The 128,661-nt window shown below is 37.0% G+C and overlaps 7 protein-coding genes and 3 long non-coding RNA genes across 12 annotated transcripts; 5 read left to right on the top strand and 5 right to left on the bottom strand.

Moving 5' to 3' along the window:
* The first annotated feature begins 8,828 nt into the window (after positions 1-8,828).
* On the top strand, positions 8,829-15,739 carry LOC135079382 (uncharacterized). The gene is made up of 2 exons (XR_010258791.1): positions 8,829-8,984; positions 15,027-15,739. It is a non-coding gene; the product is annotated as an uncharacterized LOC135079382 (long non-coding RNA).
* A 5,336-nt stretch (positions 15,740-21,075) lies between these two features.
* On the bottom strand, positions 21,076-31,978 carry LOC135079383 (dual specificity mitogen-activated protein kinase kinase dSOR1). The gene is made up of 8 exons (XM_063974039.1): positions 31,676-31,978; positions 31,136-31,305; positions 30,660-30,935; positions 30,331-30,524; positions 25,328-25,492; positions 24,540-24,707; positions 22,790-22,945; positions 21,076-22,552 (listed from the first exon to the last, which is right to left on the bottom strand). The coding sequence occupies exons 1-7, from the start codon at positions 31,792-31,794 to the stop codon at positions 22,826-22,828; spliced, it is 1,212 nt and encodes a 403-aa protein (XP_063830109.1). The 5' UTR covers positions 31,795-31,978; the 3' UTR covers positions 21,076-22,552; positions 22,790-22,825.
* Positions 31,979-32,359: 381 nt separating this feature from the next.
* Positions 32,360-36,848, bottom strand: LOC135079545 (chromatin assembly factor 1 subunit A-like). Its single transcript, XM_063974197.1, has 7 exons — positions 35,578-36,848; positions 34,996-35,236; positions 34,355-34,816; positions 34,091-34,269; positions 33,799-33,964; positions 33,438-33,757; positions 32,360-33,203 (listed from the first exon to the last, which is right to left on the bottom strand). Exons 1-7 carry the CDS (start codon positions 36,676-36,678, stop codon positions 32,739-32,741), a joined length of 2,934 nt encoding a protein of 977 aa, XP_063830267.1. The 5' UTR covers positions 36,679-36,848; the 3' UTR covers positions 32,360-32,738.
* A 6,007-nt stretch (positions 36,849-42,855) lies between these two features.
* On the top strand, positions 42,856-68,882 carry LOC135079480 (uncharacterized). Its single transcript, XM_063974138.1, has 3 exons — positions 42,856-43,227; positions 46,450-46,471; positions 66,655-68,882. Exons 1-3 carry the CDS (start codon positions 42,856-42,858, stop codon positions 66,786-66,788), a joined length of 528 nt encoding a protein of 175 aa, XP_063830208.1. The 3' UTR covers positions 66,789-68,882.
* Positions 68,883-70,583: 1,701 nt separating this feature from the next.
* On the top strand, positions 70,584-74,659 carry LOC135079384 (uncharacterized). Its single transcript, XR_010258792.1, has 2 exons — positions 70,584-73,565; positions 74,221-74,659. It is a non-coding gene; the product is annotated as an uncharacterized LOC135079384 (long non-coding RNA).
* Positions 74,660-76,546: 1,887 nt separating this feature from the next.
* LOC135079151 (G-patch domain and KOW motifs-containing protein) lies at positions 76,547-79,026 on the bottom strand. 2 transcript variants are annotated; one of them, XM_063973738.1, is made up of 7 exons: positions 78,746-79,026; positions 78,347-78,641; positions 78,140-78,228; positions 77,546-77,723; positions 77,334-77,466; positions 77,150-77,225; positions 76,990-77,080 (listed from the first exon to the last, which is right to left on the bottom strand). In XM_063973738.1, exons 1-7 carry the CDS (start codon positions 78,862-78,864, stop codon positions 77,074-77,076), a joined length of 897 nt encoding a protein of 298 aa, XP_063829808.1. In that variant the 5' UTR covers positions 78,865-79,026; the 3' UTR covers positions 76,990-77,073. The 2 variants fall into 2 exon arrangements, with proteins under 2 accessions (XP_063829807.1, XP_063829808.1); XM_063973737.1 differs by lacking the exon at positions 77,150-77,225 and having other exon boundaries at positions 76,547-77,080.
* Positions 79,027-79,450: 424 nt separating this feature from the next.
* Positions 79,451-96,476, top strand: LOC135079385 (uncharacterized). Its single transcript, XM_063974040.1, has 3 exons — positions 79,451-79,639; positions 79,748-79,882; positions 94,215-96,476. The coding sequence occupies exons 2-3, from the start codon at positions 79,752-79,754 to the stop codon at positions 95,851-95,853; spliced, it is 1,770 nt and encodes a 589-aa protein (XP_063830110.1). The 5' UTR covers positions 79,451-79,639; positions 79,748-79,751; the 3' UTR covers positions 95,854-96,476.
* LOC135079386 (ubiquitin-like protein 7) lies at positions 96,473-101,272 on the bottom strand. 2 transcript variants are annotated; one of them, XM_063974042.1, is made up of 8 exons: positions 101,026-101,272; positions 100,673-100,887; positions 100,328-100,556; positions 100,021-100,151; positions 98,682-98,805; positions 97,197-97,325; positions 96,855-96,971; positions 96,473-96,679 (listed from the first exon to the last, which is right to left on the bottom strand). In XM_063974042.1, exons 1-8 carry the CDS (start codon positions 101,174-101,176, stop codon positions 96,624-96,626), a joined length of 1,152 nt encoding a protein of 383 aa, XP_063830112.1. In that variant the 5' UTR covers positions 101,177-101,272; the 3' UTR covers positions 96,473-96,623. The 2 variants fall into 2 exon arrangements, with proteins under 2 accessions (XP_063830112.1, XP_063830111.1); XM_063974041.1 differs by having other exon boundaries at positions 100,322-100,556.
* A 2,958-nt stretch (positions 101,273-104,230) lies between these two features.
* LOC135079387 (nonsense-mediated mRNA decay factor SMG5) lies at positions 104,231-110,003 on the top strand. Its single transcript, XM_063974043.1, has 4 exons — positions 104,231-104,504; positions 104,644-106,852; positions 107,720-107,912; positions 109,059-110,003. The coding sequence occupies exons 1-4, from the start codon at positions 104,431-104,433 to the stop codon at positions 109,499-109,501; spliced, it is 2,919 nt and encodes a 972-aa protein (XP_063830113.1). The 5' UTR covers positions 104,231-104,430; the 3' UTR covers positions 109,502-110,003.
* Positions 110,004-118,572: 8,569 nt separating this feature from the next.
* On the bottom strand, positions 118,573-119,819 carry LOC135079388 (uncharacterized). The gene is made up of 2 exons (XR_010258793.1): positions 119,285-119,819; positions 118,573-119,046 (listed from the first exon to the last, which is right to left on the bottom strand). It is a non-coding gene; the product is annotated as an uncharacterized LOC135079388 (long non-coding RNA).
* Positions 119,820-128,661: the final 8,842 nt, after the last annotated feature.

Raw genomic sequence — 128,661 nt, forward strand, 5'->3', positions numbered from 1 at the left:
AGTTAGTGCAGAATCGTTAAAACTATAGCTATCTCTTTCATTTGCGTGCTATTTCGTATCTTTTGTTTCACTTATCAGTTACATGTCAATGTGTGCAATTTGGAATAGCTCGGCACGGATTAAAATCGTAATTTCTATGAATGTAACATATCTATAGTTCTTTAATATCATTGCTCTATTCCGAAGGAATATTAACTTTATGGTTCTAACCTAACCTAACCTACTATTTTCTGCAATACCTTCTTTTTGCAACCATACTATTTTCTGCAATCTCTTTGTTTTACATAAAATTCTTGTGAAAACCTTTAGGTATCATGTGCCTTATGCTTTGATTTGTGGGTAACGGTGGGTAAGTATGTAAAGTGTCAATTTGACCAAACAAATTATTTGGGATATAATATTTGGCAAAATAAAACATTTGCTATATAAACATTTGCCAAGTAAAATTTTACTAAATGATAATTTGACCAAATGAATTAGTTGCGAAAAGTACAGTTGCTAAAAGTTCATTTGGGAAATGAAACTTTGGCGATAAGTTGTTTGCGAAGTGAAATTTGGCGAAGAGTAATTTGGCCAAATGGAAGGATACCAGGTACAGTACCAGTCTTGGTAAAGTTTAAAAAATATATTATATGAACATGATTATCACAGTTGTAAAATAAAAAGAATATGAGAAGGTAAGTTTATTTTAGGTAATTCTTAGGGATATTTTAAGACTAAAAAAACTTTTCTTTATTAACAATCCGGGATTACTGCTCCGAAGTATAGTGTACACACAACAATTTTTTCGACGCCCCAAAGGCGAAATTTGGATGAAAATTTAATTTGATTAGGAATCTGTCGAGATGGAATTATTAGGTACGGAATTAAAAAAAATACGAACAAATTTGCTTCGTTGTACCTGAGGCAGGTTACGGTGATTTCCAGGAATAAACAACTTAATTTATTGAAATTTATCAAGACCCCTTCCTGATTGGGTTGGGTCCGAGCTTTGCGGTCCTGCTTCGATAACAGTGCGACATCTGGATCTACCTATAGCACCTTTATATTTATACAAGGTAAGTTACTATTTAGCTGAGACAAGAGATGACGGTGTAGACAGTTTCTCATCCCCTAAGGTGGTCGGGCGAGGCGTGCCACAAGGTTCTATACTGAGTCCTATCTTATTTTCAATTTTTACTGCTGATCTCCCACAGTGTATACAGTCCTGTAAATACCACTTGTATGCAGACGACACACAAGTGTACTATTCTTTTAAAAGCAATGACACCACTGAGGCTGTTGAAAAAGTAAATGAGGATCTAAAAAACATTTATCTTTGGTCAGACAGGAACTCACTGGTACTAAACCCTTCTAAGTCACAAGTACTAATCCTAGGAACTAAACACCAAATAAAGAAAGTCCTGGATTGTAGCATTGAAGTTTCCATTAATAAGATAGTCTTGGACAAAGTAAAATGTGCTCGCAACTTGGGTCTGCTTCTAGATGGAGAACAGAAATTCATTGAACACGTAAACGAAAAAATCAGGAATGCCTTCTTTAAACTCAAGACACTTTATAAAATAAGACCATTTCTAAAGGAAGAGCTGCGCTTAATGCTCACTGACTTACTCGTGCTCTCCCCTTTTAACTACTGCGGCTCAGTAATCGGTCCCAAACTAAATGTCGGCACTGAAAAAGATATTCAAAGGGTACAAAACGCTTGCATACGGTTTTGTTTTGATGTGCCTCGAAGGGAGCATATAACCCCATACCTAAACAGTAAAGGGATACTAAATATGAAGGCTCGTAGGGAACTGCAGTTTGCCTGCATGGTCCACAGGACAATATGGAACAAAAAGCCTGAATATCTGTACGAAAAACTTCACTGGGTAAAAGACAGTGCACTAAGAAGTCTTCGAACAGCTATTCAAAATAGATTAAAAAAAATACCTCAACATTGTTCTTCTCGTTTTCGTGGCTCTTTTAAGTTTGCTTCTGCTAATATATGGAATGACCTACCGCCGCCTATGAAAATAAAAATGAGTACAGCTACCTTTAAAATGAAATACAAAGTGGCTTTAAAAGAAAGACAATTGGCAGCAGAGAGCTTAATTAGTGGATATTCCAAATTGTTGCCCCTTAAGGATTTTTTCAAATAGTCTACACACTACACTCACTCACACACACACACACACACACACACACACACACACACACACACACACACACACACACACACACACACACACACACACACACACACACACACACACACCACCCACACACACACACACACACACACACACACACACACACACACACACACACACACACACACACACACACACACACACACACACACACACACACACACACACACCTATCTTTATTCTCGCTCAACATCCTAGAGAATTGGGCATGGCTGAAAACCAGTGTTGCAAGGATCTCTCCTTACAACGTAGACTGAGCCAGGTCCAATTGCCTTCGGTGTACTTCATAATAATATTATTGTAAGTCTAACTACCTGTACCTGTCTAATGGTTCGAAGGCAATAAATACATTTTTTATTTTTATTTATTTAAAAAAACTAAAACTCCAAAACTACGCAAAATCGCAAATTATTTCGAAAGCTCACCAACCACTTCACATTGACTTCACCTTAAAAGGACTTAAAACTTAATAGAACCAGCTTGAACGTTTGACCCTAGGGACGTGATCGTAGAGATGTCCTTCCTATACAGTTCCAAAAGTCTTAATTAATAATTTTATTACAGACGACGCGACGCCAGTGTTTAGCTCAATATGCGGTCGTCCTACAATAATTAAAAAATGAAGCCAAGAAAATAGCCAAGAAATTAAATTAGTTCAAAGGGACTGCAAGATTCCTGGGGGACCGTGGCCGTATCCTTTCACCTCTGCCCATATTTCACGGCGCCCCCTGACTGTCGTAACGGGAATTAATGAAACCTGCTGGCCAACAGTGCCAGGGGCGCCAGGGTAATAGCAGCTCCAACATTCACTCGCGCCAAGATATAATCGACTTTAATTCTTTCGTAATTGAACCTTATTGCACGGAAAACGATGCAGAATTCAAATTGATTCTTATTTTTATGGGTTAATAGCTTTTGCTCCCTGCTGTCAGTTTCATCTAAAAATACCATCGCGCATGCGAATTTTTTTCAATTGATCGCAAATGTGGTAAGTAATTTAGCAATATTATCGTTGACCCCTGCTAAGTTTAAGTTCTTATTAAGCTTACTGTCTAATTTTAGGTACTTCAATCAAAACATTGCTGACTAACTAGAAGCTGCAAGTTCATAATGATGTGCATTAATTAATTAATGACGCCTATTGAATGGCACGTCATTAACGAAATTAAATCCAGGAAACGTTTGAGTGCACAATTATTATGAGAGAGGCCGCAAATAACTTCCCGAAACCACAGAATATAATAATAAGTACTACGTACCGAAACTGACTATTAAACAGCGAATGAGAATCCACAGATGTCGGAACTAACTTCGGAATCAACGCACGACGGTACATATGTCGAAACTTTCATAAGCTGAAAGTCAAACCTCGGTATGCAAATATCTTCAAGTGAAATAACCCGGCGGGAAGAACTAGCTCTATCTCTTAACATAACAGCTGTAAGGGCGAGAATTGAATTCCAGGGATAAAGAAGTAGATAGATAAGGGATATTTATACAAAATCTTATGAAACACGCCATGAGAACGATCTCGGGTCTACCCAGGGAAATAACAATAAAGTGGGGGCTCCGCTCTGACAGTGTGAATGATTCGCGCACATTTTTACAGCATTCTTTGGGCACGACACTTCACCCTCATTCGTTAGGAGAATAAATGTAACTGGCGATCATCTGCTCTGTTTGTTGTCTTTAAACGAGGAAAACGTACACACTTTTAGGCTAAAGATAAAGGACGCCACACACGAAAGGTACGAGTATACTTTATCTGCATTTATTTACTTATTTATCTAAAACGAAAATGTCGTTGTAGCTTAATGAACCATCATATTATTATACACACGCGCCAGAGATAGTAATATCGTACAATCACAACATAATACACATGGGTTCTAAATTCTAATACATAGCACATCAAAACTAGCATAGTCGTCAAATCAATTGAACTAAATTTTTAAGAAAAACTTTTACCTATTAGAAAATGGACATACTCATAGGCCTACATAGAAAAAAAATACATACATACAGTGGAACATAGAAGCTCCTTCTTTTTCGAAGTCGGTTCATAAGGGAGAAGTGGGAAAAGTTATTAAAACCAATTACCTGTTTATCAACTAAGCCCGTGTTACGCTTACAATAAATGGAAAAGAAAAACTTTGCTCCGAATAAATCATACGTATCCTGAATCTTCACCAAACTTGTAATGGAAGCCGTGATATTGGGGGGAAGGTATATTACGCTTAACTTCGACTCAAACTTCGGCATAAATAGCGTATCGTTGTCGTCCCACTCCGAGTTTATAAATGCTCGGATACTTTTTATCGTCGCTTATTATTCCCGCCACATTAGCGTCACGAAGTTTCAATGGTTTTCCGTGCGGCTGCAAAAAAATAAAAGGCGGTATTACTTACTCTGAGATCTCTTTGAACAGCCAAAGGAACTCAGCTTTTCTGCAAGCCTCCGGATCTCGAAGATCGCATCGCTAATCCGGCCTAATTCACTTCCATCCAAGGTGTTCTGTTGAAAGGGAATCCTATAGAGGCATATTTTATTCAACATCAAAAGCCTACCTACAAGCGAGGCCTTTATGAAATTCCTCGGACATTAATGGAAGCTAAGTCAAAGCCTAAATGGATTAAGATAATTCGTTCAAGATAGGAAACGTATGATAGTAATCGCGTGCTGTCTACTAATATAATTAGGATAGTAATTCGAAATAATTAACAAGATAATTATTATAATGTTATGTATTATAAATACAGTTTGTTATTATTATAAGTACTGTATTATCTAAAGCTAGATGTGTTTTATAAACTCTACATAGAACTTTTATCGTACAACTTTTATCTGAATTTTAATCAAAACTTGCGTAATTTACTCGAATGTGCATTTTCTCGGCTCCATTAACAAAAAAATAACAACAACCACACGGACATTGTTGTAAAGTCCAGATGAAACTATTCGGGTCCTACATTCCAACGCCGCGCGGGTCGAGTCCGGGCGAGATTCGCACTTGGAGTGTTTTTCCTCTATCAATTAACGGCTGCCCTTTCTAATCTCTTTCGACCCGACCCTTTCTTCCATAAACTTTACATAAAAAGGGCCAAATAAAATCCTTAATAAAAAAGTAACCACGAACTTATACGCTCAACCTATAAAATAGGGTCGCGCGTGCCTACTACAGTAAGAAGATTAGGTAGGGTTAATTCCAGGGCCAAATGAAAGAGTGTAAGCCTTTCGTGGTGAAGGTATTAGGCTCGGGAATAGGGTACCTGTGGCCTTGCGTATGAACCTAAGTAGAAATTTGTCGAAGAAATTGCTTATTCCGAGAATTGGTAGGTACGAGTATATAAAAAAAATGGGTTGGATTTTTCAAATGTAAATTGGTAAGCCAAATCCAAACCCTACCTAGCTATAAAGGAGAGAGATCAGTAGGTAGGATATAGGTAAGCCAATTCTTGGAGATTTCAAAAATTTTGTAACTCATCCAGAAAATGGATTGACTTGACTTGACAAAGAGAACTGAAAAAACATATGGTTTATAAAGAATTAATTCTATGTAGTAATTTCATATTCCATGCGTATTGTGCTGATAAAAATCTGCTATTAGGTACCTAACATATAAATGAAATTAGCACGATAAGATTGTAACTGAACAATTTGATTTACGACTTTAACCGCCTTTGATTTACGTATGTTATAATCAGAGAGATCTAGAGGCATTCTAGATTGTTTAAACAAACTCAGCGTGATGCGTAAAAACGTCCACCTTTTCCTACGTTGGTAATACAGACGTCCTCGTACGTGACGGGTAACGAAGGTGGCGGGCGCGTGAAATTTTGGAAAGTTGTGATTTGGCGATATTGTTATTATAATCACCATCGCAAGGGTATGGCATATCGATTGACCTACTTATGGCAGTGCCGAGCGTCTCATGCTTCCTGAATGACGTCCCAATCGGTTTCCTCTAGCGTCGAGCGTTCGATCTTACTTTTTTCATTTTCCACGCTTTTTTGCCGGTTGCTGGTAATGTAAATGATGATTTATTATGGAGTTACCTACATAAAATATGTAGCGTATATTGGGTAAATCATACATGTATCTGCAAGGTAGTTTATTATTATGCTTATTAGAAATTGCCCAAAAAGCTATTTGATACATAGATAGTAAGAATGGTCCATTTTTGGGCAACGCATAAATTTTTCATTCAGCTTGGAAATGTAGCTGTATTTAAGTTCGGTTCACTGTTTAATCGGACAAAGCCAATCACAACAAGCTTCATGTGAATTTTATTTCGATTCCCAACTTTGTCGCACGAATTAGCCGTTTTAACTAATGGGCAATTTCACGTCGTTTTACGCGCGCGATGTAAAACTAAACAAGCCGCGTGTTTCGGTTTGCGCGCGTTGTAAATGACCGCAGGCACGATTAGCGTGCCCGCAGGCCTGCTGGCGCATAAATCTGGGCTCTGTGTTACGATGTGTTTCAGGAAATGGTGACAAGTTTATAAATGGAGGCAGGCATCCATGCATTACTTTGTATTGGGTAAGCAGTCGCAACTCAAACCTAAGTATTTTCATTAATATAGCACTGTATACCAAGTAATAAAGTAGGCTCTGTTGCACGCAGCGTCCCTAAATGGAGGTAGCATGTTACCTTATGTAGTTTTTCTTTGAGGTAGGTTATGACATAAACTATTAGCTTTATGTTAATTAAAATAAGATAATTGCATTATACCTAGCTAGTCTCAACTTTATACCAACTACTGAAAATTTACCCAACTTTAGAAAAAGGCCTCAAAACGGCTTCTGACGATCGCAGGTAAAGCCGTAAATTCTCAAGAAAGCTCATTATATTTTCAATTAAAGTTAATCCTGATAACTCCCAGTTAAACTGACTACGAACAAAATTAGATAATAAAGCAACAAAGTTATGAATAATGGCTAATGTAGCCAAAGTTCGCCGTAAGGTGTCTAATGTCAAAGTTCGATGCTTCAGTGTCGGGTTCGCAATAAACTTCGCTCTTAGGTACTGCCATCCATAAAGGCTTCGTGAACTAATAACTTGGAAAAATATGATGTTAGAACTTCTATATAATAATTATCCCGTATCTCTTCAGCTACTAAGTACATACTTATACCAAAAATACACGGTGTTACTTTGCATTCTTGCCATATTTACAGAAGGTAAGGTAACTTTATGAATGACACTGAACACAAATCAGTAAAAAAAACTTCTAGTATTTTATTTATTTAATCTTCTCTATTTTTATATATCTATTGGAGTTTTTAAAATTATTTTTGACACTTTTGTGCGCCTGTTGAGTCGGTTAAAATTGGTACGGGAGTCTCTTCTGTATCTAAAATAATGAAGAATGTTCACTAATTTTGTTTTTTAGCTTTCTGTATTCTCTGTTAAAAATAAAAAATACGCGTGAAAGAATTATTTCGATACGTCAATTAGTTTCCAAGATATTGAATTTTAAAAGTGCGGGCGGCGGCCGGCCCGCCATTGTATGCGCGTGACGTCATATTACAACGACTGGCTCATATTTGTATGGGTGGAATCTTGCAAACTAAATTAAGACCCACTTCCAGGCAACCGATTAAGCTGAAATTTCGCAAACACATGTGATTTGGATGACCATGCAATATTATGATGACATGGAGCTGATCTGATGATGGAGCTGGAAGGTGGCCATAGGAACTCTATAATAAAACGACTTAAATGCATCGAGTTTGGGCTCGTTCGTTTTGTATTGATGAGTATTTTAATTCTATATAGTAATCGGGGTCTAATGATGGAGCTGGAAGGTAATTCGCAATAAAACGACACAATCGCATCAAGTTTGGGTTTGGTTCAATTTTAATTTCTGTGATGGGTCTGGGTGTTAATATGTATAATAAGTTTGTATTTACAAAAAAAAAAAAAATTAAGTATGTTTATATCCGTTTTCTAGTGAGCGGACGCTGTGAATGTACGTCACACGGGGTCACGTGACCGTCGGCGGGACTCAATATTTAAGCGAACTTTGAATGCCTATAAAATTATAACTACTGGGTATTTTTGAATGAAATAAAAACTAATGTATTTGTAAATGTAAAAGCTTAACTGTAACATAGGTTTCAAGTGATTTTGCATACCTAGTAACATTCTCAATTGGTATTGTTCCCTACTTTTATCTCTGTGAATATGGCAAGGATGCAAAGTAACACCCTGTATAGGCGTTTGTTGGTGTTAGCGCCATATATGGGCGCAAGAAAACAACTCATGACGTCAAAGGCGCGGAACCAGAGTGAAGATCGCAGCTAACTTCGCGCCGCTCCGCCCTCCTGTCAACTTAAATCGAACGTTTCAAACACTCGACAATTTGATCTCGTTGCATACAGTCTGTAAACCTGTCACTTTAAATAAACGTTAAAACCGTAATTTCAATAATAATTAGTCATTGAAGAGACCCTTATTCCTTCATATATTCGAAAGTCTGAGCTCGAAACATGGTCCTTCGAGCCGGATGACATGTTCCATCGCACCAGCTGACGGGATTCAAGATACCACAGAAGTCGATACCTGTTGCGTGTCAAGAGAGAAACCCTGTGAAAGAAGCAGCTCTGGAATAACGGTCAGGTGAAACCACTCCTTTCCCTTCCTATTTTAATCGATTTGTGCTAATATTGTGTCGCGTTTGCGGATTTCAGTCGATATTTCAACCGTTACAACTACCTACCTACGTTGTCGCGTTGGTGGGTGCCGGGTCTGCCTATTGCAACGAGCGTCGGGGTGATCTATACGATTGTAAGTACCTTTTGTTTCCTAAATTCTTCTCAAAATGAGCGAGGATAGCGATAGATCAAAGCTGAATGTACCAAAGTCAAGAGAGGGTAGTCATTCGCCTTCTAGAGAACTTAAATTAACCGTTTCAGACCTCAAAAAACAAAGAGGAATTCTGAAAGGTCGTGTAACTTCTTTTGAAAGCTATATTTTAAAATTTCAGAATTTAGTTATTACAAAATGTCAAGCAGTTGAACTAAATTTAAGAATTTTGAAGTTGGAATCAGTTATTGATGAGTTCTACAAAATTCAAGATAAAATCGAACAGTTTTGTGATGATAATGATCTTTCAATAAATATTGAGTACCGCGAAAGCTTCGAAGAACAATATTTTCGAAGTGTTTCTGTCGCTAAAGTAATTATAGAAGACCAAAGTAATAACCAAAATTCGGTAAATACGCAGGTTTCAAGTGACAAAAATGCATCGTTACAAATTAAATTGCCTGACATCAAATTACCCTCTTTTAGTGGTTCGTATGATGACTGGCTCGAATTCAAAAATTCGTATTTAACGATGATACACGGACGGGCAGATTTAAATGCGATTCATAAATTTCACTACTTGCGGTCATCACTTAGCGGTGGTGCTTTACAGGTTATAAGTGCATTAGAGTTCACAGCAGAAAATTATACCCACGCATGGGAATTGTTACACAATAGATTTCAAAATGATCGACTTTTGGTGCACAACCATGTCAAAGCCTTATTTTCTATACCTAATATAAATAAGGAATCTCCTTTGCTCATTAGAAAACTCATAGATTCTATTTTGCGAAATTTACGTTCATTGAAATCGTTGGGCGAGCCCACAGAATCATGGGATACACTAATTATATACTTAATTGTCTGCAAACTTGATTCTTCGACCGAACGCGAATGGGAAACTTATAAGGGAACACTTATTTCTGGTTTTCAAGGCCAAGAAATTAAACGTAAATTAATATTAAACGACTTGTTAACATTCCTGAGAAATAGAGCTGATTTGTTGGAAATGGTGAACGTCAGTAGTAACGAAAATAGTGCTCATAGTTTTCACAAGCCCCCTCATTCTCATTACAATAAATATCAGAGTAAACAATTTCATGATTCGAAACCGCAGGTAGCACAAACACACACTCAGAGTTATGTAGCTACAAATAACGGGAAAACGACCAAACGTAACCGTTGTTGTGAGATGTGTCGCGGAAATCATGCTTTATATATGTGTAGTATGTTTTTGAATTTATCAATCGAGGATAGGTACAAATTAGTAAATGAAAAGAAACTTTGCCATAATTGTCTGCGCGGTGGCCATTCTATAACTAGCTGTTATTTCGGGCCGTGCCAACAGTGTAAATGTAAACACAATAGCTTGTTACATAAAGAATTAAAAGAAAATACAATGTGCAATGTTAACTCTGAGTCAAGCACATCTCAAATAAAGTCGACCGTAATGCATTCATCGTTAGGTTCGCATTGCCACGATAATTTAAACACCGCTCAGCTGACTACACAAACAAAACAAGTTTTGTTACCTACCGCGCTAGTTGAAGTGATCGACGAAAACAATATGCGACACACAGCCCGCGCGCTTTTAGATAGCGGTAGTCAGCATTGTTTTGTATCAGAAGCGTTTTGTAAACGAATAAATTACACGAATTATATACAGTCCATTGTTCAAATTTCTGGAGTGGGACAGTCGGTCACACAATCCAATAAATTAGGGGAGAGGGGGGCAGCTTTGAACAATTTTCATACTTTATTAAATATCTTCCAAATTTGAACGATTTCATTATTTTTTTCTTCCTAGATAGAGGTCATGGTTATCACACAACAAAATAATGATGTTCTTCTTAATTATTTATGAACGCTTATTAAGATATTTAGATTTTTGCACAGACCTGTAAACGTTCAAAACTGCCCCGTAGTCGGGGCAGCCTTGAACACGCCTGGGGCAGTTTTGAATTAGTATTTTTTTCAATTAAATAAAACTGAATATTTATGAATGTGTATTTTTAAAATAATTAATAAACAAAATTTTAAATGATCAGTGTCATTTGGGATCAATTTAACATGTTTATTTTATTTTACATCACTCTGTACAAAGTAACACAAAACTTAGGGATATTATTAAAAAAAAGTAAATATAAGATATATCAATTAACTAAATACTAATAAACTTTCTGTTTAATGACACATCAAAGACAAAACTGCATAATTTAAAAAATATCAATCAACTAATAAAACTAGCTTTTGCCCGGACTTCACCCAGCTTGAAATTTTATCTGTCACAGTAAAGTAATCTGCTTATTTTTTATGTAAAATCCTTCTACGAAGTATTAGAAAACTTAAGGTTTCATAATACCACTTAAAAAGAAAATTTATAAAGTTCAAAGGTGCCCCAACCATTTCGTTCAAAGCTGCCCCATGGGTATATTTCCAGAAAAAAACATAAATTTAATAACGGAACATACTTTTATATCGCAATTTCTTATCAAATCTTCATCGAAACTATTTAAACTTCCGTATAGTAAACAAACCACTCAGTATTTTATAAAACTACGTCCACAAAATCCTTAGAACCAAAATAAAAAAGTGCGAAATTGGCAGTCAAAAACAAAAAACCACTTTTGCCGGTTAAGCTACAGTTAGATATTAAAAATGAGATGTGACGGCTATGCGCATCAGTGCTGGCAATATAAATTATGATTTATACCATTGTAGCCTAAACCAGTGATTTTTAAATTCATTTGTTCTAAGCTGCCCCTGTCCAAAGCTGCCCCCCTCTCCCCTATGCGATTTAAATATACGATCAAAATTAAACGATTTTTATACGCTTATTCGGTGTTATGTTTTGCCATGTAATATAACATCATTCTTGCCAACAATGAATATTAACGTAGAATCAATACGAATACCTGAAAATATTCAACTTGCAGATCCTACTTACAATATACCCTCTGAAGTTGATTTATTGATTGGAGTGGATGTTTTTTGGGATCTTTTAAACGAAAATAAAATACGATTAGCATCGGGATTATATTTACAAGATTCAAAATTAGGTTGGGTCATTTCAGGACCTATTTATACGAATAAATTGCAATCGAAAAATAATACCGTCCGATGTAACTTTATTCAAAATGTCGGCATAGATTTACAATTAAAAAAGTTTTGGGAATTAGAAGAGCTATCAAAAAAACACACTCTTACTAATTCCGAACGTGAATGCGAAGAGATATTTATAAATACAACTAAACGTGAATTAGACGGCAGATTTTCAGTACGTATTCCACTGAAAGATTCAGCCGATTCTTTAGGTGACTCCTATACGACAGCTTATAAACGATTTATTGCATTAGAACGAAAATTAGATCGTACACCTGATTATAAACGCATGTATTCAGATTTCATGAAAGAATATCGCAAGTTAGGTCATATGACTAAAGTAGATACGTACACTTGGCCACATTATTTCCTCCCACATCATGGGGTATTTCGTGAGAGCAGCACGACCACCAAACTAAGGGTTGTTTTCGATGCTAGCTGTGCTACAACTTCGAAAAAGTCACTAAACGACATTCAGCATATTGGCCCTAAGCTTCAAAATGAGGTTTTTTCAATTTTGTTGCGCTTTAGACAACACCAATGGGTTGCATGTGCTGATATTGAAAAGGCTTATCGACAAACACTCATACAACCCGATCAACGAAATCTACTACTAGTACTGTGGCGAGAAAAATCGTCAGATCCAATTGGCATTTATCAATTAAATACCGTAACGTATGGTACTGCGTCGGCGCCGTACTTATGTATACGATGTTTACATCAGGTTGCGCACGAATGCGACGATGCAGTGATCTCGCGTGTCATACGGGAAGACTTCTTTGTAGATGACCTTCTCACATCACATGACGATTCTAAAACTTTGATTGAGATCTGCGAAAAAACGTCATACATTTTGGGCCAATACGGTTATTTATTACGCAAGTGGACGTTAAATTGTGATGACACAACCGCTGCGAAAATAAAGAATTTAGCTATAGGCGAACACACTCAAACCAAAACATTGGGTTTAGGCTGGCACAATAGGGATGATGAATTTCATTTCACAACACAACTTACTTCGATTGATACGTCATCACTGACTAAACGCAATATGTTATCAGTAGTCTCGCAAATTTATGACCCTTTAGGCTTTCTTGCGCCGATTGTGATCGTAGCAAAAATACTTTTACAAAAGTTGTGGCTGTGTAAACTCGATTGGGACGATCCCGTTCCAAACGATGTCTCAATTAAGTTCACAAATTTTGTTGAATCAATTAAAAAATACTTATACGAAATAAAAATTCCACGATTCATAAGGAGTATTCATACTAAGCGTTTAGAATTACATATTTTCTCAGACGCGTCACAGGAAGCTTATGGCGCTTGTGCTTATGTACGATTAATACTGAATGATAACACTACACGAATAAATTTACTATGTGCAAAAAGTAAAGTAGCGCCGCTAAAAACTATCAGCATTCCTAAATTGGAGTTGTGTGGTTCGTTGATAGGTGCACGCTTATATAAAAATATTATCGAGTCTCTAAGCTTAACATTCGATTCTGTTTATTTCTGGACAGATTCGACCATCGTCATTGGTTGGTTAAGTATGTCACAGCATTTACTTAAAACATTTGTCCAAAATCGAGTAACAGAAATTAATGAACTAACAAATGATACATTGTGGTTTCATGTTGAAAGCCAAAATAACCCAGCTGACTTAGTGTCAAGGGGTTTAAACGCTGTCGAACTCAAAAATAATAATTTATGGTGGCATGGTCCCAGTTACTTGCATTGTTCTGAGTGGTCACCTAGCAAACAACCAATGACATATTGTAAAGACTTACCTGAAACAAAAACTACAAGCGTAAGTACTTTATGCATCAATTCAGAAAACATATTCGATTTTGATAGATTCTCATCTTTCAACAGATTAAAACGTACGGGGGCCTACTTACTTAGATTTATTTATAACGCGCGTAATAAACAGCTGAGGCGAACCGGTTCCTTATCTGCCGCTGAGTTGAGCGAGTCGCAGCAAATGTTGTGTCGATTCGCACAGATGCAATCGTTTCCCTCGCTTTATAACAACTTACTCAAAGGATTGCCTTTAGAAAAATGCAAGGAATCTAATAAAGTTATCGGTTTAAATGTATTTTTAGACAGTTCTAAAGTAATTCGTGTTGGCGGGCGACTTTGTAATGCGACCAACTTTGAGTTTGATAAACAACATCCGATGTTGTTGTGTAGCAAAAGTCGATTTACAATACTTTTGTTTGAATATCAACATAAAACGTTACTTCATGCGGGACCTCAACTCATGTTGAGCACTATCCGTGAAAGTTGGTGGCCGCTAGCAGGTAGAAATCTTGCCAGAAAGGTAGTACATCAGTGTGTAACGTGCGTTCGTATGAAGGGCAATGTTTTCAAACCTATAATGGGAAATTTACCCGTGGAACGATTAGAGTCAGGTTTTCCTTTTTTTACGTACTGGCGTAGATTATGCCGGGCCAGTCTTTATACTCAATCGCAAAGGGCGAGGTGCAAAATTAATTAAAGGTTATATCTGCCTATTTATTTGTTTTGTAACACGATGCATTCACTTGGAACTCGTAAGTAGCTTATCAACAGCTGATTATATTTTAGCTTTAAAACGTTTTATGTCTAGACGAGGGAAACCTCAAGAAATATTTTCCGACAATGGAAAAAACTTTGTCGGTGCAGAAAAAGAATTTCCGCTTTATTCTAATATTAATTGTAATGAAATAATCGATATAGCTGCAAATGATGGTATTACATTTAAATTTATACCTCCCTATTCTGCTCATTTTGGGGGACTTTGGGAAGCAGGGGTCAAATCGTGTAAGTATCACCTGAGACGCATACTAGGCAATGCTAATTTAACATACGAGGAGTTTAGCACGGTATTAGCACAAATCGAAGCCGTCCTGAATTCCCGTCCTTTGTCACATTTATCCACAGATCCCTCCGACTACCTTCCCTTAACTCCATCCCACTTCCTCATTGGCCGCCCCCTGACCGCTCCAGCCGCTGTTGACATCACCGAGGCACAGACTAGACGCCTGACACGCTACGACAGGATCGAACAGCTTCGCCAACACTTCTGGAAGCGCTGGGCCACTGAATACGTCACTGAGCTTCAAATTCGAACCAAGTGGAAGACAAACACAAATGAAATAAAACTGGATAGTCTAGTTTTAATCAAGGACGATCAACAACCACCACTCAAGTGGAGATTGGGAAGAATTGCTGAAATTTTTCCCGGCAAAGATGGAGTTGCACGCGTCGCAAACATTCGAACATCGACTGGAATAGTGAAGCGGGCGTTTTCAAAACTTTGTCCTCTTCCGCTTCCTACAACAAATGGAAATGAAGATTGCATCGCTTCAATCAACAATCAATGAAACTGAACGAAGATCGAAGAACCTACTATCCGACTACATTTTGAAAGTCAATCATGAGCTTTCAAGGCTGGCGGTATGTTAGCGCCATATATGGGCGCAAGAAAACAACTCATGACGTCAAAGGCGCGGAACCAGAGTGAAGATCGCAGCTAACTTCGCGCCGCTCCGCCCTCCTGTCAACTTAAATCGAACGTTTTAAACACTCGACAATTTGATCTCGTTGCATACAGTCTGTAAACCTGTCACTTTAAATAAACGTTAAAACCGTAATTTCAATAATAATTAGTCATTGAAGAGACCCTTATTCCTTCATATATTCGAAAGTCTGAGCTCGAAACAGTTGGATAGTTTACATAGTAACTTAGCAAAACATGATCAGGAAAAAATAGACTGAGATATCCAGTGACCCAAAAACGTGGGTGCATTGATGCATTTTGCTTCGATATAATAAAATTTGTTTCTGTTATAAATAGCACGTCATTCGCATTAATCACTATCGGATTTAGGGGAAAGTAGTACGAGATGATCCCCTTAAGCGGGAATCGCTGTAAAATACATATTTTTCAAGGTAAACCAAAAATAAAGACGATTACTACTAGTATATTTATCTATCCAACTTTCCTTATACTCGAAACCAGAAATTAATTGAGGTTTCATTAAAATATTTCATTTTTTGCAAAACCCTACCAAGTGATCATCTTGTACACCCCTGTGGGTAAGATGATCCCCAGGTAGGGGTAAGATGATCCCTATGATTCTGTTCTATGATCTATTCTTTTCTGGTTATATTCCTTTCGGAGTACCTAATTATGCGAACAAATCGTTAAAAAGTTAGAAAAGAAAAACATTTACGAATTAAATAACAAAAATAACAGATTATTTCTTAGTACCTGCTAAAAAGCGTTTAAATAATTTAAACGCTTTTTGGCTGGAGCTGTGTTGAATATATCACAAATAAATTCACCTGCTTCATCACCCTCTACCCCAGCACATGCTTTATTGCCCCATTTTCCACATGCATAACATTTTATCCATCCTTTACCCTTGGTATCGCTTGAAAACTTTTCTGTTCAGTACAGCCACTCAGTATCATCTCTTTCAGACTCAGGTGAGTTATATGAAGTTCTCTTACTTTTATTTCACTTCCCTTTACCTACTCCATTGACTTTTTTGTTTTAATTCCCAGGGATCATCTCGTACATATAGGAAGGGATCATCTTGACCCAAGTCCCACTTTTTGTTAAATATTTGCTAAAATAATCTACAAGTACGCGGCTACGTTTTTATGGCCAAAATATTAAAATTAAACATAATAGAAAGCCTAACGACAACAGTAATTTCATTTAACATTGTTTGAATAAAAGTAACATAAGCTCAAAGTCATGCCTATTTTAGATCAGAAGTACACAATTATTCTTTTTTCTCGTCAAATTCGATGTATCGCTCACGCCACCATTACGATTTGACTGAGGCGGGGATGTGTCCAGAGCTATGTTTTACCAGTGAAAGAAACTAAATGACATTAGTGGTTTCAGCACAATCGCGAAAGATCATCTTACCCCAGGAAATCAACTCGTACTACTTTCCCCTACCCGGCATACGGGCTTCTATGAAATGAAAATATTTCCGATAATCAGTTCAGGCTACCCACACGAGAATGTCAATCACTTATGCCTTTTAAATAAGTAATGCGAAGTTAAAATTCTTTACAATCCAGTCACTAATGAAAATGTTAATTAGTTTTCACGTATTTTTCTTAAAATAGTAACACACACTTAGGGAGGTTTTGATTCCTCATTCTCGTATTCTAATTCTGAGCTACAGATAATTCTTTTGTAATTTTGATAGTGATTATAATACAGTAGCTAACGAATATAGTCTGACTGAAATATTTAACTTATGGATGCATGCTCTTACAACTCACGATTTATAAGTATTAATTTTTACACGCTCCTTTTCTTTCTAAGCTAAATAATTTTTATGGTGAAAGAGCAACCCCATATCTCAAGTACCATTTCAAATTGCAAAGTTGACCAAACGAGATGCGTAACGATATCGTCTCCGGTTCCTAAAAGCTGGCAAACAATTTTTCTCGGCTCCTTTAAAAGTCGCGGGGATTAAACTCTGCTGTAATGGCTTCTTAATGAGTCCCAACAAAAGGCTCTCTACAGGAACAATATTTACGCACATTTATAATGAGGAAGACTGGGGCGCCCTCGCCAACCTCTTTGCGATCCAACTTCGCATATTTAATTTTAATGTTCGTCCGCTGGGGCGCATCCTTGGACTGGCCCATAGTGATAAACGGGGCTCAAACTTACGGCACCCAATTATATCAATTTACAGAAAACCAAAATGGCAAATATTTATTTGACGATTTATATTTTGTTGACGATGACCATTGGACACGCAAATCATAAATTCAAACTTTCATCGCATAATTTGCGATCTCTATAATAGCCACTTTATATGTGGATAGCGTGTACCTATGGTATTAGTATGGTATGGTATTATTGGTATCATTAACTTATACTTTATAGGATGCATGTTGTTAGGTTACAATTTAGTCCATAAGCTTACGTGCTATACAATTTGTGAAACCTTAATTGTAATCTGTTTTGCGTCTTTAATAAATAAATAAATAAATAAATAAATAAATAAATATATTTTTTAACCCTATCAATATACAGAAATAAATTTACGTGATGAAAGTCAACTAAGTTGAAGAAAATGGTGATATCGTAGCGTGTCTTAGCCATACAACAATCTTTTCTACATATTGCCATTAGGGAGAAGAAGACTTGGAGATTGACATTGAGCTCTTACTTAAGCATTTCATTTAACAAGATCGGTTTATGCATAAGCGTCCAAGGGTTGAAGTTAACGACTGCCAGCGCCACGCTCACGTCGTTAGCGATCGGGTTTACGATCCTGAGCCAAGATCCCTGCAGTCTTTAAAATAATATTATATCTTAAGTTATTTGCAAACCCACAAAGACAATAGAACTTTACACAATGTGCATTTAACTAACCGACTTACATTTGGAGAGGTCTACAACAAAATCTTAGTTGTTGTATTTCACGCTTTACATGTGTGATGGCTCGCTACTGTTCGTATTCCAAAAGTTTTGATAGAAATTACACTATCGTTATTACATGTACACGTACACACGCAGTACTCGTAAAGCTCACTCGCCTTCGTGAGTTGCAAGTTGCATCCTCTGACATCTACCACGAGAATATTACGCAAATATTTTGTAGGAATGTATATCGTTCGTTTCTGTTAATATTATTTTTACTTTAAAATTAAGAATAAATCAAATAATAAAAATAAAAATAAGAAGGTTAATTAAATAATATTGGCACAGAATAAATGAAACTATTGAAATATTTAATTAACATTTATTTTGTACATACGTATCTACCTACAAAGAAGCTAACTATAAAATAATACCAATTTATAACTATTTGTATGTAGTTATACTTATGTAATGATAAAATTAGGCCAGGTATCCATTAGACTTAAATGGTACATTAACAAATTAATTGTAAGCCTATACTTATCCTAATCATTTTTTTTAGATTTTAATTTTTTTGAACGAAGAAGTTAGAATAAGAATGAAGTAGAGTATGATCGAAATTTACTCTTTAAAGAAGTGTAATGTATACCTGGCTTTATAGAGATCAGACGCGATAATAATCAAAGTTATGTAGTCAAAGAGACATGTTTGAAAAACGTATTATTATAAAAATAACAAATCGAATACCTATTTACTTCGGTAACTCTTATTTTTCAAATGTTAAGAAAATAAATTGCAAACATATTATACATATCAAAAGTAAAATCGCGATCTTAAAAATATTACCTAACAACAATAATAACTATTATATTGGTGTTTTAATTGCACTGAAAATTCAGTTCTGAATTCTGAATACCTCTACATAATTTACTATTATGTAGTCACTAAACACATAGATACACAGTAAGAATTATTAAGATACACGAATAGATCATAATGTTCATAAATTCGTTGGCCCAAAAAAATTACATGTCAAGCATTTAATATTTGTAAAAAAAATGTTTCGGTATCCAAAATACTAGAAGTTGCATCAAATTAAAATGAAAAAGGTTTATATTCTTTTATAATAGAGTATAGTTTTAACTAGCTCGGATCAGGGGATACAATAAAAAGGTGATCAAGTAATAACAGTCAGTCTAAATGCTCTACTGATTTTGAACATTACGTCTTTTGTATAAAGGTTCAAAATTAATTGAGGATTTGTTATTTAACATTATTGGTGGATTCGCGACTGTTCCAGTATGATTTAAGATATTATGAAACTGACCCCATGATTCGTGTAAGTTAAACTGCAAAACTATTATAATATCTAACACAACTAAACAAATGAAACTTACAGTTACCTAACGTAACACAATTTAAACAAACACTAACGTCTAGCATGTCTTTATTTTATGATTCATATTCGTCACAATATTACATTGAAACCACTACAAGATATCGGTACAGTCTACTTTTATAAGAAGTCTGATTAAGTCTTTTTGCAAAGGCATGATAATGACATTATAAATTCATATTCACAGCATTTAAATAATGCTCTAAACAAATAACGAAGAAACTTTAAATTTGAAGTCATAATAAGCTATAGCAAATAATGGTTGCATTTAACAACTTACTATATTTTAGATGACCATGCTAGTAAACGTTTAGGTGTTTTCCATTTTACAACGGCAATAATAAAGTCACATGCCGTTGCCAATGATGGTAAATGAAAATACGCACTATTGCAACGCATCGTGAAAAGAAACAAACATAATGTCTATCTACGTGCAACTAAAGTCAAGTTTTTAAGCAAGTCAAACCAATGACGTCGCTACAAATACATACAGTCCTCATATTCAGTACAAGAATATCGTTCTTATTATATTCTGTCAGTGTTTATTGAAAATACACCGAATTTTCTTCTGCCACTCTATTTAAAACACATTTAATGAACGTGCCCGAGTAGCAAACGACCGGATTAAAGGATCCCACTGCATTAAGTAAAGATAAACCCTCAATCGTTCCATGATTATACTTCTCAGAGTATCAATTTTAAATTTCCAATAAAAATCTTTCGAAATAACTCTACGACATCGTAATAATTTAAACTTAACTCTAGCACAGTGATTACACAAAACTAATACGAACAACTTTAGAATAAAATGCATACATCATTAATAATCACATAGTAGGTACCTCAATGCAAAAAAGTTTTGTTCCTTTAAAAACAATCAATTATGCATTAAAAATCACATTTATATCAGCAGTAACATAAGAAGCACCCTTTAAATATCATCACTTAACAATAAAAGCGTCTACGTCTTATATAAAAATAATAAATGCTCAATAAAATAAAAACATACGGCGAAACACTTCATTAATCAACACATACTCACGAATAAATATTGTGTACGGTTACTCTAACTACACAGGAAGGGCTGGCAAACAAACGACCGAGAAGCGAAGCGTGCAGCGGTCAGCGCGGGAATAAGGAACGAGCCTCCCTGTGCTCACTAGCTCGCTCGCTCGCAGCGCGAGGCGAGCTAGCCGTAACCCAGGGTGACGCGGCGTGCTCATACATATTACATACAGTCAGCAAACAAGCGATAAATACTACGCTAGGTGCTCGGGACAGGGTGAACGAATTGCGGGAAACACTAAAACGAAGCGATATAAAAACAACAAATCAAACGGATAAAGTGCATCACGTCAAAATAGGAAAACGTACCTACGATTTTTTATTCTTTTTAATATTTTTTTTCATGTCTAAAAATGCAATCTATGTTAGAGATTACAAAGGGGGAGTCCTGGAACGCTCCCACGGCCGCGCGGCCGTCCGAGTGCTCCAGTGCTCGAGTCGAGTGTCGATTTCCAGCTGACATGAATTACGCACTTTCAGCAAAGAAAAATATGTCAAAACACTACTAACATTTTCGACTTGCGACTAGTGAAATCAACTCTACTTGACCATTTATCGATTAGTTGTTTTTTTTATTCGTTATAAAACCTCGATTAGTTCGTCCACGAATGCACTATGTTTTAGTATTATACCCCTATCTATCTTCGACACCTTGTTATCGGTTACACACCAAAGTAAACTTTCGCGTTTTCATATAGCCTGTATATGAGAAGGAAAGTTCCGAACGCTTTATGAGTACGATTGCCAATAGTTGTATACCGTGTCCTGTGTCAATCTATGTTGCGATACTAAACACATTTTTTTGATTGCTATTAGTTACCGCATTTATTTTAAACTGAATACATATTTCGTCATTGAAATAATACAAGTCGGCAATTACGAAGTCTACTTGTTTTAAGGTATAAACGTAATGGCGATCGTACCAGTTTAAAATCGATATCAAAGTGTATTATTACACATTGTTTTTCAATAATTCCTACGAAATTTACCTTAAGTTTAGCCAATTCTATAAATTAAATTTTTAAATTTTGAATTTCATTATTCGATTACAGGTATCTCACGAAGAGTACTAATTGTTTTACGATGTGATATGTGTCGATCGATCAATAAATGAGACGTGACGGTTTTGAGTGTGTCGTTGCGGTTTACCGAGTGGTAGAAACCATTTTCGTTTGAGGAAATTAAGAAAACGTTTTGACGGGTTATTGTCGACTTGCCACAAAGAGGGTTAGTCACATAAAAAAGAACGTGTAAATACGTCACACTATCGGTAACCAATGGTTACAGCTTTATATTTATGACGAATTTACATTCAATGAATAGATTTTACGAGTGACATATCGATTTTGTGGCGAATCGACGATAACCCAATTCGATCACGTTACCAAACGTGTTGCATTACTTTCCTTCTCATTTCCACTGTAAACTCGTCACGCCCGAGAATGTTCATGAGATGTCGTGTTGTGTTCGCCTGCTGATTGGACAATGGTATCTAGAGTTGACATACTGTGAAGTGCCACCGCGCGGTGCCTGGCCTCTACTCTTCTAAGCCAGCGTCCTCACTGATTGTTTCACCCGCTCTTTCTTGGGAAATGTTTTGACCTGAAACACCATTTATACATTTAACATGGGAAAGAGATAATTTATCCTAAGTAGATGAAGTGAGAGACCTATGTGAGAACCTTGAGCGATACCTGTCACCTTAATATTACTATTGTAATAGAGTATAAGAGGCGCAAAAGAATAAAATTATTAAAGGCCAAAATTGGCTGTTATTATTTTCTCTAAACTTTGGTTGGAGGCTTTACATAGATTTGCGTCATTGTATTTGACACTTACCCTTTTTCGCTGATGAAAGTATGCACTTCTTGCAGCTTATGAAGAAAAAGGAGACACATTGGAATTTGGTGTGGAAGGCATGAGGTCCATCGTCTTGCACACCCAGCCCGCTATGTCTACTTTCTCTGCGTCCGCTTTGCGAATCCAATCGTGGCTCTGAAAATTTTAAAATGAAAAATTACGTAAGGTCAATCACAATGGATTTTCAAAACATGCAGTAAGCCTGTTAAGTGTGGTCAGAGGCATTATGGTTACAAAAATCTGCAAATTGAAAATGTAACCACTAGATACAGTAACAAGGTAGCATATCCACTGAAGAAATTGATCATGGTGGGTACTGTAGTAAGTAGTAATAAAGGTAGAAATAATTTGGTTTAACAAGCAGTAGAGAAGGTAGAAAGATGGCAAGATTTTAATTAGTATTGGATATAAGTAATTATTGAACAAAAAAGAACTACACTAGTACACATTCTAATTCTGTGTAATAATTATCTTCATAATGTTCCGAACTTGACACATAGTAATTTAACCCATTATAGACTGAGTTTTCTTAAAGTGTCAGATTTTTGTTTTTTTGAAATATGTTCATAATTATGGTCTACATAATGCTATACAAGCATTAAAAAAATGATCCGACCTGTAATCTAGAAAAAAAATGCTGGTACCATATGGTACCGCTAGCCTCTTACCGTGTCAGTCTGTTAAAACATAACTTTATCATGGGCTTTATAAAAATAGGGTTAATTATATATTTTATTATTATTATTATATGTATTAATATACAAGCAAATAACAGAAGTGATATTAAATGTAAAAAACTGTATATTGGGTAAGGAATATTCATTTTTATCTTTGAATATTCAAAAATTTGGAATGGAGCTTGGCATTGCACACTGCTCTTAGCTCCATGTAACATTTCCTATACTCTATATTGTTCGAGAGTTGCAATTATCTCAAGTTCGTTCTATAAATATCTGCTTCGTTTTGGGACCTTCATCGTCCTCCAAAACTGCCAATGTTTCGTATAAGTTACATCTAAAATAAATAAAAACCCATGGTTTTGTAAAGTATAGGAAACTATTTTACTTTATCTTCCTGCATACCTTATATACCATTGAATATATCACATACTTCCCAATAAATACAGTAAAAACTAAAAATCATAAAATAATTAAAAAGACACGGTAAGCGGCTAGCGGTACCGTACGGTACCAGTAATTTTGACATACAATATTTCCCATTATTATTATTTATCGACGTAATTTTACACCATTTCACAATAAGAGCACTTATGGAGAATACAAGATTGTAACAAAATCAGTATTTCACTATCACACAAAAAAAATATGATCACTTACTTGAATGGCGCGTCAATTTTTAAGAGAAAATTTTGATGCGCTCACTTCAATCATTAATTACACACAACTGAAAAGAATAACTGTAAATTTTTATTCCTAGAAGCATAGACCATATCTATTGGCTACGACTTGCATCAATCAGAGCACTGCATCTTTTCACGTGTTAATGTATAGAGCCAAATTAAAACACACATAAAAGTGGTACCATATGGGACCGCTAGTCTATAATGGGTTAATATTCCTACATACTGAAATTATGCAAACTCTGAGTCTTCCAAAAATAAATAAATAAAATCTAAGTCCAAATTTCTTTATTGGCATAGACTATTAAAAATAGTGCTTACAAATCCTCAAATATTAAAGAAAATCTACTCTTCACAGTTCACACTTACCATCAAAGTCTTCAAGTCGGCGCGCTCGTCAGGGTTCTTCTTGAGGCAGCGGTCGACGAAGTCCTTGAACTCGTCGGAGAATATCCCGGCTGGCAGCTTGGGCGGCGGCTCGTTCACGATGTAGTCTAGCAACTCGAAGATCGCCATAGGTCGCGGCGAGTTCGGCGCCTGCGAAACACGTCGATATTGAGCTAGCTAGCTATTACATAAACCAATAAGGTCGACTATTACATATCAATATAATACGTTTTGTGTACGCCTGTTGTTAAAGTTATGAAACTGTCTATATCGATGGACTATGAAGCCTGCTGCCGTATGTAAGCTACAACAGGCATATTCCAAGCGGAAAAATAACCCCCCTATGAATCTGCGCCTCTGTGGACAGTAGTACCAGAAGTAGTAGTAGTATCAGAATCAAAAATATTTTATTAAATTTGGTTAAAATGGCACTTATGAACAAAAATAATCTTTATTCTAGCCTTAAAACATAATTGCATAGTTTTCAATCTAAATTAAATATCGATATCTTCTTGCTTGTGTAAATAATAATTTATTCAATTGAAGCGGCGAAATAGACACACCACTAAAAGCCGTAGCACACTTATTAACCCGGAAAGGGATCGTAACCGTATCAACTCGAGGCGGTCATTATTCTTTGTATGAAACTCCATACTGCAACGCACACTTATCCGCACCGTAACGTATACGCCTCTCCTCGCGGTTGACAGCACGCCCTTGATCCTTTTCCGAGTTGATAAGTCTGCTATGACCTTAAACCTTCAACCTACCTGTCCAGGCGAGTGATCCTCGTTCTGCCCGCCGAATATGGCGGCGAGGGTCTTGGCGTCGGGCGGCGGGATGGGGTACATGCCGATGGCCATCTCCACCAGCGACAGGCCGAGCGACCAGATGTCCGACTGGACGGAGTAGTGCGTGCCCTGGAGGCGCTCCGGCTGGGTGACAAAATTATCTACTAAGGGCTGATTTTTCAATCGTCAGATAACTTTTAACCGAAGAATAAGTTTGACATATTGACAGTTTTAGTATGGGAAATATGTCAAAATGACAAGTTTATTCTTCAGAGAAAAGTTATCTGACGATTGAAAAATCAGCCCTAATAAAAATAAGTCGGGTTTTCCTTCCTGACGCTATAACTCCAGAACGCACGAACCGATTTCCACGGTTTTGCATTCGTTGGAGAGGTCTCGGGCTCCGTAAGGTTTATAGCAAAGAAAATTCAGGAAAAATTTAAAGGGGATAAAACGGGATATACGCGTACGAAGACGCGGGCGGCCGCTAGTTAACAATAAGTAAAAGAGGACGTTTAAACAATAGCTATCTCCACCAGCGACAGCCCGAGCGACCAGATGTCCGACTGGACGGAGTAGTGCGTGCCTTGAAGGCGCTCCGGCTGGGTGACAAAATTATCTACTAATAAAAATAAGTCGGGTTTTCCTCCCTGACGCTATAACTCCAGAACGCACGAACCGATTTCCACGGTTTTGCATTCGTTGGAAAGGTCTCGGGCTCCGTGAGGTTTATAGCAAAGAAAATTCGGGAAGTGGTAAAACAGGATCCACGCGTACGAAGTCGCGGGCGGCCGCTAGTCTACTAATAAAAATAAGTCGGGTTTTCCTTCCTGACGCTATAACTCCAGAACGCACGAACCGATTTCCACGGTTTTGCATTCGTTGGAGAGGTCTCGGGCTCCGTGAGGTTTATAGCAAAGAAAATTTAGGAAAAATTTAAAGGGGATAAAACGGGATCCACGCGTACGAAGTCGCGGGCGGCCGCTAGTTAACAATAAGTAAAAGAGGACGTTTAAACAATAGCTATCTCCACCAGCGACAGCCGAGCGACCAGATGTCCGACTGGACGGAGTAGTGCGTGCCTTGGAGGCGCTCCGGCTGGGTGACAAAATTATCCCAACTAATATTATAAATGCGAAAGTAACTCTGTCTGTCTGTCTGTCTGTCTGTCTGTCTGTCTGTTACGCTTTCCCGCTTAAACCTCGCAACCGATTTTGATGAAATTTGGCATAGAGATAGTTTGAGTCCCGGGAAAGAACATAGGATAGTTTTTATCCCGGTTTTTGAAACAGGGACGCGCGCGATAAAGTTTTTCTGTGACAGACAAAATTCCACGCGGGCGAAGCCGCGGGCGGAAAGCTAGTCTACTAATAAAAATAAGTCGGGTTTTCCTTCCTGACGCTATAACTCCAGAACGCACGAACCGATTTCCACGGTTTTGCATTCGTTGGAGAGGTCTCGGGCTCCGTGAGGTTTATAGCAAAGAAAATTCGGAAAAAGGGGGTAAAACAGGATCCACGCGTACGAAGTCGCGGGCGGCCGCTAGTTAACAATTTTTTTTTTTTTTTTTTTTTAATTTATTTAAGGCAACATACAGTCATGTACAATCAATAGTACTATAGTAAAGATGAATATGATTAAAGACCAAATTAGTGCCTATTTATAGCTATTACAATATTGGTTACAAATGAGCCACTCTTAGGACTAAAATTTTTAACAACAAGCCAAAACCTAGTGCACAGACAACGGCATATCGAGCCAACCACTATGGAATCTTATGTAGTTGTAATAGTTACTTTTTGCAACTGAAATATATGTAGATATAGGTCCGACATGCCGTCAGTCGGAAACAAAATAAAATAAAACAGAAAAATAAATGAGGAACACAAAGATAGTGACAGATTGGAAAGCTATTCACTAGCCAAACTATTAAAAAGGACGGATTTGAGCTTTGATAATGTTACATTAAACAAATCAATTTCTGTGAAGTTTTTATTGTAAACGTTAGTGGAACGATACACGAATGAGTTACGAGTATAATTTTTACGATATCGCGGGGTAACGAAAAGTGGTTTACTACGCGAGGAGCGCACTGGCAGACGAACTCGGGACACAAATGACAACTTACTCAGTAGCATCGGGGAGTCGACTAAATTATTTAAAATTTTGTAAAGTAATACAATATCGAACATTTTTCGCCTGTTGCAAAGAGATAGCAATTTGTTATTTTTTAATGAATCTGTGTACGACTGATTTAGAATGTTTCGGCGATAATTTAAAGATTTCATAAAAATTTTTTGGACTCTTTCTATTCTACTAATGTGTGCTTCATAACAGGGGCTCCACACAGTGCTACAAAAATCAAGGAAAGATCTGACAAAAGAGAAATATAGAATTTTGAGAGTTTCGGGGCGTTTGAAGGGTTTACTTATTCGTAGTATGAAACCTAGATTTCTGAAAGCTGAAGCTAGTATGTGATCAATATGTGGGATGAACGATAAGGTCGAATCCATAATTATGCCCAAGTCTCTGATCGTGGTAACTCTTTTTAGAGTCTTCTGATTTATATGGTAGCTGTAAGAGATATAATTTTTTTTACGAGTATATGATATTGTACAGCATTTATCACTGTTAAGGAACAGATGGTTGGACTCACAGTATGCTTGTAGCCGAAGTAAATCTTCTTGGAGTTTGTGGCAATCACTAATTGATCTAATGATTCGGTACAGCTTAGTGTCATCAGCATACAATAAATGGTGACTATTTTTCAGGATATTGCCAATGTCATTTATGTAAACTGAAAACAGCAAGGGCCCAATATGGGAACCCTGGGGCACACCAGAAGGCACTGGAAGAAATCGTGAGGAATAACCCTTTACGAAGACTGCTTGACTTCTATTACTTATGTAGGATTGAATCCATCTAAGGAGGTTGCCATGCACACCGGCTCTAGCAAGCTTCATTATAAGCAAATCGTGGTTTATTTTATCAAATGCTTTGGAAAAGTCGGTGTACACGGCATCCACCTGTATGTTTTCATCCATGGCACACGACAGAAAGTCATTAAAAGTTACCATGTTAGTGTCAACGCTACGGCATTTAAAGAAACCGTGTTGTTCCTGAGAAATGTAGTTACGAAACGAGCACGACATTTGAGCAGTTACTATCTTTTCTAAAAGTTTTCCGAAGATACAAAGTTTTGATATTGGTCTGTATTCTTCTATACATTCACGTCTTTTATTTTTTGGGATGGGAGAAACTAAAGACTCTTTCCATAAACTGGGAAATATCCCAGTTTGGATAGAGAAATGAAATAAGAATGTGATGGGGGTAGCGAGTTCTTTGGCACATACAGAAATGAGAAAAGGATGGATTCCATCAGGACCTGCACCTTTGTGAACATTTACGTGTTTTAATTCTTTAAAAACATTATCGTGATAAATATTGATTGAATTTATGTCCACGACTGAATTGCCTGAATCACAGATAGTATGATCAGAGTTCTGATCCGAGTTCTGATGGGTGGAAGGAATGAAAACCGAGTGGAAATAATCATTAAAAGCCTCACATATCTCAATACCGGTGGTAAGATTTTTACCCTTGTATATCATAGTTTCGGGAATGCAACTAGAATCTGTTTTGGATTTTACAAAAGACCAAAATAACTTTGGATGGACTTTAATATTATCCTCAGAGAGTTCAATAAATTTTTTATAACATTCTGCTTCCATCTTCTTAAACCTCTTGCGAAGAAGAGAGAAGGTCTGGTAGTCTCGCAAGTTCTTATTAAGTTTCCATTTCTTATGATATCTAAGCTTTTCCTTTTCTATTTTTAAGAGGCAAGTAGTAAACCACGGCGGTCGTTTATTTTGATTACAAATATTTTGAGTAAAAGAGGACGTTTAAACAATAGCTATCTCCACCAGCGACAGCCCGAGCGACCAGATGTCCGACTGGACGGAGTAGTGCGTGCCTTCGAGGCGCTCCGGCTGGGTGACAAAATTATTGACAATAACTAAAGCCTGGTCCGTGAAATTATGTTGCTGTCGCGACTGTGCGACAGGCGCCCGCAGTGAGTGTGCGAGCGCGACAGCAACATAATTACGCGCGAGCGATAAGGATGGGTAGCTTGGGGTCATTGGACAAAATTCTACGTTCTCACGGACCAGGCTTTATAAGAAAGAGGTCATTTATACAATGGCTATCTCCACCAGCGAGAAGCCGCGCTCCGGCTGTACGACAAATTGCAAATTAAAATAATAAATTAATATCCTTGGATGCGGGAAATGGAGGACCGGTCATTTTGAAAAAAACTTGAGGGAGGTCTTTGTCTAGCAGTGAATGTCATTGGCTAAACAAACGGATATCCTTAACACACAAATTATGTGAAATTTATACTTATCAGTTTGTTTTATTATGATTAACCACTATTTAAACAAATTATCCTTCTCCAATATGTGACTCATCTACGCCTGGGCGGTAGTAATCTAGTTGCTGATGACAATAAGTGGTGCACCATTATAAATGCCATTAACCAATTAGATTTAAGTGAATGATAAAGACAATGGACATTTATCCATCCTAAAACTGCACACAACTCAAAAGTTGAGTCACAATATGCATTGTGCAAGCAAAATAGTAGATTTTTTACTTTAATCCCTTTTCTGTCTTCAATCATTCTGTTCGTTCGTTTCAGCCGAAAGACTGCTGGACAAAGGCCTCCCCCAAGGATTTCCACGAAGACCGATCCTGCGCCGCTCGCATCCAGGCACCTCCCGCGACCTTCACCAAATCGTCGGTCCACCTAGTGGGAGGCCTGCCCACGCTACGTCTTCGGGCTCGTGGTCGCCACTCAAGAACTTTCCTGCCCCAGCGACCATCAGCTGTACGAGCTATGTGCCCCGCCCACTGCCAATTTATTTTAGCGATTCTGCAGGCTATGTCAGTCACTCTGGTGCTCCTACGAATCATTCTGTACTCACCGACATATAACTCCGGGTGCCCACAAATGAGTTGGCCATGGAGTCAATGAGCTGGCCAGAGACACCAAAGTCACAGATCTTGATCTCGCCATTGCTGTTCACAAGGATGTTGGACGGCTTCACGTCGCGGTGCATGATGGCGTGCTTGTCGCGCAGATAGCTTAGACCTTTCAGCACAGCTGAAGTTATAGTACCTGTAAAATATTTCAAACATTTTTAATTAAAATTCAATACAAAATGTGAGTGAGAATATTTTTATTCGCAGAGTTATTGCCTAAGGGCTATCAAGGTCAGACAGGATTACGTTAAATAAGGATTTTGATACAAACCTAGAATTGACTCAGGTATCCTGCCAGCTTTCTTCAGGATAAGATCAAGGGAACCACCATCCATGTACTCCATGCAAATGGATATTTCTCCATCACTATAAAATGCCCCATAGAAACCTACAATGTGGGCGAAATTGCACTCATGGAGGACTTTCAGCTCTCTGATGATTTGCTTCTTTATGGCTGGCTTGACTTCTAGATGGATAAGTTTTCGTGCCATGATGAGGCCTGTGGACTTGTGACGGACTTTCATAACCACTCCTCCATTGCCTTGACCTAAAAATAATAGCATATTGTACATGAAAATGCATGCTTAACTACTACAGTTTAATAATAAGATGCTGTAACAAAGAGCTCAAATAATGTCTGAAATAACAGTAAACTAGCAATAGCACAATAAATTAGATAAACTTTTGTGAAGCCTCAATGTAACCTTGTTGGTGAATAAATAAATAAATAAATCAATAAATACTTACCTAGTTCACCAAGTTTCTCAAAATCATCATCACTGAGCTCTCCGATCTTCTCTTTCTGACAAAGGAACACCTCAATTCTGCGCCTCTGAGTGTCATCCATCTCAATTTGCTCCAGGCGTTCAGTGAGAGCCTCTATGCTGGTTTTGGACTTCCCGGCTAGGCCTTGTCGCCTTGAAATCAAACAAATGGTAAATGCTATACCAATCTCATTAAAGTCGCAAAGCTTCTATGAATTAATCTTATATCACAGCAACAGTCTATTTGTAACCCACTTAAAATACACAATAAGGAATAAAAGCAGGAATTAAACATAATTACATGGTTAATTAGTGTTAATATGTATAAAAAAAAGTGCCACATGATGTAAACCAGAGGTCTATAAAGTGTATCTTAACTGTAACAAGCAACTTTCCAGGTACCAAAATCACTGAATAATAAACATGAGAAAATGAATACAGCTTAGGTCAAAGAGTGATTCATAGGATACTGTTGTCATCCCTATCAAAATATTATTTGGCTATTATGTCTAAATGTACTTACTCCGTTGCTGTAGCGGACTTCAGCTGGGGAGTCATGTTTGATGGGGTGACCGCCGGTGCGGTGTCTATAGACCCTGGTGGTAGGGTGAGGTTGAGTTTGTTTTTCGACATTTTACTCATCTTGGGATCACTTTCAACATTTATTATAAATCACTGCACCACTGCTACGTAACAAAAGTATGTTCTTTGCTCTTTTTCTTAGTAGTTATACAATCGATTAAAATACTCATTCGCAAAACAACCACAGAAATTAATTCTCCGAACAATGATTGTCGTCCATGGTATTTTTGTCAAACGAGCAGAAAAACAGCTGTCAAAAATGTTCGACTTGTCGAGCTTAGCCACTAGGGATGCGCAATTTAAAGTGTGTTGATTCAATTGAACATTCAATTGATTGAGCGTTGATAAGAAAGAAAGAAAGAAAGAAAAAATATTTATTTGGTACTAAATGATACACATTGACATTAAAATATTGGAAATTTACAAATTTACATACTGGATTTTGTAGATATTAATATCTTTGAGTTTTTCTTTTTGATTCGTTTTTTTACTATACTTTGCTGCAAATGTTCTGTTCTAAAATATAATCAAAATCTCCCGCTAAGGCCTTTAGACTTAAGAGGCCTAAAAATTACTAAGACTCATTAAAAAAAAAATTTTTTATGAAATAACCAGTTTAATGTTACATCACATAAAATACAACAGAAAATAGTCTTAAAACACTAACCGGTATTTACATGTTCACTATTATTAACATTAAAATATTATTTTCTCATGAATACAAAATCTATCACTACTATGTATTACAATATGAAATATTATTTAGCAGTACGCATTTATTTTTATCTTGTCGCAGTGAAAATTAGGAATATAAATTAGTTTTTAAAAATATGTGCATTATTACAAACTGCACGAAATTGATATTATTTAACCATAGTCTGAAAAAAAAATTAATAACTATAAAATCAACCTATAATATTTTGATTTTAAAACGGTAGTGCAATCATAGACATTGCAATCAAACCAATGATAATAATCTTGAAGTACCTATGAAATTAAATAAATTAGGTTGATTTTAATTTAGTCAAAAAGGAATTAATACCAGGTTGATTTTTCTTTACTTCCGGAGTATTCTTTTTCAGATCACTCTTAGGTTTGCTTTCCTTATTTTCTGGTTTAGGTTTCTTTTTTTTCTCACTTTTAGGGCTTTGTTTCTCTCCTTCATTTACTACTTTCTTCTTTTTTACTTTCTTTCTCTCAGATTCTTCTGGTTCATTTGATGGTTGGAAGAAAGGTGTTGGGTCACCCATAATCATAGATAATTTTCCGAAGTAGTTCCATATAGCGTCAACGCATTTCTCTGGTTTCCCGCCATCGCTTGTTTCCCACAGCAGGCCATACAAACGTGGTTTTATCTTTTCGGTTGGTTTCTTCATTTCGGATTCAAATTCATCTTCTAAGTGCTTCAGCCTCGCTTTTTGTGTTTCAGGTGACAGAGATAAAACATCGTCATCGTCCATTGTTGCTTCCTATAGACAAAACAAAAATGAAAAATTACAAAAACATCCAGATGTAAAATGCAAAATCAATATAGCTTTTTTATTGAAAAAAAAATGTTCTAGATAAAAATATTTATAGATAATTATTAAAATCTATTTTTTTCGCTGGTAAATGACACTCAAAGCGTTATTGGCAATCAGCTCCTGCCCTTGTCGCTGTCAGCCTCGTAACCTAGTAATAAGACTGTACGAGGCGCTACAGACCTCGTCGCTGAGGTACCCGTGCGGCACGAACACGTCGTTGTCGACCTCGTACTCGTCGGCGTCGTGCTCGTCGTCGCTGCCGGCCGCGCTGCCGTCCACGCTCTCGCCATCTGGCTCCTCCTCCCACTCCTCGTCGCTGTCAGCCTCGTAACCTAGTAGTAACACTGTACGAGGCGCTACAGACCTCGTCGCTGAGGTACCCGTGCGGCACGAACACGTCGTTGTCGACCTCGTACTCGTCGGCGTCGTGCTCGTCGTCGCTGCCGGCCGCGCTGCCGTCCACGCTCTCGCCATCTGGCTCCTCCTCCCACTCCTCGTCGCTGTCAGCCTCGTAACCTAGTAGTAACACTGTACGAGGCGCTACAGACCTCGTCGCTGAGGTACCCGTGCGGCACGAACACGTCGTTGTCGACCTCGTACTCGTCGGCGTCGTGCTCGTCGTCGCTGCCGGCCGCGCTGCCGTCCACGCTCTCGCCATCTGGCTCCTCCTCCCACTCTTCGTCGCTGTCCACCTCGTAATCTAGTTTCTGGAATATGGAAAAGAGGACCTCAACTATATTATCTTAAGCACCATCGAAATATAAACATCTGTTGAAGGGAGTGCCAATTCCACCATGAAAAAAGTGTGAAACTAATAAAAATGAAATAAATACCTGATCTTGACCAAATGGTCTCCTTGGCTTAACAGATGCACTCTTCTTTCTCCAGGTACCCCAGTAGGGAGGCCGTTTATTTTCTTCAAAGCTAAGGAGTTTCGGTTTCAACTTTTCACGCACTGTTGGCTCACAAGTTATTATTTCACCCTCTCCATCTAATGGAGGTAACTCATCCTCTGAAAAATAAGAATAAATATTTATTTTACCTATAAGATAATCAGACTTGTAATACATAAATAGAATGCAAATGAAGGAGCTTACCAACTATCATAACATCATCATCATCTTTATCAGATATGGGCCATGTCTTCCCACTAGACAAAGGTTTGTGTCCTTCCTTCAAACTGTTCAGATACAAAACATTATCTGACTTCTGTTCCTCCATCAAGTTGTCTAAAGTCTGCTTCTTTTCATCACTTAAATTTGCCCTTGTAGCAGGTGCAAGCTTCATATCGCTTTTTACGGCGAAACTAGATAAAACACTGCTTTTGCTAACAGGACCCAAAGACGGCTGATCTTTCTCTGACTTCTGCTTTGGAACAAAGAAGTTAACGAATGCTTCAGCAGCCTTTTTCTTTTTCAACTCTTGTTCCTGCTTTTCTAGCTCCAAAGCCTCTTGTTTTTTACGTTTCTCTTCATCTCTTGCTTCCTTCTCTTTCTTTCTTTGCTCTTCCTTCTCTTCTCGTTCTTTTTTCTTTTGCTCTTCTTTTTCCTCTCTAAGTTCTGAAAAATTTATATTTTACAATTTAAAAGTGGAACTAATTGCTTGGGAATGGGAGTTCACAAGAAAAATGGAAAATGTTTTCCTAAAACATCTTCAAAATCATAAAAACAGACAAAAGAACACTAGTTGGTTGCACTGTTCAGTCAGTGTAGAATAATGAATCTAAGCTTTAACTTACTTTTTTCTTGCTCTTTCTGTCGGTCCTTTTCTTCCTTTTCCTTTCGCCTCAGTTCTTCTTTTTCCTCCTTCTCCCGGCGCTTGGCTTCCTCTTTTTCTTCTCTTTCTTTCTTCTTTTGCTCCTCTTTCTCTTGTCTCTGTTTTGCTCGTTCTTCTTTCTCCTGTTGTCTTTTCTTTTCCCTCTCTAATTTTTCTTTTTCCTTTTCTTCTCTCTTCTTTGCTGACTCCAACTTCTTTGCAAGCTGAAAATTGTAAACAATAAACTTTGTTCCACTAAGGTATTTTTTAAATATGCATGGCAGATTAAAAAGATGATGATGGTTAATTTCTTAAAAATGATCAGTTGGATTTTGCTTTCTGAATGCAGCAAGCATTGAAGCAAGTTTAAATTCCATTAACTTACATTTATTTAGATAGTATTTACTGAAATAGTAGTTCACAACAGTCACAACAGTTCCCATGGATAGAATAAATAAATAGTTGAATTAATTGAATTTTTTAAATTGAATTGACAATAGTTGCATTATTTGTTTTTTTTTTACAAAAGTTGACAAAAAAAAAGTGTGTAAAAGCAGAAACTTACTTGTTTGGGTGTAAGATTAGCAGACGGAATTGAACTGTTCAGTGACTCATCTAAACTAGTTGTCACAGATGAGCTTCTGTTATGTTTGGGAGTTGAAGGGTTTGAGGAAGAAGACTCATCAAGTTTGGAACTGGACTGGTCCAATTTCTTTTCATTTTCTTCTGTTTTTGCTTTGTTCCTTGCACTTCTTTTAGGAGTGACTGCGCTTGGTTGGACTTCTTCTACCTCAGGTGAACTTTCTTTAGCCTCAACACTTTTAGAGGGTTCAATATCTCCATTACTTTGCTCTGAAGGTGAAATATTTTCTTCATCTTTTGATTTTTCATTATTTTCTTCAATCAATTCAGTTTTTTCTTCCTGATTAGCACATTCTTCTTTTCCATTATTTTCTGAATCAACAAGTGGTTCTTTGTTTTCAACTAATTTGTCGCATGAGTTAGAATCTTCCAAAACTACAATTTCAGATTTACTATTTTCAGGTTCACTATTACCTGAAGACTTTGTGACTCTTTTATTCAATGATCTGGTTTTTCTTGCCACTTTTTTATTAGGTGTGGATTTTCTAGGTTTCGGAGTTGCCTTTACCTCTGCAACGTTACTTGATTTGGTCGAACTATCTTCACTTTGTTTATTTTCATCTTCGGGTGCAGATAAATCAACATCCATCTTCTCAACTTCATCTTTATTGCTTTCAGGGTGCTCTTTTGTATTCACTGTCTCTGTAGTGCCATTTGGTATACTTTTAGCAGACTTTTTGGATGTTTTCTTCTTCTTGGCTCTCTGAAGCTTTTTCTTCCATGCCGTATCTACTAATTTCACAAAGGGATTCAGAGGCTTCTCCTCGTTAGATGTTTTATCGGTGTCAACACATTCATCATCACTAATAACAACTGCTTGTTCTGCCAAATCATTCTCTTTGCTTAACTTCCCGATTTTTGGGGCCGTTTCAGCATCAGCAGATGAAAGCTTTCTTTTTCTTGTTTGCGGAGTGGTAGGCGAAGTTGATACCTCACTAATGAGTTTAAATGGAAGACGAGCTTGCTTCAGTACTTTTTTTGAAGGTGTCACCTCGGTATTCTCTGTAGATTTGCTTGTTTTCATGATTGTTTGAATGAAACAAACAATCTACGCTGATAATATACTCTAACAGCATCAAACACCGATAAAATTCATATAAAGTTGCAAATTATTTAGGCTAAATTATTAACGAAAAACAAAATTTCTCACAAAACCACAACACGATGAACTTTTGACAGCTAACTGAAAACGCGGGAGTTTTTGACATACATAAACGTTCAGAAATCTATGAGAGCGGAAGGATATCAAGCGACTAAACTTTCGCGCGGCGCTTATCGCGCTATGGTGTACCAGAATCTCATGGCAAATAAAAATATTGGAAGTGTGTTTTTCATATGGCAATTGTCTATGGTTTAATTGTCATCTGTCAAAGAAAATTATGAAATCTGTCAGTCGCTGCAAAAATTTTGTAATCTCTTCTTGACTATTTCTTATTTTTGTGAAAAAGTCGAAAAATCTCAAGCAAGTCACATTGTTTTCAATGTGAATTGAAAAATAAGGCATAATTCAAACTCAATCTTTGATTCTAAAGCGCGTCGTCGAGTTGACAGTAAGTTGGACTGAAATGTTTTGATACATTTAGTTTATTACCCAACTGCGTCAGAAAGAGGGTTATGTATTTATATTATAATTACATAATAGCTGCTTTATCGGGGTTTTCAGGTATATCTCACAAATTGGTGCAGAAGAATGGTCAAAATGTTGTGACCATGTAAAGAAAATTGAAAAAGATTTCATCATGCAAGATTGAATAATGGAGAAGTTTCCAATTTTTTCCTTTTAAATAAACTTGAAATAAATATAAGTAAAACTAATAATAACTGTGAAAGAATCATGAAAATATCTCTACAAATAAATAAGTTACAGGGCCCTAAAGTTGCGAATAACTATTCCACGCCATTTTGATCGGTGTATTCACAACAGTCATTCGAAGTACAAACAGTAAATCAACCCTGATCCAGTGCTGTTGACAGATCTATTTTTTTTAATCTAGCAGTTTTTAATTTTTCAGCTAGGGTCACTCAAGATTCTTTTTCAGTAAAATTTTGTAACCTTTTTTTAAATTATCCCAAACCTGGCCATATACAAAAAGAACGGCACCGTGTATGTTTCAGTTCCACGCGAAAATATGTAGGTAATTTAAATAATTAATTTCCCAGACATTTCTTGATCGATTTAAAAAAAAACTTCACCGTCTTTTTAGTTTTGGTATATATTTAAATCTCATTCAGAAATAATTATAGTGTTTTTAACATCAGTAAACTTCTCCATTGAAATGCTGGAAGAGCAATTTATTTACAATACCTCTTTATCTTGATCATCTATTGAAGAACAAGAAATGCAAGTGGAGTTCTTAGAATCGTTTTCTAGTTCTCAATGAAGTGATAAGTTAAAAGTATGATGCATAATAAAATTAGTTACTTAAAGTAATATACGATTTATTTATTTTTCAAGACATTTTCCAATGTTAAAAACCCGATGTATAACAACATTCTTCATACACATACCTACCTAAAATGTATATTCGTACTTCATGTTCATTAATATTAAAGTCATAAAAGTAAAAAATTAAACAGTATCAAGATCGTTTATTCCAATTTCCCCAGTATTGCTCTCAACAAAGTTTATTTTCCCTATTTGCCATGACATTCTGGTACACCTATAGTAGATAATTTAAAATGATAATTTCACTTAATAAATAATTATTTATTTCTTACATTATTTATGCATACATTTGTAATAAAAAATCCGCTCACAGACGGATAGATATCCATTTTTTAATGCTAAAAAAATACAATAAAAACCAGAAACAGCTATACTAGCGTCATCTATTAACGTTCCATTCTACGTAATGAGGTTACTGTGATGTGTGCAGCATGAATTTTGTTAAAATTTTGGGGTAAGTAATAATTTTCTTTAAATTATAATCATGTTTTGTCCCTATTTTAATGCTTATTATCTATGTAAATACTTCTTACATATCAATGAAGTGGCTGTGGAATTGCTTATTTTAAAATGTCAACAAACAATCAAATTGACTACATACTTACTTACCTACTTCAATTCGACTTCAATTTCTGTAAGTCATCTCTTGGCTCAAACAAACGTAGGAATTTAAATTAATTTAACACAATCAGAGGAAAACCAAATGTCTAGATCGAAATGGGATTACAGGGATGTATCTGTATTATTACAAGCCATTCGCAACTTTTTGTTAGGGAGGAAACACACTCTCCACCCCCGCTTTCCTTGGAAGGTGGCTGCAAGAAGTATACCTCCTCCTGACATACCTCGAGGCCCTGAGTATAAGTACTCCAACCAATACTACCATCAAAGGAACCCCTTTGAATCTGTGAAACCTCCGGTAGTTGCTCCTGTGGGCCTGGGGAGTAAACAAGGGAAAATGAAGGCGGAAAGTGTTAGTAAGATTTCGGCTAATACTTAGATAGTTATGAACGAATGATAGTCGAAAAAGCAATCCAACATCTATAATGTCGTCCACAAACTTACAGGAAATTTTGAAATTACTTATCCGTTAAAAAAAATACGCCGTTTGACGCGGTCGGTTACTATTTAAGCAATACTTAGGGTACCACAGCCTAATTTTTAATATCATAGCTTCGTCCTACTCTTCTGCAGACAAATCCACCCACCAGCAACGACGGCCACCCACGGTGGTTCATAGGTTTTTAATTTTATGGTTATTTAAATATAACTATAGTATGTACTTTTGCATTCTTTAATGAAACCTCAGGTGCCCATATCCGGTCTTCCGACGCCCGGCGCTACTTGGTGGTGGGATGGCCACAGCTACTACGAGTGCACGCCGCCGCCGCCGCCGGACACGCGGCCGCCCTGCCCGCCGGCGACCACGGGGCCGGCGCCGCCTCCTTGCTGCATCCAGCCGGTGGCATGCGAGCCCCCACCTGAGCCCCCTTGCCCCTTGTCGCCTGATAAGCTACCGAAGCACTGAAGAGTGTGCACAGAGTAATAAAGATTTTTGGGTAACACAGGATTTCAATTCACCCACCTATCCCCGCAACGTAATCCGAAGTTACGAATACTTCTTCCCTTCTGGGAGTCTGGGAGCCAGTGTGCGGCAGTAACAGTCTGCTTTTTCGATCGACTGGGCTTAGTTAATTCAGAACCTCACTGATTTATTTGATCTTATTTATATCAGCTATTTTACTCTGTTGGATTTGAACTCCCTAATCTGCCCTGGCCCCTATCACATTGCGTGAGTTACTATCTCCGAACTGAAGATAGTGGTGGTATAGTAGTAGGTGGAGGATCACATTGGGTAAAATGATAAAATCCTCCTACTCGTCTACTAAATAGGTATTTTTTACCTTCAAAAGATAGTAACTTAGTAATCATTTAGATTAATATTGCCACTTATTTGCACTTAAGTGTAAAGCGAACTGTCACGCTCACGTTGGAAGTCATGACCCTCGCTGGCTCATTGTGTTTTGGGTGAGCATTCTGGGCGTTAATGTCATTAGCATTTCTGTGTTAATGAGATACATTCCTATTGATCATGTAAGATGGTAGGTAGCTATGTCACCATAACCAGTGCCGTATTATCCATAAGGCACTTTAGGCCAGTGCCTAGGGGCCCACTATGGCCAGGGGCCCACTATGACCAGGGGCCCAGCACTCCCCTGGTCATAGGGGTGGTAGGGGTAGGGGTGGGGTGGTGGTCATAGGTCACGCCGCAGCGTGCCCTATCCCCGCACGATAGGGCACGCTGCGGCGTGCGTTCTCGCTGGTACTCCTCCTTGGGAGCTAGAAACTGGGGTCTTGTCTGTCATCTGTCACTGGATGGCAGACCAGAAGGCGCGTGGAAGGCGCCCGGCCCCGGAGCGGTGCGGCGCCGTTATGAAGACATGACTCGCGCGCATTTTGGCCGCCGCACTCTGGACACCATTGGTCCTGTTCTGGACAAATGGTTGGAACGACCGCACGGGTTCCTCACGTTCCGTCTGGCGCAGGTGCTGACCGGGCATGGCTGCTTCGGTTCGTACCTGCATATAGAACCGGGTGAGAGGAATCCCCGTGTGCCACAAATGCGCGGCGCGGCGGATGACACGATGCAGCACACCCTCGCGGGCTGCACAGGCTGCCCGGCTGGGAGGAGCAGCGCCGTGTCCTCACTGCAGTCGTGGGCCGGGATCTTTCGCTTCCAAGCCTGGTCAACGCAATGCTGGGAAACGAAGGATGCTGGAAGGCGGTCGCCTCCTTTTGCGAAGAGGTCATCCTTCAGAAGGATCCTCTCGCCTCATCGCTCCGCAGGCGGAAAAGGGGGCGGGAGAAGGCGGTTGTACGACCGTTCTACTCTGCCCCCAGGTGGCAGCCAGCAGGCCGGGGGTGCGGGGGTACCCTTGTCACCTTCGTCTGACGGGAACGGCTTGGCGTTTCGGGCATTCCCGTCGGACCCCCACAAGGGGGGTGTGTAGGGTCCGCCGTGTAGGCGAGCTGTCGCTGCAGCGTGGTGTCGCGGAAGTCTAAGGCTACGGCCGGATACTCACGACACCCCCACTCGGGCTACGACGGAACGCCGGGGAGGTTTTAGTGGGTATACCCCGTCCTTTTCACTTTTTAGGGCGCCGGGAGTCCCACACACCACCCTGTCCCCCGGCAGTGGTGAAAGTGCGCAAAGCATTTCCTCCGCGACAAAAAAGGGGGGGCCCGAAACGAGCTGTGCCTAGGGGCCCCGAGATGGCTAATCCGGCCCTGACCATAACCATAACGCACGCCCTAGATAGGTACTTATATCAAACGTAAGGAAATAGTTAAATAGTGATCCCACTCGATTATTTCTAAACTATATAAGATATCGAAAAACTGGTTACTGATCCTGAAAGTGCTTCACGAGCTCTTTCAAACGGTACCAACAATAGGTTACAGAATAAATTGAAACTATCCGATCACTAATCGTTTCCACCCTGTACTTATATTTGTGGCAAGTTGTGGCTACCATTGCTGATTACTAGGTACTAACTATGTCCTTGCGTTATGAGGAACCATGCCACCGTTTTAGTGGGCGTACCCCAGTACACCTAGACGCAAACAATTTTTTTTTTTTTTTTTTTTTTTTTTTCAAATTAGGCTGGTCAGAAATCGATCTTAGGACCCATTTTATATGTATAGGTAGGTACTTAATTTAAGTAGGTATTAGAGCAACTTCAAAACCAACTATATGGGTGTAGGTACGAATATGTAGGCACCAAAAACCTAGAAGCAAAAGCTTCATCACTTTACCAATACAGAGTCGTCATTATTTACGTTTTACGATATATTGAACACTAGGCTGGGAGTGCCGGTTATAAGGTGGGTGTAAAGCATGTTTATAGGTTGATTGATTTCCCAGAGGCTTTTAATTTTAATTAAAGAGCTGGCGGCGGCCATGTTTGCAGGTCAACCGCCAGCACCGCAAATTATATGTGAAAATAATGTTGATCTGAATCTGTAGGGAATAATACAAACAAGTAGGACTTGAAATAAAATGACCTAGTTACACTTTTATTTCAAGTCCTACTTGAAATAAAAGTCGACAACGTCAACAGTTACAGTTCAACACTAATTAACTAGATAATGCGAGTGTGTGGAAGAGATAATTTAAATTTTGATTAAAAAAAATACGGCCACTTTCTAAGCTCATAAATAAATAAATTTAAATATCCCTGGACATTTTACACTACGCTTCTAGTCCCAAACTAATCAAAGCTTGTACGATGGGTAAGAATAAGAATAGTTAACTTTATTAACATTAACAAAATAATACAAGACAATTTATCGAATATAAACATATTATGTCCTACTTAAATACTTTTTTTTTTGTAAATACATACATAGGTAGATAGTAACACCCAGCCCCATAACAGAAATTAAAATTCATCTTTTAAATTTTTGCCCGTCCGGGAATCGAACCCGGGACCTCTCGGCACACCAAATGGCCTACTAGGTATGTAATGTTATGTCTCTCCTCAGTTCTTTGAATAAGTATGTGCATCTCCTATACAAAAAGTACCAACAATATAACTCTTTATCCTACCCAAACATCTCTATTCCAAGTAACTCTGTCAAATAATTGTAAGAGGCTTGTAAACAAATCAACAGATGCATCCCGAGGAGATGTCATGTCAAGATCGTTTCTGATAGCTATAATCTGCGAGGCGGGAGGCGTCAGTCACTCGGCGCATGACCGGCGGGCCCGGCCGCAGTGCCTCCGACGCCGAGCGCCGCGGCACACGCGCGCCCGATAATGACCGACAACACCCCCCGCTAAGCGCCCCACACAACCCGTCTGGGGCTCGGACCCTCTGCTTAACAGAATGGCAGCTGCCACAACGTGCTAACAGTGATAAATCAGTGAATTTGACTAAAGTGAAACAGAACTCACAATCCAAAATGAGACAAGACAGCGATGCCTCAGCCCTGGCTGAGAGAGTAGCCGCTTTCAAAAGCGACCCCGAAAAGCTCCGGCAGGCCACAGAATTTGTTGACCAACTCATAGAGCAAGCTAAGAAAGAGGCTGAACTAAAACAAAAAGAGAAAGACAGAAGTAAATTCGTAAGTATCAATGTATATTTAACAACGTAAGGAAAACGGAATTGATAGGGCGGTAAGTGTTAACGGAGGCGTAGTGCTGCTGTAGATTGCAACTCGGCTTCTTCGATAGCAACGCTGAAACAAATATTCACCTTAAAAAGTTTCCATAGAAACAACAGTTTTAATGCTAAACAATTTGCATGCTCATCTTTTACACAAAATAGATAAATCGACTTCATTCATCCACATATTTCATTAACACCGTAATCAATATTATTGCAAGACGCGTTTTTCATATTTCAGAGGTAAAAAAAAAAATGTATCCAAAGCCTCGAACGCAATAAATCCAAACCAGCACACGCTTTATCAAAGATTTTTGTTAATTGGCTAATTAATCTCTCCATGAGAACACTTCTGCGTTTACGGTGAAATTTTTTCGTCGAGAGTGGAATGTTAATCTCTAACGCCTTTATCTGTTTGATTTATAAGCCGATAATGTTTTGGTGAAACTATATTGATGTCCGAGAGATTACCCTCGACCGTCAGTTAACTTCACCTGTATCTGATAAGCATGAAAATGTGTATGATCGATTGTCACATGGGTCAATAGACGGACTGCAATTTGCGATGCAATGTTTTGGCTATGCACCAAGCGATTGAACTGCGAATAGCATTAGCAGCAGTACTCGGATACAATAAACAGTTTAAATTGGTTTGAACTTTGCAACATGCATGTGACATTTCAGATTTGCATGTTAACCTTCTGAAGTAACCAACTGCACACAACTCAACTTAGAAAAGCGGGGCATATGATAGCATTTCACTTTTTCCCTGAAAAATCAATTGCCTTGCTACAGGGGTTATACTAGGGCTTATAATTAACACTAGGACATCTAAAAGCAACACGATTTTATCTTCAATAAAAATTATTTCCCCTTAAAAAAGTAGGTCTAACTAACTCGATACCAATGTGGAGTAGGATATCCTGATTTCTAACTGAATTACTTACAATAATAGCTTAGTATGTAATTAAAAGTGTAATGCGTGCGCCTTAACCCTTTCACGCATATGGGACACATTTGTCCCCGCATAGTTTTTACGATTTACAGTAATACTAGTTAAGTTAAGCCCTTTGTAGTTTAATATTCTTAAATTTTATTATTATCTTTTATGATTATGCGCTATAAATAATAAAAAACGCGATTCCTTGTGTAAAAAAAACTGGCACAAATTGTGAAAAAAAAAAACGTTAGACGTCAAAATTAAAAAATATTTTAATATTACTTAGCGGCTGTTCGGCCATTATTTTTCTTCTGATTTACATTCACTAAAAAGTATAATTATCGTTTTATTACATATTTTCGATTTTCTTCGTATGCATAATGAATATTATGTAAAAATCTGTATTGGGACACGGGTGTCCCTATGTGCGTCAAAGGTGACTTGATTCTTACTAAGGATATTATTTGCCTTGTTATAATTTGTATGTTTATATTGATGTTTTATTTATAATTCATACATTTTTTTGTAAATCATTTGTCTTCAAATCGACTTGAAGAAATTTCGTTCAGGAAATACGAAATTTAGAAGTCATGATGACTGAAAATGGTCACAATGTGGATGGTTGCCTTCCTGATGAAAGTGTGTCTACTGCTGGACAGAGGCTTCCCTGAGGATTTCCACAACAATCGTTCCTGTGCTGCTCGTATACATGAATGTACATGAGCAGCACAGGAACATGAGGCCTGCCACACTGCGTCTTCCTATCCGTGGGCGCCACTCGAGAAATTTTCTGCCCAAACGGCCATCACTTCTGCGAGCTATGTGCCCTGCCCATTGCCGCGAAAGTTTGGTAATTATGCGGGCTATGTCTGTTACTTTGAGTCTCCTGCGGACTTCCTCATCACCCTTTGGGTGACTTTGAGCCTTCTCATAAGGCCCATAGTAAAGGAACACGTCTCCGTTCCGTGCGTCATCGCCGCCAAGCCAACACACATTGGTCAAAGACTTTCAGTCAAAGGTCTTGAGACACTGCGGTATTTTGGATAAGAAGATGTCGCGAAGCCTCTCGGATGTTGTCCCCCCAAGTAAGATTTACGATTGTAGTAACGGCACGGCTAAGACCTTGGAAGACCTAGAATCAATGCTCATGGCCTCAGTAGAGGCTCTCAATAAATGGGATTCAAAATAAACATGGACAAGACGAAAAAAATATGTCAAATATCCGTGTTACACGCACTCCTCTGACCGCTGGAGACTACACTCAAAGTTGTTCTTGAAACAAACAGTCTAGTTAGGTAGGTCTAACTTCAAGAAAAAGGTCTATGATGAGATGAGGATCAAATATAAAAATACGTAAGATATGATGCTATCTATTTTAAATTTCTTATTCTAAATATAAAAATAAGCTTATTGATTAAATTTAATGTGTATTTTTAGTGTGATTTGTATTTATTTTGCAATAAAAGCGTCGAAGTATTTTATTTTCAATATATGAGGCAATGTATACCTTAACGCATATAGGGACATATGTGTCCCCGACTGAAAAACACTGAAATACATAGCACTTATATTTTCTGTACTACTTTTATGTTAAATTAGACTAAAATAAATAGATATAACTAAAGAAAAAATAATTTTATGGTTTGGAATAGTTATAAGCGTGTAAGGGTTAAATAAATTGTCAAAATCGTATGTCATAGTCATAGTCATAGTCATAGTCATTTATTCCATAAACAACCCTATTAACCTACATTTTGTACAACTATTTCTTTCATACGTAGGTTTTCTTAGATTTTCACGTTTCCCTCTATTTTCCTGCGCGGTAGCGTGACTGAAAGTCATTATTTGCTAATAACCTGTGTTGTTATTACTCTTTTCGCAAACTATCATTAACAGGCATTGGTATTCTTTGAAACCAGATCTATCGTGTAAAGCAGTTCGTATTGATAAAAGGAAAATGGCATTTAATTTAAAACTTCCTTTTAATTTGCATTCCTATTTCAGTCACAAGTATTTTCTGTGGCGATTAAAATGTAACTTGCTAATCTTTTAACTAAAATAAGAATATTTACGGAAATAATATAGTAAGTGACGTAAGGGTAGACGCAAAGTCATAAATGAACATAGCAAACCATTTTTTGCGATTATTATCAATTGCTAGCTTCTGCAACTTACTAATTACGATAACTTAAAATATTTCCATGACAATATTAATTAAGAAATGTTTTCTTTCCTTTTCAGGAACCACAAGACCCAGCTGCGGGTAAGTTTATCTCTGTCACTTCGAATCTACTTATATAATTTCCATATCAATAAGACTGAACTGAAAATAGCTCAAAGTAAGTCTTATCAACATGGTTACGTTATCTGACGCTGCTCTGTCACACAAAAGACTCAAAAGCCTTTATCAAAGAACCGAGGATTATAGCCGTAAGATCTCCGGGTTAAAATATCATTTGTGTCTCTTTCAACTTCAAACAAGCTGGAAAATTTTGATCGATGGATTACCTAATCCAACGTTGGTACGAGTAGGTATTTTCCTATAGGGACATTCCTAGGCTCTATGTAAGTTTAGTTGCATCTTATCATAATTATTATCGTACAAGAGAATGCAGATCAAAAATAAGCTACTAAGTACATATTATAATACTTAGCCACCCACCTACGTTGTGTTGTGCCACATACATGCAGGGTTGCCAGATATCAGCTAACTCAATTCGCCTAATTTTTCCTACCGAGTAGCCTAAATCGCCTAATATTTTTTTTTCCTGAAGTAGCCTAATTCGCCTAACATTTTGAGGTAAGTATACAAAAATACATGTCAAATCGACACATTAATGACAAACAGCTGTTTATCTCTTTCTAACTTACCCATGGTGATGTATGAAAAAAGAGATAGATAATGTTTGGTCAGCCTACTCATTCTGGCAACATTTTTATGTGACGTCACTAACTACCTGACTCGTGCCGAGTACATACAAGATTTAAGAAATCAACATGGCTGCAATATAGGCAATCAGCTGACAACTACACATACACACACACACACACACGCGCGCACACACACACACACACTAACAAACACACACACGCACGCACGCACAAAACCTGTCATTTCCTATATTGCGGCCATGTTGTTTTCTTAAATCGTGTATTTATATTGCGTGTAAGTGTGTGCGTAATGTATGTGTTAGCGGCAATTTGTATAATTTAGGAATTCTATACAATCCCTAGTCAATGTGTAAAATCAATGCCTGGGGCGCGTAATCAATGTATAAAATATTATTGTTCAATAAATATTTTACCTAGGCAGTAGGCCTAAGATGCGCGCCGCGATAAGCGGTTATCACGCCATTTTATCGATTTTGCCCATACATTTTGACGTCGATAAAAGTTATCACGGCGCGCATCTTAGGCCTACAGGTGTATGTACTTCCTAGGCATTGTATAGAATACCAGCTGGCCCACCGGTAATGTGTAAAGTAAACAGATTTTGATCATTATTTATTTATGTACGGTTAGGGTGTAGCAAAGGGGGTGCAGGACTTAGCCGAATAACCGAATTTTCAAACGTAATTTGTATGGAGCTGATACTTAGAAAAAAATTGACGGATTTAGTATGGAGTTTGGACTTTTTAGAGTAGTAAAGGAGGTAGGGGTCATTTTAAAAAACTAACTGAATTACAGAATACTAGGTTAGGGTTTATTTTTCCAAGGTAATCCTGAAGTAGCCTAAATAGCCCGATCTTATTTTCTAGGTAGCCTAAATGGCTACCGGTAGCCATTTGCATTTTTTGGTCGCCATTTGACCCCCAGAGGTAGCCTAAATGGCGATAATTCGCCTAATCTGGCACCACTGCATACATGGCATACTGACTCGTATTACTCAGACGTACGCCAACTCATTGCTGGTAGATTTGATGGAGCCACATTTCTTACATAACTCATTTTAGTATACGTACTTATCCTTAATCACAAATCAAGCAGTAAGGTCGTATTAGAAAAATTGGTTATTCGCAAAAGAAGAATCAATGCGCACACAAATGTAGTCAATATTAAGATTCCGAATACATCTTTCAGTCTATTATTATTCATCATAGAGCGCTAAGACTCGGAAAAGAAAGTGATTCGAAAGTCATTTGATATTCTGTGTGCCTACTTAGTGAATGATTTTTGTTTTGTAACTTAATTCTCTCAGATCAGGTTTGATCGTGAAAATTGTCGTGAAATTCTCATTCTTCAAAAGCCAAAATTGCATAACTAACTAAATATAGGGTGTAATCCTTACAACTGAAGCGCATTGTGAGTATTCAGGAACTGAAAGTCTGAAAGTGCGAAAAAATCCTGACAAATCTTTGATCTTTCCAATCCGATTGCAGCTGCAGCGCTTTTCTATAAAAATCGTGCTAAAACACGCTGCACAAAGCCGTTGTTAATCAAGCCCGCATAACGAGCGCACGTCTGGCGGCGGAAATGCTTCATCTCCGAGCGGCGATTGTTTCCCCCGAGTCTACTAATAACTACAACTAGGTACAGCAGGGCAAGTACGTGGAAAAATCACGTTCTGAATTAACGACTCTATGTCCTATGTAAACATTTAGTACCTACGCACAAAACTCGTAGAGATCTTTTTTTGGGTCAGTAACAAACTTTTTGCGGCTGTTTACTCGTATTTACTACTATACACAAACGCGCACGTTTTGTTTGCAAAAGCAACGATTCTTTGAATTGTCGGTCTTTCTTTCCCATTATGATACATCCTATTTAGTTCGTGTCCCACTTGTTTAATAAATTAGGACGTAGACATTATACTAATTTGGCCCACCCACGGTTTTTGGCAATGTGGAAACATTTGACCGCAAACGTAGGTAGATAGTAATGTAACTGAAACGTAGTGCCACTGAAAATTTAAATTTTACATAATATTTTGGACTTGGAATTGGAATTGTATCTCTATGATTAGCCGTCGACAAATTTTCCACCCTATGCGAACTTATTTACGTGGTGTTTTTTGTTTGTCCTGTGTTCTGTAATAATTTTCAGTCCCATGCCCGAAATGTGTCTTCAACATGGACATCATATTTTATGTATTAGATATCCAAAATAAAAGATCGATGCAACCATCTCAAGTTCTCAACACAGTCGAAGAATTTTTATGAGCTCTTTAAAATACTTGGCACCTTAGATTAATAAAACCTACATACAAACGCTTCGTCAAGAGTGAGGCAAAAATCTTATGTCATTAGTGTCAATTTTGTTGGGGAGTGTAGACAGTGAAGGCGATTTTCCCGAAAGTAGGGAAATTTTTAATACGTTTTTAATTATTTTAAAGTCTCGATTTCATAAAAAAGGAAGTGTACTTGTACGGCGAACAATTGGGAAATACATTTTCTTGTTACTGGTATCATTCCCGTATTTAATTTTTGAAAGCCAAATTCAAGCAAAATACGCGTCGAATCGTAGTACTTACTTATGAAATATAACACTGGTCAGTTTCTTTCGTTTTTCTGATGTATTTAGACACCCTTTCACAGCACAAACCGTCTTAATTAATTAAAAGTCGTCGGACGTTTACCAATTTTTCACTTTGACAGTTCATGTGACGTTTACGGGTGAGCCATTCTGGCTTACTAAAATCTGCCTCACTTTTCGTGCACTGACTATCTATCTAGGTTTTATTAATCTAAGCTTGGCACATAAAAGGCTTCATCACTCAATCTTTATTATCACCGCTGTATGTGTATTATTATTTACTACTCAGAACAATTGCAAATAATCATGGATGGTCATAGCAATACATTTTTTCCTACCCTACAAGACGAGTATTCTGATCATAATCCCGAATTTAAATATCGTTTACTATGTTTTTGTGGTTTTACACATAGGCCACTTACAGATTAAATGAACTTAGCAATAGCAAATGTATTTTATCGCGAATTTATACTTGCATTACTTAAGTAGCAAAGGCTAATTAATTACGTGGTGAAAATGGAGAGATCGTAAACCGGTAAGAAATGCTCGGTCTTTATTAGGACCTAAGGTCTGTTTTTCTCATTACTTACTGGTTTTATTAAGAATCTTTTTACATACCCTGTATTTTTCCGTCATTCTTATTTATCTTAGAGACAATGATTTGTAATACTTACTTTGCGATTTGCGATCTTATGGCGGACATTACGTAGAATAGCAGCTCTACATTTTATTGGGTTCGAACTAGCGTGCCGTGTCGCTATCGCTATTGGAATTTTCAAGGCTCACCGATTCACCGAATAACTATTGCTAAACTCAGGGATGCACTATTGCACATGTATTGTGAATTTTGTTAGTTTAGCGCATTGATTCATCCACGTCTGCAATACAGAACAGAATTTAAACATCATACCTGTGATGTCTCCGCCTTGGAGACGTAAATAAAAGTTGTTTCTATTTGAAGATACTGTCTTTTATTTTCGATTAAACACAGAGCTTACAAGATTGCCTATCGCCATTTTGTCTGGCGTATCAAGAACAGGGTTGCCAGATATCAGCTAACTCAATTCGCCTAATTTTTCCTACCGAGTAGCCTAAATCGCCTAATATTTTTTTTTCCTGAAGTAGCCTAATTCGCCTAACATTTTGAGGTAAGTATACAAAAATACATGTCAAATCGACACATTAATGACAAACAGCTGTTTATCTCTTTCTAACTTACCCATGGTGATGTATGAAAAAAGAGATTGATAATGTTTGGTCAGCCTACTCATTCTGGCAACATTTTTATGTGACGTCACTAACTACCTGACTCGTGCCGAGTACATACAAGATTTAAGAAATCAACATGGCTGCAATATAGGCAATCAGCTGACAACTACACATACACACACACACACACACGCGCGCACACACACACACACACTAACAAACACACACACGCACGCACGCACAAAACCTGTCATTTCCTATATTGCGGCCATGTTGTTTTCTTAAATCGTGTATTTATATTGCGTGTAAGTGTGTGCGTAATGTATGTGTTAGCGGCAATTTGTATAATTTAGGAATTCTATACAATCCCTAGTCAATGTGTAAAATCAATGCCTGGGGCGCGTAATCAATGTATAAAATATTATTGTTCAATAAATATTTTACCTAGGCAGTAGGCCTAAGATGCGCGCCGCGATAAGCGGTTATCACGCCATTTTATCGATTTTGCCCATACATTTTGACGTCGATAAAAGTTATCACGGCGCGCATCTTAGGCCTACAGGTGTATGTACTTCCTAGGCATTGTATAGAATACCAGCTGGCCCACCGGTAATGTGTAAAGTAAACAGATTTTGATCATTATTTATTTATGTACGGTTAGGGTGTAGCAAAGGGGGTGCAGGACTTAGCCGAATAACCGAATTTTCAAACGTAATTTGTATGGAGCTGATACTTAGAAAAAAATTGACGGATTTAGTATGGAGTTTGGACTTTTTAGAGTAGTAAAGGGGGTAGGGGTCATTTTAAAAAACTAACTGAATTACAGAATACTAGGTTAGGGTTTATTTTTCCAAGGTAATCCTGAAGTAGCCTAAATAGCCCGATCTTATTTTCTAGGTAGCCTAAATGGCTACCGGTAGCCATTTGCATTTTTTGGTCGCCATTTGACCCCCAGAGGTAGCCTAAATGGCGATAATTCGCCTAATCTGGCACCACTGATCAAGAAGAAGGAATCTCCGATACACATCCTGAATAATGCTTTTAAACTAGCTACGTTTGGATACGCGCTTATAATAACAAATTAAATACCGATATAAAATAACGATACATAACATATACTCCCCTCTTACAATTCCAATCAGTACTTATAAATCTAACTTAACAGGAGGTCTCCGGACTCTCTGTGAACGGACTACAGGAACTGGAGAATTGCCTGATACATTTTTATCCTTAGTTACATTTATTGGGGAATGAATATTATCACTATTTAACTTTAAATCTTCTACAGTTCTACCCGAGGAAACAATTGGAGATGCCTGAATTGTTTTCTCGTTTACAGGAATTGAAACATTTTCTGAAATAATACTAGACTCTTTTTCACTATTAAAGTTATCATTACATTTAATTAAAGGTAAAGTTTGAGAATCTATGGAATCATTAATATCTTTACTTTCTGAAGGTACAGAACGAATAATCTGATTTAAGTGTCTTTTCCAAATTAAACCTTCATTTAAAACTTTACACAAGTATGTTCTCTTTCCTAATACCTCATCAATAACACATTTAGTAAAAACTTTCTTAATAGGGTTTCTGTAATCTCTACAATAAACATATTCCCCTTCCTCAAACGATTCCTCTCTTCTACTTAAGTTCCCTTCCTTGTACATACAATTACTTTCCTTGTTCAATAATAAATCAAAACGAGTTCTTAATTTCCTTTGAAACATTAACTGAGATGGAGTCTCATTCGTGGCAACATGTATTGAGTTTCTGTAATGAAATAAGTAACGATTCATTAATGTTTCAAATGATACATTACAATTTGCTTTATCTTTAAGTGCCTTACTTAAACTGAACTTAAAATTTCTTACAGCATTTTCAGCTAGCCCGTTAGTTGCAGGATGAAAAGGTGGAGATGTTTCATGCTTGATACCATTTTTGAAAAGAAATTCAGAAAAATCTTTACTAATAAATGTAGCTGCATTGTCTGTGACAACAACTTTAGGTAAACCAAATCTACTGAAACACTCCCTGAACTTTTCTACTGTACTTTTTGAATCTAAACTTTTCATGACAAAAGTTTCTGGCCATTTTGAATAAGCATCAATAATAATTAATACAGTTTTGCCATTGATAGGTCCTACAAAATCTGCATGCACACGCTCATATGGTGCACTACACTTTGACCATGGAATTACATTACATTTTTCAGGTTCTGGTCTGGCCGACATACACAGATTACAATTTCTAATATAATTTTCAATAGATTTATCTAAACCAGGCCACCAAAAGTATGAACGAGCATTGCTCTTCATTTTGACAATTCCTTCATGAGTACTATGCAATTCCTTCAAAAAATGCTGTTGTAATTTATGTGGAATAACAACACGATACCCCCACATAATTACACCTTTGTCAATGTACAATTCACTTTTTCTTTGTAAAAATGGTTTTAAAGATTCATTTTTCACTGCCATAGGAAAACCATATCGAATCATATTGTAAACTGTACTCAAAATTGAATCTTTCCTAGTCTCAGATCTAATGACATTTAAATCAATTGCACTTTGCTCTTCAACAAAATTAATATAGTCACATTCCTTTTTACAATTAATATTAAAACTTTCTTTACATTTTAATGGCATTCTTGACATACAATCTGCTTTTACATTATCACAACCTTTTACATGTTTAAATGTATAATCAAATGAAGCTAAATACAAAGACCATCTTTGCAAGCGCCCTGCTGCCATCTGTGGTAAGCTTTTATTCTCACCAAATAATGCCTGTAAAGGTTTATGATCTGATAATAATTCAAACTTGGTACCTACTAGATACTGATAAAACTTTTGTACTGACCAATAAATAGCTAAAGCTTCTTTGTGAATCATTGAATAATTTTTCTCTGCCTTAGTGAAAACTCTAGAAATAAAACTTATAGGTCTGTCTGTCCCATCTGGCATGACATGACTCAAGACTGCCCCTATTCCATTTTGAGCTGCATCACAAGCTAGTCTCAATGGCAGGTTCCTATTAAAATGAACTAGTACATTGTCAGATACAATATCCTTTTTTATAGTTGAAAAACTCTCTTGACATTCCTTTGTCCAATTAAATTTACAATTCTTTTGTAATAAATCATACATGGGCTTTAATTTTATAGAAACATTTGAAATAAACTTGGAATAGTAGTTTACCATACCTATCCATGATCTAACTTCAGTTGTGTTTGTAGGAGCTGGAGCATTAATAATAGCCTCTAACTTTGATGGATCTTTCTTTAACCCTTGCTTTGAAATGATGTGGCCTAAATATTTGACTTCCTCTTGAAAGAACAAACACTTTTCCTTGTTCAGTCTAATGCCTACATCTTTGAATCTTCTTAGGACCTCCCTAAGGTTCTGCAAATGAGAAATGTCATCATGACCAGTGATTATGACATCGTCAATAAAATTGACTACTCCCTGAGCGCCTAACAACACTTTTTCTAACTTAGCCTGAAAAATAGCTGAAGCAGGCTTAGTACCATAAGGTAACCTTGTTAATTTGAAAATACCCTGCGGTGTTGACCATGCTAATAGCTCACTTGTCTCATCATCCAAGATTAAATGATTAAATGCATTGCGCAAATCTAGCTTTGTGAACTTTTGTCCCCCTTGCAAAGCTGTAAAAATATCCTCAATTCTAGGCAATGGATGGTTGACCTCTTTCAAATATTTATTCACTGAAATTTTATAATTAGCACACAATCTAATGTTCCCATTCTCCTTGACAACTGGGACTAAAGGTGTACCCCACTTTGAATTTTCAGTTTTTACAATAACACCTTCTTTTTCTAATTTACTTAACTCTGCATCAACTTTGTCTTTAAATGAGTATGGAATGGAACGGGGTTTGTGAAAAATGGGCCTAACATTTTCATCTATTAATTCCAACTTAATCTTTTCCCCTCTAATAACACCTAGACCTGGTTTGAAAACTTCAGCATACTCATGTAAAACTTGTTCTAATGTGTAATCTTTCACAGAGTTAATAGGTACTGATTTTTGCAAATTAATCTGAAATTTCTCAATTAAGTCTCGCCCAAATAAACATTTTTGACCATTATTTACGACAAATAATCCACAGTTTAACTCTTTATTGCCTATTTTCAATAATACATTAACCTTGCCAGTAGGCTTGAAAATTTCACCATTATAAGTTTTTAATTCAATTTCAGTTGGTTCTAAAATAGTATTATGTGCGAATACTTTCTTAAAAATTGACTCGGGAATACATGACACTGCTGCCCCTGTATCCAATTCCATTTGCAACGACTTACCGTTTGCTTGTGAATTTATCACAAATGGATTTACATAGTTAACATTTTGAACATTTGTTGTAAACATTTGCACAGGTTCTACTGTTTCCTCAATAACATTTACTAATTTGGCATTTTTATTCTTACAAACAGCCGCTAAATGACCAATCTTTTTGCAAATTTTGCATTTGTAACTTTTAAATTTACACTTAGAAAAATTGTGATTACTTTTACCGCAATGAACGCATTGTAATACGCTTCCTTGTCCTTTGCCCTGGTGGTGCTCCTTGCCCTGATGGTGCTCCTTGCCCTGATGGTGCTCCTTGCCCTGATGGTGCTCCTTGCCCTGGTTGTGCTCCTTGCCGCTTGTGTTCTTGTATACCTTGTTGACTGCTCTGTGGTTGCTCGCGATTGCTGACTCCTTGTTTAGCGCCACTTCGAGTAACTCCTTCAGGGACTTTTGTGAATCCTCCTCACAAAGTCTATTCTGCACAGGCCCTGGCCTCAGACCTGTCACCAGTTTATATTTGACAATGGCTTCCATGCTGCTGGCTGGAAAATTGCAATCTGTCGATGCCTCACGAATTCGAGAATAGAATTTCGCCACACTCTCGCCGTCATCTTGTCGAAGCCTATCGAACTCAATCACCTTTCTGTAGTGAGAGATGCGAGGTTTAAAGCGAAGTTTGAGTGAATCTTCGATTTGCTTGTAGGTTTTGGTAGATGGTAAATCTGGGTGCAGAACGTTCTTCAATGTTTTGTAGACTTCTTCATGCAAACTTACAAGTAAAGATGCCACTTTTCTTTCTTCAGGGATAGCATTTGCTTCGAAATATTGCTCCATGCGTTCCAAGAAACATGCTATGTCCTCACCCTCCTCGTAGGGTTTCAAGTTGTGGCCTATGCCGCCTTGGCCGCCGATAAATGTTTTGCTCGTCGCCATATTTGTGATGTCTCCGCCTTGGAGACGTAAATAAAAGTTGTTTCTATTTGAAGATACTGTCTTTTATTTTCGATTAAACACAGAGCTTACAAGAATACCTACTCTACTTCTTATGGACACAAGTAAGTAATCAGATAGTTCCTTTCTTTTATGGGTTATCAAACCATACGCAAGGTGTAGACGTTGACCATACTAGAAATGAAATTTCCACCACCACCACAATCACATGGAACCTACTGGACTGGATCTCCGAGCTCCCAGATAGAATTTCACCACGTCTTCTACTACGAGTATGACATCGTTTGTTCGATGAATCGCATCATTTCTTTGAACCATGATTTTGGTGTACAGTAAAATACCGGTAACAATAAAAAATATGGTAACTACCTAAGTATTGAATTAACAATGAGGCACAAAGCGGGGACGGCCGTCACGTCGTAATGCCCTGCCGTTAGCAATAATGGAGTCTGTTATTTTTAACCTGCTATTACCGAACCACATATGAGGCAAGGAGATAATGCAATGGCCACGGCTAGTAGATATGCCTCTGATATACACAGTAACAATATTACTACCATGGAGACTGGATACTGATTAGGTAATGCGGAACTATTAATCAGTATTCTGTGATCTTAGCTGTAATTTTAGTTTAAGCTTAGTTTCCGAATTTAACGTTCAAAATTAATATTTCGCATTTTTTACTCAAGCTAGCCAAATTCTTGTAACGTTTTTTAACTCGCCAGCTTTGAAACGTTTTATAACTTCTGAAAACATTTGGAGATGAAAATACAAATTTTGAAAAGACAGATGATGTAAATTGTTAATCCTTTTAATCCTAACCACGTAAATACGTGTAGGTAGAGCCTATATTATCACTTCCCTTGTGTCTCATCAAGCTCATTAGGTACGAGACCGTCGGATCAGATTATGGAACAAACCGCGCCGATTTGTTTGATTGCGAGCAATTGGCACTTTGACAGGGTTTAGCTTAATTAAAGAAAAGGATGGAGGTATTGTAGTATTCATTTACTTGATGCCTACTTAACTACTAGAACATTTGTACTTTAATTGCATTTAGATTATCTAAGTTTAATTGAAAGACACTTCAGTCGCTATGAACTTAGATAGGATCGTTCTAAGAATAATGTCAACGAGAGTTCTGCTCCAAGGTTTCTGCTTTCAATGAATAATAAGCGATACTGTGATGAAAATATGTCAAGAATATTCTCCGATGACGCTTTCTGTAGCTGTTTATCATAAGCCCATTAGCATTTCGCTCAGTCGCGCGAGATAACGATCTGTTTACTGACTTCAGGGCAAAAGTGCTGACCTTCAGCACAAAGTAACTACTACCGCTGCAAAAACAATTTACTACGTTGCATCCTAATATGTATGTAGGTACTTCTGGTACAATACAGTTGTGGTGTCTATAGGTGTCTTGTGGAAAATGTTTTCCCGAATCTACTTTGTATGTACATGTAGGTAATGTTAAGTAACTAAGACAATGACGTATTTGAATTGAATATTTTTACTTTTAGTGAGACTAACAGATAGGTACGTATTCAGTAACTATTTTACAATCATTCACAAAGATTTACGTAAGTAGATAGTTACTTTCATGGACAAAATAAACTAGGTCTTCTTCACCAATACTTATTTTCAATCACCCTGTATTAAAAGCACCCTATTCCTATAGCCGTTAATGAAATAAAACAATTACCTACTTATGTAGTCTAACCAATTTTTTGCTGTTTTCTAAGCATTGAGAAATTAAACAACGAATGGCTGTGAATATTTAGGGGTGAAATGAGACATTGAATAGTCTGGGTGTGATAGCCAAAATCGATACGCACCCTTTCATCGTTCGGCCCAGCGTGGAGCACTAACAAAGCAACGCAACGTGCACCCCGGTCGCGACCTCCGAACTTTCCTTGTCAACGTGACCTTTTCGCGAACAACTGAAATTGCTAACTACTAAAATTGGTAGTTGAAACGTTGCGAAATTTTATTTCTGCACGCTTACCTTCTCAGAGATCAGTTGATGTCTGAATCTAAGTACCTGCCTACCTACCTATTCCTTCTTATAATTATAACATTGTATTGTTAACGGAGACTTCACAATCCAAATCGGTCTTCACATAGATAGCGCTATTAACTTACCTACATAAATAAAGTTTTTATCTCAAGTCAAATATTATGTCCGTACTAAATCATTGAAAGAGGCAAAACAAGACAGACGCGAGAGAGGCCCAACCCAAAGGCGACAAACATTTTATTTGACTTGCAAAGAGAGAGTTTCTAAAAAGCGAACATTGAATAAATTAATTAAGTTGCCGTTCGCTGCATGCATTTAGCTGTTCAAAAGACAAACTGAGACGAAAAACATTTACCGGACAAATACAGGGTGGCCCAGAAGAAAGTTCACTTTTGAAAATTCAAGGAAACGAAAACTGTAAATTTTTATAGAACTTTAACTATTGCAATTTAAAGGAAATTTAGTGCAAGTTATTTTAAAATTTACTTTCTTTTATCAATTTTATCGTACATGTGATTCCATTGACGTTTACAACATTCGGTCAACATACATAAAAATTTTGGAAAACTTTCGTTAGAGTTAAGCTCGAAATGGATTCAGGATGAATGAATAAAAAAAAAAAAAAAAGTAAAAAAAAAAAAAATACTTTTTGGATTATGAGAGTATACTCTGCTCATAAGGTAACCCCACAAAAAGAAGTATGCTGGAATGAGATTAGCGCTTCTTAGAGGCAGTGAGATTTCACCCCTGCTTAATTGGTTTGTTGCATTGAAAGGATGATAAATTTTTGAGAGCGCTATACTGGTAGGCTGAAAAGCTTTTTGATTTCAAAGCTGCAAGATTCGCAAGGCTATGACCGGAGCACTTGGTTTCATCAAGATGGGGCTACGTGTCACACTTCAAATGAGAGCATTTAGATGGTAAGAGACATGTTCCCACAAAAAAATATTTTCAGGTAGGGGTGATATCTCCTGACCACCAGGAAGCCCTGATCTCACTCCAGAAAATTCTTTTTTGTGGTGTTACATTAAGAATAGAGTATACTTTTATAATCCAACAACCATGCAGCAACTAAAGCTGAGCATTCGGCAAAAAATTGAAAATAGGTTTCGAGGTAATTCTAACGAACGCATTTCAAGATTTTAATGTATGTTGATGGAATGTTGTAAGCGTCAAGGAAATCTCCTGGGCGATGTAATTTAATAAAGGTAAATTTAAAAATAAATTGCATTAAATTTCCTTTGAATTGCAATAGTTAAAGTTCTATAAAAATTTACAGTTTTCGTTTCCTTGAATTTTCAAAAGTGAACTTTCTTCTGGGCCATCCTGTAGAATATGATTAATATAGACCATTGTTAGAATAGGTACTGAAATAAAGAAGTTTTGGAATAAGTAAGTAGTTCATTCTGCTATATTTGTTGTCTAATACTAATACTTAGTAGCTATTTATTTGTGTATGATGTTGATGATAAATAGTTACATTCCCGATGTAGAGAAAGATAAAGATAAATGTTGGGGGAACATGCTAAGTCGAAAACTTAACTTAAGGCTTCCGCTTGTTTACTTGTTTTAAGTTCTTGTTTGCCCAATCGTAAAGCTCTATTCATGGCACTATATTCGGATGGATTAAGTGAAGTTATAGTTTATCAAGATTAAACTAATATTACCTACATTTCCTACTCAATACGTTTATTGCTTCCATAATGCATACAGGTTCTTACAATATGTTACCACCATCGTACCTACATCATATTTTGTTTTAAGAGCGTTTACGCCGTTTGGCGCAAAAACAGTACTTTTTCAACTCGTTACAATCATTAACCAGTAATATTACAAATATGTTATAGGCATAAATAGTTAGGCAATTTCGTCGTCTAAATAGTTAATTAAGAAAATATTGCGATTAGTTTAGTATTTAAGAATTCTATCATGATAAGTCCACACAGGTTTTGTAAATATAAAAATACTGTGAAAACGATTTAACAAACATTTATATCCTATAGCATAGATCCTTGGGCAAATAGTTATCTGAGAAATTTTTTAGATTTAAGCGTTTTACAATAAGAAATCACAAATTAAAAGAACGTGAAATACCCAAAAATCAAAGTGATTTTTTCACCAATATTCTTCCTTTATTCAACACAAAAATAGCTTAATATAATAGAAGAATATCTTATCTAAAATATTTACTTTGAAATTTATAATAATTCATTGTAATTTATTTTTCTATGAGTATTTGAAAAGTACTATAAAACGCCGCGCACGAATCGTTCAAATTCAGTCCGCCTCGAGGCGTTCCAGAGTGAGGTCACGTCGCTCAGTGCTCTGCTGACATGTGTCACGCGTACGTTGATCTTTGACAGGTAGCTGGACTTTTATAGTGTATCCGCAAAATCTAGGTGGTAGATTTTGCGATCATGTGGTAATTAAAATATTTGATTGTTATTTTTCATTACAGTCTATTTTTACTACAAATTCTATTTCAGACGTAATAACACAACATATTACAGTTGGAAAATCTTCGCGGTAGGTACCTCGGATTGCAGTTAGTTGGACAGTGGTCATTTGACGGCCACTTGAATCGTCTCACCCCTAAGCTTTTGGCTACCGCCGGCGCACTAAGCCGGGTGATGCCTAATCTCGGAGGCCCGGCCGCACTGAGTCGCTGACCTATATGGGGCTCGCTCGAGTATGGCACAGTGCTGTGTAGTCGTGGAGCATCCTACTGTTGAAAAAAGCGCAACGCATGATATCACTGAGACACAGGCTGAGGTAATTCGTGGATACCGCATAGTATCCGCAGTCCCTCTATTCCCGGTTGTGGACACTGACTATGTCCCTACTGAAGATAAATGGGAAAAAAATATTGTCATTAGTATAATATTAGTAAGGACCACTTTACAGGAATATTATCAGAGCTAGACCATATTAAATCCAATAAAAATCTTAAAATAGCTCTCCTGTAAAATTGCAAAAAGTGCAATTGTGCCCTTGTTCTACCGAAGGTGCGATATATTCTTATGAGACAAATAATCTTATGGTATAGTGTGCTTACTTTCTGTGAAAGTGTTCTTTCACAGAAAGAAGCAGTGGAAAGCGGGAGCGAGAGGCCTCAGCCGACACTCCGGTTATCCGCCGCCGACACCCTGGGCGCAAGAGGACAGCTTATGGTCTCCAACTGTCCCTTCCTAACAGGCCTCGGTCGCTAGACATGGAGGTGTCTGGTGGCGGCTAAGGACGAATGCTACAGGCAACAGCCAATGGCGATGTCCCGCGTTCCCTCATATCACTCATATGGATCATGGCAGAAACAGTCAGGTTTTAGTGGGTGTAGGGGCTACCCACCTTCTGGTAGGAAGAACCCCACATAACCCACTAGCTGCCCCCGCAGCTGGTGGGTATGAAATGTTATGCATCCGGATAATAAAAGAATAGTTAACAGGAAAAGTTTGTTTTGAATAGAACCGATTTGAAAAAATCTCTCACCATTAAAATTCAAATTTTTTTCTGCTGAACATAGGCTGTATAAAATATTCTCAAAATAGTAAAAAACCTTTGATAATTTACTATTTGATAAAGAATTTACGTATTTATTAGGACTAATGTATACCATGATTTATAATTATGGAGTCGGTGTTGGAAGATTTGAAGATTTTATAGTTTCCTTGAGATGTCACTTGACAGCCTGGCACACTTTAACGATGGTGGATCAAAGTATTTTGGTTTGACTATAGAGCGTGAGAACACGCACACAGTCACAATTATTTTAGTGTGAATAAAAATAGCATCGAAATTACCTAAACTTGACATGCCACGCTAGACGTAAACGCTCTTACGTGAAAAGTAAAAAAATAATATTAACAAACAAGTAATGTAACTTTATAGGTAGTTACAAAATTCCCCTAATGATACGAAAACATGACTAAGTTTTTGATTCTTTTTCTGTTAAAAACTTTCCTCCTCCATCTAAACGCGATGGGAAATTCTAAAGAAATGATAAAACTTCTCTAAGAAACAGGTAGGTATAATTTGTTTGTAAAATAATTTTGTAGGTAAAGCCTATATTTTGAACCGATCACAAGCTTGTTTAGTTTAGTCTTGAATGCAAATCCATGATGGAATCTCGTTTTTTTTATCCACAACGAGGAAGCTCTTGGCCTGTATCTGTATCTCACCTGATGGTAAGTGATGATCAGGCCGAAGGTGGAGGCGAGCTTCACCCGGAATCCTCAACCACGGAGGATTATAAATCGGACCTAAATCCGAAAATCAATTGTCATATTTGCCTCTTCCATTAACTTTATCTAAAAACCCTTCAAGCAAAAACTTATCCACTCGAGTAAATAAGCGTGTGGGAACTTGAGTTCTGAGTCGAGGCTCCTTCAGACCCTTTGAAGCGGCTCTCGTCCCACCTCACAGCTTATACTTGAATTAAGGAATGTTTAAACTTTCCTAATATAACTTGTAAACTTGGAAATCATAAAATTTCATACAGAAACTTTGTTGTTTTAGGTTGGTACGAGAGAGAAAGGAAAGCAAATATAGTTCTTATTAATTTCTTTTAAAAGAGTCTAAAAATTGCGCGGTATAAGTTCGGTTTGAAATATATAGTCAGACTAAAATGATGACAAGCCATTAACCATAAATGTCTGCAAGTGGTGTTATCGCTCTCATTCGAACTACCCAAGTAGCAACAGATTATCTTCATAAGGCATTGAAGATATCTTGAAGACTAGTAGCCTAATTCTAGCCGTTGTCTTGGCCAAGACAATAGTCGCACTCAAGAAATCTTGAAGTTATGCCCCAAGACAATGGTAAGCAAAAAAGGGCACAATCCTTTGGAAATCACTGAGACAGAGTTAAGACAACGCTTAAGGCAGACTTAAACCCTAATTAAGAGTATAGTTTTAAGAATTTCTAAACAAGTACTATAATATAACTTGTAGTATGACTGTAGACAAGGAAATAGAGTTGAAGATATCTTGAATACTTATTTAAGAGTAATAATTATTTTTACAGCTAAGGTTTATTTAACTTCATGAAGAACTATGTAAGACACTTTTTATTAAAGAGGAACTTTAATTTAGTAAACATTGTGATCTTTAACACTAAATCAACTTTAGATAAAGGTTAATGAAAATGGCGATTAAATTATTTTAATAACTAATTTATATTATGTCTAGAATAGACCGTGAATGTCATTTTGGCATAGGAAATATAAAACGCATTGTGGTTTCTCGTGTAAAATCAATGGATAATGTTATAAAACAGGAGGGCCTTGAAAAAGACCTAATAAGATAAATAAAATATTACGAAATTGTATTGTATAAAGAAAACTTTGAGGTTATAAAATAATATTTTATTTTATGCAAACGTTCTTAGACATTTATGCAACTAGAAAAAGTGTAACAAAGACGTACTTCAATTTAAATGTCCTCTTGATATAATATTATAGGTTAATTTCTGATTTATTTTTTGTTACACATAGCTCATAATGGCGGTAATTCTAATTCGTCTTAATGTAGCAAGAGTATAGAAGATTTTGAGTTTGTAAGTTTAGTTAAGAAAGAGTTAGGTCAAGTTATACTTTACATAGTATTAGTTTAGAAACGTTAGATTTAACTTACACTTAAAATTCACTTGATAAAGTATTACTTAAGTGCATATGGTATCAAGTAGATCTTTAGTTTTATTTAGTTAAAACTAGATAGTTTTCATTCTTAGTCTTGCTAAATTATTGGTGCTACTATACATTAAAGAACAATTCATTTACTAACTAATTTATGAATTACATGATTTCTCCCTCCGATTGTCCGTGTGGAAGTCGAAAATGGTTTTAATAGGATTTTAATGGTTTTTACGTTTTTAGTTTTGTTTGCACCACCCGATTATTTCGTAAAGTATTATTCGAACTCTGTAATTGCAACACTCAGCGATAAGCAATTAAATTTATTGAATATCGGAAATATGATTTTTTCCGTATTTATTGTGAAAAGTTTTTATTTAATTGTTTTTATGGAACTTTTAACAATTTGTGATTTTGTTAAATTTAATCACACAGTGTTTCTAATTTATTAAATGAGAAGATTGAGAAGCGTAAATAAGTGTGGATTACAATTATTAGAAACATTTTTCGGTAGTTCTTATGTTAAGATTTTTTAAAGGTATGCCGCCTACTGTCACCTAGTTAGTTAAATTGTACATAAGATCATGTTGTACCCAACTTTACCATACAATTTCGAAAATATTTTAGACAATACTTAATTAGTAAATCACATTTTGAGTTTACTTATAATAGCATAATTTAGTTTGCGGGCGACCGCACGCATATTGTATCAATAATTAATACGCAAGCAGGTGCTCCTGCATTACCTTGAATTAATAGGCGTGATCCTGTTTTATCGAAATCGTCCCGTTAAGTGTATTTTTCTCAAAATGTACTAATTCTAGTAAAAAAGTAACTAACTTAATCTTCAGAAAACTATTTCTAAGACAATGGTCTTTAAAAAGTCCTAAGTAAATCTACGAATACTTTATTTACTTTGCAACACTTAAATAATACTTTATCTATACTATTTAGTATTAAGTGAGCATACAAAAAAACTTAATTTAGTAAAATAAGATTTTTTTAAGTTAAGCTTAGAATAACTTAAGACCAAATTATCTAAAGAATACTTAACTTGGTTTTGGGTATTCTTAATTTGCTTAAGTAGCGCTCGATGAAGAATATAAAGTCTTAAAGAAAAAAATCTCTATTCTAAGTTAATTTGGTTTTAGCTTAAGTGTAAATTTAGATAGAGTTAAGACAAGTAAGATTTTGCCATTAATACCAATTGCTACTTGGGTACCCAGTCTTAATAAAGACTGGATAATTCCATGCTTATTTTGTGATAGAGCACTTTCAGTTATCTCTCATCCTTGACTCATATAAAGTCGAAAATTACGTCTTTAACCCAAATTATAAAAGTAGGATATTTCTTTTTGCTACAAATGCCCAAAGGTCGGCGCTACACTTTTCCTTGATTCCGTTTATCCGGATTTTTGAAGACACATTTTCGTGTCAAGAAAATGTTATTGTTTTTGTTATGTAACAACATAATTTTACCCTCGAGCTCTACTTCGATGCCAAAACATATATGTATAAACTGAAGGAATTTTGCTGGCACTGTTTTAAGCGGCACTGAATAACCAAGTTGCCCCACATGAAAATGGTTTTACAAGTTCCGCAAAACCACTTTGCATGCATAATATCTATTACAGCACGATGGAAAATGTCGTAGCACTTTATGTTTGGACCCTATTCCACCAGAATAGGGACACGTAGTTATAAATACACTCCATAGGTAGGTATACACGTACGTAGGTAGGTATACTGTACTGAGTTAGCTAGCAGGGGCCTTAATTTGCTTACAATGTGGAGGTCATAAACTCATTACTACGAACTAACATAAAGTAAAGAAGTGAAGTGCAAGTAAAAAAAAAATATGTTTCACCTAATAGTACATTTAAAAGAAAAATTAGGTACGCCTAAATAAATAAATTCGTAGAGCCCTCCCGTAGCTCGTAGACACGTAGCATTCTTATAAAGGATTTCATCCCTTCGTAGGACCCATCCGTAGTCCGTAGACAGTAGACACGTAGCATCCTGTCGTAGACGCTGAATATTATGTTGTAGCAACGCCTGTAATAAAATGGGCCCGAAAATATTTACGCGCCACGAACAGTGCTACGTGAAAACGACACTTCATTTGTAATATTTACGACGCGCAACGAACAATGCCTCGTAAATGAACGTATGAACTGTCGTAAAGGGTCTCGATATAGCCATATACAGTCTATAATTAGGCCACTCGCCACTTTTACTAGCATTTTTAAATCATATTAAGTTTGCTCGCTCCCTGAAACTGAAATACACACGTAGGCGCATAATATCCTACGAACGTAAAGGGTCTATCTATCAATAGCAGAGCATAGAAATGGGTGGGGGCGTCTGGTTTTTTGATCCGCTCACTCTCGCATCCCTCGCAGACGACTTTCTGCCGACTTTGTTGTACAAAGACCTCACTCTGATAGGCTCTTTCAGACTAAGTAGGTAGGTAAGTAAAACTGCGCTACGAGGCTCCGAAATTGCCATCCTTTTGGCGTAATTACACTAGTAGAGAGAGAGTACAACAAATTACTTACCTACTTTTAGCAGAATTCGCACGAAAGCATGCAGTAGTTAATAAGTAGATGTGGTAGAACTGAAAATAAGGACTTTCGGATATACGAGAATCACTCAGATAGATTCATAAATAATACGCATTGAAATTCGGAAATGAGCCAGCTCATTAGCTATGATGAAAGTAGGCACGTTTCAAAATTGGCCTCTAATTTTTGCGATTTGCGATCTCAAATACCACATAAACGCAAATCAATGGTATATCTTGTACCTTTAGGAACGTTGCTCAATTGTACCGCGTCTATAACTCCAATATTTTGTTGCAGGCAACCTGAAGCGGCGACTGGGACGCGCGCGCGGCTTCGTGCTGCGAATGTTCGACGCGCTGTGCAACTGCACGCAGACGGCCGCCGCCGCCGCGCGTACCACTGCACGCAACAACCCCTTCACCAAGCGTTAACGTGCTTCCGAAGTAATCCGAAGACCGCGCCTCAGCGACCCACCTGACTTGACAACCCTATGAAGAGCTTTGACTTCGCGCGTCCATAGCATCGATGACCCAACTGGCTGAAAAAAAAACAACCGAATGGAGAACCTCCTCCTTTTGTTGAAGTCGGTTAAAAATAACCGTCACGACGTGATTAGCTGCTTCGCTAGAGCGAGAATCGCGCGTCTAGACTGACTTCAAAGACACAATGAATTAAATCGTTACTTTCTCGAAACACAAACACGTTTCTCGCTCTAGACTAAGGGCCATGGACTTCTTCGGATGTCGAACTGGCTCTGTAAGAAACCATTCAAAGAGACTCAAGGAGTGGTAACTAATTTCACTAGACAAGAATCGCATATCGGCTATAGATTCGAAAACCCAACTGGCTTTAAACATTCCATTAATGGAGCGCTAATCAGCTTTCTTGACCATCCACCAGCAGAAAATCAGAATAGTCAAAGATTAAACTAAGCCACGAATCCTTGATTTTCCACCCTATCCTTAATATCGACATTCGATTCAATCGACCTAAAAAGTTTATTCATTCCCTTACCTTACTTAATGATGACTGATTTGATTCCGGATCCCTTCCGATTTACCTCAGCCACAATCACAACTACTTACGCAGCGTATTTTGTTGTAGTAATGAAAAGAAAATCCTTTTTGTGAGAAAATGAAATTTCTTGCCATATAAAAAATCCATTTTCTGGTCTAGCGGAGCGTAGTCATAATGTTCAAGCTCATGCCTACCAGAAATCTTTTTCTTTTCCGTGTTCCACGTAGAAAATATTTAAAAGAATAATGAATCTCCTTTCTAAACCACTGGGTATAACAGCGTCGAAGTTATGGAAGGTTGTACCTACAGGAAAACGCTCTAAATGAAAGTCTCAAATTACGATCCAAAGGTAGAAGTAGATACACTCAAGAATATTATAATATGATTGTAATCAGTTTTAATGTAATATCAACAGCAGTCCCACATAGTAATCTGTCTACACCTTTCCCCGATTAGTGTCTTCCCTGAACTATAGTAACTTACCCCTTTAACATGGTGTTATGTGATCGGTGTGACGACGCTTATAGTGTAAGATAATGTATTTAGCAATATTTAGTAGATATCTGGCATACCTACACCATGTACGACTGTCCTATACTGTGTATTTTCGAATGTTTTATCTGTTTGGAATATTGTATACAGTGACGAAGCTTACACTTTATTTTCTTTCTGTCTTATATTTAACAGTGATATTCAACGAGGGCGACCAGGGTGGCGAAGACATGTAAAGGAAATCTCATAACTTAAAATTGTTACTAAGAGAATTGTAACCTAAAAGATCATAGCTGCGTAAGACGTTACAAACAGCAAAGAGGTCGTGAAATATTTTTCCAAAGACGGTCGCGCTCATGAAAAGTTGGAAAATCACTGTTTAGAAGCATCGACTCTACGAGTGCGCAACCTTTACTAACACTTTTCTAACTTTTACAATGTATGTATGTTCGTATTTATTGCGAAATTAAATATGTACTTTAACACATAAGTTTATTTAAGGCTATCTATTAAGTCGAATTTATAATTTGTTTACAATGGCTTAGCACAAAACATCACATGCTCAAACTCTCACGTTTCTTTGTGTTTATCAGTATTACGTGAAATTTCCTTTAGGTGCCGATTATAAATAAAACGTATCTGTATTATGTAGTACATGTTTTCTAATAAAACCTAAATGTAAGCATATATCTACTTATAATATATTTATGGATGGGATCTAGAGATAGTCTTTGTTCTCTGAAAGAAAACAATTACGTTAAAGCTAGGATTCTAGGATGAAATTGAGCTTGGAATCAGACATTAAAATTGTATGGATGTATTAAATGGATGTTTAAAATTATGCGATTAACAACTATAATTGAGAAAATATATTATTATATTTTTCAGGTTCATAAGTAGATACCTACGTAATAAGTAAGATGAATCTATGTTTGAAATAAATGTTCAATGTGATATCCTGCCTATAACCTTTACTTCCGGTGTGTTTTCTCTTAAATAAAGTGGTTTTGTAAATATTATTTAGTTTAATTAGATAGGTACCAATTGAGTTTTGTTTTTAGCCTGCTTAAAGTCATAGGGCTACATTAGTGGCAAAGATACCATTTTGTATGATTTCTTTCGTAGCACTGTTACTAAAATAGGCACATAGATGATTTATTAACCTTAAGTAAGAGTTATACGTCCTTCAGTCTGCTTGACAGTTACTTTACTCCAGGGGTGGCCAACCGGTCGATCGCGACTATTAGTCCAGACTCCAGTCGATCGTGGCAAGGCAAAAAATACCTACTACATGATTGTGTACTAAACTATGCTGTTTCATTTAAGATTTCAAGAAGTAGTTATGTAAGTGGTAGATCGCCCTGGGTTTCGTTAGTAAACAGTAGATCTTATGTCTAATCAAGTTGGCCACAGGAGCGGATCCAGCCCTCAAAAAAGGTTGTGGGCACAGCCACCAAAAATTAGCAAAGTGAGAGCCAAGTGGTCGGTGGCGGCGGCGTTTTAGTGGAACGGCTGTGTTCCAAATCACGCGCGATTTTTTAAAGGCTCATCAGTCAGTCGTTTTTATCATCAGCCTATGGATCTTATCAATACACCATAATTAAAACAAGCAAATTAGGGTTGTGGGCATGCCCACAGTGCCCACAACGGTGGATCCGCGCCTGGTTGGCCACCCCTGCTCTACTCCGTAAATAAAAATTAAAGGATATAAAGATCAAACCGGGACCATTATATCAGAAGGACTCAGTTTGGTTGAGTGAGATACCAGTAAATTAGGTTTATTAGGGTTGGCTTGGCCACCCACTGATCATCGCCTCCCCTAACAGTTAGTCAAACTCGCCTCCCTCCCTCCCAACTCCCAACCCTGCCTATCCCAGCTCTTGAGCCTTTTTTATTACGCACAACCTGTTTAATAAATTAGAAAAAGAATCCCGACTGAGCCATGTAGCTTAGTAAGATGAAAATTTTTCAATGAGGTAGGTACTTAGTAGGTAATACCTACTATAATTTTAAAAAGCTTTTGAGTGTTTACCTTAATTTGTCGTGGGTACTTCTTTGGGCGTAGGTATCCTGCGATAAACATAACTTACTTCATACAATAAAAGAAAATCTAAGTAGGTACGCTTTTTTTTTTTTTTTTTTTTTTATTTATGGCTATGCTATGCCTCTTGCCAGTGTCGAGTTAAAAACGGGGAAACGGGAATTAAAAGGAAAAATGCCTACTTTCGGAATTTGGAAAGGAATTAATGATCAGGAAAATGAGGAATATACAGGAGATATTTATATAATATACATACGTTTATACAAAAATCAAAGCTTTATATTATTTACAGTTATAAACTTGGCTATACAATTATATACAACAGGATCTTTATGGAAAAGGAGAGACATTATAGAAGACGGGAAAGGAATGTGTAAGGAAGAGAGTTCCCGAAGGAAAGCAGAGCGGTCAAAACTAGGACAGGAGAAGAAAATATGGTTGATAGTGCCTGAATCGGTGCCACACTCACAAGAATCATCATTAATGATATGGAGTCTTGCGAGGTGAGAGGGTGTACACGTGTGACCCAACCTCATGCGTATGATAGATGAAGAAACTCTCTTATCAAATTTCAACTTGAAAAACCAAGGCTTTGTAGGTATTTGTGGCTGAAGAAGTGAAAAAAGAAAGCCTTTTGATTTGCAACTAATTTCCCAATCCGATTTCCAGGAAGAGTTTAAAGAAAGTTTGGGCAATGCTAGGAGATCATGACAATAACTCTGATAGGGAAACAAATCTCCACAGGAGACCGCCTCATTGGCAAGACGATCTGCAATTTCGTTACCTCTTATCCCACAGTGACTAGGAATCCAGGCGAAACAAACATTCAGGCCAAGTGAAATACATTCATAAAATAACTTTCTAATGTCATATATTACAGGGTACTGGTTTCTGGATTTAAAAGGAAATTGATTTAAAGCTTGAAGTGCGCTCATGGAATCCGTAAAAATGACAACATTTTTAAGTCTATATAATTTTGCATATTCTATTGCTCTGAAAAGGCCAAAGCATTCCCCCGTAAAGACGGAGGATTCTGGAGGTAATTTGACTTTTTGGACAATTTTATACTGCGAGTGGAAAACCCCGACTCCAGTAATTTCTGTGCAAGAATGTTTAGATGCGTCTGTATATATGTGATGAAAACCATTATAATCTGTGTCTAAAATTTCATTAAATTTGGATACAATGTTTAGATCTTGCTTATCAATTGGGAGAAAACAAATATTTATAGGGACTAAGAGAGATTCAATACTGCAATGAAACAATGGTAAGTGTTTTGAACGGAATATGGGAGAGGACAGAGACATTAATTTATTGTAGCTGTGCAAAAGACAAGGAATAGTTTTATGTTTCCAATAGTCTGAAATGGGAACTTTTTCTGATAAGCAGTGAAGTTTTGGGAAAAGTTGATGATTTGAGAAATTGAATGTACGAAAGAGGAATTTATCACACAGAAACTGCCGTCTAAATTTGAGAGGAGGATCACAACATTCAACTTGAAGCGCATTTACTGGACTACTTTTCATGGCACCTGTTACAATTCTGAGAGCTTTTGACTGTATCAGATCTAATTTTTTAAAAGCAGATTTATTGCCTGGCTCGAGAAGAAACATGCCGTAGTCCAGAACACTTCTGATGAGAGCATTGTATATAAGCTTCATTGAAAAAGGGTGAGCTCCCCACCAAACTCCAGATAAACATCTGAGAATATTTATTCTTTTTTCACACTTTTCTGCAATATACTCGCAGTGTTGATTTCCAGTCAGTTTTGAGTCTAGAATTACTCCCAGAAATTTGTGATGAGGTTTTACAGGAATCAAATCATTATCATAAGAAATTTGGACAGGAGGTGGATTTCTCAATCTTGAAAAAATTACTGTGGCACTTTTATTAGCAGATAAGTTTAATCCATTATTATCAAGCCAGGATTTTAAATTAGATAGTGAAGAAGTAAGTGCTGACGCAGCAACTTCTATTTTCTTATCAATATTATAAAACAGCAAGTCATCAGCATATTGTAAAACTTTTGTATTATTATTGGAAATTGATGATGCCAAATCGTGAGTGTAAGCGTTATATAACAAAGGGCTAAGAACAGAGCCTTGTGGAAGTCCTTTCCAACAAGTGCGACTAAACGTGGAGCCATCCTGTGAAAGTTCTAGACACCTTTCATATAAGATGTTAATGATAAAGTTACTAAGCATTGTGGGAACTTTTAAGGCGTAGAGTTTTTTAAGCAATATTGGGATTATCACGTTATCATAAGCGGAATTTATATCTAAAAAAGTTGCAACAACTGACTGGTTATCAGAGAATGCAAGCCTAATATCGGTGATAAATAAACTAATATTGTCCATAGTACTTTTTCCCTTTCTGAATCCAAACTGGTTAACAGCCAGTAAATCATTACTCTCAAAAAACCATTCAAGCCGATTCTTTACCAGATGTTCAGCTAATTTCAATAATACTGAGGACAGAACTATTGGACGGTATGAAGATGGGTCAGATGGGGACTTATTTGGTTTAAGAACTGGCAACACTTTTTGGGACTTCCATGACAGAGGGACACTATTACCTGTCAACGCAATAGAATTGATAATTTGTAAATAATAGGAGAGAACATGATCATTTAAATTATGAAAGAAGGAGTACGGAATACCATCTACACCTGGAGACGAATCAGTTACATTTTGGATGATTCCCTTGAGTTCAAACAGTGTAAATGGCTGTTCAATAACAGACACAGCGACTGGCGATGGAGTTATAGTTAGTTTTTCAGGGACCCATGGAGGAGCCAGTTTATCAACAAATGGACAAGCAATTTCTAACGGGATAAATGGGTGGGAAGAATCTGTCATTGCAGATTTAAATCGACGAATGTTTTGCCATACTATCGAAGATGGCGTTTCAGGGGAAATTGATAAGCAAAACTTTCTCCAGCTCTCAAACTTTTTCTTTTTAAAAAGTTCTCGAGTTTCTTCAATAACTTTACCCAATTCTGAATAATTTTCATTTGTCATATTTGCTTTATAGTTGCGCTCAGCAGCCTTTCTTTTTTTGATGGCCTCTGTACAGTCACTGTCCCACCATGGTTGTGGGGGAAGCTTACGATTAGGTACTTTTAACGGAAAAGCTCTGTTCGCAGATTCAACTAATATATTGGTAAAGGACAAGGCACAAGTGGATTCATTTCCTGAAGAGACAATTGGGAGAGACGATAGATAGTTCTCAACACCTTCTTTAAAAGTATTCCAAGCATTACTAGTTTTGTCTGGTAATCTGTGTTTAAGTAATGGAACATACTTAGATGTTATAGGACTATTAAATGGAAAAGTAATTAATATGGGGAAGTGGTCACTGCCATATGATGAGGGTAGAGTTTGCCAAGATAACAGAGAGGCTAGGCTAGGGGAACATATTGACAAATCAACAGCACTTTGACTTTGGCCTGGACTGGTAAAACGGGTAGGAGATCCTGTATTTAATGTACATAAGTTATGAGTGTCAATTATATCTAATAACATTTCCCCATAGTTATTTGAAATAGAACTGCCCCATGCACGATGATGACAGTTAAAATCTCCTAAGATGATCAGAGGTTTAGGGAGAGTTGAGATTAATTGATCAATTTCACTTAAGATAGAAGAAGAGGGGTGAGGTATGTACATAGACACTAAACAAAAATTATAAATATTTATTGCTATAATAGAAAATTCGTTACTATGATTAGGGATTGGAATTGGACTAAAAGAGACAGATTTGTTGATAAATATGGCTACTCCACCATATCCATCAATTCTGTCTTCCCTGATAGAATTATAACCATTAACTTTAAATTTTTGATTGGGTTTAAGCCAAGTTTCTGCCAGAGCAAAAACAAAAGGCTCAATCTTATTAATCATATGAAAAAAGTCACTCTTTTTGCTGATGATACTCCGGCAGTTCCATTGCATTGCCTTCGCAGCCATTTTGCAGGAATCTAATTAGACTTTCAATTAAAGGGGCAACGTTGGACGGTGATTTGAGATTACACTGAGAAAAAACATTAATCAAAGTCATTATAAGGCTAGATAAATTTGTTGTTGAGTCTTCTTTAGGTTGGTTATTGATAGCACATCCATCCCTTGGGGAAGGGAAAGAGTAGTCACGGATTAAATTATTATGGGCTACCTTATCATAGCCTTTTGAATGTGAAGGAGAGGGACGGGGTGGAAGGAAGACAGTCTTTTTGTAAGAACTTGAGGTTGACTTTGAGGAACCAGAATTAGTATTATAGTAAGGCATATTTTTAATAGGTGTACTTTGTTTTACAGGACTAGAGGACAGAGCGTCTGCGTAGGACTTGGAGACTGGAGGGTGGAGCTTGGATGCCTCTGCATACGAGATGGAATTTTCAGCCATATAAGCCTTGATTTTCTTTTGGCGGACAAATTCTGGGCATGACTTACTAGTTGCATAGTGGAAACCAGAACAAAGACAGCAGGAGGCTTGGTCTTCATGGATGGAGCAAGAATCACCAATGTGGGCTTGCCCACATTTAAAACAGCGGGGCTGGGACCTACATTGGGCCTTAGTATGACCAAATCGGCAACAATTAAAACATTGAATTGTAGGAAAAATGTACAATTCCACTGACAAAGCATTATAGCATACAAAAACTCGTTTAGGTAAAGATTGTCCGTCAAATGTTACTACGACTGATTGGGAGGGTTTCCAAGAAACTGTACCATTAATATAAGACTTAAAATTCAATCTACGAACTTTTATTATTTTGCCACCACCTAATGGAACTGTCATGTTTTCTACGACTTCCTCAGGGGACCATTCTGCTGGAACTCCTCGAACTAGTCCCATCCTAGTAACGTTAAATGTGGGGATAAAAGCCTTATAATCATTGGAGTCCAGTTTAGGATGACTCATAAATGAATTAGCTTGAGAGAAATCTGAAAATGAGACTGAACATTTGTTTCGTCCAATTCTCTTTACACTTCCATCAATAATGTTGTGAAAGTTATGTCTCTTTAGAAAGTTCCCAAAAGTCACCGGATGCAAATAAACGCTGTCACTGGGAGACGATTGATTGCGTTGGACATGGACAATGTATGGAGCCGTATCAGAGTCATTGTAGAATTTCCGTCCAATAGTGGCGGGAGCAGAGCCCGAATTTGGCAAATCCTGGTCAATTGGAGTGGGAGTAGGAGGATCTACTGAAGGAGTTTTATCATCAGCGTTACTCGTACGACCATCAACCTTTTTCTTTTCCTGTCCATGAAGTTTTCTTTTCTTGTGGCTACGTTTGAGAGCGGGGGGAGCAGTAAATGAATTTTCGGAATCTGTATCATTAGTTACCGTCACATAAAACCCTACTGAAGGAGAAGAATGTCCAGGTGAGCTGATAGGCTCATCAAAAACAGGGGGAACTGATCCCCCTGGGTCAGGAGGATCGTTCATGGTGAGAGACGAAAATGAAAAAAAAACTTACCGAATATCAGCTCAAATAACACTATCTACACAAAATATACGTACACAATAATAAATATTTACACTAACACTACTTTCCTGATCACAATTACGCGAAAATTTATAAATAAAATCGGAAAGTTAAAAAAGACACCCGCCAAGTTTAACGTTTCCCGCGCTTTTTCTAGGTACGCTTTATTAAGGCGTATTATGGGAATAGAGGTGGGTGTCTTTATGGCTATGACCGATAAAATCTGAGTCTAGTCTAGAGACCACTACTATTAGTCAGTTACTACGTACGAAAATATGTTAACTAGGTACCTAAAAAATTACATTTGATTTTTAATAAATCGTTTAATTTAAACAGTTAGGTAGGTACTTATCTACCTACCACTATTAGGTATGAAGATGTGATTTGATGAGAAAATACAATAATAATAAAAGTTGTGAAAGTAGTAAAAATAAATAAAATAAATTCTACATCGTAGAATAGTGAATATAAAAAACCCTATCAAATTAATTAAACTCTGTAACTGCGTGCTCGTGTAGGTGTGCCGTTTACTGTAAATGATTTGATTGGCGGCGGGAATATTGTGCAGTGGTTCGTTAAGCTTGTCACATGCAGTCCGTTGGTCAACGCCGCATACTCTCATCGATATATCGACGTATACGAGTATTATGTAACTAGTTACATCTTACAGGATCGAACGATATGTAGGCACACCGTAATTTAATGGATGACTTTTATTCTAGTCTCTATGGACCAGTGATTAGATTTAGCCTAGGCGCAGACCACCGATTTTTAGTCGTCCGTAAGTTGGGCCCAATTCTAATTTGTACATGAACATTCAATCGGTGTAATTTGCGCACTTCCATACATGCCCGAACTGATTAACTGCCCGACTAAACTATCGGCCGACAAAAAGTCTGGGCCTAGGCTATCTTGACTAGTAAGTATTATTATTAATATCCCAAAAACATCTGAAAGTATAAAATATTTTTGTGTACCTAGTTATGAAGAAGTCAGGCGTACGATTGCGCCATCTTAGATACTTAAATTGGCGCATAAATTTAAAACGAGATCTTGTGGAAGATAATCTAAAACTTCTTTAGCCATAGAAAAGCGAAAGGAAACAACAACAACTGGTAATAGACCAGTTAAACAATAAGACTCAAAGATTACTATTAAAACGTTTATTACATTTGACACTTATTTTCTATGTTTTTTGTAATGATGAGGCGACCGATCTCTGTCCCTCTTCTTTTTCTTGCCTTTTCTTTTCTTATCAATGTCACGCTTTTTCTCTGGTGTGCGTTTTCTTTTCTCTCTCTTTGGTGAATCCGAATCAGAGTCACTGCTGCTGTATCGCCGCCGACTTGACTTATGCTTCTGTTTCTTATCTGAATCAGAGAGAGAACTCAGAGAGTCATTACTGCTGTATCTCTTTTTACTCTTTTTTCTTCTATAAGCCTTCTCTTCACTGCTTGAAGATTCTCTCCTAGATCTTTCCCTTTGGCCTCCAGAAGAATTGCTATGTTCAGCCTTTGAAGAATTATTGCTTCTGTTTCTATCTGCCCTTGAATCTTTGCCACTTGATGAAGGTTCTACCCTGTCCTGAGATCTTGGCTTTTCATCACTTGCCTTGAAGTCATTCTTGGAAGATTTTTGAGATAACTTTTCAGTTTTTTTGTATTCATCAAATGAATCAGCATCTAAAAACACAATAATTTTTATATGAGTTTAGACATAATAGAAACAGAATAAATGTCCAAGTGTTGTACCTTGTATTATGTATTTGGCCAGGAGGTGTCAACTTAAAATATGAGGTGATGTCAAGAGATAAATCCTCAATGGCATCTGTGAAGAGAAATCAAGGTGCTTTATTGCCTAATAACAGAAAAGCAAGTTGCAATACTTGGACAGTATTCAGTTTCAAGAATGTAAAGTATATTCTCCAGTACATACTTATGACTTTTGATTCTTTGTCAAACTCTGCCTTTGTGACAGGATGCATCATAAATTCACTCAGGCTCACAGTTTCCTTTTTCATTGTGATGTCTACCATTATACGGCCATTATCTTCATCAAGACTAACAACCTGAAATATTTATAAACATATTTAGTATTTTAGTTACCCAGCATGCACTCTATAAATGCCAAAAATCATTGAATATTACCTTTCCATAGTAGCCACTGTATTTTCCAGTCGTAATCTTCACAAAAGAGTTCTTCACAATTGACAATTCTTCACCTTTCTCATTGACAGCTGCTTTTTTCTTTTGTTTATCAGTGATCACTTTATCTGCACCCAGGCCTAACCCCTTTGGACGCAGTTGAGGTTGTTTATACTTGGACCTGCAATTTTTATAATGCTAAGTACCAATATAACTAGTTAACCCTACACACATCAGCAAATTGAGCAAAAATCAAAAATCAAAATCAAAAATATTTATTCAGTTTAGACCACAAGTGGCACTTATGAACGTCAATAGAAAATAATAAAAAAAGAAAAGGTAGCCCTTATGGGGCACTTTACATGTCTCCTTATCTTTTGGGCCCTACCAGCGCTTCGAGACAAACATATGGCATGTGCTGAGAAGAAACGCCGGAACAAACCACAACAAATATCAATTGTTGGTACAATCTCAAGCAATAGCTTCAGTCTCTAATACTCAAGTATTGAATAAATTCAAACAAAATACATTGTAAATAGGATACTTATGGAAATATTGATAAATTAAAATGCACATTTTAATCTCAATAGCACTTACTGCTCTTTGCTTGGTGTCCACCCCATGCCACGTAGCATAGCCAAACCAAATTCTTGAATTGGCACATCCTCATAATCTTCCAGGGTTGACTGAAATATTTATAATATGATTGAAATCATAATAAATTCACCTTACTTATTGCTAATATAAGGACACATTATTTGATATAGGAGCTTTAGACAAAATAATATATTAATTAAACCATACCTCTTTTTGTACTTCTACGCCAGGTTTTTTTGAAACTGGAACAGTGAGATCATTGGTTTCAACTTTGACTTCTTTTTTGGCATCTTCCAGTAGCTCTCTAACCGCCATTTGGTCCAATGTCTCATTTTCTGTTTTGATTTGCTCAGCTGCTATGACTGGTGGTTTATCTGTATTGTCAGTTTCAATCAAAGCACTTTCCACTTCATTAGCGATTTGTTTCAATCTATCAGCTGTAACTAGTGTATTAGGTTTCATAGGTATAATTAAAGGCGCAGCTTCTTTTACTTCTTCCCCGCTGAAAATTGTAACACATCGATTTAGTACACAAAAACCAAAATATTGGAGGTTATGTCTCGCTTACTATTGTAATTTACTTTAACCCATAACCACTTTACTCACCCTACGACTTTTATTGATTTTTCTTCCATGCATTCTATGAATTCTCTTTTCTCTTCAACCACTGGTTTCTCAACTTTTTTCGTTTTCAAAAAACCAAATGATATTTTTTTTCCCTCCATGATTCGTCAATTTTGTAGTTGACAAGGAAATAAATTATAAATGAAACTAATGTCTAAATTACATCTTGGATTTCCTGTAGATATTTCAACCCCTATTTCATTTAGATATTCAAAATCAATAAACAAAAAAACTGAAACCAAACCAAGCGATGTCGTCGTCGTAAGCATCTGTGTCGTAAGGAAGTGACACTAATGACAGTAATGAATGACATTGACACTATTTGACACACAGATAATTTGACACAACGACAACGTTTGTTTTTGGTTTGATTCTTTCCTTTTGTAGGACAAATCAAAGGCATCATGTTATACAGCCAAGTCTTAAGATTTTATTTTGCGAACTCACATTGATTAAAGACAAACAAAACACATTCTTAGAATTGAAGTGTTTTGAGCAAAATTTATCTTCTCCGCTCCGCTCTTTTCCGTTCCGCTCTGCTCCGCTCCGCTCCGCCTTGGTGTAAAGCGGGCCTCGCACATAATCATGGTGATAAGAGCGGTGTGCCTTAACCTTAATATTATTTTTGTCTAGTATTGTATGACAACAAGAACAAACCAATCAGAGACTATAGATTTTTTCTAAAAACAACACACGACCTTGCAATTTTGCATTTTGCAGTAAATTGACATTTGACGTGTTTGTGTAAAATATTCAAAAACAAAATACAAAAACATGTCGCAAAACTTTAAATTTTGATTTAAAAATTACTGCGTACCTAGACTTTCGATATTTGTTCATTTCGGATATAAAATTATAGTTAACTACTTTGCTTTGGTAAGTAATAAGTCGCAATAATTATATTTAAAGTGTCAGACTTTTTGCGCAGGTCATATTTTATTGAAAATTGAATACTTTGATTTATAAACCTACGTGATGTTGCAGAAACATGAATATGGACGGGCCTAATATAGAGCACAGCGACTCCGATTCAGGGGAGAGTTGGTCCATTATAGAAAACATTCCATCATATGGAGACGAAGTCCCCGAATTCCCGGAAAATATTGCCACCAATGATCGGTACGTGTAGAGTTTATTCTACATTTGTTATTTATTTACACGACAGCCATAAATTATCAATGCAGATGAAATTTCGTTGTGACCTTGAACAAGTAGTGCTTCAGAGTAAAACGTAATTTCACTGACTTATTAGGCATAGCTGGGCACCGTTAATCAAATAGTTAACTTCGTTAATCGTTAATCCGTTACTAAAAAAATTAACTTCGTTAAACGTTAAAACGTTACATTTCGGAAGATTTAACGCAAGTTAACGTTAATCGTTAATCCGTTAACATGTGATATTAAGACGAATAAAATACCAATAAATTCGAAAGCTTGTATCCTCTGTAGAATTTATTCCTCTTTTATGTTTGCGCTACAAGCTTTCCAAATTATTTGAACCTTGCTTAATATAAATTGTGGATTTTTAACTTCTTAATTAAGAAAATAAAAATCTAAAAAAAACATATGATGTACATTACTATAAAAACTACCAACGAAAATTGTTTTGAACGACATCTAGTAAGTAGTTTTTTTTTTATTACCTCGTAAATCGTAAACCGCTTACCTATTACCGCGTAATCTTTCATACAAATAACTTAAATTTAAAAAAAATATATTAATCAATGGTACGGAACCCTTTGTGCGTGAGTCCGACACGTACTTGGCCGGTTTTTTTTTCGTTTTAGTACAACTGCATTTCAGAATAATAGCTTGTTTTTAAAAAAGTTTTTTAAATTATAATTTTATTATACAAGACAAATCCAACAAACCCAAACTCGATAAATTTCCTCCGTTTCGTTTAGGAATTCCTATGGCCACCTCCTGACTCCATCATCAGGACCCTGGACATCATCTAGTACTAAAGTGCTCAAAAAGATAAATCCAACGTACCCAAATTCGATGCGATTCCGCCGTTTCATTTAGGAGTTTCTATGGCCGCCTCCTGACTCCATCATCAGACCAGTTCAATGGTACCATAACTGTAGGCGATGTAGGTCGATGGGTGAACGTAGGTGATAAGATGAAATGAAAAGTCTAGGTAGGAATATTGAAAATGCGGCGCGTCCGGGTGTGCGCACTAGTACGTTCGCAGATCACGAGAGTTCGACGACGAGACGACTGGCGGCTCTCGGCCGCGTGTGCGGCGCGGTGAGCCGCTAGAAGCTTCTGACCATAAAAGGATAGAGGCCTCCGGCCAATCAGCGGGCCGCATTGCTAACGGCTAGCTAGGAATGTTCTAGGCGCGCGATAATAATATTACCTACGCGCGCACCCAAATTCGCTTCTTATTATTTAATGATCCAAAAACACATACACACAGTGTAAGTTCGACATAATGGTCAATAACAGTGTACATTATTATTATTACGATGTAAATATACTCATAGGTTATTAAACATTCATACATATAGTGATACTTACGTGGACAAGGGTTGGTTTCCGGTCAGGTATGCAATGTTATTTAAATATAGACAGGGCTCACTACTGGACTATGCTTTGAGGAAAGAAAAACTTTTATTGGAGGTAAATAAAACTATAGATAAACCTACTTTGATTGATCTCATCGCTACAGGACTTCCAAATTTTATAGCAGATAAAATTGATAGAGGGAGCTTAAAAAATGTTGAGGATTTATTTAATAACATTAGAGGCTTGGAACATTTAGTAAATAAAAGGGCGTTTGACAAAAAAACAAATTTGGAAAATAATATCAAAGATAAAAATACAAGGGAACGGCCATGTAGGATTTGTGAAAAAGAAAACAAAGGAAGTCGGTATCATCCTGAATCTGTATGTTGGTTTAAAAATAAAGAAAATAACCAGTTTAAGAGAGAGCAAATTAGGAGTGTCAATAACTCAGAATTAGAGATTGAATTAAATGAGATAGATTCAAAAAACTAGATATTCCACCATTAATCAAAACTAAAATAATTATAAATGACACCATACATACTTTAGGAATTTATGATTCAGGTTCGAATGTATCTTTAATAAGTTCCAGGTTATTATCTTTAAAAGGTGACTCATTTGATAGTTATAATAATAAAACAAATTTAAAAACGATTAATGGTGTAAAAAAACCTATTGGTATGGTAAACTTAAAATTAAAGATTTTTGAAATTGAAAAGAATATGAATGTTTTTGTCATAAATAAAGAAAACTTTGACTATGATTTTTTAATTGGATTAGATTGCATAAAACAGTTTAAGCTAATTCAAAATGAAAATTTAGAAGTTACTCAAAAAATAAATATAATAAATGGAATTGAGAATCCGAGCACTATTGTGGAGACTGAAAATGATGATTGTAAAATTAACTTTAATGAACACATACAAATAGAAAACTTTAACATTTCAGTTAATCATTTAAATGTCGATGAAAAATTGGAAATAGACAGATTGATAGAGAAATATGGATCACTTTTTGCTAAAGATAAATATGATATAGGTACAGTGAATGGTTATGAAGCACATATTGATTTATTGGTTGATAAATACTGTAGTAAAAGACCATATAGATGTAATATTGAGGATAGAAAAGAAATAGAAGAACAAGTGTCAAAATTACTAAAAAAAAACCTAATTGAGGAATCTTATAGTCCTTTTGCAGCCCCAGTAACGTTAGCGTATAAGAGAGATGAAGGGAGAAGGTCGAGATTGTGCATAGATTTTCGCGACCTAAATAAAATTGTAATTCCCCAATGTCAACCTTTTCCACTTATCGATGATTTGGTGGCAAAAACAAGGAACTGTCATTTTTTTTCAACGCTTGACATAAACTCTGCATTTTGGTCCATTCCTTTAAAAATTGAAGATAGAAAGAAAACAGCATTTGTTACCCAAGATAGTCATTATCAGTGGACCTGCTTACCGTTCGGATTAAAAACTTCACCAGCTATTTTCCAAAGAATACTCAGCAATATCATTAGGAAGCATGGTTTATCAGATTTTGCTGTCAATTTTGTCGATGACATTTTGATTTTTTCCCGGACATTTTCTGAACATATTGTACATTTATCTTTGTTAATGGAAGCAATTAATAAAGAGGGATTTAGACTAAAATTCTCTAAGTGTAGTTTTGCTCAAGAATCTGTAAAATACTTAGGTCATATAATAGGAAATAACTCTATTACTCCACTAAAGGATAATTTAATTGCTATAAAAGATTTCCCTGTACCAATGACACAAAAAAATGTCAGACAATTTTTGGGAAAAATTAATTTTTATGGAAAGTATATACCTAATATATCAATCATATTAGATCCCTTGCATAATTTGTTAAGAAAAGATCAAAAATTTGTGTGGACAGATAAATGTCAAGAGTCGTTCGACATTATTAAAAAACTACTTTGTTCAAAACCTATTTTAACAATATTTGATCCAGATCTACCAATTCATATTTATACCGATGCTAGTTTACAGGGCATAGGTGCTGTTTTAAAACAACCTCAACATAATGGAGAAGAGAAACCTTGTGCTTACTTTTCGAGGAAGTTAAGTGATACTCAGAAACGGAAAAAAGCTATCTATATTGAATGTTTAGCAATTAAAGAGGCAGTAAAATATTGGCAACACTGGCTCATAGGAAAAAGATTTACAGTTTTCTCTGACCACAAACCTCTAGAAAAGTTAAATATTAAAGCTAGGACAGACGAGGAACTCGGCGATCTCACATATTATCTATCTCAATTCAATTTTGAAGTAATATATTCCCCGGGGAAATACAACTTAGAAGCTGACTGTTTAAGTAGGAATCCTGTATTAGAATCGCATGAATGTCAAGAAGAAGTTTTGAAAATTGTAAATTTTATAAAAATAGTAGACATCCAAAATGACCAGGAGAAAAATGAGGAGATAAAACAAAATAAAAATAAACTTAGTTTAAAAAATAAAATTTACTATAAACATTTTGGAAAAAAAGAAAAAATTGTGCTCACGGAGGAATTTAGTAAAGAAATTATTAAAAATATACATTATAATTATTGTCATATAGGGATAAAGCAAATGGAGAACAAAATGAAACCTTTCTTTGTGGCTAAAAATTTAACATACAACATAAAACAATTTTGTGACACTTGTGAAATTTGTATAAAAAACAAATCCAGGACCAAACTTAAATTCGGGCTTTTGTCTCATCTTGGTCCAGCTACTTACCCTTTTGAGATAATGTCAATAGACACCATAGGTGGACTTGGTGGCTCACGTTCTACTAAAACATATTTACACCTTCTGGTTGATCATTACACCAGATATGCCTTTATTTTGACATCTAAAACTCAAAACTCGAATGATTTCATAAAACTGGTAAGAAAGGTGTCACAGGACAATAAAATTGGTATGGTTCTATCAGATCAATATCCAGGCATAAACTCTAGGGAATTTAAAAGTTTTCTGGAAAAAGAAAAGATTCCCATTATTTTCACAGCTGTAAATGCACCTTTTTCTAACGGTTTAAATGAAAGATTAAATCAAACTTTAATAAATAAAATAAGATGTAGGATGAACGAAAATAAAAATAAACTGGCTTGGACGACTGTTGCTCATGAATGTGTTCAGAAATATAATGAAACAGAGCACAGTGTGACAGGTTTCTCGCCAAAATATTTATTAGAGGGTAAGACCGTTGGTGTATTACCGGATGGATTAGGACAGGATATATCATGTGGAGACTTAATGAGAGATAGGAAAATTGCATTGGAAAAAAGTATAAAATCACATAATTATAATAAACAAAAATTTGATAAAAATAGGAAAAAAATTGAACTAAAAGTAGGAGACCTAGTATATGTGGAAAATGGAAACCGGTTGAACAGGAAAAAATTAGACGAATTAAAAATAGGTCCTTACAGTATTGTAGAAAAGATTTCAAACTCGATTTATAGAATAAACACAGGACATAAAAAAATTGAATCAAATCTTTACCATCTTACAAAGCTTATTCCAGTATCGGTGGAACCCTAGTCTTGGAGGGGGGGAGATGTAATGAGAGTCACTATAGACCCTCATTGTTATTCAAACTTCCCGCGTACAAACCCTGGCACGTGAGTAAAAATGATACACTATGGTTTTTTAAAAAGTTAGATTTGACAGATTGTTTTTGTTTAATGGCGTCTGTACGGAAAACTAAAGGAATATTTTAATTGTGAAGCAAATAGCTTTAAATGTTGTTTCTCTTTTCAGGTAGGTAATTACCTATTTAATTCTATGTAAAATATGTGATTGTTAAAGCAGTTTATTAAAAATAAATATTCTCTTTTCAGAGCAACACTTTTAGCTTTTTGTATTATACATATTTAGTTAATAGATCCCAAGCTACGTAAGTTTACTAGTTATTTAAGGATTAAATTAAGGAGAAAATTAAAATTTATTTATTTTGGTAACATAAAAAAAATCTTATGTAGGTAAGTACTTATTTAGTGGCCTTAATGGGATGATGTTTATTCAAAAATTCGTTAAAATACCTCTGCGCTTGCAAAAATCTTTTATTTCAAACGTAGCAACGAAACGAAGCAAAAAAGTTGACCGCGCTAGTGTTGTAAGTAGAGATTGCAAATATTCGATAGTTTTCTATTTCGAATATTCGAATATTTTTTCAGTGATATTCGAATATTATTCGAATATTCGAATACTTTAAAAAAAATAAAAAGTACTTAAATTATCAATGTTTTATTGCTGGTTTTATTGCTTTACGAACTATATTTTAACTATATAACAATATAGTTTTTAAAACAGTTATAAAATTCTCATCATCATCATCATTTCAGCCATAGGAAGTCCACTGCTGAACATAGGCCTCTCCCAATGACTTCCACAATGACTGGTTGGCAGCGGCCTGTATCCAGCGCCTTCCCGCTACCTATATGAGGTCTTCGGTCCACCTTTGTGGGTGGACGTCCCACGCTGCGCTTTTTGGTATGTGGCCTCCACTTCAGAGCCTTGCTGCCACATCGGCCATCATTTCAGCGTACTATGTGATCTGCCTATTGCCACTTCAGCTTGCTAATCCGTCGGGCTATGTCAGCGACTTTAGTTCGTTTACGGATCTCCTCATTTCTGATTCAATCTCGTAAAGAAACACTGAGCATAGCCCTCCCCATAGCACGCTGTGCAATTTTGAGCTTATTTAAAAGGCCTATTGTAAGAGGCCACGTTTCCGAGCCGTGTGTCATCACTGGTAGAGGTAACACACTGATTGAAGAATTTCGTCTTTAGGCACTGAGGTGTTTGGACGAAAAGATGTTGTATAGTTTCCCGAACGCTGCCTAGCCGAGTTGGATTCGACGATTTACCTTTTTTTTCGAAATTTCATCTACCTAGCCGAATCGTTTGTCAGAGGAAGACATACTTGTCAACACAGCACAATAGTCTCGAGAATCGAGCTCCAACCGAAACATGGACATTGGACCTAAGCTTCGTTTTGTCCATGTTCATCCGAAGGCCTGCCTGTTGAGAGACTCGATTAAGGTCTTCTAGTATTGTGCCGAGGTCTTCAAGCGCTTCTGCCATGACCACAATATCGTCAGCAAACCGAAGCTGAGTGATGTATTCGCTATTGAAAGGTAATTATGCCTAATCCTTTCCATTCAAAGAGCTTGAAAGCGTCTTCCAATGCAGCGGTCAATGGTTTCGGAGATATAACATCTCTCTGCCTCACGCCTCGCTGCAGAGGAATCGCCCTCGTGCTCTGCTCCTGTACTCGGCTCGACATGGTAGCGTTTCTGTACAGGCATTTCAGCATCTCGATATACCGATAGTCAATACGGCACCGCTAAAGAGACTGCAGCACTGCCTAAGTATCGATCGAATCAAAGGCCTTCTCATAGTCTAAGAAAAGCATCACCACGCTTCTATCCCATGCCTCTGGCGTTGTTCCTTAGAGTAAGACGGAACGAGTTTCGGTGTTCCACCCGCGTTCAGAAGCTCCCAGGTTATTCCGTCATCACTCGGTGCCTTGCTGTTCTTTAGCTGTTTGAGAGTCTTCCTAATCAATCTCGTATAGGCTGATATACGGGATGTCTTTGGTATAGTGTTGCGTCAACCTAGCTCTTGCATCTGTTACGGAGTTATTAACAGGTTTGGAGGTATGTAGCTGGCCATAAATCTTTTCGATCTCACCCAGAACCTCGGCTTATGTTGACGTTACCGTCCGCCGTCTTCACCATCGTTAGCTGACTTTGCTCAATAAAGTTGTCTCTTTCAGGTAATTTGGAACCTTGGTTTCGCAAGACAACTTAGTGTTCACCAATGAAGTCGGAAGCATCAATGACTAGTTATTTTAGTTCGTGATATGTATTTGATGCCTCCGACCACATTTGCAAACACTAAGTTGTCTTCGTTCTATCTTTTCTGTTTATTTTTTTAATATTCGAATATTCGAATACATGTTAATTTACTATTCGAATATTAAATTTGGAATCTAAATTCGAATATTCGAATATTCGAATATTCGATTGCAACCCCTAGTTGTAAGTAAGAACCTCGAGTCTTAAAAGTCTTTGTTTCGAGACTTGAGTTTATTTTTAAGACTTCACATGAATCATTGAGCCTTCCGAGTCCTTTCGAGTATTTTAAGTTCTTTGAGCTAGACTGAATCATGACATGAACTTGAGTTGGTGTATACTAATAGGCAATAATGAGTGATTTCATATCATCATCCGTATGTTAGATTTAGTTCCAACGGGACACAATTTCAACGGGACACATTTTCAATCAGACACATTCCCACGTGGACACAGTTGCAAACTGACACAATACAGTCAGTCGAATAAATGAAAGTGAAATGAAAAATATGAACATTAAAATAACTATATTTTATTACAATTAAAAACTAAATTGAACAGAAATAAGCATCTTCGCGTACTTTCCTTAAATCAATAAAATAACCTAAACATAACATAGACCAATCAATAAAAATTTCCTTGGCTTTTATGAGGGGTTAGGAGGTCAGCTAAAATTCAGATTTCGTGACGTTTCCGCACATAGATAAGGAAAGACTAGCGGCCGCCCGCGACTTCGTACGCGTGGATAATTTTCTTTCATGAAAGTTTTCAGGATTAAGCACAGAAAACTTGAATGTTGGTAATTTTTGATGGGACTCACATTAGGCAACTGGTAAATGATCGTAATTTTAAGAATTCAATGACTGAAGTCCAGTCCTAAGCTTAGAATTATTTTTTTTTTGGTTATAAGTAATTTCCTAAGCAAAAAGAAATTGTTGAGAGCATGCTATCCAACTTGCAAGAGCTAGGGTGCAACATGGGCATAAAAATACACTTCATGTAGGTACTCGCATTAACATCGATTTCCACAAAATGTGGGGGAGTTTAATGAGGAGCAGGATAAAAGATGTCATTAGAATTTTCGGACAATGGAAGAAGGTTATCAGGGGCGGTGGTGATCATATATGAATGGCAGACCATTGCTGGAATTTGCAACGAGATCTACTCATCATCATCATTTCAGCCACAGGACGTCCACTGCTGAACATAGGCCTCCCCCAATGACTTCCACATCGCACGGTTGGTAGCGGCCTGCATCCAGCGCCTTCCCGCTACCTTTATCAGGTCGTCGGTCCACCTTGTGGGTGGACGTCCCACGCTGCGTTTTCCGGTACGTGGCCTCCATTCCAGAACCTTGCTGCCCCATCGGCCGTCAGTTCTGCGTACTATGTGCCCTGCCCACTGCCACTTCAGCTTGCTGATCCGTCGGGCTATGTCAGCGACTTTAGTTCATTTACGGATCTCCTCATTCCTGATTCGATCTCGTAAAGAAACACCGAGCATAGCCCTCTCCATAGCACGCTGTGCAACTTTGAGCTTCTGTATAAGGCCTATAGTGAGGGGCCACGTTTCCGAGCCATAAGTCATCACAGGTAACACACATTGGTTGTAGACTTTCGTCTTCAGGCACTGGGAGATCTACTCAAACTTGTCTATTCAAAGAAATCATATAAAAAATCATTTTCTAGTGTTCAATAGATATTTTATCAACACAATGTATAATTTTTCGTATTTTTTTGTCAAAATAATAAAACTCTATATTTTAAAAAGTAAAGCTGTTGACGATCTCCCAGTATTTTTTCATGATCAGACAAAAACATAATAGAAAAAAAATTAAAGGAAATAAACATGCGTTGACCAGTGTAATTGTACCAAGTTTCGTTAAAATCCGTCGAGTAGTTTTTGTTTCTATAAGGAACATACAGACAGACAGACAGACAAAAATTTTACTGATTGCATTTTTGGCATCAGTATCGATCACTAATCACCTCCTGATAGTTATTTTGAAAATATATTTCATGTACAGAATTGACCTCTCTACAGATTTATTATAAGTATAGATAGTCTAACACCCAGACCGGTCACAGAAATTAAAATGCATCATTTCAATTTCTGCCCGGCCGAGAATCGAACCCGGGACCTCTCGGCATAGTAGTCCGTTCTGAACCACACTACACCAAACGGCAGACGAATACATAGGTACCCATGACAATTAACACATTTTTTTTTTCATTAAAACATTTAACTGATGATACAATAATTGATGTGTCCACGTGGGAATGTGTCTGATTGAAAATGTGTCCCGTTGAAATTGTGTCTCGTTGAAACCAAATCGTATGTTATATCCTGATTGAAAATAAAATAAATCGCACAATACAAATGTAATATCAATCAAATTGCATTAAACGCAAATAATCGAATCAGAAGTATCCATCTGAAGACTGACGATTTTCTTAATCAAAAAGTTAAAACGGTCCAATAAAATAATAAACACACAGTCCTTCTTCATTGCTATTTTATTTTCTTCAAACTTTTAATAAGTAAGATTCCAAGACTCGAGTGTCGTATCGTACAACACTAGCCGGCGCAGCAAACGAACTTGTCGCCGCCATTAGACACGTGCCGCCGGCCGCCGGCTAGCGCAATGTACAGTCACCAAAATAAAATTAAGAAATGCAACAAACTTTTTTTTACTATTCAAATTAAAATTGTTTTTATTGTTAAATCATAGGTACAGTCGCGGAATGAAAAGGTTCGTCAGTTTTCAAATTGATTCCTTCAACGAATCGCGAGCACATATTACCTTTTGAAACTATGTTACAGAATAATCTCGAGTTAGAGGAAATAATCTTTAACTGTTCGTCAGTAAAGTTCAAAATTATTCAGATCAAAGTTGTTTGACGATTCATCTTGTCAAGAAGATTATTATGATTGATAAACTAAAACCTTCTTGTTGGTTCAACCTGCCATTATTATTTCTTTTAAATAAAAAAAACAGTTACTAATAGTTACTATTGTCAATTGGTCAATGTCATCATTGCATTGCACTGATGGGATAGAAAAATAAACAAGCAAAACCTTATTCGTTAGCAAACGTCATATTTATTTAAATGTTAGCAGCACTGTTTCTTGTACTGTTATATTGGCAGGTTTGACTCTTACAGTACCTAGTGCAAGCGAAAACCGACACTAAGGTGACGAACCTTTTCATTCCGCGACTGTACATAAGATAGGTCATAAATAAATACCAAGTTGGAACGGAAATGATTCGGAAATTTTATTTAACTAATTAGGTACCTACCTACCTCATCTACTTTTCTATTGTAATAGAAATGATGACATTAACGATTAATTTAAGAATGGACTTTGATTTAGGATAATTGGAATATCAATACAAACAAATTGAAGAGTTTTATTTGCTTCAATAGTCTTATTTAATGTTTCTACATAAATTGACTAGGCCATTGAATTACCTTCACAAAACAATAAGTTTGATTAATTTTTAATTATTATCTGTTATAGGATATTTTACCATGAAACTCAACACCACAATTTAGATTCGAATCAATTGAAATCGAAAGCAAGCAGATAAAATAATAAATAAATAAGTTTATTTTTTGTCGACTGTACGCCTATGCCAACTTTTCGGCTCTTGCTTTGGCGGCGTCGGCGTCTTTGTGTCAACAAAGGGCGTGCGGCTTGTCGGCATTTGTCGGCGCGTGCGCTTTGATTTAATTCAGTTTTTGACTAGCTTTCTTGTGTGAAGGTGCGTTTTGTAGTGCTCGTGAAGTGAACTATGACGCACAGGTGCACAAATGCAAATAAATTTACTAAGACGCGCCTTAAAAATCATGGCCTTTGCTGGTTGATTTTTCGATGGTATCGTGAATCCATTTTACTGTGATCAACATAAGATAATAAGGATAGACAACGATACGAGAGTAGGCCTGCAACATTGAAGTGATAGCTCGCCCAATCAGTTGATCAGCTAATCGGCTATCAGCTGTGACGACTGCTGTGAGGCCTGTGAGTTGTTATGACGTGAGTGTAAACAACAAAAAAGTGTGCAGTGGTAGTGATCGTTGTGTGTTGTGTCTCGTGTTCCTGTGCAGAATGAATACACTACAGCTTTGTTGTGTGAGTAAAAAATACAGCATGTTCCATTATGTAAGACGCAATGAATTTTTATTTTTGCCAGAAAATGTAACTTTGTAAAATCATTATAAAACACATACCTACCTACTGAAAATTTGGTGAACTTGTTCAGTGTACCGTATAGATGCCCCCATTAAACGGAATGTAGCTAGTTTAGAAGGACCCTGTATAGCCTACATTCAGGCACCATCAGTTACATATCGATACCTTCAGGTTCAATTGTCGTATAAACCAAAACCCTACTTTTCAGGAGAGCCAAAAAACGTTTTTTTTTTTAATAAAAAAATCGTAACTTTTTTATTTGAGAAGTTATAAAAAAATGACCAAGAGAAAACATTTTTCAATTCTTGCGATGAAAAAGTCTAGATATTTAAAAAATGGGTATCTTCAGTAGTTTTAAAGTTAGCTTGGAGTTACGTCCTTAAAAAAGGCACTCGGTGGTTTATACGACCCATTATATTGGACCTAAAAATAACTCTTTACGTCGTATTTGATTTTTTAGTAAACACGAGACTGAAATTGATGGCTTAAAGACCATTAGATGTATTTTTTTTGGTTTATACACCCATTGATAAAGTGATTTATTCAAATGTATTATTAAAACTATACATGTAAATAATGTATTGTTTACTATTTCCAGGCTATTGTTGTTTAGAGAATTTGCACAAAGATATTTAACAGTGTAAAAACTATATTTGGTTGAGGTAGAAATAATAAATTTGCTTGCATACGAAAAATAACAAGTTTATTGTTTTTTTTTTTACAATTTTGAAGGAAAATTATGGCAAAACTAATAATTTTAAACAAAACTAAGCACCATAAATTTTGAACAAAAAAATACAATTACAGCAAAACATTAAGACAGCTTTCCTGGTTCTCTGCTGACGCATATTGAATTCGTTTGGTTATGATAAATTTTGCATAAAGAGAAGAGCCCCAGTATGCTCAGGAGAAGGATTTGTAATTTTTTGAGAATTTCTCTAAGGAATTTATATCTTTACAAGAAACTCAAATTTAAATTACAGCTAAAAGTAAAGGATAGATGACAAAATTTCAATTATTTGTCCGTCAGACAGATAATTAGAAAATATTAGACTCATTATTTTTTATTTTCTTTCATAATTAAATAATAACAGTGCTACATCGAGTTGAAATGGCGCGATACGTCACGCTTGAGTAGAATTTTTATTCAAAAGTGACGTCACGCGACATTTCAACGCAATATAACACTGTAATTATTCGATTACGGAAAAAAATATGAGTCTAATATTTTCTAATTATCTGTCTGACGAACTAAATAGATTTCGATTTCATTACCTAGTCATCATCCCTAATAGTACTTGTAAAGTAATAAATTATTACAGAGCATATCAAAAGGGTATAAATAGCATTCATGAGCACACTAAGGCTTGTTTTCTTTTCTTTAGTCGAGATCAATAAAATTCACGAATGTACTGGACCTGGAAAGCAACCTTATATACCTACCTATCTAGTTATTATCTTTAAAAGTAGAAACAATCAACTTTCTTTAACTTTATAATTAAGAAAAACTTACTTACTGTCCATACATACATATGTGATGCAATAAATAAATGAATATGTATATGAAACAGATAATTACCATATAGAATACGTGGACTTACGACGTTGGATCCAAATATCTGGCCATATGTCTTTGGGTGTAAAAACCATTTTCAATTACGAGAGAGTTTTACATCCTGGCTTAAAAAAATGTATGGTTGATACATCTTAGCAAAAATACCAAAAACTAGCGTTTGGTTTTTACATCGTTTATAAGGTATTTATTTATCTTTTAGGCTATAATTTTTTGGGGCGTATAAACATTTTTTTTGCGAATTTCAATATATCGAATATACAGATCGATAGAGAAAAAAATTCTGATTAAAATGGTATATATAACTCAATTTGGCCAAAATGGTTTATACGACAATTGAACCTGAAGGTGTCGATATTCATACAAATGAAAGGCAAATCTAATAAGATAGTAAATTAGTTTCATAAGTAGCCATTTTAATTAATAATATTTAAATCTAGCTAAGTTGTACCTACTCTAGGTGGCCATCGTCAACAATAACATTGCATTGTCATCGTACTTACATAAGTACCATACAGCTTAATCGGTTGAGAACTGAGGTGGAATTGTGTAAAGCAATCGTAATCATTTGACAGTTCATAACGTACGATAAAGTCAGTTATACAAAGCGTTTGACAGAATAATCGTACGTTATGAACTGTCAAATTATAACGATTGCTTTACACAATTCCACCTCTGGTCTTAAATTCAGTTGTAAATAAATAAAAAAATGCATTTTAATATAATATATCGTTGCGTTAGTGATCTGATTACAAAAACTGTTGCTTTGGGTTCTGGAAGTTCTGGAAGCCCGAACGTACTTGTCAGAACGCGTTTTTCAGCGTGCCTGCTGTATCTTTTTGATAAATAGTAGGTACTGGATTAACGATTAACGGACTTAGGATACTTTAACGGAAGTTAACGAGTCCGTTAACAATTTTTAAAGTTAACTTAAAAGTTAATCCGTTAATAGAAATGTTAACTTCGTTAATTAACGATTAACGGATTAACGAGTTAATGCCCAGCTATGTTATTAGGTATGTAGTAGGTACCTACTTTCATTTGTTACGTATCTGATAACAGAGAATCATAATATTTTTGATAAGATGAAGGACATAAAAACATACAATTTGCAAAACAAAATTTTGTTCTGCTGTTTGTACAGTAATGATTAAAATGTCCCATGACCTCATTTTAAAATTAATGGCCATATGTTTCACACTTTAATGGGGTATTGTTATAGATTTTGTCAATTCTATAATTACTTAGAAACCGTGTTCCAGAGCTGATAATAAAACATATAATTATGTTTTATTTTCCAGTGAAAGAGCAGACACAAATGTGGAGAAAGATGAAGATACTGATGGTATATCAATTATTAGTGATAGTGACCCCGAGCCCTCCACGCCGTTTGAGACCAACTACAAGAATAATTCTGACGATGACTCCTCCCGCCTCATCCCTCAGTATGTGACAATAAGTCCTCCAGACCCCAGCACTAACAAGCTTCATGAGTCTCTGGAAAATGAAAACGATTTTCTTGGTGATAGTCTTAAACATAAAACATATGTGCACAGGAGGAACAAGAGATTGAGCTCAGTCTTGAATATTATCGTTCTGGGAAGCGTAATAACTGCAGCTGGTGTGGCCATAGGCCACATGTGGGGCGCCAAAAATGATTGTTCAATGAACACCACTCCATCAGTGAACAAAATACTGTCAAGTCTTTACAAACTTCAAGAAGAAAATACTTACTTGCGAAGTAAACTAAAAGAATTGACAATGATGCATAATTTAGAGCTGAGAAAGTCTGGTACGGAAAATATGCATAAACCACAAAACAAATGTAAAAAAGTATTTGAGGACTCATTAAATAACATTTCTGATAAACCTACTAAATGTGTTGATAGTGGTGACATTCCAAGGATACTAGATCCACAAGCGGAACAAGGGTATGCAAAAGATTTTGTGAGAGATATCAATAAACTAAAACATGTCTACAAGCAAAACAAAAGCTGGTTAGATGATGAAATAAACAAAAGGATTAAGGACCAGCAGAAAAGGATGAAAAAAAGTATAAAACTTTATAAAAAGTTGCAGACTGCAGAAGACTCAGAAGTAAAGCAAATCAAAGATGAAAATTTCAACAATGTGTTAGAACCTATCATTGAGTCCGCTACAGAAACTTTTATCAATAATGCTAATGAACCAGTGAAATTGAATAATGTTGAAGATAAGGGTTCTGGAGAAAGAATAAGAATAAGCTATGCAGATTCTCTTAAATCTAACCAGAAACTAAAGGGAGATACCAAGCAATATAATGACTTTGTCATGGATAGTAACATCAATAAAGATACTATGAAGAAAAAACCCCATAAGAAAGACTTGGACACTTTATCTGGTCAGTCCCTAAGTGAACCTGAATTTAAAAAAGATGACAGATACACAGGCAACAAACAAAAACAAGACAGGAAGAAACATGATAGACAAAAGTTACACAAGAAACAGAAGAGGAAGAATAAGTATGAACAGTGGGAGATGAAAGGGGGCTATCTAAAGGACTATGATGACTTTTCTATATCATCATCCCAAGAAAATGAGTATGTATTAAAAAATCCAGATAAAAATTTTCTTGCCAAAGATTTTGAACGTGAAAATTATATCAACCAATTCATTGAAGATACCAAGGTCAAAAGTGATGAGACACATAATAAAGTAAAGAACGAAAAGCATCTGAAGGGCAAAGAAAAAGATGTTGCTTGGTATGAAAAACGAGCATTATTGAGAAATGAGGCTAGGAAAAAGAAATTGGAACTTGAGCTGTTTGGCGAAACCAGTCCCAACAACGCCAGCTGGTATTTCCGGCGCGGGATGCGACGCGAGCAGTGCCGCGCCAAGCGCGACAACTCCACTTATAGGAAGTTTGCGAAACACACCATGAACTATAAGATAAAACATTAAATGCATTCATAAATTACTCCTTTGGGGTTTGGTACAGTTGTAATGTTGCATTTAGGATTTGAATCACATGCAAGAGTGCGCGGTTGGACGGCGGGAGCTCGGGAGGTCGCTTGAGGATGAATCGGAATGGATGAATAGAAAAGGACGCAAGTTTTCTTATTTGGCACCTTAGAATTATCAGTCCAGTGTTAAAGCAATAGTCTAATATTTAATATTAATAACCTATCATACTAAACAGTACACATACTCTTATTTGCATAGCTTGTAAACCGTTATATTTAGAGATTAAAGTTTATTCCAACTTTATTGATGTAATGAATTTAAATTTTCATTATTAAATGTAACTTTTATTATAGGATAGTGTTACACCTACTTACAGATATGAATACTACTTATAGGATAACATAGACTTCACTCTCCACAGTATGTTTTGATAAGAGACACTGTAAAATTGTTCTGGACCTTATAAACCTTGTTTTATTAGAATTTGACTATACAAGCAAATATTATTTATTGCATTTTCTGCATTCACTACTTTATTATACTAACTAGATTATTCTAGAATAATATACAATGTGAAAATTTTACTGAAGGTTGTTCAAATAAATAAAATACACACTTAAGATATGAGTTTTATTAAAATATACTTATTACAAAATCTTAATTAACTGAATGCATTAAGCAAATCAATACATTACACAATCAAGGTTAGTTTAACTTCTAAAATAGTGACTAAAGAAGTTTTGTCATTTATTTCTTGTAAATCCTTTTCAATCGTCTCCAATAGCTCCACTGAATACCAGGTTAATGGCGGCGTTTACATCACCTGAAGAAATAAAATACGTTCAGTATTTCTGTGTTACAAAAATATTTACACACATGGCCTACCTACCTACTTATTTGACAAGAAAGCCGGTTTTAAAACCACTCATAGTGACTTTATAAAAGATCTGTTTCTATAGTCATATCAGTAAAAGTAAATAGAATATAACACTTCTTACCTGAGCATATAAGCAAAGCCCGCACATTGAGCGCATCGTCTACCAGTCCCATTTCGTGCATGTGTTGCAGTTGAGGCGCAAAGTCCTCTTCCCTGGATATGAGGGTTGAGGATGACCCTGGAAAAATACAAAAATATTTAAATTTTTACCTACGGCCCAATACACATTGTAGTATGGATGTATGTTATTCTTGGGGCAGTGTGAGTTTACATCAAACGTATTCGATATTGATAGCGTTAAAAACATTTATGAAGAATTTAGTTCTTGGAAGTTTCCGCTAGGGGATGCGTTTCACGTAAACTCACACTACGCCCTCTTTTCTGTAAATAGAAGTCTTCTTACCTGCTGAAGCTGAGCCTTGGTCCATAGGAGTGCTGGCAGATGTAGAATTCCTAGTGCTGCCTGCGCGCGTTATAGCCTCTGATATCGCCTCGCTAAACATCTCCGGAGTTATCATCGATCGGCTAGCACCTGCAAGACCAAAGTGAAATATTGGTATAAATAAATATACATCTGAGATTCTCAAGAGAAACACAATCAAGAAATAGATGGCAATGTAAAGGACGCCAATAAGCGAAGTGCAAGAATAACCTAAAAGTAATGGCACTGGAGAAAGACAGCATGAAAAACAAGTGAATAGAAAATAATGGTGGGAGGAAAATAAATAAATCGCTAGATAATTGGGGCGAAAAATTTTAAAGTTTCACTTATTTATTTCAATCAATGAGATTTGACGCTGTATGTGCACTTCTCAAATGCACACTTGACTCAAAAGTACTTTTTTTTACAATAAGTGCATTTTTCACCTTCACACATTTTAAATTAATGCTCCTATTGCGAAGTGCTCATTCTGCGTAGACCCGTTCAGTGGACGTGACATGCGATGTAAATGTAATGGCGCAAGTAATGCGAAAAATTGACCGAGACGAAACGCTAGATCGAACAGCGAAGTATGGGGGACACTCGGCTGGTGGACGGAGAAAGTAACCAAGATGGTGTTCACACTATTACGTCTCGGCCAATTACCCGTATAGCAGCGGCGGACTAACAGGGGAGCAGAAGGGGCGGCCCTCGGTCTTTCTTTGGGGAGGCCCAAATGCTTCCGCGTTCTCCTGATCAAATCCTAAAGTCTTATAAGACTTTAAAAATCTTATAAAATTTTTGACTTTAAAACCTACATAATATTAATTTCATCAAGATCAAAAACACTACGGTCATCTAGAATTTTTACGCGGTACGCGCGTTTGCCTCCTGCCACATAAAAAAAAACAATTTTATTTCGCTGAACGCGTCCAATATGCTGGGGGAATTCTCTAGCTTTGTCGCCCCAGGTCTCTGACTTAGTTCGCCACTGCCGCATAGTGTATTTAAGGCCTATTCAAACCTGAGCGATATTCGCTGCCGCTGTGGGTAGAGGTACATACCGCGCGGGTTTCGCTCAGGTATTTAGTATCAAGTACCGCGGTCAGAGCGACCTGAGCGATATTCGCTGCCGCTGTGGGTAGAGGTACATACCGCGCGGGTTTCGCTCAGGTATTTAGTATCAAGTATCGCGGTCAGAGCGACCTGAGCGATATTCGCTGCCGCTGTGGGTAGAGGTACATACCGCGCGGGTTTCGCTCAGGTATTTAGTATCAAGTATCGCGGCTAGAGCGACCTGAGCGATATTCGCTGCCGCTGCGGGTAGAGCGTTTTCTCTGCCGCAGACGGTAGCGAATACCGCTTAGGTCTGAACAGTATTATTACCGCATACCCACTGGGTTTTCTCTGCCGCAGACGGTAGCGAATACCGCTTAGGTCTGAATAGGCCTATAAGCATGAACTGACCAGTGGTAGTAGGCGTGCTGGCTTCGGTGCTGCGCGTTGAGTCGTCAGCCGCCGCCAGCAGCCGCAGGAGACTGTCCTGGCCGCCCGCGCCGCTACGCGACCCCGACACCGCCTCTGTCGCCGCCTGGGAACGAAACGAACGAATGTCAGCGACAGGAAACGAAGATGGCGGGCCACATGAACAATGACATGATCGTAATGTTACATTTTTGTATAGTTCCAAAATACTGACACTACTACAAAATACAATCCAGGACATTGACAGTGGGGCGCCACCGTCAATACCGAATCGCTGGTTCCGATTTTTGCCATGTTGGAAACCATAAGTTGAACGATGGTAGCGCCCCCCTGTCATTGAGTTTGGTGGGACAGTTCAGCGTGGGTCATCTATAGTTAAGTGTTGACTGATTTTTTGTGGTTAAAAGTGGTTTTGACTAACACCCTCGCTCGGTCAAAACCACTTGACAGGAAATCCAGTCCAAAGTGATATTGACCAAGGGCATCAGGTTTTGACTCTAATAGGCCCAGTTTCCACCAAAGCGGAGCGGACAAGAGAAGTGTGTTGAATAACCATTCAGATCAGAATTCATTATTTCCACTACTCGTCTTCGCTCCGCACAACTCAGCGCTGCCGCTGCCTAACGATTGTAGTAGAATATAACTTTACAGGAATAACTACATAAAAGGCTGATTGAAGCCAGTTTGGAAAAAACAATGCCACAACTTTATTTGAGCATAAAATTAAGCGCAGAATTTGTCTCTAAGGTCAGATTGTTACTATACTGACTGAAAATATACATAGTATCTTTTTTGTCTGAACTCAGTGACCCAAGTAGTTTTTATTGGTTGATTACACAGTAATAAAATACTTTGTTGCATAAAATGTTGTTATCATAACATTTACGTCAATGATGAGTCATTTCACTTGCAGTAAACATCTTTATTTGTAAACACGAAACTGTCTGGTACCTTCACCTAAAGATTACATAAATGTGCGACGTTAAAAGTCACCTCTCACACACTAATTTGATAATTTAGGCTGAGTTGCACCACCTTACTTTAACAATAACCGGTGTCTTTGTATGGGATTTGACAGCCTTGTGACGTATGGTATAGTTAAAGAAAGATGGTATGGATGGCAACCCAGCCTTTTTATTGTATGTACTAAAGTTTTCTTTGGTCTCATTCGTTTGGTTCTTACACCTGTACTCACAAGCATTACTATGAGGTCTCACAGTGACATATGAACCAATCACAGAGCTTTATAAAACGCTGTGTGTTTGATTTGCTACTTAAGCAAACATCATATGTAAATATGGGTGTTACTCGTAATGCAAACCTGCAAAGCAGCAGCTAGTTGTTCCTGTGTGATGGGGTTCCTCTCGGCTGCTCCTTCTTCCGTTTCCTCCTCATCAGCATCCTCGTCTTCTGACAGTGCTTCCAGGGAATATGCAAATCCAGAAGTTGGAACTGCAAGCGAATCAATCAATCAATCTTTTTGACCTCACTATAAAGTGTTCCAATGGAGAATAGAATATTTCAGAGGTAAAAACAAGTGCTGCAAGCAATTTATAAATATAGTATAATTATGAATGATCATTACTTTTTTATCTATTCTCTAATAAGAAGAGTAAACTGACCGCTACCATCAATTGTCCCGGAAGCACTGGAGCTAGAGCGCACAAGGCGCATGAGTGTCCGCAATGCGTTGGGAAGCCCTGGGTGTGCATTGGCACCACGTCGCATTGTCTGCACGTTGGCTCCGAGCGCTGCCAGTAGTTCCACTTCGTGAAGAATGGACAACGTCGAACAGTCCTCAACCAGAGACGGTACGCTCTCTGATATCTCTGCCATGGCATTCTCATCATTCAGGAGCTGAAACACCAGTCAAAAGTCACAACAGTCACAAGCAAAAGGCTACAGTTCTTTTATTTTTTGTTTTACTCTAAATGAAACAAGCAATTATCAACCTTATAGTTTTCATTCCATACCTGCATAGCTCTGGTCCACCCAGGAGCATTAGGCGTACAACCTAAGGTCCTGAGAGATGTGTTTAGCTGCTGTAACTCTGAATCGGAATAGGACGGCGGCGGGGGTGGCGCAGCCTGAAACTTCCTCTTCACTACATGTACCATCTCACCATTCTTTACGCCACTATCTAGCAGCGTAGCGTCATCTTTTAAGATTTTCCCGTGGTGTATTAGCTCTGTCAAACAAAGCGATGTTAGAAATAAGTTAGAATAGTACCTACTACAGAAAAAACTGTTTGGGAATAGGTATGAGAAACGATATCAAGACAAAGGTGATCTTAATTACTGTACCGAGGCACTGAGTAGATACGAACCCAACGACGTAGACGGAACATTAGCCTTTTTCTCTGCTTCCGATCTAAGAAGTCCTACAGTATTATCCAAGCTGAAGTTTTCAAGTTTATGACGCTCAATGGGTCCTGGTTTTACTTTAATGCCCAAAAATACGCACATAGATCCATCCATGTTTTTAATTAAAGCTATGTAAAAATATTTTTCTGAATTTCAAAAAACTCGAAATGAAAACTGAGTGTCACTGTTTGATCACAGATTAGAGAGTATGTTGTGTTTGATGACAACTTGACAACAATGACATTCCTTTTTTTTTCCTGACATTCATCTTTTTCTTTATGGTCTTAAAGTAGTTTTTTTACATATGGCATCACTGATTTGTCTGGGACATATCCGTTCAATTACTTGGCCAAACCATGTGGTTCTACGACCCATTTTTTTTTATAAAAAAACAGGAAAGACGTCATCTCCCTATTTGGTCTGTGCCAGGGTACGGAAACTTCCATACTACGATCAAACTTGCTTCCAAACAGCGACTTCAGTCGATAAATTCCAATACTTTTTTTTTTTTTTTTCTTCTTTATGGCTCTCGCGGATTGCGTTTAGCCACGCGACGGGGTTCTTGATTTTTGCGTTCAGTTTTGCCATAAGTTTTGCGGACATTGCGTTTAGACAGGGTGGGATTGGGTTAAAGTTAAAAGGTAGGGAAACGAATCAATTACGGAAGGAAACGGAACAAAGGATGGTTTTCATAGGATCAATTTAGGTGTGATATAAGTACAAAATAATAAAAATAAAATAATATTTACATAAGTACAATATACATTACTATTTACAATTTTATATTATTATGGGTAATAAATTCGGCTAGGATATTATAAACATCAATGTTATTGGTATATAATAGGCAAGTGATGGATGTAGGAAAAGGAATTTTAATGGCTAAAAGAGAACTAATAAAAGAGGAACGATCATATAGGCAACAGTAAAAAAATATGTGATTTAAGTCTCCGACGCCAGAACCACAAGTGCACGAATCATAATCAAGTACATGAATTTTAGCCAAGTGTGCTGGAGTGCACACGTGACCAAGTCGCATTCTAGTTAAAATGGTAGTAACTGTTTTGGAAAGATTAATTTTAACAAACCATGGTTTACAAAGGATGGATGGTTGAATGAGCTTGTAATGTTTCCCCTTAGATTGGCTAGTGAACTCCCAATTCTCATCCCAGGCAGATTTGAGATAAGCTTTGGGAAGGGCTGCCGTTAAGTCATGGCAATAATTTGTGTACGGATGTATATCTCCACACTCAACCGCTTCATTGGCCAGCTTATCAGCTTTATCATTTCCTGGAATATTGGTATGACTAGGAATCCACGCAAAATTAATTAAATGACTGTTAAGACTACATTTGTGAAGTAATTTCCTGCATTCTGTAATAATAGGATAATTAGTATTGTTCTTAAATGGAAATTTATGTAATGCCTGCAAAGCACTTTTAGAGTCACAAAATATTACAGTTGTGTTTAATTTCATAAGGAGAGCATACTCTAAAGCCTTAAACAGTCCAAAACATTCTCCTGTAAAGACTGATGATTCTGGACGGAGTTTTATTTTCTGGACAATATGATATTGTTTATGGTATGCGCCAACGCCAACATGACCCGTTGGAGAGTGCTTAGATGCATCGCAATAGATATGATGCCAATCGCCCCAGTGTTCGTCTACGATCTGATTGAACTTAATGTTAGCATTGTAGTCATCCTTATGTATGTCTAGGTTGAAATGAATTGTCGGAGTAAGAATAAGGGATTCAAAATTTACAGAAAATATCGGAAGAAAGGAGGTTCTGTGAATTGGGGCTTGGATTGATATAAATTTACGAAAACTAATAATCACACAAGGAGGAGATTTACGTGACCAATAAGAGGAAGTATCAATTAAATCATTAAGTCTGTTGAGTTTGCTATATATAGGATGGTCAGCAAATTGAAGTACACGGAAAAGATACTTGTCACATAAATATTGGCGGCGTAATTTCAATGGGGGCTCAACACATTCAGCTTGCAAGGCATTGATTGGACTCGATTTCATAGCACCAGCTATAATCCTTAGCGCTTTAGATTGAATCGCATCCAATTTACTTAAACCAACTAAATTACAAGGCTCTAGATAGAAACTGCCATAGTCAAGTACACTTCTTATAATAGCATTGTATAAAAGTCTTAATGACGCTGGGTGAGCACCCCACCAGACTCCAGAAACACATCTTAAAATATTTAAAAGCTTTTCAGATTTTGCAGCAATGCTATAACAATGAGGAAGCAATACTTTTTAACTACCCTAAAACGCTTTAGATGTCGCTGCTCCTGTTTCCTTCATATTTTCATTTTTTTCTTAATTAAAATATATTTCAGAATATTGTTAATTACAATGTGAAAACTTTTTTTAAAATGAAATTAATTTGTTTTAATTTAAAACTGAACGGTGACATTTTTTGTTATAATTTACATAATAGAGTAGTAGAAATTACTATTTAACATATGGCAACTTTGTTTTTCCTCCAAAATGGCCGGTGTTGTTTTTGTTAGGTTGAATGCATTCTTGTTTTCTTAGCCATCGTTTATGAGTTCTGTGGCCCTATTAAAGTATTGAAGAGTCGAGTCAAATTCAAGTTCATTCCTTCGTACCTGCTGCTGTTCTGGTTCATCGGAGTTTTGTTCGTTCCTTCGTGAATCGCGAAGAAACTTTCTGTTATGTTCACAAGTGATCTGAGTTTTCTCAAAGTGCAAATGCTTTTTTAGTGTTGTTGAAAACTTTGCGAAAAGACGCTTTTGGTGTATAATATTATGTGTGTTCATAAATAAAGTAAAATTATTAAATTGAAAAGTTTTTGTTTACTTATTTGCATTTCCATGTGCAATGTAGAATTTTTCCAAATCCATTGTTTTGAAAATAATACAATACGTACACCATAAAGATAAATATTTTCAAAATAATGGATTTGAAAAAATTCTACATTGTACATCATAAAAACAATAATTCTTTGAAGGTTATGAGGGCCTATGTGTGCGTGAACTGTGTGTATGTGTGCGTGGACTTTATGTATGTATGTGTGCGTGTACTATGTATGTATGTGAGCGTTACGTACGTAGGTTAAGTACGGGGAATTTAACACCAGGCTGTCAATTAGTAGGCTCAAAAATTTGACAGAGAGGGTTCTCTATTTCCTATGTATTACTTTTCTCTATGGTCTGTGCTTTGTTTTGTCACGAAAAATTTCCTACAATTTTTTACAAAATCGGGATCAAAAGTTTATAATGACGTTGGAGAAATGGTTGATATGAGTAATAAATCAGACATTCAAGACATATATCTAACAATTTCACAATCAATATCTTGACAAGGAAGTAAAATGACTTGAAAAATGAAGAACGGATGTAACGACTTATCTGAGGCTAAAGTTGCAGAACGCAATGAGAAGGCCAAAAAACTTTATCGGTAAGGTTGTTTTAATACTATGTAATCCAAAAATGGTTAAAGTTACTTTATCTTGATCTCCTATTTTTGTCTTACTAATTTTCAAAACTACCTTTTTACCTCAGTCACACTTATAAACTTTTATCAATTATGTTTTCAGCTATGTAACTGATGTAGCAAGACGTATCAGCGAAAGGACCAGCACTTGCCGATCCATTCCTGATCTTTTCTCCACCTCTACAGAAGTTCAAAGGCAGAAACTCCGAGATAACTGTGAAAAGCTACTTTTTCTTGACCCAGTAGAATATGGGAAAAAATGTCTGGAACTATTGTGGCGTAAGGTGTACTACGACACCGTGTGCACCGCGAAGAAGCTAAGAGAAGTGGACAATGAGAATGATAGCTACCTTTTTACCCACATTATTTGTGGAATAGGTCATTTCCATCACTTCATAGCAAGAATTCAATCAGAATTTAAAGTTGACTTCAAGGACTTGGATTACACAATGTTGCCACAAGATGAAGAAGGTGATGAAATAAATACAACACCCACTGAAGAACTATTGCAGTTTGGCCGCTCTGCCCTCCACTCATGCTTGATATATCTGGGGGACCTGAGCCGCTACCAGGTTGAGATATTTCAGTCCCTCGACCCATCAATAGCAGCTCGATACTACCTCCAAGCTGCTCATGTTGACTTGTGCTCTGGCATGCCATATAATCAACTGGGGAATTTATACATGGATAAAAACTATAACTTAGACTCTGTCTGTTACTATATCCAATGTCTCAGTACTGAAGCCCCATTTGAGGGAGCAATGGGCAACTTGACTAAGATTTTTGAAAAGAACAATCAATTCACTGAGACAATTAACATCTCGGAATTCCCTTCACAAGGAGAGCATGTACAAAATACAATTTCAAACTTTCTTTCTTTGATTGAGATATGGTATCTTGGAAAAGATGACACAAACATACCACAAAGGTGCAATACAATTGCTCAACAACTTAAAGTTTGTATGGACTTTACTAAGGCTCCTTTGCCAGATATCAATAAAAAATATATGGAATACACTCAGGCCATTGAAGAAGAAGGTGTTAATCCAACATATTTGAATGCTAACCTTGTGCATAAAATGGTACAGATATGCTTATTCACAATGTCCAGAATGATGGAAACTGATGAAGTTAAAGCATTTGCTTGCAAAGCATTTACTCTTGCATTACTTTCACAACTCCTACAAAAATTATTAAAACAAATTGAATCACTTGGATTGAAAAATCCTGCAAGTAAGTACAGGACAAGAAGAATGCTGGTTCAAGAAACTGAGTCAGTTGAAGATGAAGTGGAGTCTGTGCAGGAAAATCCAATAGTTGAAGACACAATTGAAATAAATGGAAATAATGACAGCTGTGAAGAGCTTCACTTTAAGGAGGTGGCTTCTGATGGGGATGGTGATCCTGAGAAGTTGCAGAATGGAGATGCGAAAAATGGCAGAAAGTCGTTAAAAAGACGCAGGCGACGCCGACTGGCTTCATCAGAAAGCTCAGACGTGAGCAATGCAGACACAGAGAGCAGTGCAGTTGAAACTGATGAATCTTGTTCAGATGAAGAACTGTCTGATTCTACATACCCATCTGAAGACGAATCCAAAAGTGATGCCTCTGACAGTGAGGTTTCTGATGTAGAGGAGGTAAATAAGCAAAATGGAGACATAGAGGAGTCTGCCAAGGAACCAGTAGGAATTAATGGAAAACATGCCCCCAAATCTTTTGGTGATAAAAGGGATTGTAAAGACAAACCAGCTGAACTAAATGAACTTGGAATTCAGAATTTTCTGCTTGGAGATAACTACTTAGCTAGTATCAAATTGTTACAAGATTGGCTCTATGCAGAGAAAGATTTAATTATGTCGTGTGGTGACAGTGGGGAGTCCCTCTTTCAATGTGTAGTAGATTTGCTCAACATACTTACATTCTATTTCAATCCTAAATCAAATTACATTAATGAAAATAAGAGCAAGATATTAAATTATGCAAAGTATACTGCCAGGAACCTCAAACTGGAGTACAAAAGTATTCCTCTGTCTGAAGATGTTAACTTACGAGGAACAAGCATTTGCAAGTTTGACAAACATGCAGCCGAGTGGCAAACACTGGACAGATACAAACCGTCCCAATATGAAGAGAACATAATAAGAATTATGAACTTCATAGATTTCGGGAACCATATTGCAAAAATCGTGCCAAGAATCAGATTCAACAGGTCCATGAAGATATTTTACTTCAAGAAACTGCATCCCCCAAAGGTCAACACTAAGGTTAGCCACAAGAAGGTTCGCGAATGGCACAGCACTAAGAAAAATAATGTAAGTTTTCTCATATAAAGTTTGGTACTTTTCAGATGTGGAATTTCCAATTTATTAATGAATTCAGAAATGTCAACTCTCATCAATTTCCTGGCACCGTTCATTTACCTTTATGTAGTAGCAGTTAGCTCTATGGCCCTCCCGTTTTGGACACTTTCTACAAACGCTGTTGAGATATTACGATCAGATCAGATCACAGGTTACTGTACGTATTGAAGAAAGAAATAAAGAAAAAATGTTTATTCAGCATCATCGACAATGGACAGTTTGACACCATTCTCCAATAATTCGAAATCACAACTTTTCTAAAAAGACACTTCATTCTGGTCTTAATAACTTAATTAATTTTAAATTACCTGTAAATTACGATTTTTGGTCTAAAAGTAGTTTATTTGAGTTGACAAAATAGTGACGTCACTTGCTTGTAGTGCCATACAAAATCTATGGGAGATTTTCGTTTTGACAGTTTTAAAAAGTACGTCAATTGATTGGTGGTGTCAACATGTCTATACACTTGACTTACAACAATACAGTTAGTAGCGGCGTAAGGGGGGGGCGGTGGGGGCGGTCCGCCCCGGGTGCCAAGCATCAGGGGGTGACACAAGTCGCGGAGATTAGTACTCACTGGCACATCTGCATGGCAAATCTGCGATCTATGTCATGATAAGGGGGGGGGGGGGGGGGCGTGCAATTGTCAATTCAATCTATTCAATCAATCAACCTGTTCAATCTTTGAATCGGTAGGTTACCCCAAAATCCTGGGGGGTACCGGGGGGTGCCATAGGACTTGTTACGGGGGGGGTGATCGCCCCGGGTGCCAACCCATGCTACGCCGCCACTGAATACAGTATTGTGTATTATCCGCAGGAGGCGGCGCCGGGCGGGCTGCTGCGGCGCCTGGGCCGGCTGTGGCTCACGGCGCAGGTGCGCGAGTTGGAGCGCCGCGCGCCCGCCGCGCCCTCGCTGCTGGCGCTCGACGCCGCCGCGCTCGCGCACCACCTGCGCCGCGTCAAGCAGCTGTGGCGCGCGCGCAGCTTCGTGCTGCTCGTGCCCGCCGTCGGTCAGTATGCCACCCGAGCGGGGCTGTGCTCGTGTCCACAAGTAGCGCGCCCGCCGCGCCCTCGCTGCTGGCGCTCGACGCCGCCGCGCTCGCGCACCACCTGCGCCGCGTCAAGCAGCTGTGGCGCGCGCGCAGCTTCGTGCTGCTCGTGCCCGCCGTCGGTCAGTATGCCACCCGAGCGGTGCTGTGCTCGTGTCCACAAGTAGCGCGCCCGCCGCGCCCTCGCTGCTGGCGCTCGACGCCGCCGCGCTCGCGCACCACCTGCGCCGCGTCAAGCAGCTGTGGCGCGCGCGCAGCTTCGTGCTGCTCGTGCCCGCCGTCGGTCAGTATGCCACCCGAGCGGTGCTGTGCTCGTGTCCACAAGTAGCGCGCCCGCCGCGCCCTCGCTGCTGGCGCTCGACGCCGCCGCGCTCGCGCACCACCTGCGCCGCGTCAAGCAGCTGTGGCGCGCGCGCAGCTTCGTGCTGCTCGTGCCCGCCGTCGGTCAGTATGCCACCCGAGCGGTGCTGTGCTCGTGTCCACAAGTAGCGCGCCCGCCGCGCCCTCGCTGCTGGCGCTCGACGCCGCCGCGCTCGCGCACCACCTGCGCCGCGTCAAGCAGCTGTGGCGCGCGCGCAGCTTCGTGCTGCTCGTGCCCGCCGTCGGTCAGTATGCCACCCGAGCGGGGCTGTGCTCGTGTCCACAAGTAGCGCGCCCGCCGCGCCCTCGCTGCTGGCGCTCGACGCCGCCGCGCTCGCGCACCACCTGCGCCGCGTCAAGCAGCTGTGGCGCGCGCGCAGCTTCGTGCTGCTCGTGCCCGCCGTCGGTCAGTATGCCACCCGAGCGGGGCTGTGCTCGTGTCGACGAGTAGACTTCACTTTTCAGGGCTAAAACTGATACTTAGAAAAAATCAACACCCCCTTGATCCGTTCCTGGAAGACTTACATATTGTGTAGAACATCGGCGTTGACAATTTTGTGTGGTGAAAGAATCACTCGCACACTCACTGCGGGCGTCCGTCGCACAGTCGCGACAGCAACATAATTACGCGCGAGCGATAGGGATGGGTAGCTTGGGGTCATTGGACGGGATTCTACGTGCTCACGGACCAGGCTTTAGTCTCACTGTTGAGAAACATGGCGTGACCGATGATTTTTCCCTTTCCAGTGCTTCAAGAGCTGGACGAGATGAAGCGGACGGACAGCGGCGCGCGCGACGCCATCCGCTGGCTGGAGCTGCAGCTGCGCAGCGGCTCGCGCTTCGTGCGCGCGCAGCGGCCGGGCCAGGCGCGCCCGCTGCCGCTGCTGCGGCTGCCGCGCAAGGCGCCGCCGAGCGCGCACAACTTCGTGCAGATCCTCGAGTTCTGCAACCACTTCGTGGGCGACGAGCGCGGGCGCGAGGGCGAGGGCGACGCGGACGCGCTGGTGCTGCTGGTGGGCGAGGCGCCGGCAGCCGCCGACTCCGGCCCGGCGGGCGCCGACCACGGCCCGGCGGCCGCCGACTTCAGCCCGGCGGGCGCCGCCGCCGCCGCCGGCGTGCCGCTGGAGCGCGTCGCCGACTTCTACGCGCGCTGGCGCCACGCCGCGCCCAAGAACGGCAAGAAGAGGTGAGCGGACCCCCCGCCGGAATGAGGTCTCGCCAGCGCCGAAAGGAAAAGACGACGCTCTTCACTTTCGAAAACGAATGAATCATCCCGTTCGGAAGGACAACGATCGGCATCATCGGGCGCCATGCCGCGACGGCAGCGCGAGTATCGTGTTCGATATCAATTGTTTACTTTTACAGGACGGGCCGTGGACGCGTGTCCGGCCTTTTAAATGTTGTTCCGAATTTAATGTTTAGGTAATAAAATAACATTCTCATCGATCGTAATCATCCTTCCTCTCTCATACGCTATCGTTCATAATCATGGTGTCATATTTACGGTCATCGCCGTTTCATTTCATTTCCCAAAAATATTTCAATGTATCCGTATTCTCGTGCAAACTTTCAATGTTATTTTATTTGCATATGAGTACGTATTTATATAAGTATGTATTTTGGGTTCATATTTGATTTCTTTATTCTAAAGTTTAATTTTCTATCCTTGAAATAAAGATGTTCATAAAGAAAGTTTTGTTATTTACTACAAACCCCCCAGCATAAATACACGACAGCAACAAGTGGTTGTTGCTACACTTGCTACTAACAGTATTCACACGCTACAATAGGTAGGTAGTATATTTCTACAGGGCGATTTTGTTATCAGTATCCATTTTTTTTAATAGAACATCATCAATCATCATCATCAACAGCCCTTTACAGTCCACTGCTGGACTATGAGCCTCCTCCACTATAGTGGAGGGTTTTGCCAAAATCCCCACGCTTGGCAGGCGGGTTGGAGATCGCAGTTTAAAAGATTGATGTTTTTCAGAGAGCGCTGCTGCCCATTCTCTGTTTGACGTGTAGTCCCTAAGTCGCCTCTTACGACACCCGCGGGAAGAGTATAGTGGGGAATTTAGTGCAATGATTTGTATGGAGACCCCTCCACTTTGGTATAGAAGGCTCATTTTTGCAACAGTGGTTCTTTGGGTGCTCCTGAGTGGATTTCCGTCGGTAGACATCGGGAGCCCCCCCTGTGGTAGCAGGGGGAGGGGGGGCAAGTTTCCTTCCGCCGCGCTTCACTTTAAGGCCCATATCTTCAAAACTATGGGTATTAGGGCAAGTGTGGTATCATTTTCGGATAATTAAAGGATGGCGAATTCATTTTTAGAACAATCTTTTTGCCTTTTCATACAAAAAAATTGAAATATTGAGTAAAATTCACAAAAATCAAAAAGTATTTTTTTAAATAAACGTCGTTTACTTTTAAACCACTGGAGATAATCTAATAAAAAAAATATGACCTGAAAGCTACATTTATCAGGATTATAAAAATATAACATTGTATGGTACTTTTTTCGCAAAAAGTAGGTGAAAAAAATTTTTTCTTCAGGGCACAGCGGGCGAATTTTATTGCGCATCGGAAAAAAATATTTATTTTATCCATGAATTCATACTATTTGGTTCATAAAAGAATTATTATTATAGAATTTATTTAGAGTTGCTGGCACATCAATCTACCATGATTTGTATTTTTTCGTCAATTGATTTTGAACTCTATGTGTGAGACATAAGGTTGAAAATAATTTAAATACATTTTAATATTGAAAATATCATAAGAAGAAAGCACTAAATAAAGAACTTTAATTTGTCTAAACGTCTTAATGATTATTATTATTTTAATTAACACTTTTATTTGTAGGGGAACCTGTTGTACTTAGGCCAGTTTTTCGAATTTTGATTTTTTGAAAAATAATGGTGATAGTTAAACTTGTCTAGTGCTGTTATATTTAAAGATCATTTAATTAGCTACATAATTCGTTCATAAAATTGTGTATAATTTTAAAAATTTGGGCATACTAGCTGCTAGAAAAAAAAAGGGAAAACTGTCCTAGGTACAACAAACCAGATGTACCTTGGACCGTGTACGTTGTACCTATTTAAATTTAAATAAATGCTTATATTCGCTTCAATTTGTTAATTTTCTGTTAAATTATTATTTGAAATACGAATTATTACAGTTATTAGCAACAATATCTAGGTAAAAGTTGTAGTATGCGCGTCACTACGCACACACTCACCTCCCATAGGTAGTATATAAGGTTATGCACTCTTAATAAATGAGCTCTTAATACGCAGTCAGTCTACTTATTTAATCGTCCCAACGCCCAACGTTGCATGGCGACCCTGCCAGTGCTGCTCACGCAGCGCTGAGCAGATGGTTTGGAATAAATAAGTAAAGTAATTTAAAGTGAAATAAAATAAATTAAAAATTAGGTGAAAAGTGAACAAACAAAATATGGACTAAAAATTAGACATAAATCAAAATTCAATAAAAATATCGAACATGAACGTTAAATAGAAATATAAAGTGCCAAAAATCAAGAATTTCCTGATCCTGATGAAAATGTTAGAAGACAACGGACCGAGGTGATAAAGAACTGAATGAGCTGGGCGCCGGGCGATGATGGAGTCAGATGAGGTAACAACAGTGTGCTGGGTGCCGGGCGATGATGGAGCCAGATGAGGTTAACAGCAGTTAGCAGGGTGCCGGGAGTGTTCGAGTCGGAAGTGGTTGCAGCCGGGAGAACCCTACATCATGATAAGTCCCCGTGTAGAAGTCCCCTTGTCCCCCATGAAGAAAAGTCCTCTTGTCCTCTTAAAAATTAGGTCATTCTACGGTATTTTTTTTGTCATTTATTATTTATCATTTAAATTCTCGAGGTTACTTTAATTTTTGAGTGTTAATTTATTGGTTTAATTTGAGATACATGATTTTTTTTTAAATAATTTCTTAACGTTTTTTTAAAGAAAATTACTTTTGTGAGAATATTTTTTTATGGAAATATTGAATGTCCCAATTTAAACTTAAAATTTACAATTATTGCAATGCGTGTAAGATTTTATAGAAATGAGTTCGATATTTTTATTGAAGTAACGTAAATAATAGAATTTTAAATATTTTAACATTTATAATAACGTTTGTTGACGACTTATTTAGTAAATTTTATTGATAACATATTGCTACTGAATATGAAAATACTGAATAATATTAAATAATAATTTGCATAATATTTTATTTTCTGAAGTTATTTTTGTAATAGACATTTTAAAAGTTTTGGCATTTATGAATAATATGTAATTTTATACCAGTGATATTTTACAGTTTCATTTTGTTATATTTTATTTGTTTAGGATTTATTTAAGTATATTACCTCGATGTTACAATTCGCATTTTAAAATATTTGATTTTCTAAAACTAGGTCAATAATTTTGTTACTCAGTCATGTCATTGCACTCAACGCATACGACTTATTGCAAATCAGCAAAACGTGATTTAGCATCAGACACGTTATGATGACATGTAGGTATTTTCTAGCGTATCGACACAATACTTCGCTGTAATTAAGATCTTTACTTTTTAAACAATAATTATGTTTGATATGCAAGTAAACACTTTAAATCATTGTCATAATTTTCTAGACTTTTTGAAACTACCAAGATCGCATTTGTGTGATTGATATTGGATTTAACTTATAAGGAAAACATTATTTTGATATTTTTTTTCATGACATAGTATGCAATTGATTATACTAATTGATGTAATGATAAAATTATAAAGTAACTTATGAAAACGTGACACAAGTAGAATTTGATGATTGAAATATTTTGCAAAGCGTAGGTAAAATATCACTTGGCTTACTACTCGATTGCTGATTTATTTGGGTCAACACAATAGATATTGCACAATGATTAACTGTAATTGAAAGTTTTTGACTATGAACGTAAATTATTGTACACAAATTCTATTTGGTTTGTCTTAATTATGACTTTATTACAGTATATTCAGTTAAAGTAAATGACTTATTGTGTAACTAGAAATTATGTTATAACTATGAACTTATAATTGCACGGATAAGACGATGATAATAATAATAATTTTGATTATAAATATGACAGAATATAATTTATACAATGTATAAAGTTAATTAACTTATTGTGAGTTTAGAAAACTGTAGGCATAGGAATGTACGTTAATGTTATTAAATGATGAAGGCTATGAGATAAAGGTTTGTTGTAATAAGGCAGGTTTTGGTTTGTAATTCAGATAGGCAAAGTTAAAATAGTTTGATATTGTTTGTAAAGATGAGTTCAAAGTTAGGCATGCATTCATTACATAGGATAGGTACTTTCAATTATTTTGGACTGATCACCCAAATACTTTAAGATATTCTTGTGCATTGATTGCGTAGGTTTGTGAGATTGTAAAGTATTTTGTTAGATATTGAATGAATATTGAAATATTATATGAATATTATGTAAACATGGTACGAAAATAAATAATATTAAGGGGAATTATCCTTCGTTCGATCATGGTGCATACTAGATATCTCTGTGAGAATAGTTGGAGACATTAATAAGTCTTAAAATTATCCCTTAATTTAAATGATTATTATAAATAAATAAATATTATTATAAACTGCGCGCACATTTTATAAAAGTACCATGATGAAATGATAAAATGAATTAAGTCGACTATAAATAAATAAATAATGACTTGTAAGTGTAGTAGATCTACTAACTATTAAAACATGAGGGTGGCCACCTCATAAAAATACAATGATGATGATGTATCTCGGAAATGTAAACTTAAATGGATAAGACATTACTAGACGTACGTAATACCTGGATGTGACTTTATTTTTATTAAGAATGAATATTACATACAATTGATATTCATTTAAAATACTTAGTCGTCAACAACACGTTTAGATTAGGATTTTTTCATTTTTTTTTTCAATTCTTATTGTTATGGTTATTTGACACCACAAATTTACATCTTTTTGTTTGTCGTATTTTACTCGATCTTACGAATTATTGGAGAATGGTGTCAAGTACCCAATTTTGTACATTTTTTTTCATTCACTTCTTTTATGTAAAAAAAAAAAACAAAAAAACGGGGGAGGTGTAGTATGCGCGTCACTACGCACACACTCACCTCCCATAGGTAGTATATAAGGTTATGCACTCTTAATAAATGAGCTCTTAATACGCAGTCAGTCAATGATATTAAAGAACTATAGATATGTTACGTTCATAGAAATTACGATTTGAATCCGTGCCGAGCTATTTCAAATTGCACACATTGACAAATGTAACTGATAAGTGAAACAAAAGATACGAAATAGCACGCAAATGAAAGAGATAGCTATAGTTTTAACGATTCTGCACTAACTAATCTATGTCCGCAGCGCACGCATCCTTATCGCTCTAACGTCAAAACAAGATCGCTTTCTCTTTCTTAACTTGAACATGGCGCATGGCGTCTTGATTGTTTGCATAAATAATTGAAAATATAAATACTAAATAATTTTGCATAATCACATGTGGTAAGAGATCCCTTGTATTTTGTTTACTTTAGAGTCATAATTGGTACACTTTCGAAACACACACGATGGCATTTTTTATTTATTTTGGTAAGAACAGGAACTTACGGTGTGGTACGCACGCGATTGCGCACGACGCAGGCCACACGAAGACTAAACACAAGACGTCCCAATTGGGACGTATTTGAGTATTCACAGCGCGAGCGCTTATAACATATCTGCTTTTGTTTTTATATAATATCATTGCAGTCAGTCTACTTATTTAATCGTCCCAACGCCCAACGTTGCAAAGTATTTTTTAAAAAAGATCCTCATCCATATTTTTTGTACTAATTATTTTTCACAATTTTTTTGGCAACAAATCACTTAAGTTTAAGCCGGTGTTGAATATAATCATTCATTTGGTCTTATTCGATAAAATACTTTATCTGTGGAGCTGTCAAAATGACACCCTCATTCCCGGTCCCCTCGTACTCGAAATGGCGGACGTGTTGTGCGTAGGTTTAATTAGATTATAATTGAGAAGTTAAAAATAAATGTCACTGATTACTTTTACTTATGGGGCTTTCATTTAAACAAGAATTCCGATAGGTTATGGGCCCAGTCCCATAAGTAAGTCAGATGGACAAAGGATAGAATAGGCAGTAAAAAAAGTCTAATCAAAAAACGTGGTCATAAAAAAGGTCCACACGTGTTATAGAAATTCTCTTGGGGTAGGCTCTTGATTTCAGAGAAAATATATACAATGTCTGCAACAACAAGCAATGTGCCACAATTGGATAGTGGAAATTTTGAAAACTGGCTTTTCAGGATTGAGATGGCACTCGATGAAAAAGGAATAAAAGAAACAATTTATACCAAAAGTGAAGAGAAAACAAACAAGAATGATGCGAAGGCACGAAACTTGATAATACAAGGAATACCTGATAAATACTTGGAGTACGTCAAAGGAGCCCAATCAGCATTTGAAATGATTGTGAAGCTGAAATCTGTCTTCCAAAGAAAGAGCACTCTCAGCACTTTATGCCTAAAACGCCAGCTCAGTAACCTAAAAATAGGAAAAGAAGAAAACGTACAAGAATTTCTAAATAAGTTCGAGAAAATAATACAAGACATAGAAGCGAGCGGTACAAAAGTAGATGAAAAAGAAAAAGTCTGTCAATTATTACTTAGTATTGAGAAAGTATATCAACCTTTAGTAACAGCTTTGGAAATGTCTAACACCGAACTCACTGTGGAATTTATAAAATGCAAATTACTTGATGTGGAAATGAAAGAGAAGGCTCATAACAAAGCAACAAATAATTCAAAAGGAGAATATGTATTTCAGAGCACCACATTCAAATGCTACAGTTGCGGAGGACTCGGTCATATTGCTAGAAATTGCACGAAGAGAAATTACAATAACTATAGAGGACGAGGCAACTACAGAGGCAGAGGAAGAGGAAACCGAGGAGCCTCGGCAAATATCGGAGAGAGACAGAACACCAAAGACAAGAATGTATCATTTGTAGCCACACAAACTATACCGGCTGAGACAATGTCACATGATGAAGATATACAACTAGTTATAGACTCAGGATCTACTTACCATTTGATAAATAAAAAATATGAAAAATACATGACAAACATAAAGAAGATTTCACAAATAAATATAAGAGCAGCAAATGGAGGAATTATGACAGCTTTATACAAAGGAGACTTAATTGGAATGTCTGAAGAAGGATACAGAGTGACTATAGAAGATTGTTTAATTGTAGAAAACTTAACACACAATCTGCTGTCAGTATTAAAACTAAATGAGAAAGGAATTCAAGTGATATTTAACAAAGAAAAAGCCATGATGAGAAAAGGTAATATTAAAATTGAAGGAAACTGTGATGGGAAACTATTTAAAATGAAATTGAATCTAAATGCGTCACACGGATTGATCACAAAAGAAGAGCAAGAGCTTCTATGGCATAGAAGAATGGGCCACTTAAATTACAGTAGTATGAAAATCCTGGATTTGCCCTTATCCAAAGAAAAATGTACTGTATGCATGGAGGCAAAAGCGGGCAGAAACCCATTTACAGAAAATCCTATACCGAGAACACACAAAATAGGTCAATTGGTATACTGTGACATAGGTGGGCCAGTCACACCTGTAACACTAGAAGGAGAAAGGTACTACTTAACCATCATAGATGACTGTTCACATTTCTTGGAGGTACATCTTCTGCAATCAAAGAATGAAGCCAAGGATTATATTATGAGGTACATAAAGATTATGAAAAATAATGGAAACAATGTTAGAAGAATCAGAACCGACCAAGGTGGAGAATTTTTAAATGAGGAACTGCATTCATTCTATGAAGAGCATGGAATTATACAAGAAACTACATGCGCATACACTCCACAGCAGAACTCTATCTGTGAGAGAATGAACTTAACTTTACTAAACAAAGTAAGAGCAATGTTATTAGAAACCAACCTCCCAAAGTATCTCTGGGGTGAGGCAATCAGATGTGCGGCCTATATAATAAACAGGTCACCAACGAAAGCACTTAAAGGTGACACACCAGCAAAAATATGGTATGGCAAAAACAATCTGGATAAAGTGAGAGTTTTCGGAGCAAAGGCTTGGAGCCTAATACTTCCAAGGCCTAGCAAATTAGAGCCAAGAGCAAAACCTATGAGAATGATAGGATACTGTGGATCAGGCTATAGACTATGGGATCCAAAGACTAATGAGATAATAGAGTCAAGAGATGTAAGATTTGATGAGGCAGATTACAGATATGAAGAAGAAAAGAATCATAATACTATTCACATAGAAGAAAGTGAAGAAGAAGAAAACTCTAAGAATATTACACCGGATATGACAGACACGGATATGACAAACATGGATATGACAGAAGAACCAGTACAAGGCACAGAAGAAAGCCAGGAACTACATCGTGAAAAGAGACAAGTAAAGATTCCTAAGAAATATGATGACTATGACATGACAAATATAGCGTATGCATTAATCTCAGAAGATCCTATAAGCTACAAAGAAGCAATACAGAAAGAAGGATGGTCAGAAGCTATAGAGAAGGAACTAGAAGCACATAAAAAGCTGAGCACATGGGAAGAGTGTGAATTACCCAAAGGTCACAAGATAATCGATACAAAATGGGTATTCCGTACAAAATCTGACAACACTAAGAAAGCCAGATTAGTGGCTAAAGGCTTTCAAGAAGAAACCACTCAGAATGTTTACGCACCAGTAGCAAGAATGACAACAATAAGATTATTTATAAACAAAGCAGTTCAAGAAAATCTAAGTATCAAACAACTAGATATCCCAACAGCGTTTTTAAATGGAGAATTAAATACAGATATATATATAGATTATCCCGAAGGTGTAAATAAAAAACAAGGAAAAGTACTAAAACTCAGAAAAGCTCTTTACGGATTAAAAGAAGCTCCCAGATGCTGGAATGAAAAGTTAAATCAGTTTTTGACAGAAAATGGACTAAAGCAATCTCAAAGTGACTTTTGTCTGTACTCAGGAAGAAATGTATACATACTTATATTTGTGGATGACATACTAGTAATTGGAGATGGACAGAAAATAATAAATAAATTAAAAGAAGAATTTCAAGCTAAAGATATGGGAAATATAAGCAAATTTCTAGGAATGGAAATAACACAAACACTGGATAAAATAGAAATAAAACAAACACAAATAATTGAAAAGATTTTATTAAAATTTCATATGCAAGATTGCAAGGGTTGCAATACACCAATGGAAGTCGGACTAAAAATAAATGAAAACGAAGAAATCATGGAAAACATCCCTTACAGAGAGCTCATAGGCTCACTCATGTACTTGGCTACTATCAGCAGGCCAGACATCGCTTATGCCACTGGGTTTTTAAGTAGATACTTGCACTGCCCAACACCAACTTTATGGACAGCTGCGAAGAGAATCCTCAGATACCTGCAACAAACAAAACATATGGGATTAATATATAAAAGAGAAGAAAATAATAATTTAATAGCTTTTTCAGATTCAGATTGGGGATCCGAGCAAATGGACCGCAAAAGTGTGAGTGGAGTTGCAATCTTCCAAAAAGGCAACTTGGTCAGTTGGAGTTCCAAGAAGCAATCATCGGTCTCACTGTCCACAGCGGAATCTGAATACTACGCAGCATCGTTATCTGTAAGTGAAACAGTATATATTAGAGAAGTGTTAAAAGATTTGCATTGTGATAAAGATTTGATTTGCTCATTATATATAGATAATCAGAGTACAATTAAGATGATAGAAAGTTACGAAAATAGCAAAAGGTCGAAACATATCGATATCAAAGTTCATTTTATTAAGGATATTGTTAAAAAAGGCTTAATTACATTGAAATATGTGTGTACTAATGAAAATAAAGCAGATATACTTACAAAGTCTTTGTGCCAGGTTAAACATAACTATTTCTGTAAATCTCTTGGATTGTATTAGTTTGCGATTAATATTTTAGTTGTATTATGTTTTAACCACATTATAGCATCAGAGTTGTGTTGATTAATATTGATTTTTTGAATATTTCAGACTTGTTTTGTATCGAGACGTAAGATAAGTATAGTATAACCTAAAATTTTAGTGTCAATGTCAAATGTCAAGTGTCATTGTGACAGCTCATGCCAAGTGTTGCTATTTAAAGATTAAATTTATTGTCTGCAAGTTCAAGTCAATTTGGCCAAGAAAATTGAGACTTGATCTTGAGCCGGGGTGTTGAATATAATCATTCATTTGGTCTTATTCGATAAAATACTTTATCTGTGGAGCTGTCAAAATGACACCCTCATTCCCGGTCCCCTCGTACTCGAAATGGCGGACGTGTTGTGCGTAGGTTTAATTAGATTATAATTGAGAAGTTAAAAATAAATGTCACTGATTACTTTTACTTATGGGGCTTTCATTTAAACAAGAATTCCGATAGCCGGCTCTCCAGTCCATGTTTAGCCTTACACAATCAACAAAAATATGACAATTGTTGAAATACATAAAGCACAACACTATGATCGTCAATTGATTTGCACTTCACTAGTGTCAATTTTTTTTTTTTCTTCTCTCTGGTCGCGCCGAGCGTCCCACCGGTGTTAATTTGTATTAATATAAAATGTGCTGAAATAAAAGCAAGTTGATCTACAAACAAGTTTATCATTATTCTCAATATGGTAGCAGAGCGTAGTTAGCTACAACAGTGGATAACGGAACAATAAAAGGGGTTGCGATCCTGAAAATTGTGGTAGCACATTGTGAGTGTGACTTCGACAAAAATGGCGTCTGCGGGCGTTGCTGCGGCGGCTACCACTTTGCCACTTATAAATGAGAACCAATGATATTATAGAACTATAGATATGTTACGTTCATAGAAATTACGATTTTAATCCGTGCCGAGCTATTCCAAATTGCACACATTGACAAATGTAACTGATAAGTGAAACAAAAGATACGAAATAGCACGCAAATGAAAGAGATAGCTATAGTTTTAACGATTCGGCACTAACTAATCTATGTCCGCAGCGCACGCATCCTTATCGCTCTAACGTCAAAACAAGATCGCTTTCTCTTTCTTAACTTGAACATGGCGCATGGCGTCTTGATTGAATTGAAAATATAAATACTAAATAATTTTGCATAATCACATGTGGTAAGAGATCCCTTGTATTTTGATTACTTTAGAGTCATAATTGGTACACTTTCGAAACACACACGATGGCATTTTTTATTTATTTTGGTAAGAACACAGGAACTTACGGTGTGGTACACGCGATTGCGCTCGACGCAGGCCACACGAAGACTAAACACAAGACGTCCCAATTGGGACGTATTTGAGTATTCACAGCGCGAGTGCTTATAACATATCTGCTTTTGTTTTTATATAATATCATTGATGAGAACACAAATTTCAGTACATGGAAATTTCGTCTGAAATTGATATTGGAGGAAAAAGGTGTTTCATATGTTTTGGAGGAGGACAAAACAAAGGAACATGACAAACAATTCATGAAGGATGATGCCCGAGCCAAATCACTCATAGCTCAGTGCATTTCCGACAAATATGTGGAAATTATAAGAAATGCGTGTAATGCAAAAGAAATGCTAACGTTATTGGAAAATAACTTCGAACGAAGAAGCGTATATAATAGATTTTACCTAAAGAGAAAACTTTTGTCCATGAAATGCACAGAACCATTACAGACTTATTTGATCAAGTTCTGCTCGATAATAAGCGATCTACAAGCCATTGACGTACAAATAGAAGAAGACGACAAAATTTGCTATCTGCTATCTTCACTACCCAAGGAATATGATCATGTCATAACCTCAATTGAAACAATGGCAACGGAGAAGAGTTTGAGCTTTGACTTTGTAAAAGCGAGACTACTCGACGCACAAACTAAATTAAATGTGAGTAATGAAGACCACGAAGAAAAGGCTTTCATCACCTGTTATACATGCGGAAAACCCGGCCACAAATCATACGAATGCAAAAATAAGGAAAAAGTACCGGAGCAGAGGAGGAATAATGCAAGGAGCCGTGGCAGAGGCCGAGGAAGGCAAGGACGAGGATCAAGAGGACATCAACCGTCATCTTTACTACATCAAAGTGACCTGAGTTTCATTGCGAGTGAACAAGAGATGTTAACTGCTGCTGGCAATGATTTTGAAATTAATTTTATTGTGGATTCCGGTTGTACACAACACATTGTAAGTAATAATTATGAAAAGTACATGTCAAATGTTAAAAGCTTGGATAAACATATAAAAATATTTGTTGCAAATGGTCAATACATAACAACCAATAAAATTGGAACCTTGAGATTTAAACATAAAAATAATAACATAAAAATAGAAGCATTAATTGTTGAAAATGTCACTTATAACTTATTATCTGTAAAGAAAATAACTGAAGCTGGATTTTTGGTAAATTTTAACAAAAATAATGTCATAATAAAGGGCACACATGTTAATTTGGTTGGCTATTGCGAAAACAGGTTGTATAAATTGAATGCAAATATAAATTTTGTAAAATGTAACATGAGTAAAGCTAGTAATCAGTGTGATGATGATCTTTCCAATAATATCTGGCATCAAAGATTAGGACATTTAAATAGAAAATGTTTAGGTATAATGCAGTTACCAACAAGTAATAAAGTTTGCAGCCCATGTATGGAAGGGAAAGCTACAAGGCGACCGTTCAAGGAGACATCAAAACCAAGATCGAGGAGAGTGGGTGAAATGTTACACACCGATATAGCAGGACCTGTCAGAGAATGTGGACTTAACGGTGAGAGATATTTTTTGACTATTTTGGATGATTACTCTCATTTTTGCGTAGTGTTTCCAATGGTAAATAAATCTGAAGCAACCGATATATTAATAAATTACATAAGAAGGTTGGAAAATGACATAAGTAATAAAGTTCAAAGGATTCGATGTGACAATGGCGCAGAGTTTACAGCACTTAAAGTGAAAAACTTTTGTAGAAATAAAGGAATACGATTGGAATATACCTTACCTTATTCCCCGCAACAAAACGGAGTGGCGGAGCGCTTAAATAGAACCTTGTGTGATAAAGTGAGAACTTTGTTTGCAGAGACAAAATTGCCCAAGTCATTGTGGTGTGAAGCGATACAATGCGCAGCTTACCAACTGAACAGATCTCCTTCAAGGGCGATCAATTTCAAGACACCATGCTTCATGAGATATGGGAAAACTGACTTATCACGACTGCGAGTATTTGGTTCAAGAGTGTGGGCTACTATCATACCAAGACAAGGAAAATTGAATAAAAGAGCGCAAGAAACAAGGATGGTTGGTTATGGTACTGTGGGATATAGGCTGTGGAATCCGGAAAATAACTCAATTATTGTGTCAAGAGATGTGCAATTCGATGAAACTGATTTTCAATACAGTCAGAAGGAAGAAATTAAACAAGGAAAGTATTTACAACAGGAAGAAGAAATAGATACAGACAATGGAAATGATGAAAGAAATGAAAGTTCAAGTGAAGAAACTGAAGAATTAGATGAAGAAAAATACTGTACTAAAGCAGGAAGAATAGTGAAACGACCTGCATATCTACAACAATATGAAAGTAATATCGTCATTTGTCTAAGCGCCAGTGTACCAAACTCATATGAAGAAGCAATAAAGAATACTGAGTGGAAAGAAGCAATAAATCATGAATTACAAGCACTTGAGAAATTGGAAACATGGGAAGAAACAAAATTACCGAAGGGAATGAAATCAATAGATACAAAGTGGATTTTTAAAGAAAAAGAAGAAGGAACTAAGAAAGCAAGGTTAGTCGTGAGAGGATTTCAACAGAAGAAAGAAGATATTTTTGAAAATAATTATGCACCAGTTGCGAGACATGCTACAGTAAGAATGTTTATTTCAAAAGCAGTACAAGAAGATCTTGAAATTGTACAACTAGACATACCAACCGCATTTTTGAATGGAATGCTAAAGTCGGATGTATACATAAAAGTACCAAAAGGATATGAAACTAACAATAAAAATACAGTGTTGAAACTGAAGCGAGCATTGTATGGACTGACAGAATCTCCTAAATGTTGGAATGAAACTATAGATGAATTCGCGAAGAGAAATGGATTTCTACGGTCAGAATACGACTACTGTATGTACTACAAAAAAGACTGCTGGATGTTGATATACGTCGATGATATTCTCATTATTGGAAATGGAGAAACTACTATAAAGGAATTAATTAGACAATTCAATGCGAAGAACCTAGGAAAAATGAAAACATTTTTAGGCATGCAAGTTGAGAGAAATGAAGATTCTATAAAAATAAAACAAACTAATATGATAGAGAGAATACTAAAGAAATATAATATGACTGACTGCAAAGGAATGAAGACACCTATGGAAATAGACTACAATATAAAAATAAATGATAATGAAGAAATACTGAATGTACCCTACCGTGAATTGATTGGAAGCCTGCTATACTTAACTGTGACATCGAGACCGGACTTGACATTTGTGGTATCCTATCTGAGTAGATACCTAGATAAACCAAATGAACAACTGTGGAAAGCTAGTAAGAGAGTGCTACGCTACCTAAAAGAAACCAAAGATAAAGGTATAATATTTCGAAAGACTAAAGATACAAACCTGTATGGATTCTCTGATGCAGACTGGGCTGGAGACAGAAGCGACAAGAAAAGCGTAAGCGGCAGCATAATACTACATGGAGTGAACCCTATAGCTTGGTTTTCGAAAAAGCAATCGTGTGTGGCGCTATCCACCGCTGAATCGGAGTACGTCGCTGCTGCTGCTGCTGCACAGGAGCTGGTAAACATCAAGGGCCTCAGCAAACACCTGAGCATCAATAGTGATGCTATTTTACTTGTTGATAATATAAGTGCTATATCTATGTCGAAAAGTTACGAAAATTCTAAGAGAACTAAGCATATTGACATAAGGGCTCATTTCTTGAAAGATCTTATTGAAAAGAACATCATCAACATTGAATATGTAAATTCAAATGATAACTTAGCAGATTTAATGACTAAAAGCTTATGTAAAGAAAAGTTTGTAAACTGTGTTAATCACTTTATGAGTTAGTAACTAAAAATACTTTATTAAAACTTTATAAAAGTTATATACATTCAGGAGGAGTTGTATTTTGTTTAATTTAACTTAAGGAAAGTAATTAATGATATGAGTAAATATAAAAAGGTGTAATAACGCTGACTGTTGTGAGATTTAAGATTATATACTTATCTGAAAAGTAAAACAAATTAGTATTGTATAATTAAATAAGTAAAAGTAAATGGTTAATAAGATAAATAGGATAAATACTTACATAAATACCTAAGTTAACTTGTAATAAATGTATGGATAGATAACTAAAGAATACTAAATACATAGATAAATAGTAAACTAATAATTTTAAATATGTAAAAGCTGTAATTGTTATAGTCTAACTATTGTATTTGTATTTGGGGACATAGTGTGGTGCTTTACAAGTAGCAAATTTAAGACGTTATTGTTAAATTTGAGGAGGAGTGTTGAAATACATAAAGCACAACACTATGATCGTCAATTGATTTGCACTTCACTAGTGTCAATTTTTTTTTTTTCTTCTCTCTGGTCGCGCCGAGCGTCCCACCGGTGTTAATTTGTATTAATATAAAATGTGCTGAAATAAAAGCAAGTTGATCTACAAACAAGTTTATCATTATTCTCAATAACAATATTCAACATTTTTTCTAGAAAATTTTGGTGAATGTTGATATGTTATGTCGTGTAGGACAAAATACGCGCTGGAGTGGCTTTAACTTGCAATCTAGTTTTTTTTATTTCTTATCATTTAACATAAATTCTAGCAAAATATCCATTAAAACCGCTTTATCAACAAAAATAATGTTAAAAAAGTCATATGAAGATACATTAAACGTAAATTTAAAAAACATTAGAAATTAAAAATATATATATCAAAAACAGACTTTAAATTGCTATTTTGAGGTCTTCGGGGCATTGTTTCTATAACAGTATAATATGTTTTTTTTATTACAATAAAATTCTCATTAAAACATAATGAAAATCAGTGACCAAGGTACATCGCTAGTTGGGTGGTCAAGGTACAACATTACGACTACTTCACTTAATAAGCATAATAAACCCACTTCCATTTGAGCTTAGGATCTGAAACTCATATCGTCTAGTAGCTAGATATATAAAGATTATGTTCTAACTATAACCGTTTTGTCAAACATGCAACATTTTTCATAAATTGACATGAAGTAAACCTCCAAAATCTCACTGCGTCAGTGTAAAATATTAAATTACCATTTTTTCTTGTACTTGCACGGCGTCGGCGAATCTTAGCTAACTTCACGTTAACGTTGACAAATGACGTATGTAATACCCTAGACAACTTTTCATAAAATCGCATAATTTAAAAAATATATACAATTGTTTTAGGTACAACTCTGTCCAAGGTTCAACAGGTTCCCCTACATACTATTGTACCAGTGATTTAACGGAAAGGTAAGTGTGAGGAAAATGAGGTTTCACAATCATAGTACGGGAGAGCCAAGCATCAGAGGGTGACACATGTCGCACAGATAAGTACTCACTGGCGCATCTGCATAGCAAGTCTGCGGTCTATGTCATTGTCTTTCAATCTTGGAATCGGTAGGTAACCCCAAAATCGTGGGGGTTACCAGGGGGTGCCTTAGGACTTACGCCGCCACTGTAAAGATGGCCTTGGGAACGGGAACGGGCGTCTACTGTAAACACTTCGAACATAGTGAACGCTTAAGGAGGTTTGCTACAGTGTTTCAAGCTGAATTCTACGCTATAATATGTGTGCACTAAAGAACAGGGGTGTAAAAAACGCAATATTTACATCCTGATCCACAGCCAGGCAGCACTCAAACAAAAAGCCATCGCCTCAGTAAAGGTTGAGTCTAGAATTATTCTAGATGCAATCTTAAAGATGAACAAACTCGGAAGGCATGAGTGTCCCTGATATGGGATACCTGGACATACACGGATCAAATGCAATGGGAGAGCCGACAGTCTAGCGAAACTAGGGTCAGAGGCGATACCTGTTGGGTCAGAACTGATACTTACCTTTATCTAACGGCATACCTCATGGCCATAATATGGCCATATCCAAGAAGCACAGTGCTGAATGGGAAAGCTCCAACGATATAAGATAAGCCTCTCCAAATCATTCCTAAAGGGAAACACAGGGTCATGGAGAAAACTCATTAAGCATTAAGGTATCTAAGCCCAAGCAATTACTGGTACGCAAACTGGGCATTATGGAACGAACCACATGTCCCACAAAATGGGCCTAACAACAGAAGACAGCTCTCGAGCATGTGGAATACATGTGGGGTCCATGAATCAATACTGTAAGGATGGGTCTGCTTGGGTCAGCATATCCGGCATCAGAAGACTTAGAAGGCTTTCACTCAGACGCTTAATTCACCTAATGGATAGGATTTTTTTGGATGATAGGGAATAAAAAATGGAGCATAAAGATCCTAATGGGTCGCTGTGGACTACGCTTAGACCTAGCTTAGCTTAGGCCCTACATAAGATAACCCAGACAGCAGCAGCAGCTTTGTATCAGCCTTGGTTACTGGCAGTATATCAAGGGATTCGCGTATAGGATCAGGTGCAAGCAACCGACTCGAGTCTTCCCTTTACCCGACTGGTTGGGGGTGGACCAGAGTCGATAGCAAGATGGAGCCTACATGGACCGGTTTGCTCGTAGCTGCCGAGGCTTGCCTGGAAATGGTGAGATGTAAGTGCAAGAAGTAGTGCAGAAGCTGGTGCTGTCTGAAAAAAACAACTAAAACGGTCACAGCCGTAACCTTTGTACTAAAAATATCTCCCGTACTATGATTGTGAAACCTCATTTTCCTCACACTTACCTTTCCGTTAAATCACATTAAAATAATAATAATCATTAAGACGTTTAGACAAATTAAAGTTCTTTATTTAGTGCTTTCTTCTTATGATATTTTCAATATTAAAATGTATTTAAATTATTTTCAACCTTATGTCTCACACATAGAGTTCAAAATCAATTGACGAAAAAATACAAATCATGGTAGATTGATGTGCCAGCAACTCTAAATAAATTCTATAATAATAATTCTTGCTTGCTTATGAACCAAATAGTATGAATTCATGGATAAAATAAATATTTTTTTCCGATGCGCAATAAAATTCGCCCGCTGTGCCCTGAAGAAAAAATTTTTTTCACCTACTTTTTGCGAAAAAAGTACCATACAATGTTATATTTTTATAATCCTAATAAATATAGCTTTCAGGTCATATTTTTTTTATTAGATTATCTCCAGTGGTTTAAAAGTAAACGACGTTTATTTAAAAAAATACTTTTTGATTTTTGTGAATTTTACTCAATATTTCAATTTTTTTGTATGAAAAGGCAAAAAGATTGTTCTAGAAATGAATTCGCCATCCTTTAATTATCCGAAAATGATACCACACTTGCCCTAATACCCATAGTTTTGAAGATATGGGCCTTAAAGTGAAGCGCGGCGGAAGGAAACTTGCCCCCCCTCCCCCTGCTACCACAGGGGGGGCTCCCGATGTCTACCGACGGAAATCCACTCAGGAGCACCCAAAGAACCACTGTTGCAAAAATGAGCCTTCTATACCAAAGTGGAGGGGTTCTTGCACTAAATTCCCTACTAGTAGGGGTTGGTGACAAATGTATTCTACTCTGCCGTCACCACACGGCTTTTAATAGAACGATTTAACAAAACAATTTTATCTTAAAATTTTTTAATCGTGGTATTTTCGCGAAAAAAATAATTGAAAATCTAATTCGCGGCTGCCCATATCTTATTTTTTTTGGGTTTATATTTTACTAGCTTTTGCCCACGACTTCGCCCGCGTGGAATTCAGTTTGTCACAGCACAGATCACAAATTATAGCCTATATATTATTATTTAGAGATTGATGGTGAAAACGGGCAACAGTCTCATATATTTATAGTATTATATTAGGGGTAGTATTTAAACGAGTGACTGTAAATGTATGTTGTAAGTGTCAAAAATAATTTAATGTGGGCTAAAGAATTACTAAGTGAGCGACTGAGTGCGAGTGACGAAAAATCAAAATAACAGCAACTTACAAAAAAAAATTGAGTTCCTTAAAATACAAAATGAGAAGCTTCATAATATTTGAGCGACCTAATATTTGATTGAGTGTCAACGTTAGGTCCTGTATTTTTTTCAATATTTGGCAA

Source organism: Ostrinia nubilalis, chromosome 16 (genome assembly GCF_963855985.1).
Source record: "Ostrinia nubilalis chromosome 16, ilOstNubi1.1, whole genome shotgun sequence".
Classification (NCBI taxonomy): Eukaryota; Metazoa; Arthropoda; class Insecta; order Lepidoptera; family Crambidae; genus Ostrinia; species Ostrinia nubilalis.

Excerpts from the sequence above, each read along its gene's own strand:
- LOC135079545 (XM_063974197.1), bottom strand. The coding sequence starts at position 36,678 with ATGAAAACAAGCAAATCTACAGAGAATACCGAGGTGACACCTTCAAAA. Across the intron at positions 34,270-34,354 it reads TGATGATGTTATGATAGTTG|AGGATGAGTTACCTCCATTA; the intron begins GTAAGCTCCTTC and ends CTTATTTTTCAG. Across the intron at positions 33,965-34,090 it reads GACCATTTGGTCAAGATCAG|AAACTAGATTACGAGGTGGA; the intron begins GTATTTATTTCA and ends TCCATATTCCAG.
- LOC135079151 (XM_063973737.1), bottom strand. The coding sequence starts at position 78,864 with ATGGAGGGAAAAAAAATATCATTTGGTTTTTTGAAAACGAAAAAAGTT. Across the intron at positions 78,229-78,346 it reads GCGTAGAAGTACAAAAAGAG|TCAACCCTGGAAGATTATGA; the intron begins GTATGGTTTAAT and ends TAAATATTTCAG. Across the intron at positions 77,724-78,139 it reads TGGACACCAAGCAAAGAGCA|GTCCAAGTATAAACAACCTC; the intron begins GTAAGTGCTATT and ends TAAAAATTGCAG.
- LOC135079387 (XM_063974043.1), top strand. The coding sequence starts at position 104,431 with ATGAAGAACGGATGTAACGACTTATCTGAGGCTAAAGTTGCAGAACGC. Across the intron at positions 104,505-104,643 it reads AAGGCCAAAAAACTTTATCG|CTATGTAACTGATGTAGCAA; the intron begins GTAAGGTTGTTT and ends TTATGTTTTCAG. Across the intron at positions 106,853-107,719 it reads ACAGCACTAAGAAAAATAAT|GAGGCGGCGCCGGGCGGGCT; the intron begins GTAAGTTTTCTC and ends TATTATCCGCAG.
- LOC135079383 (XM_063974039.1), bottom strand. The coding sequence starts at position 31,794 with ATGAGTAAAATGTCGAAAAACAAACTCAACCTCACCCTACCACCAGGG. Across the intron at positions 30,525-30,659 it reads GATACCTGAGTCAATTCTAG|GTACTATAACTTCAGCTGTG; the intron begins GTTTGTATCAAA and ends AATATTTTACAG. Across the intron at positions 25,493-30,330 it reads GCACCCGGAGTTATATGTCG|CCGGAGCGCCTCCAGGGCAC; the intron begins GTGAGTACAGAA and ends TTTGTCACCCAG.
- LOC135079480 (XM_063974138.1), top strand. The coding sequence starts at position 42,856 with ATGACCGGCGGGCCCGGCCGCAGTGCCTCCGACGCCGAGCGCCGCGGC. Across the intron at positions 43,228-46,449 it reads AGAAAGACAGAAGTAAATTC|GAACCACAAGACCCAGCTGC; the intron begins GTAAGTATCAAT and ends TTTCCTTTTCAG. Across the intron at positions 46,472-66,654 it reads ACCACAAGACCCAGCTGCGG|GCAACCTGAAGCGGCGACTG; the intron begins GTAAGTTTATCT and ends ATTTTGTTGCAG.
- LOC135079386 (XM_063974041.1), bottom strand. The coding sequence starts at position 101,176 with ATGGATGGATCTATGTGCGTATTTTTGGGCATTAAAGTAAAACCAGGA. Across the intron at positions 97,326-98,681 it reads CAGCACGCCTACTACCACTG|GTGCTAGCCGATCGATGATA; the intron begins GTCAGTTCATGC and ends TTGGTCTTGCAG. Across the intron at positions 96,680-96,854 it reads GGCTTTGCTTATATGCTCAG|GTGATGTAAACGCCGCCATT; the intron begins GTAAGAAGTGTT and ends TTATTTCTTCAG.
- LOC135079385 (XM_063974040.1), top strand. The coding sequence starts at position 79,752 with ATGAATATGGACGGGCCTAATATAGAGCACAGCGACTCCGATTCAGGG. Across the intron at positions 79,883-94,214 it reads AATATTGCCACCAATGATCG|TGAAAGAGCAGACACAAATG; the intron begins GTACGTGTAGAG and ends TTTATTTTCCAG.